The 142627-nt window shown below is 41.6% G+C and overlaps 5 protein-coding genes and 1 non-coding gene across 10 annotated transcripts; 3 read left to right on the plus strand and 3 right to left on the minus strand.

Moving 5' to 3' along the window:
- Positions 1-7925: 7925 nt before the first annotated feature.
- On the minus strand, positions 7926-26988 carry MOK (MOK protein kinase). The gene is made up of 9 exons (XM_030452499.1): positions 26806-26988; positions 26436-26671; positions 14438-14486; positions 13347-13525; positions 10424-10525; positions 9834-10007; positions 9467-9578; positions 8327-8527; positions 7926-8240 (listed from the first exon to the last, which is right to left on the minus strand). The coding sequence occupies exons 1-9, from the start codon at positions 26986-26988 to the stop codon at positions 8178-8180; spliced, it is 1299 nt and encodes a 432-aa protein (XP_030308359.1). The 3' UTR covers positions 7926-8177.
- A 783-nt stretch (positions 26989-27771) lies between these two features.
- On the plus strand, positions 27772-27845 carry TRNAI-AAU. Its single transcript has one exon. It is a non-coding gene; the product is annotated as a tRNA-Ile (tRNA).
- A 624-nt stretch (positions 27846-28469) lies between these two features.
- Positions 28470-40674, plus strand: ZNF839 (zinc finger protein 839). The gene is made up of 10 exons (XM_030452098.1): positions 28470-28583; positions 28623-28772; positions 28851-29183; positions 30115-31071; positions 33103-33351; positions 34101-34193; positions 34540-34692; positions 36417-36557; positions 37514-37640; positions 39334-40674. The coding sequence occupies exons 1-10, from the start codon at positions 28470-28472 to the stop codon at positions 40299-40301; spliced, it is 3285 nt and encodes a 1094-aa protein (XP_030307958.1). The 3' UTR covers positions 40302-40674.
- A 2994-nt stretch (positions 40675-43668) lies between these two features.
- CINP (cyclin dependent kinase 2 interacting protein) lies at positions 43669-49344 on the minus strand. Of its 4 annotated transcripts, none has more exons than XM_030451793.1 (5): positions 49240-49344; positions 48398-48566; positions 47145-47271; positions 45474-45603; positions 43669-43994 (listed from the first exon to the last, which is right to left on the minus strand). In XM_030451793.1, exons 1-5 carry the CDS (start codon positions 49244-49246, stop codon positions 43792-43794), a joined length of 636 nt encoding a protein of 211 aa, XP_030307653.1. In that variant the 5' UTR covers positions 49247-49344; the 3' UTR covers positions 43669-43791. The 4 variants fall into 4 exon arrangements, with proteins under 4 accessions (XP_030307653.1, XP_030307656.1, XP_030307655.1 ...); XM_030451796.1 differs by lacking the exon at positions 49240-49344 and adding an exon at positions 48992-49167; XM_030451795.1 differs by lacking the exon at positions 49240-49344 and adding an exon at positions 48826-49034.
- On the plus strand, positions 49297-89058 carry TECPR2 (tectonin beta-propeller repeat containing 2). Of its 2 annotated transcripts, XM_030451791.1 has the most exons (21): positions 49305-49419; positions 53546-53736; positions 53939-54223; positions 54330-54458; positions 54852-54983; positions 55922-56079; positions 57261-57573; positions 58366-58498; positions 59760-60191; positions 60826-61817; positions 62905-63088; positions 64512-64685; positions 66294-66474; positions 67911-68052; positions 69398-69638; positions 71059-71148; positions 72018-72251; positions 73961-74109; positions 85104-85245; positions 86443-86592; positions 86854-89056. In XM_030451791.1, the coding sequence occupies exons 3-21, from the start codon at positions 53990-53992 to the stop codon at positions 87009-87011; spliced, it is 4368 nt and encodes a 1455-aa protein (XP_030307651.1). In that variant the 5' UTR covers positions 49305-49419; positions 53546-53736; positions 53939-53989; the 3' UTR covers positions 87012-89056. The 2 variants fall into 2 exon arrangements, with proteins under 2 accessions (XP_030307652.1, XP_030307651.1); XM_030451792.1 differs by lacking the exon at positions 53546-53736 and having other exon boundaries at positions 49297-49419; positions 86854-89058.
- A 14897-nt stretch (positions 89059-103955) lies between these two features.
- Positions 103956-106009, minus strand: ANKRD9 (ankyrin repeat domain 9). Its single transcript, XM_030452368.1, has 2 exons — positions 105813-106009; positions 103956-105379 (listed from the first exon to the last, which is right to left on the minus strand). The coding sequence occupies exon 2, from the start codon at positions 105372-105374 to the stop codon at positions 104439-104441; it is 936 nt and encodes a 311-aa protein (XP_030308228.1). The 5' UTR covers positions 105375-105379; positions 105813-106009; the 3' UTR covers positions 103956-104438.
- Positions 106010-142627: the final 36618 nt, after the last annotated feature.

Below are 142627 nucleotides of genomic sequence, written 5' to 3' on the forward strand. Positions count from 1 at the left end.
AGTTACAAATATTCTAGTCCCACACCCTTTATTTTACAGATCAGACTCTTACAGGGTAACCTTTTCATCAAAACTAACTGTTTTGCAGCCTTCATTTGCTCTTCTAATGTGGCCTTCAAAAGTTTCCTTTGCTACACCTAACATAGCTTTGTATCTGGTCTTGTTCAAAAGGCTCTGATAAAATGGCAAAATGCAGTAGAATCTTTTGTTCCTCAGGACCCATCCAGAACACTCACCACTTCAGTAAAACTTATGTGCCTAAAAACCGAATTCTTATCCTTGCTTTTCTTCTATGAACATCTGAAGTCTTAAGATGTCTTCTGAAATAAAATACTTGGAAGAACTCACAAAATAATCTCTTCCTCAGAGGTGAAGTTGAGGAGTGGCCATCGTAGTCGTGTCAAGTTTTAGGGCAGGACTTGCAAGGTTTTTGAAATGTCGGTCTGTAGTTGCATGGGGATATTGAGCTTGAGATTCTTTCCACTTTGGCATTCCTCTCCTCTGGCTTGCCTGCTCAGAGGTGTAGAATTAATTCAGAGAAAGGATTGAAATACAAGGAGTTCCTAATATTCACTTACTCAGAACCACATGAGCTGCACTTCTGCCCTTTTAAGTAGGGGAGTATTCATGGCCTGGGAGATGAAACCAGGACTGAGTGAATCCTTAAGGGTTTGTAGTCTTGGAACTTGAATTCCAGAGTGTCTGGGGGTTCATGGGGAGCAAAGCACCACACTGAATTTCAGTATGTGCACCTGTTTCTAGAGGAGTTGTAGGAAAATGAATGACTCTTCATTTTCTTTCCCAACAATTGGTTGCATTACAGTGTGTATCTGATAATAGGACAGAGCTTATTTCTCTCCATCTGTAGAGCATCATTATGAGCCTGTTGAAAAAGTCTTCATATTATGCCATCCCTAGTACTTTCTGTGTGCTTATAAAACACACATTTGCATATGAACACTTTGGATCACTGATACATTATAGACTGCAAATACCTTTGGACATATTTTTCCAGGGTACTTGAAAGTTGCTTAGCGGATGTAATCTTCTGGTAAGAAAGGCCTTCCAATTGCTTCTGAAGAATGCTTCAGTAATCAGCTATAGAGTTCTGATTCATCTTCATTGCATTCAAACAAGAGTCCTTGGTATACGTTTTCAAAAGTGCTTCAGTAGCTTTTTTACTCTCAAATTCTGCCTTTTTTTCACCATCTATTCCTTAACTAATAACTAGGAAACTTTCTGTGCTCTTCTTGTGAAATATGCAGTATATTTGCACATCCTGAATGTCCAACAAGTGGAAAGACCAGCCCACTTCAGTCTACCTCAGCAGTGTTTAATCGGATATCCACTACATAAACAAGTAAAAATCAAGTTTTCTAGCTCCTGCAGGTCTGGTTTATGGAGGTCACAAATGACTGCACCTGTATATACACACACATGTATATGTATGCACATGAACACGTGCAGTCTGCTGCAGAACCTACAAATGTATCCAGGTTCATAATGTGCTTGAACTGATGTTTTTTAAAAAGAAGGGCTACTAAGGTTTTAGTAGAAGTTTGATGGCTTGAATTCATCCAGTCCAGCCCTCCTTCCACCTCTTCTGCCTACGGTCAGGATTTTCTTCATCAGCCACGACCTTTCAGTTCTTGGATCCAAGCCAGAAAGAGCTCCTGTAGATTCTAAAGATGTGACCTAATTATACATTGTGTGCTAATTGCTGCCTGAGCTTGTGTAGTTTGATGGATCTGAGTCATAGGATCTTAATTTTGAGGTAAGAACCTAAGCTGGTAGCTGTTAAGAAGAATCACTAAAAGTACATTTTCTCATGCCACGTAGTAAGAAGTTGCAGTGATGCTCACTGGTGTGCTTCCAGCTTAGCTGCCATTGTGCTCCTCAGCCTGCTGGCTCTTGTTATGTAACAGCCTTGCAAGAAAACCAAATGGTATTTTGATCTTAAACTTTTCCTAAATAAGTCTGATATGCAGATAATTTAATGTAAATTATTAAAAAGAGCCTACTGTACATAAATCTGAAACAGAATCTATCCATTGATGGTTATGGGTAAGGTGTAGTTTCCTTAATCCAGAGCAGCAGCCTCTGTCCAGCCAGAGGGGCCGTGCAGGCATGAGATTATGTTTGAAGTGAAGTAATTCTCACTTTATTTGAATGGGGATTTAGTAAAATGAGCTGGTAGAAAGTTTTCCTGAATGCAAGTTTAAAATTGTAATGGGAAATCTTTACAGAACTGCTCAGTGTTTCCTTCTCTTCGAAAACTACCAAAATAAATATTTGGTTAGATAATCTATTTTTCTATTCAAAGCTTGTAATATTCAATAATATATGAGATTGAGCGTTTCCCTGTATCAGGCTAGGTGTCAAACTTGTTGATATTGGAATAGGTTTGTTTCTTGCTACCCTAATAAAATGCTTATCACTTTTTTGGTGTACGATTTTTAAAGTTCACAATGACTCAAAATGCAAGGCAGATGAAATCAAATGCTGGGGTCAGATTCATCATGTGCTGTAAACACACACACTGGTGTGTGCTGCTTGACTGAGACCATAGAGGCTTTGATTCTTTTGTAGGAAGGAAGGTGCTGATGTCTAAAGTAAGCAAGTGATGGTAAATAGTATTCATTTTAGCTTCAGGCTAAGAACTTTATAAAATTCATGTCAGGTTCTCTTGCTGGATTAATGTAAACTGCTTTGTTTGCAGGGTTTATTGTCATCCCAAAACCAGGCCAATTCTCCAAGTGGAACTGTAGTATAGCCATCACACTACTGCTAGCAAATCTCTGAACGCAGGACAAGAAGTAATGACAGTGGAACCAGAAGCTGTTCTTCAGGCAAAGAGCATCACAAAATATAATGTGGCAGAGTGTACACATGGAATTATGTGAATCACATAGTAATTTGCAAAGGAATAATGTAATGAGTTCTTATTACAGCTAATACTGCTAGGCTGCTCACCCAAGGAAGAGTTTTCACTTTAAAAAAAAAAAAAAAGCTTCCTTTGGTGCTGCAGGAAAAAATAGTTTTTTGGTTTTCTTTATACTTTTCAAGTCCAGTGTAATTTAATCTCTCTATATAAATATATAAATAAAATATATATATATATAGTGTAAAATAAAGTATGTTTCTTAAATTCAAATAAGTTCCATGGTTAAACTAGTACTTCACCATTGTTTATTTTGCACTGATTTTTTTAACTAGAGATGGCTAGGAGACAGCCTGGAATGCACTCATGGAAATTGAAAGTCATTACTTTCTGGCTTCAAAAGGTTATTCAGGAAGATGGATGCTGCAATCATAGATTTTTAAAACAAAATTGTTTTGCACTTAAATAGTTTAATGCTAATAGAGAATTACTTTAAAATGGGTGTCCAGACACCAGAAAAACTATGTTGTGGAGAAAAGATCCTTTGTATCTATTAAACATTTATTTTAATATTGTTGTTTCCAACTGCAGTCGGCTCTGTATTATATGTATAAATAATGTAATTCAGTGGTGGGGAAGGGGAGTAATGAATCATTACACCAGAAATTCTCATTCATTTAAGAAAGTGGTATTTCTAATTCAGCAAATACATATTAAACTATCTTGAATATGCATTTTTGTTTACTTTCTGTTCGAATTCAATCACTTTTGATGTAATCAATCCTTTGTCGAATTAAATGTTTGGTACAGAAATATTATCTAAACTTTGTAGAACAAATTCCTTTCAAAAATACCCTATCTAGAACATTGCTTCATATTTCTTATAGTTGAATTTCAGTTAGGGAAGTGAGATAACATTGCTCTGTTCTTGTTCTTAGTGGTTTATCTTCAAATACATGATACAGAAAAATCTTGCTGACGTCTTTGTGGAGTGAGGATTCTGTAATCACACAGACCCGTATGTGCAGCTTGGGAGGGGTGCAGCAGGAGATCAGCAGTAGGGGATGTGCACACCTTCTGACTTGGCCATCTGACATTAATTCAGCAGATCAGAGTAGGTGTGTTTCCCAGACAACTTCTTTGTCTTAAATCAGGCATCTGATTTTTAATTCACTGCTCTTCAAGCTGTCAGGTTTTATGCAGATAGACGTCTCCATGTATTGGTACAGTTCTCATGCTGCTTGGCTGAGCACACGTGCTTTGCAGTCAGTCAGCAACCAAACACAAATTGTTACCAGTAGTTCTTGCAGCTATTCAATATCCTCCAAGAGGTGTTGCCCCATGTCAAGCCCCACAGTGACAGAAGTGTCCTCTGCACCCTTCCCTTTACCCTGTGCAGCAATATCCACAATTGGGCATCAGCAGAACCTTGCCTGGGAGTGGAGGACTTGGCCTGAGTGTGCACCCCTGTAGCTGGGGCACACATTAATGCCCTTCCTGCTCTCCAGCAGTAAAGCTGAGTAGAATTTTTTTAAACTGCAAGTAAACTTGAGCCATTTTCAGGCTTGGTAAGTTAATTTTTTTTTCAGAAAATGATTGAAAATTTGGGGAGAAACAACTGCAGTAGCTACTTCTTTCTAAGTCTTGTAATGCAGCTAGCATATAGAAAATTGCCAGATACATTTACAAGTTGGCAATTAGGTTGTTGAATTTATTAAAAGATGGAACTGTACTCCGTTATTCTTATCTATTTAAGTTCAAATAAAATATGAGGAATGGGGAAAATACTGAAACTGAGCAGGATACTTGTTCAGAAATTTTGTTTTATTACCAGAGTAGGGTTAACTGCTAAAATACAGATAAACCTCCTCACTGAAAACTGACCTGGTTATCTCCCTGTAGGCTTATTATATATGTAAAGTGCTTCATACAGTCTGAATGAAACTGGAACAGTTGAGAAAATATCCTAACTTTAAAATGCTTTTTTTCTTCTTCAGCTGGTAAAACAAAACCAGTACTGGGAGGACTGTAGTATCCAACATTAGCATACTGGAAGGAACTACTTGCATGGGCATTTGCAGATTGTAGTTGAATAGCACACAAGGATCAAATGGGCACTTTCTTTTTTCAGCCTTTCCATTATTATTGAGCAATCATCTAGAAACTTAAAGTGACCATCCCACCTTTTATTCCACATGGGAAAAAAATACTATAGGAAGAAAAGGAATACTAATAACTTACCTGGAAAGAGCACAGACTGCTACTATAGACAGAGCTCTTAATAAGTAACTTTTTCTTGCTAGGTTAAAAAATAAATTGAGTGGAACACAGATTATCTCAATATGAAACTTTAGCTGGAAGAATGAGGGTAGAAACAACTTGCCAGTTTGTCGTTTAAAGTTGAGTATATTTTAAATATAAAGCAGGTGGGAAAACTGAAATTTGCCTTCTAATGCAACAGCCAGAGAAGTGTAAATTGTCTCCAGAGATGTAACAGCAAAGAACTTGTTATGAAATAAATACCTGTGAAGCACCATGTGTGCCAAACTGTCCACCTGAAAGCATAAAATAAATGAAGAAAGCATTCCAATGTGGTCTTTACTTGAAATACCCAATTTTCATAGCAATAGCAATCTGCATGATAGCCCCAGATATGATAGAGAGAATTATTGGTAAAATACAAGATATTACTCTGATAGCCTTTTCTTTCCAATTTCACAATTGCCAAAAATGCTCACTGCCATTTAAAAAAAAAAAAAAAGAAACCACATTTCCTGGTGTATGGATAAAGTGATTACCTACCTGATAGTAATTAGTCTCAGCTGAACAGGGTGCTGAGACATCATATAAACAACAATAGAAGAGTTGTACCAGTTAATTGTGAGGTTGCATGGTTCTGATAGCTATATCAGCAAACAGTTGCAATAACACAGCTAAAAGCAGAAAGTATCTTCTGCACGCAAGATCTGAGGGACTTTTTTTTTTTTAATTGAAAATTTACGATATTTAAACTTCAGCATCTGTGGTTTGAGGTTTACAGGAAAAGATTACAGGAAGTTACCAATACAATTGAAATATCTCCCTCAGGAACATACTCCTGATAACATGAGCCTTTGCCTACTGTGTAACACTAGGTAAGAGAGCTCCAAGTCTGAAAGATCAGTCTTGATGTCAAATATGGGCAGTAATTCTTGATTTGGTTTTTTTTTTTTTTTCCAATCTTTTAAGAAATTAACACTGTGGAGAGCAAGATCCCTCAGACACCTATTTTACCTATTTTTTAGAACATCATTTTCAATGCTGCACACTGTGCTCAACTCCAAATACATAAACACCAAGTAACTCACCATCTTCCTCAATCTGGGAAAAAGCCTGGAAAAGCTCATGATGCCTCTTGCTCATAGTTCCAAAGGTTAAGTAGGGGGTTACTGTTACACTTTGTTGCCTGTAGATCTGCCATTCTTAACTCCATCTCCTAAGCTTAGCATCACATCTTTCTTTTATACACCCCCCCATGCCAGTTATTCAAACAAATACTGTAATGTGTTACTTCTGAAACTGTTTATCTGCTCATCCTCTGGAATTTGGGCCTGTTCAGAGTTACCTGGAAGCTGAATAGCAGTAGAATGAATAGGATCTAATGCAGTTCCAACAGAATCCTACCAGTGCTGAGAGTCTGATTCTTAAACCCCAACCAATCAACAGAAAACAACCAAAAAAGCCACCTTCTGCAAAACCTGTAATTTAGAACAATTGTTGTCAATTTTCACAAATTGCATATTCTGTTAAAAGCTCAGGAGAGCTGAGAGCATAGTAAGCATAACTTTTACTCTAGTCAAGTAGTATTTTTAGAAAAACTTAATGTTAACATGTATTTTACTGCACTGTTTGAGCTGTGTCTTAAATGATTAGAATAACTATATTGTCTCTACTTACACCATCAATCTCAAACAGAAGCTTAAGGGCTGGCTTAGTAACCTCACTGGGTTCTGTCACCCAGTCCATTTTTTCACAACCTCTCCCGTGCAGCACTGGCTGCTGATATAACATTCCCCTTGCCTCTTATCTCATCCATTGCTTGGCTTTTCTCTTTTTTTGTTGCACAGAAGATTCTGAGCAGCACCAGCAGGCCCAGAGATGTTTGGTTACTGGTTCAAGAGGATAGGTGAAGAAGCTGATCATTTCCCAATTATGAGCAGAGCAAATTTTAAAACTATTAAAAAACTCAAGTAAGTTATTTGCAAAACCTGTCTTGCATGCATATTTAGGAGGCAGAAGATTTTTAAACCCGCAACTAAGTACGACTTGGAGAAACTGGTTTTTTTTTTTAACAGGAGAACTGTTCTGTAGCACATCACCAAATTTAAGTACTGCAAATTTTTAAGAGATCTTGAGAGTTTTAAAATCAGTGTTGTCAAATTGCAATAACTACTCTTTACAAGTAAATGCCTTTTAACTCTTGACTTCTATAGCACTAGGAAACAGTAATTAAACATTAAATTTTTACTGATGACCTGTATGCAAAATTTCTGAAGCAGGGCAGGATATATTCTGTTACTGCTCCTTTAAGCAACTACCTGAAATGTCATTGTTAAAAGTTTTGATTAAGATCAATGGCTTGGAGAAAACGATGACTAAATTTTATTTGCTTTTGAATCAGATAAAAAGCCTCTTTAGCTTTTGGCTGGATTTCATTTATATTAAAATATTCAGCAGTTTCAGAAACTGCATCAATATCAAGTATCTCCTATGACTGCATAATCTCTAATACCTCAATAAAACGTGAGGTTTAAGTTATTAGTACAGGAGTTAAATACTTTCCACAGTTGACTGAATACTATGCTTTACATTTTAAAAATCTGCAAAAGGCAGCTGTCATTTATAGTGTAATATGAAAACATATATTCTGTAATTAGCATTCCATTTGTAATACTGAAACTCAGTCATTTCTTGTTATTTTTAACCAACCACCTCCTCCATCCAGTTCTAAAACAAAAGACTACTTAGAAAGTTCAATAAAGAATGCTCTCTAAGCTCTGTCAGAACAACGCTTTAATTAAATACTGATACATTAATTGAATACTGATAAAGTCTGTTCCCTTCAGGAACAGTGGTGGGCAAGCAGCCCTTCATCACCTTATGGGCTTTTCCTATAAGGTGTCAGAGAAACAAAAGAAGGTGCTGCTGTTCTTGTTAGAACTGTAACAACAGAAATGTGAGTGGGTCTCTTATGGCATAGTTGTGCATTTCCTCACACTCCAGGCACTTTACCAGGTGATCAGTAACCTCCTCCTCTTCATTTTATAGCAGGTAAGTGGAAGTGTTTTGGGGAAGACTTAAGTGCCTTCTGGTTGTTAGACTGTTGAGGAAAAAAGAGAAGATTGAAATACATCCTGTAAAACACATTTTGCCATTACACTTTAATGACCAAATTCAAGTCTCTACCTTGATATTTGATCCCAGAAATCTAACAGACTGTAACACAGAGGGTTCACCGTGTTCCTTAGGTGGCCGGAAAACCGAATGCAATGTAAGAGTAGGACGGGAAGTCAATGAGGCTACTCCAGAATGATTTAGTTTTGGTAATTCTGCACCAGGAGGTCCATGTTGTTGTTTTGCTTTTTCCTGGACTTCCCTAAGAGAACGCTTTTAAAATAAATAAACAAGATTCCATTTCTTTTTGAGAACATTTTGAGGAATAAAAGAGAAAATCCAATTCATCAGATAAAAACAACCCACAGACACATACTACTTCAGGTAATTTCTTTTTTTTTTTTTTTTTTTTTTTAATTTACTGCCCACTTGATGTTTCTTGCAATTTCTCCTAAGGAACTTCTTACAAAGCTTACAGTGATGAACTCCAGAAATAAATTGGTGGAAAAAGGGGATGCTTTAATGGGAGGAGAGTTGATGCTTTCAAGGTTAAAAGCAGAAAATATATATTTTTTAATAGTGTAATACTCTGTTATTCGCTGATTTTTCATGTAATACTAACTTCTACCTCACCCTGCTGATACAGTGAGCTCTTAAGAGTGTATACATTGAGGTTTTTTCACATAGTTTGAATATAAACAAGTGTTAATTTGCCAGAATTTTTAATCTAATTTTTTGATCTCCAGTGTGAAATACAAGTTTATGATTTTCCCATATACCATCTAAACACAAGATGATTAAATTAAAAAAAAAACACAATTTGTGTAAAATGTAGGCTGCAGGCCTGAAAAGGCAAAAGTACACTCTCTGTCTCTGCTACAACTTCAGCTGTAAAACTCTAACTCAAAGGCAAGAGACCAAGAAAAGAATGATGATTCTGAAACAACACACATGGAACTGACCCTTTAAGTAATAGCAACTATGACAAGAGTCTACTGAAGGGATTATGTGGTTATCACACCTCCTAAATTCTAACTCGTGTTTCAGGGGGAAGGGAGGGAACTGCATGAGACCCAATCAAGACCAGTGTTTGGGCAAACTGAATAAAACCAAGTAATCAGCTTAAGTAAAACAACTCTTTCTAGCTAACAAGCTCAGTGTCACAAATTACTGTCTCTAAATGGACTGACAGTTCTTCCACTTAAGTATTACCTGCCTTCGACTTTCCTCTGAAACTTGCACCAAATGCAGAGGTACCTGCCCTGATCTATTTCCTGGTAATCTTGGGTTTTTGTGCATGGCCAAAGGTTGTGTATTGGCTTGCCTAAAAAGTTTGGGGGAAAAAAAAATTAAAATAAAATAAAGACAGAAAGAAAAAGAGAAAACCGTCAGTTGTGCTTTCGGTGAAGCTTGGACTCAGTTCAAAGAATGACATTGGCTGAATTACTTTCATTGTATTGCGAGCCATGTACCAGCACTGTAAGCAAAATTAATTTCAGTCCACTTTAAATAATAAGCACACACATTCCCCCCCTTTTTAATTTTAGCTTCAAGATTGAAGTGATTTGAGGTCACTTGCCAGAGTTCTTGAAAATAAGGGTGCTGTAATGCTTGATGGGCAGCAATTCTCTCATCAGGATCATACGTTATCATTGCATACAGGAGAGATAAGCCTTTGGGAGACAAATTGTGCACAAGAGGAGGTATTCCTGTTCCTTTTTTAAAGGGGAAATCAAATCCTGCCATTCTTGACCTGTGGTAAGCATGTTGAAAACAAAACAGTTACTCATGCATAGTCAGAGAGTTAGAATTTAGTGAAAAAAATTACTCCCATCTGATGTAGATAATCATTTACCAAAGACAAGCACGTAATAGTTGGAAAAAATGTTTCCTTTTCTACTAAGTTCTGTCATTGTCCTTGAAGATACAATGGAAATAAATGGCCAAATAAAATGGATACAGGCTCAGATTTCCTCTGCTTTGCCTACAAGGATCAGGAATGTATAATTGTCTCTGGGCAGGGATAGAAGACACCACTCTTTGGTCAGCAGCAGCCACAACAGAATCAGATTTTTGTGGTTGTTCCTGAGCAGAAGTTGCACACAGTTGTACAGTTACACAGTGGATGTTCATACAGTGAGATGAACAACTATTGGGATGCATACTTACTGCTTGAACTTGCTGAGAGTTTTGTTAGCAGGAGTGCCTAAAACTTCATGGATTTTTGAAATTTGGTCTAGCTCATTAGATCCAGGGAAGAGAGGCTGAAAACTGCAAGGTAAGAGATGGTATTAGCACTGGAGAAGACAGTTAAACTAGTGTAAGTGGCACAACTACTACTTCAGGTAAATTTTTTTCATTTATGAGGAAGATACATTGTAGAATTACTCATCTGTGAACCAACCAACAACTGAAGAATAAAGTGAGCAGCAGATGAGTACAACTGCATGTTTGGATGGACAGAGCAGTTAGGGTTCTAAACAAAAATCTAAAGGTGCCCTCTCCTCGCAGCTTTGGGGTGAGATATCATAGAATCACGGAATGGTTTGGGTTGGAATGGACCTTAAAGATCATCTAGTTCCAATCCCCCTACCATGGGCAGGGACACCTCCCACAAGACCAGGTTGCTACAGGCTCTGTTCAGCCTGCACCTGAACATTTCCAGGGAAGGGGCATCCACAACTTCTCTGGGCAACCTGTTCAGTGTCTCACCACCCTGACACTGCAGGATTTCTTCCTAGTATCTAATCTAAATCTACCCTCTTCCAGTTTAAAACCATTTCCCCCTTGTCCTGTCACTCCATGCCCTTAGTAAAAAGTCTCTCCCCAGCTTTCCTGGAGGTCTCCTTGAGTACTAGGAGGCTGTTTTAAGTCTCTGGAGCCTTCTCTCCTCCAGGCTGAACAGCCACAGCTCTCTCAGCCTGCCTTCAGTGGAGAGGTGCTCCATCCCTCTGATCATCTTTGTGGTCCTGCAACAGCTTTATGTCCTTCTTATGTAGAAGAGGGGCCTTAGAACTGGACACAGTACTCCAGGTGGGGTCTCATGAGAGTGGAGTAGGGGAGGAGAATCACCTCCCTTGATCTGCTGGCCACTACCTAGCACACAGGTTCTTTACAAGCATCAAAACTTGAAAATTGGTCTTTTGAACTGCATTTCACAGCTTGATCCTCTGTTAATATAAAACTTGCAGAGAGTCCTTGAAAACATTGTTCTAAATAGAGCAATCTGGCTTCACAAGTTAAATAGAGCAATCTGACTTCACAAGTTAGGTCTACTAACATTTTTTTCTTGCATGTTGCCTTTTTCCATGTTAGCAGAGCATTTCCCTGGGCTTATAATTAAGAAACATTTCAGTAGTACCACAGTTCATGAAAGCAATACATTCAGCCCTCTTAGTAGAAGGAGGAAACTTCTTTTAACCGCTCGCATAATCAGGCAGCTGCCTGCACACTTCTCTGAATGTCTTTATAAAGCTTGGAGAAGAGGAAGGACAAAAAAGAATCTGATTCATCTTGTGTAGCTATATCAAGACAAGTTGGGAGTAGCTTTTGTGTGAACTACAAATATATGTGGGCTTCAAATGTAAATCCATAACTTAGAGAAGAACAACCGTGCAGTCCACAAAAAGTGTAATGCAGGAATCATAATTTATAAGAAAGAGGGAGATCAAGGTTTAAAAGGTAACCATGACTGAGTAGAAGACTAATAATTCTTACACAATGTGGTGTAAAGCAGAAAGGCTTACACAAATTTTCAACAGCAAAAACTGCAAGTTTCACTTGAAACAAACCTGTCGATAACTTCCTTTAGCTTCACAAGGCTGTATCTTTTTTAATTCAGTCATTTTAATAAACATTGTTATTTCTCTCTGAACACACCTACCAAGTCCTCTAAAATATGCAGTAGTTGCAAAAAATGAAATTTGTTACCTTAAGCTAAAATTATGAGGAAATATCTTTAAGGTTTTTTACCTTAAGAAAAATTCAGTTTGCAGCGTGTAATTTTCTTGCCTAACTTCAAAGCCCACTTGATTCAAATTGAAATGGAAAACTTCAGCATTTTAAAAGCAATTGGTCCCAATTTACTTTGCAAGAGAACTGCCACATTTGAGATTTTTCCTTTAACAGTTTTCTGACCAAAGCAGAACTGTTTCTCCAAGTTATCAGGCAAAGCATAAGGACTGTCATTTAATGTGATGGTAATGGCAGCAGCTGCACTTGCCATGTGGAGGAGGAGGAAAGAAGCAAAGCAAATGTTATCACTCGTGGTTGCATTTAAGAGGCAGCAGTGTGGGAGGAGAATAAAGAACTCCTGCTGTTGCTAGGGCACAAATATACTGCAGAGATACTTATGGTGGTTATTCTTCCTTTTTTTCTGGAAGACCAGTGACAATTTTTTTGAGTTATTGTTTCATCATTGAAAGCTTAAAGGACTTCAGTCTGGGTTTTCCTGAAGTCATCCTTCATCAGAACCCAACTTCAGAATATTCTAGGATCCTGACACAAGGGCTTTAAACACAGTATCTTAAAAATCAAAGTAGTAAATCAGAGGGAGTGCCTTTTCTAATTCCTCTGGTATTGCAGAAGATAGTCAAAACACGTGGGGAAAATTTTACCATTAAGTGTATTAACAAGATTGAGAACAGTTAGTGATGCTCACGACAGGAAATGAGCCATACTCTAATATTTAGAGGTGAAGCAGAGGAAATACATTCATACCAAATGCTAATATGAAGCCAATAAAAACAAAAAAACACAGAAACACCACCAAAAAAAATAACAACAAAACCCCCAACACACAAACTTCCCAACTGCTTAAAAAATGTTATTTTCCTTGTAAATAATATTTGTTGGTACTGTGTTCTCTTGAACATCCCACTGCTTTATTCCTAACTTGCCACAGGGTGAAGAGTGCTAGACAAGCAAGGCAGGATTACTGCCTCATGAACCCTGCAGACTAATCACAAAAGAAGCTTCCATAAAACCATGGAAACAAAGATCATATTAGCCACACCATGTCCTCCTTATTTCAGTTATTTACCTTTGATTTTCTTGATCAGTAACAAGGAAAACCCCTCACTAACCACTGTACCTTGCGATTTCATAGAAAACACAGCCAGCACTCCAGATATCAATTTTGTAACTATAGCATCCATTTGTCAGGATGCACTCAGGAGCTTGGTACCAGCGTGTGCAGATATATTCTGTATGTGGCTGCTTAGAAGAGATAGTTGTACAAGATCCAAAATCTCCTAACTTCAGGGTCTTTTTCTGCAAAAATAAAGTATTTTGACAAGTTAGAAACACCAAAATATTAAATCAAAGACTTTCCTTAAACATGTGGAGATTCATGAAAGAAATCACAGATTCCTTTAAGACTACACTTTGAGAAATCCCAGGGGTAGTATTATGGCAGTAAAACTGCATTAAATAGCAGGTATCTCCAGGCTTGAAGATATCTGTCCCATAATATTTGCAAATACCGTTCAGTACATCATTAAAAGAGAGAGCCAAGAGTTAATTGAAAAGCATATGGACTATTGCTGAAGGGAAGACTGCTAACTAGGACAGCTGGATTAAGTGATTTCCTTAGAGTTCTTGTGTTTAGCAGTGATATGGTAGGTGGGGCTTTGCCTTCTCTTTATAACAGCTTCTCCTCTACACTTCCAAGACTTAAAAAAACCCAACATATCTCCAGAAAATAATACTTAATAAACAAAATTTCAAAACGCTTTTCAGCCATTAGCAAAATAACATTCTGAAACTGTCAGGGTAAATTTTAATGAAGAAATCTTCTGAAAGCTATTACCTTCTGCTCTCTTTTGTATGAGTATCTTCCACTAAATGTAGGAATTAAATGTAGAAAGAAAGCTGCAGAACTGAAACCTATTGCTTGTTTCTAGGTTAACACAGAAAGGAAAATATATATTAATAGAGGATAAAGAAGAGGTTTTTAGACTGGAGTGATGCAGGCTCTAATGCATTTGCTTAATTTCAGATATTTGGTATTAACAAACTTGCTTGTTCATTCCTCTAGATCAGGAATAAGGTATTATAAGTAATTGTCTATATTTTTTTTTAAACAGTACTTTCATTCATGAAGAAGCATTACTTCTCACAGTAAAGAGAAAAATACTGATAAACTTCATTTTCAGTTAAATACTCTCACATAAAAATAATTACCTGTATTAATATGTTTTCTGGTTTCACATCTCTGTGAAATATCCCATTTCTGTACCAACATAAACACATCAGAGAGAAAAGTTCAGTAAAAAGACAAACGTTACCAGTGCTTCCAGTTATTTGTAAAATAACACTTCAAAGTTATCAACAGCATAGTAAAAAAAAAATTAACTTTGCAACCACGGTGAGACAACAGCTACAGGTAAGGGCACAGGGAAAGGGCAAGCCCAGGAAGGGGAGCCCAGGCTTTCTGCTGTTGCTTTCACCACCTCTACCAAAGCATTGCAAGAGCCACCCCTTCCCAGAAGGGCTTCCTGCAGCAAGGACCAGAGCTCCTTTCTGGTGCTGGCAGCAGCACGGGCTGCCTCTTGCTGCCTTCCAGGGCTCTGCCAAAGGCAATCACAGATCTGGGCAATGGCCTTTTCCTCCCTGCAGCAGCCTGCTGCACCAGACAACTGTCTGTCTCTGCTTAGGTGGCCCTGACATAAGTTTAAAATACTTTTACTGTAAAGCTGTTGCTGAACCAAGTCTCTTACCTATGTATGTAATCAAGAGATTTGCATAACTGGTACATGTAGTTCTTAATTTTTTTTTCAGGTAATGGCTTTTTCCTTCCTAGAATTAAATTTCAAGTTGTACAAATCCTTTTTAGCAAACAACAGAATACAAAAGAAAAAAATATTAAAAATCACTCTTCGTCCTGCAGTAGTGCATCAGACACTAACTTTTTCAGTTATACTACTGCTCTCATTTATAGCTACCTTTGTACTACATTTTTCACTCAGCTTCAGACAGGATAACTTAGATTTTTGTATGAACAGCTCAGCTAACAACTGTAAATTCAGTAGTCTGTAATCTGCCTTAGCTTTTACTACATGTTTCTCTTGCAGCACCTGTTTCTCCAAGTTGTAGCCGAATGGCAATATTTCACTTCTAAATTTCTAATTTCCCCTCTAAACAAAGTAATACTCCATAAGGTTCAAGATTCGTATCAATCACCTCAAATTACTGCAGTGCTTAAATGACTGCAATTCACATTTGACTTGCAAACTAAAGGTTAACCTGTGTAGTTTGGCTTGCTCCTGCCCCTGTGCAATAGTGACAGTTATAAAATTTATCTGTTTTTCACAGCCATTCAGTAACTACTCAGCTTTTTTTCTTTTATAGGCTCCAAAGGCCTTTTAAGCTTGCTGTAATGCCTTTATGTAATGCTGCAGTGTCACCAACGGAGGCAGAAATGATCACATTTTTGAAAAACAAAGCAGGTACTGATCTGCCTGATGAAAGTAGTATGAGTAATGGGCTGGGGAGGAGGAGGGAGATGCCCAGGACAGTAACTCATTGAGGCTGCAGCCAGCAGGCCCTGTGCTCCTGACTGACTGCAGCATCCTCCAGTCACCACATAATCCACTAAACAGGATTAGATATCAAAGCACTTAAGACCAACTACTATTTACACCAAGGAGATCAAGGGTGTTTTCAACATCAGGATCTTTGTCAGTTATAGTAGAAAAGATTTTATAAAATGCAGCTATTCAAACCCACCCAGGTTATAATTAATATTTTAAAAAAATCAGGCTGTCACAAAAATAAGTCCTGCTCAATTGTTTCTTCATTACAGGTCACTGGTAAAATCTGGAGCAAGTGCTCTTCTACTTCCAGATTTATCATTAGATAAACCCTGGTTGGAAATAATGATGAAGGGAATCATAAGGTGGCAGCATGCAAAGCTACAATTGTTTCACTTGATGAAAAAAGTACAGCTCAGAGAAATGATGCCTCAGCTTTTCACATTAGTATTACAGTGAACTGTTCGAATTACACAAGTGTCTCCATACACCTTGTTAAATTAAGAAGTAATTTTCAGCCAACTTCTGCTTTTTCTTCAGTACAAAATTTAATACAAATCATGTTTGCATCCCAATTTTTCTAACAAAGCTTTTTTAAAATTGTTTTTCAGCTATATTAAAATTAATTCTGCAAGATTGAGAGTAGTCAGGAAATTACAAACCTTCGCATTACTATATACTATTATTTTAAAAAAAAAATACAAATTATCTGAAATAGAACTACTTTTGTACACTCTGAAAACTGCTTTGTGACAGAGAATTGTTAATGAACACAAATGAATTGTTCTACAAATTAGTAATGCACTCCTTCAGATGACAATGCTGAACATTCAAAAGGAGCTATTTTTACTTGTCATTGTTATTTAGATATTCTCAGTCAAGAAGTGTTTGGCTCAGAACTAATATTGTTTTTACAATTTAATTCCATACTTGGAATTTCTACCATATTTATTGTTTGAAATTGCTTCCACGTTACGTTTCTTGACTTTGCAATAAGCCACAAGTAGAGCTGTTCATGGGAGAAAATAAATGAAAAATTATTTCTGCCCCATAGGAAACTGTGGTGTTGACAAGTCTACTTTGAAATCCAAAGTTAATTTCTGAAAAATGCAAAACACTTAAGACAAATTAAATACTTTAATACTTCAAAACGTATTTTTAAATTATTATAATTTTCATAGGAATCTGTTTTTCATTTTACCATTTTATTCCATGATTCTATGATTTGACGTGCACCACCCCATGTGTCACTAACTTGTATGTATAAGGTGAAAATAAGACTCTGTATCATGGGATACACATGGGAAACACAGAGCAGACACAAAATCCAGACCATAAAGAAGAAGCAGCAATGTACAGAATTTCAGGCAGACCCAGATTAATGTTTGGATAACCCCTAATGGCAGCACTTCAGATTACAGTTGAGCCCAGATTTAATTCTGAACTGATTCACAATGCCATAGAAATCTATATTTTTAAAAACTAAGTGGCAGGAAAACAATCTTCTCACAGAAAATTTGAACTTGATAAAAGCTGTCTTTTCAAGTAAAAAACCAGCATAGCTGAACATACTGAATCTATTTGACTAATTTCCAAGTCTAAAAAATGCGGAGTGCAGCCAGCTTTTTCACATGAGAAGAATGAGAGAAACACTGAGAAATGTAGCCAAATGAAAGCAAATATTCTGAGGTTAATAAAAAAAAAAGGCAGTTAAAAAACAAAACTAAACATTCTGATTTTTCTTAACTGACATACAGTGTATTTCCTGGAAGGAGAAGATGCAGAATCATTTTTAATGCACTGGACTAATGTACTATCCAATATGATCTCTTTCCTATATGCTGTTACTCTGACTTTACAACTTAACAAATTCATCTTGGAAAAATAAAATGTCTTGTTAAAAACAGCAAATATTCATGTCTGCTTCAGTGATCAGTAAACAACTGTATTTTAATCCTGAATTCTTATCTAGGTCAGGAACAGGGTTACTCCTTTTGTTAGAGATCTGAATACTGTGTCACTAATGTAATGTTTGGGAGCAGCTGCATGCTCAGTTATTTAAATGAATCTCCCAACTGTTAAGACATTACATATTTTTTATTATTCAGAAGAAAAACCCTCTTTTGATATTGAATTATATGTGTCCCCTCATTTGCTATATCCAGCTCCTTTGATATCTATATGAGATCTGGTTTTAAATCAGCTTTTATTCTAAACTTTTTTATAGGAACTCTTCTTTAAACTTTATGGTCTCCTGTCTACTTCAACAAACATCTGCAGAAATTTTAAATACAGGAAGTTTCAGGGAACAATGCTAATTTAGAGAAACCATGGTAAAAGTAGTATGTGAAACAAATGGGAATAATTTTCATGTTATATCATTACAGACCTGATGTAACACAGAACCTATTAAGTTGTACTTTTTGTTACATAAAGCAATTATTTTGTGTTTTGCAATAAGCATTCTCCCTGTTTTCATGTAGCTTGACTGTAAAAATAGATGGCCATTGACCTGGTTCATTAGAAATGTTCTGCACACATCCATGCCTTAAACAAGTGGGTATACTGCACTGGAAAGAAATAAGGAGTAAAGCACTACTACACAAAAATTCCCTCTAAGTTTAATAGTAGGCAATGGTGAACAACCAAGTGAAAAATAATTAATTCTACTTTGTGATCTACACAAGAAGAGTTCGTGTAATTCTTAAGCATAGGCTACATACCTTTTATCAACTCATAAATATTCATGTTCATAAGTTCAAATACCAGTGAAAGGGAGCCATTTCTTCTATCACTGATGAAACAAATAAGGAGATTTTAAGCCAGAAGTTTTGATTAGTACACAGCACAATAAGAATAGGAAAATTCATCAGAAAAGAAAAACTACATTTTGTTTTTTAATTGATACAGTATCAAGGAATTTCCAGCAAATTAACTGATACAATCCTACAATAAAAGACAGGAAATCCATTACACCATAAATGAAAACCTACTTAGTTAGGTCACCAGTAGTTCTATTACATGGGAATGAGTATCTGACTGAAATTTGTGTTTTGCTGACAACAGCTCTTTTAAGTATTACCATGATACAGTAATACATCTGACACTTCATTTTCCATTTCACTGCCCTGCAGGGCAAACATCTTCAGGTCTCCAGTTTTTCTTATAACTGCACTGAAGTACACCCCCTCCATTGCATTAACCCAAACAGCAAGAGGTTGAGGGTACAATCTGCAATTCAGTTTGCAGACAGACTGTGAAAGAGCTAGGCGAGCTGCCTGGCCATCTGGATTACACTTTGTTAGCAACACAGCAGCTGAAGCTGAGAATTCCAGAAATCTAAGCTGCTGACAGGATTACCAGCTTTTTATATGCTTGTAGAAAACAGGCCTGTCAGTAACAGTACCAGAACCCTGAGGAGAGGAATAAGACAGCCTGAAGACCAAGAAAAAAAATTATTTTAGAGCAGTCAGCAAGTTTTGTGTCAGACATTTGAATAATGACTTATATGTCTGTTGTTGCATAGTCATGAAGCTTAATGTAGAGCTATGGAATAAATGCTTTTAAAACATCTGATCTCTTCGTGAGACAGAACATGTCCCCAGAAGACTCTTAAGTGTCTAATGAGGCTAAAGAACCCAACTTCATCACTGACTGATCTCTTCAAAACACAGCTCAGCGGCTGCCTAATTTAGAGATCTAAACTTCTATTAATTGCAAAAGTGTTTCTGTAACTTTTCCTATTAAATGATACTGCAAATCACTTTACCTCAATCCCTAGTTCAAAATGACAAGTCATATCACAACCCTTGAAGTCCCAGAGTCTCTTTCAGCAGATGAGCTCTGACCAAAATACCATCTCCAGCAGATGTGATGTGCAGCTAAAGCACTCATTTCATATGGAATGTGGGTTGAAATCACCAGCAACTACTACATACTATGCCATGAAGTGTAGCTATGAGTAAAATATATCTAGTCTGTAGTTTTAATAATGATGTTGAAATATTTTGCAAAAGAGCAAATATTCTGCAGACAACCCAGAGCAAGTGATAGCTAAATCACATTTTCTTAACAAAAAAGGCATTAATACTTCAGAATTTGACAAATTTGTTGGTTTTTTTCTTTCTGTGGGAATAAAAAGCTGGTTAAGTGCCTACAGGCTGCATCTGGACCTAAAAGTTACTGAGTATCATTCAAATAAAGGAATAAGGAATAAAGAAATAAACACCATACTTACAAAACAACTTCATGCAACTGAACGATATTAGGATGGGGACTCAGTTTCCTTAGTGCTTGTACTTCTCTCAGGCTATTGACTTGTTCCATACTGAAGTTGAATTACAAAGAAAAGAGGAAGGCTGACTTGCAATCAGGAATTGGATTGTAATTGTCCTTCTTCACTGTTATGAGGCCACCAGGACCTACACCACTTCATTCTGTAACTGAACTTTTAAATGCAGGACCTGATAAATTGTTTGCTGCTTTGTTTCTTTATAGACCAAAGCAATGACCAGGAAAATGGCTTTATGCCTTCTTCCAGTCTGAAGTAGATGTACTAACCCAAACAAGGTAAGTAGTATTGCATTGCACTCCACACATCAGTCACCATACCAAGAAGCTATCTGGGAGGAATTCTGTATTGTGTAATAGTAGGTATGATACTTACTCTGTGCTGGTGTAGCATCCATCCAAATACTGCTCAGCACAATGCTGACACTTACAATCTAGTGTTGCCAAACTCAGCATTTAAAATTAAGTTTTGATGCTAGCCTCTCAATTATTATGTTGCCCTTGTAGATTTCAACAAACTGCATGATACAGAAACTCTAGCAGGAAACAAAAAGCTTTGTACACTATGTCATGGATCAGAACAGGACACACGTCTTTTCACAGTAATACTTTTACCTAAAGACAAGAACAGTATTTTCCAGTTTAAAACTAGGAGAAATACCTTGTATGGTTTAAAACACTGTAACCTATTGCTAAAAGAGTCCATTTAGCCAAGAGAATGTCGCTCAGTTCATCAGAGGCTTAAAGTATGAAGAGTTTTTAATAGTGCTATTTTACTTATTGTTATGCCCTACCACTGAACTGTGTACCATCTGCCTTTGATGTAGCTGTGAAGTTAGTTTAAATACTGTTTTGATCATAAATTGCACAATTTGGTTGGTTGTAGGTAATGTATAAATAGACTGACAGTTCTCTTAACAAAAGAGAGAGTCAGAAGCCACATGACTTGAAGATGTTTGAGCTCCTTTATTTTTTTTTTTCTTTTTTATTTTTTGTAATTTTAGTCTTTGAAGCTCCAAGTTACACTGTGAATTATCACGTAGGAGCAAAATGTCCCATTTTACTTCCTATGTACAATGTGTCACTCCCACTGGCTTCACTGGGAACTTAATATATTCAACTGAGAATACAAAGTCAGTGACCTAAAATGCACTGTTAGGCACTTACATATTTGGAGGAGAACGTCTGCTCATGTCTGCTTCCACATAACCTTCTCCTCTATTTTCCTAACTAATAAAAAGCACCTATTTTGTGACTACACAGCACCTTGCTGATGGATGTAATTAAATAAAACTCCAAATATGAAGCAGAATTGATGCTATACATGGACTAAGGATAAAGACAGTGGTTTTAACTTGCATTAAAACAGTATTTAAACTAAGACTGAAAAAAAAGTATTGACCAGAGGAAGAACTGGCACATTTTCTCCTCTGATTACTATTTACAGCAAAAAGAAAACCAGGAGAAATATACTTGGAAAGAGAGAAATCAACCATTTAGAAATCAACTATTTAGTCCTCATTCTTCTCCCTCCACCCTCAATCCAGTGGCCAGGCAGCACTTAGTACAGTGGATGACATCAGTTTGAGTATTCCAGGAAATAACCTCCATGCCTTCACCCTACATAATCAGCAGCAGAGTTCCCTTTCTGTACTACATGCAAACCTTTTTATTACCTGTGTACTCAAAAAACTTCAATTAATCTTACTTTCTGGATTTCAATATGCTTTTCAGTCGTAATCTGAGTACATACCTTTCAAACCGTTGCTTCATACGTTTACATGCATAGTACTTTCCATCCTTAAGATTCAGTGTCTTCAGTACATCAGAAAATGTTCCCTCTCCTATCTTACAAATTGTTTTATATTCTAAAAAGAAAAATATACTGTTTCAGTATGTTTTAAAATAGAAATTCTTAGGAAGAGTGCATAGCAAGCCATAATCGATTTGTTAATGTTAAATTCTGACTAATGGAATTTTTGTTAATAAAAGGTTTCTTTTTGTTAACATATATTTCTTTATATCTTAGATAATAAACTACCACCTCCTTCCTCAGAGACATGTCTCTGCACACAGCACTTCACACCTTTCTTCTGCTGCAGCACACTAGCAACTCATACCTGAACTTACTCTTTGATTCTTTAACCAAAGCCCCCTCTTTATTTACACTGTGCTGAAAACATGAAATTATCTTGAAAAGCAAGTGTGTCTTGTCATTATTCCAACAGGGGTTTTGTTGTTGGTTCGCTGGGTTGGTTGGAGTTTTTTTGTTTCAGATAGGGAGTTTTTTGTTTGGTTTTATTTTTGCTTTTCTTCTAAGCAAAGCAGTTGCTGACTTTCAGTTGCTATTCCCATATGAAATTCAGATATTAGTTTTGCATTAGGCCAAAAATAACACTTGGCACAAACAAAAGGATATGAGAATCAGACAATTCTAGTTCTGCAGAATTTTAAGAGATTAAGCAGATAATGAAAGAGTTATGAAAAAAGCATTATTTATATTAATTTCTGAGTCCTTTCCTGATTTCCTTCAAAATTGTCATTCTTCTATTTCCTCTCTTATTCCCCCTCAGCTTTTTGATTAACTGTTCCTTACCAATCCCACTGCCTGGTTCCTTTCACCCACTTTGTCCTCTGATTTCCTTTTTATTTTTAGCACCTCCAGATTCTATCCTTGACAATTCTTCCAGCAACTTCATTGGAGCAAACCCAAATTCTGGTTAGCTTTATGCTGCTGTTGCTTTTGACACAGACTTATTATTTAAAGGAAACCTGAACCCAGTCATTTTGAGGGAGGCAGAGCAGGAAGCCTTTTCTATCACACTAAACCCTTCAAAGGAGTCAGAATAACTGCAGAAGTCTTAAGCTTTGGCCATAGCAACAAATTCAGTGAAGTGTAGCTGCCTGTGTTAGTTCCTATGACAGGAGTCCCTAGCATGAAACCAGCATGTGACAACCACCACTCTCCTAGAAACCTTCCCAGACTGATGCGAGGACTCCTTCTTAGGTCATTCCTCAAGCAATTTCTGTGCTACTGCCTTGTTCTGGGAAATAAAGAGAATTTCCTAGCACAGATGTGGGCCATTTCATGCCAGTTGATGTTTGTGTTCAAGGAGACTTCAGATATGTTCAATTTACAAGTGTAAATACAGCCTCACAGTGGAGAAAGCCTGCCAAGAACTTTTGCAGAGGAAGTTACTTAGGCAGGATATTCTAATGCTGTCTTCAAACTAGCAATCAAACTGTGCTGTCTTCGTTGCTTTTTATCTTTCCAACTTTCACACTTAATTTCTGTTAAAAAAAAGGGTGTCTTTTGTTTCCTTGTGACCCAACTACTTGTATTTTAATTAGTAGAATCCTTCCCCTTGCAAATCCTTCTTTCTCCAATACAGTAACAGGACCTCTGTGAGAACTGTCAGCTGCTCTTAGCAATTTTATCACTTGCTGCTCTGGTTTTCTGATCATTATCCATCATGCTGGATCATAAGCTACCTAATTAGGCCATCTAAATTTGAAAAATAGGAAAAAACATAGTAATTAGAAATAAATTACACCATCTAATATACTCTACACAGGAAATAAACCTACAGAACTATTTTCAAAGAAGAAACAGAATTTCAGAATCTTTATAGGTAAACCAAGAAATCTCTATCAAGGATTCCAAAATAAGGAAGCAACCATAAGACTCTTTAATTCACGTGGCTGTTATTTGGTAACTGGTCAATTAATGTCTTAAGCAAGGTGATCCCCAACCATCAGTATTCACTAAACACCACCACTGAGCAAGTAACATGCTGTGTCAGCAGAAACCACACTGCACCGTGCCCTCTACTCCCACCTTAAGTTTTGATTTCCTGCCTAAATAACTAAGTATGACATGGAGATAGTAAATTCAGAACACTTAATTCCCACTTTTGCAAGATTCAAAAGAAAAAGTGTCAATGGATTTTTTATCTGTAGCAACTGATACTCTCCAGCCACTCAGATACAGACTGTGTTACATGCTCATATGTCAGAGCCAGACACCTTGGCAAAAAATACCCAAGGCAGACAAAAGATAATTGGCTAGTTATTGATCTACTCTTTGATAGATGCTAATCCCATATTTTTATTTTCTTAACTGAAAATAATTGGTTCTCTATGATTTAAAATAAATAAATTATATAAGTATATTATAATTGTCTGAAATATAATTATATATATAATACCTTGTATATATTCTATTAGTATTATATATAATATCTGAAATACAATTATCCTTAAAGATCTTATTCATGGTATACCAGCCATAGGTATTTATGAAGTAAAGTTCTTAGAGAAACACAGGGAGAGCATTATTGTAAAAATTTATTGAAAATATTTTTAAATATATAAAGAAGCAAGATAGTATGTGTTTAAATAATTTAATTCTGTTTATGTATTCTTCTAAACATGTATTTTGCTCCTACAAGAGAAGGCAATGGAGGGCTACAAATAATGTGAATTAAAAAAAATTTTCAGCCTAAGAGTTTTAATAGTATGAGTTAATTGTTTTCACACTTGAAAACTTCCTTACAGCACTAAATATTTTTCCATGTAAGCATGCAAGGTTCATTTATTTAACTTTTTATGATAGAATGCTATATGTACAAAATAACCCCCCCACGTGGCAAACAATTTGAGGCTTTAACCTGGTACTTCAGACAGAGTCATCCAGTGAAAAGAATGTTAGCAAAGATCTGAATAATTTCAATTGCTTGAATGAAGTGCAGAATCAGGAATGAAAACTGCATTATCTGAAATGTTGCTTTCAGGCATAAAATCAACATGTACACTCTCAACAAAACAGGTCACTGGAGATGAGAGAGCTTTTCTCCTAGGGAGAAAATGAGAATAATCATGTGACAAGTTAGTTATAATTTAATAAGAAGCTGCAAGGAAATCACACATTGTAATAATAATAATAGGAAAGTTTATATAGACAAAGAAGAGATACAATCTTGGCTTCAAATGTACTAAGAATTTAATACAAATTTTTAATTTGCATTTATAATCAAAGATTTCTGGAGATCTACTTCAGCACTGTATAACTGATCCTTCAAAAGAGACCAGGTGGCATAAAAACCCCACCAAAACAAGGGATTTCAGACACACACTGAAAGGGAATAGGTCAAAGCCTTCTAATGCTACAAATTAGAAGTAATTACCAGTTTGTATGGTAAAAAACAAAGAATGACAGAAATATTAAAAAACTTTATCAGCATTTTAAGACTGAAAGCCTTGAGGATGAGATTAAATAAAGTCTTCCTAATCACTGTTAAGCAATTCTTTCATCACTTATATATCCAGGTACTACATAACCTCTTCCTTCCCTCCCCTCTGTTTCAGCGCACACAGATGCTCAGGCTTACAGCAGCTACCAGAGAGGCAGACAATGGTTAAGAAAAATGATTTGTACCAATATGAACCACTCTAACAACAAAAAAGTAGCCATGAAAATGGCAAACAGGTAATCACTCAACAGAAGAGCAGTTTAGTGTGCAAGAGGGTACAGAACTCAAGAAATTAAGAATGATGTAATTAAAATTATGCCCAAGTGATGGAATTCAAAGGTGACACTTGTATTACTGTAACCAGAGAACACAGAAAGCCAATCATCATTTGGAATGAAAGAAACCAATACAAAAATATATAAAATACTGTACTGCCATAGTCAAAACAAGTTATTATAAAAACCTAAAGCAGATATTTTGTTGCAAAGATGCCAAGGAAGAAAAAGCCATGGCATTTAGATGCCACACTGATGCACATGGGATAAAAGAAACAACACCAAAAAATTAAGAAAGCAACAAGAACTTCAGATCCAGACACAAGACCACGGAACATCATAATTGCATTGAGCAAAAGACCAAACATGTAGGATGTGGCATGAGGTGATCTGAAAAAGGATGCTAAGTAATGGAAGCAAAGACTCGCAGAACACAGAATGAGAAAACTTAGCAATTTCAGTGAAAGTACTTAGAGCGACAAGACGACAGACAGGCTACTGCTAGGGGTGGGAGAGAGATTTATTAAGCACCCTGCTGAAGGGGAGGACCGGCATGCAGAGAGAGAGCAGCGTTTACACGTGCGGTCTCGGTACGGAGGTCTGGGAGATGCCAGCAGGCACAGCGGTTTGCAGGGACTACGAAAGCACCTACGAACATCAAAGCCCGGGTGATCCCCGCGCGGTCCGGGTCGCCGGTTCCCTCGGGCCAGAGTGGCCAGTGACAGCCGGCCTCCTCCGAGACGCCCGGGCCCGCGCCACCCCTGCGAAACAACCCTCAGCCCGCGGCCTCCACACCGAGCAGGGCCTGCCGCTTTCCCCTGCACCGCCTTACTGTACATCCTGCGCTCGCCTGCGGGTCTCAGGGTGAGGGAGAGAGCGGCCGGGGCCCCTCCCGATCTCCGAGCACCTCCCGGCTCGGCCCTCAGCACGCCATGTTGTGTTCCCGTCACCCTGGCAACGGCGCAGGCCCCGGCTCCGGCCCTGCCCCGTGCCTACGTCACGGCACGAGTCACTCCGCTCGACAGCCCCAGTGCGCGTGCGGGGCGCGGGGCACGGGTGGCGTCGCCTCTGCTCGGTGCGGTGCGTGCGATTGTCCCCTCAGCGAGGTGCGGGGCGGGCGGCGGTGACTGCTGGGGGCGGAGAAGTGGCCCGTCATCCGCGCACCGCCACGGCCCTTGGTACTTCTGTGTGTGTCTTTGTACTGTGTGGAGCGATGCTGCTCCGTGGGTCTGACTTTCCTTTAGTGAGGGGTTAATGCCTGCAGCCCGGTGGGGGAACCGGAACAGATAAGGGGCCACATAAATCCAGCGGCGGCAGCAGTGGCGCTGGCTGGTATCGGTGCAGAGGACGGGTATTGGCAGCCGCTCGGACGAGCTCAAGTTCATCCTCGGTGATGTCCTTCGTGGTTCTGAACCGCCGCAGGTCTGCGCTGGGCGGGCTGTGAGGCTCGCTTGGTTCGGCGAATGCAGCGCGGATCTTTAATTAAGATCTTTAATTAAGATCTTTAATAATTTAATCCGGCTTGAACGAGGAGTATTAAAAGGAGAGACGAGGATCTGGACCGTGGGCCCGCTACGAATTGACCACCTTCGCCTTACGGAGTTCTAGGGAGTCGATTTATTTGGGAGAGTCGTCCTCACCCCCCCTTCATGTCGTTTGCCTTTTGCTAAACAGACATAATGTATTTTCATATCTGCTTCAAAACTCAGAAGACAAGTTGTCTTAAATGCGGTATACGTAGTAAAAAAGCAAGAAACTCACTGATTTGTTTATGCAAACTAGGATGCTAACAGTGCATTAAAAAGCCAGAAGAGGAAATGCTTTAATATAAATGCCTCCAATAAATATTTTGTTTAATTATATGAAACTAAGATAATTTCTTCGAAAAACTGAGGAGAAGCGAAACTCTGTCCTCCGAAAAATTGACGGAGAGGCGAAGCTGCCCCATGAAACTGTCCTGTTGACTTTACTTCCCAGGCGCTGCATCTCTGTAGGGGGAGCCCGGTGCTTTCTAGCTGAGCTGATGACACTGTTGGCAGCTGTGCTGGCTCTGGGCTCTTGGGAGGGGGGGGGGGGGGCGGGTTGGAAGCATCTCTGGCTCATCACTTTGTTCACTCTGCTTTATATTGAGTAGGACATTAGAGCCTGGGGACACGTTCAATAGCGCGGGCCGGTTAGCTCAGTTGGTTAGAGCGTGGTGCTAATAACGCCAAGGTCGCGGGTTCGATCCCCGTACGGGCCATAAAGCAGTTTTTTTCCTTCCGCTCGGTGTTCCCAGGCCGCTGCCGGCCCGTCCCATTCTGCTGAGACGTGTTACCGGAGCACCGAGCACGGCGGCGGGGCTCACCCTGCACGGTCGCAGCCCTCATCGCTACCTCGTGCTCCGGCGGCTGATGGAGCCAGCCCCGGCAGAGCGTGAATCCCCATTTCTGCGCGGGCTGCTGCATGCCCGGTCACCCCTTCGAACGCTTTTCCGTCGCGGTTCCACTATAAGCGCGGGACACTCTGCTTGCCACCTGCTTGTTGGTCGCACTCCTCGCGGGTTTAACAAACCCCCCTGAGGGAGGCACGAGTGGCGGAGCGCCTAGTCTCAAAAAGGACACTTAAGAGAGGGGAACCGCACGGGCGCCCCTTCTCCGCGGCCACTTTTATGTCACCCGCAGGTCCCACCTGCGGCCACACCCCAGGAGCCTTTTGCCCTCTCGCGGCTGCCGTCGGTGAGTGGCGGCCCCGCCCCAGGGGCGCGGCGGGCGGCTGCCGGGGGCGCCATTGGCCCGCGTGCCGCCGGTGCCCCGCGCTTCGCCCCGCGGCGCCGAGACCTCCCCGGGGGGGCCGATGCGACTGCCGCCCGCTGACGCCTGCCAAGATGGCGGCTCCTGAGGAGGGGGGCACCGAGGCGCCGCCGCCCCCCCCTTCCGCTGAAGACGAGCCCCCGGGAGGGGCGGCCACCGACGGCGGGGCTGCCCTCAGCGTGGCGGCGGTCAGGGTCGCCCGGGCGCCGGAGGATGATGATGATGAGGAGGAGGAGGGTGGGGGTGTGGTGGGGTCCGCCGCCCCGCTGCCCCCCGCAGAGGGCCCGGAGCTGCTGGCGGTGACGGAGGAGTTGGCGCAGAGCTTGGCCGCCCTGGATGCCGGCGCGGCGGCGAGCGGCACCGTCCTCTACCTGCAGGCGGACGGGAGCCTGGTGGAGGGCGCGGGGATGAGCGCCGAGGAGCAGCGGCGGCTGCTGGAGCAGCTGCTGGCCAAGGCCGAGAGCCAGGGGCCGGGCACGGCCGAGCCTCCGCCCCCCCCGCCTCGGCACGCCGCCACGCCGCTGGCCCCCGCGGAGCTCCTGCGGGTCATCGAACAAGTGAGCAAGGCCCAGGAGCAGCAGAAGCCGCCGGCAGCCGCTTCTCCTCTGGAGCCGGGGCCGTCGCCCTGCCGCGGCGGGGGGTGCCCGCTGCCACCTCAGGCGTGCGGGGCCGCCCCGCCGCTGGCCAGCATCATGCAGAACGCCGCGCAGCAGCTGCAGAGCGTGGCCCAGCAGGTCGCCCTGCAGCAGGGCAAAGCCATGGCCGCCGCACGGCTCCTCCCGCAGAAGGTAGCCGGGGGTGCGGGGGTGTGGGTAGGGAGGGTGGACGGAACGAGCCTACTGCGCTCGTTTGCTGATGAAATCCACCGCCTAGGGCAGTTCTCGGGAGGGTGGTTACTGAGGTTTTGGTTGTTTTTTGCTTTCCTTCTCAGTCACAGCTGCCCTTGGGTGTAGACTCGAGTCTTGCAGCTGAAAGACACAACTTTCAGCGTGGTTTAGAAAAATCCACGTTTGTAGGTACGAGCTACTGCGGTCAGTATTTAGATCGGACTACACGTGCAACTGAAAGGGCTTCGAAAAGCTGTTTCATATTGGTTAAGCAGTGATGTACGTGCCCTTCTTCCAGAAGGTGACGGTACCTGGACTTTCAGCCTACGTTTTGGGATGCAGGAATTGTTAAATGATTGGTTCGAGCTGAGACAGAAATTTGGCTGAGGAGGAGAGACCATGAGGGAATTGAACAGTAACACAAACCTTACCTTCATCGTCATCACAAATTTAAATTTTTTTTTTACCTGAGCACTTAAGAGTGTGTCTTGAATGTGGTATTTAGCTTGTGTCATTTAGCAGACTGTAGTTTTCCTGCTTTTGGTTTGCTGAAGGTTATGAATCTGCTTATGTGGCGGCACTGACTGCTGTTTCCAAAGAGGGCTGCTGGCAGCAAGCACAGCTGTGACATGGCCCAGGAGCAAACTAGACATGCTTGAGTTAAACAGCAGTCGCAGTGTTGAATGTGCAGGAAAGCCATAGCCTGAAGGAAGGGAATCTGTGCTTTGATGTTAGATCCATCCTTTGATGCATGAAACTGGAAAAATAGTGGTGTGCATTGTTTTCTTCATGCTTTGCTTTAAGGGCATGTGTTTATCATGTTAATAAGTATTGTCTTTATTTATAAATACTGTATTTGTGTAATCTCTATTCTTCCTTTTTTCCACAAAAGCAACTGGAAGCCATTTGCGTCCAAGTTCAGCCAGGACAGATGAAGGAAACTGAAACTCCAGTGCCATCACTGGCACCAGTCCAGTCCAAAACTATAACGCTGAGTCAGTCGGTTGGTAGAAGTTCTAGCATACCAGGACTTGGTATTATTAATCCCCAGATAATTAGGATGCAGCCTGTCACAGGAACTGAGCAGCAGCAGCAGCAACAACAGCAACAACTATTCCTGCATAGTTCTTCTGAGTCTCCAGTTCAGTTGCTTATGCAGAGACCTTTACCATCCCATGGATCAGTGTCTGTCAGCAAGATTCCCACATCTAAGGTGCTAAATGGACAGAAAGCTACACGTGCCACTGTATCAGCTAGAAGGTCTCCAGATACTACCATGGCGGCAGCCAGTTCAGCAAATACTCTGATACCATGCCTTGAAAAAACCAAAAAAGATGGCAAGTTAAAAAAATCTTTGAAAGTGAAAACTCGTTCCGGACGGATTTCACGCCCCCCAAAATACAAAGCTAAAGATTATAAATTCATTAAAATGGAAGATTTGGCTGATGGTCATCAGTCCGACTCTGATGATTACTCTGAGTTGAGTATAGAAGATGATGAAGAAGGAAAGGTGAAGGGGAAGGATGCTTTATTCAGTTCTTCAAATTATAATCTGAAACCCAAAATGTTCAAATGTGAGACTTGTGAAAAATCCTACATAGGAAAGGGAGGATTAGCAAGACATTATAAACTTAACCCTGGCCATGGGCAGCTGGAGTCTTCACCTCAAAAAATAACTTTAAATAAGCCTAATGGAAGTATATTTGTGGACAGTGCTTGTGGAATAAGAGAGGAGACAGTGAGTTCAGGACATTTGGATTCAACTGCTGTCACTTTAAGTAATGAAAATGCACTATGTACCAGCCTGGAAGAAAATGTTGGTTTGAAGGCTGGAGAACAGGTAAAGTATGTTGCTTAGAAAAGCTGTCAATTCTGTGCAAAGTAGAATGGCAGTTGTGTAGCTCATACTATACTCATTCATTTGAGTTCCTGTTTAAAACAGCCTAATTATTTTTTATAACCCTGAAGGTAGAGATTTAAACACGTCGGTTCAGTAGAGCATTGCATTAGTAAAATGTAGAAGTCTTGTACTACTCAAGAAATATCCACTGATACACTAAATGAAAAAAAATTCCCATTGAAGTGCTTTAAAAATCAAATTGTCTCTTGCAGTGTTGTAGGAATAGTACTCTTGCACAGACACATAAAATACTGTTTTTCTGACATACAGTTTTCATCTTGAAAAAATCTGCACCAGTTGTGTTTTCTCTGCATTTGGTAAGAACACTAGGTTTGCTCAGTTACAGCCTTTCATATGATAGACTGCAAGACACAATTTGTCCTATTAATTTCTGTTACTGAAATAGGTATTTTTTTGGTGATGACACTTTTTTGGAATCTAGCAGTGGACTGCAGCTTTTTCAAGAGTAGGCTTTGAACGTGTGGCTTAGCCACCACTAGAAGCCAAACATTGCTGAAACCCGAGTCTCTGGGTTGGAAGCTATGTTAGCTGCAAATTTTTTTCCTGTTTTTTTTTTTAATTTAAGTTGGTCAGTTTAAAGTGAAGTTTCTCATTTAATATTAAAATTATGCTAACATCTTTCAGCAAGAGATACAGCAAAAAATACTTTTGGATGTAGCGGTGTCACATAAATTAATTTTATTTGTGAATGTGAAGTTCTCAGAAATGTGAAAATTTACAGTGTGAGGTGGAAGTGTGGCAAACAAACCTCCTCCACCCTCTACACTCCTCTGTCATCTTTGGAAGAAGAGAATTGCAGAATACCAAAGTCTGCTCTCTGTGTTACAGTTTTTGCTTCCCTGTGCAGCACTTACTTTTCTTGGGATGATGGGAATTTTGAAAAATTTCAGACAGTCTTATGTGAAATACTAGTCCTGACTGCTAGATTGCTGTTGGACTTGCTGCTTTTAACTAGCAAATACAGATTCTAATCTGCACTTCAACTTATTATTTATTACAGGTTTTGGTCAGGTACTTACTCTCCAGAAAGAAACAGGATTATTGAAACTGGTGTTTTGATACAGACAGGAAGGTGGTCAAGATCCCCATGCTCAGCCTAGTCTTATGTTGTATTTAGAACTAATTTAGTAATCGAATCCTTGGAGAGAACTGACATAAATTTGCCTTTTTTAGAGCTTTCCTCATCACTAGAATAGTAGGGAGCTACTGAACATTGGGATGAAAATATACCGATTATCAAAAGAAGCCTGATAAGCCTCATACTATTGTAAACTCCTCTCAGAAAGTACTTGGACATTCTTAGAAATTCAAGCTTGGCAGGGAAGACAAGACATGCTCAGCAGATATTACTGCTTTGATAAGTAAAAAAAAAAATTGCACTGAAATCACAAAAGTAACTTAAAAATAGAAAAATGTACTTGGAGTTTGCCATGTGATCCTCTAAGGGAAGCTACCTCTTAGCTGTGTTTGTAGGGAAAACTAAGGATTTTGAAATGTGGAATTGGGCAATATATCTTGACTGTGACTCAGGCTTGTCACAATTCATGGCTGTTTGGAGTTTTTCTCTTATATATAAAGAGCTTATGCTTTGACATAGATAAAATGAAAACAAATTTTTACTTTGGGTGTTTTTACTGGTAATTAAAATTTATTTCTATAACCTCTCTATTTGAAGAGGACATTTTACTTAAAAAAATACTAAATGTATTTAACTGGCATAAAACAACTCTTTACTTATCTTTACATATTTTATCAGAGATTACTTTATGTGCTGCAGAAGTAGCAGTCATACTAATGTGTTGATTTATTCCACAACTTTCTTTGCAGTTATGCTTGTATCCAGCTTTGCATTTACTCAGTATCCTATTTATTATTTACCCAGATTAAGAAAACATAAAATTGTCTTCCTCAAAACACTTTAAACGGTGAATAAGTACTTTTCTCTTTCTTTTAATTAAGACTTGTAAATCTGCAGGAAGCAGACACCTGGGAGAACAACAAAATGAAACCAGTTCAGGACACTGGGGATCCAAAACACCAAAAGGACCTGGAAAATCCAGACGACCAAAGAGATGTGGTCGACCAAGGATGGGTGGAAGATCCAGGTGTTCTGGGAGGCTTAGCAGACCTGGTCAGTCCCCTTCAAAGTCCACTAGTAGTGTGTCAGCTGAACACAATGTATTGAGAAGAAAAGCTAGGTTAAAAGAGGTATGGTTCTCTTCTGTAATTACTTCACAAGTACCTTCCCTCTGCCCTCTTTTTTTTGTTGTTGTTGTTTTTTTTTTTTTTTTTAAATCATCAGTTCTTTTCAAGAAATTGTTTTCAGAAGATTTTTTTTTTTTTAAACATCTTTGTGTAGTGACAAGATGAAAACCTAAGAAGAAAACACTAAGTTGTTTGTAAGGAAAAAATACTTTAAGCAGAACACTGGACAAATGGAAAATGGAGACTCATTCTGGAAAGGGACTTATGACATGTAGATATCCTCTCACTATCCTTTTTCTGGAGAAGGAAAATTACTAGCAGATATTATGTATTTCCTCCACCACTTAAAAAAAAAAGCCTAACTGAATCTGGGAACATAGAAAAAAAAACCAAACCCAACCCTCAGAGAAGTTCTTTGTGGAGGACAGAATGGGGGTTAAAATCCATATATTTAATATAGTTCTTAATTTTCATGTGTTGTGGAACATCCTTTACTGCTACAAAATCTACCGATGTTGCTCTTTTTATGAGCTGGCAACATTTGTGGGACTGAGTTTTGTCTGTATATGGATAGTAAGTGTTTTGAGGTTTTCTAATTTATCTCATCTTTTGGTGTTATGTTTGTTGTTCTCAAAGCTTCTTAAACATATAATGTATCTTTCAAAAATTAGTGATAATTTATGTTCTGCATGTGGGATGCATAGTGTCTGTAGGCTGCTCTGTTCTAATAAACTCATTTTGGCTTTTGACAGCTAATACAACAATGTGATAATGAAGACTTAATGGAGCTGGCTCTCCCACGTCTTACAAAGCTTGTTACAGTATATGAATTTCTGTTGATGAAGGTGAGAGTTTTATGTAAAAATGTTATTAAATTATTTTAGGGAGACTTCCATGAATATGCTTTAAAAGATTCCTTTAGAGATAGATCTGAATTTCCAAAGTTAAATTGTGCAGCATGTTCTACACATGACCTTGGTCTTAGACAGGCAAATCTCTGGTTGGTCTCTTGACTGAAAGTCTTGATTTTTCTGCCTGGTTCAGTGGCATTTTTTAATATTCCATAGGCTTTTGACTTGAATACTTCTGTTTTAAAAAGTTGAACAGAACGAACTGGCAGATTTTAATTTGATCTTTTTTTAAACTATAGGGATGGGGAAACAAACCCTATTTTTCACCTCTTATTTTTAGGTTGAAAAAGGGTATCCAGCCAAAGCTTACTTTCCAGATGTATATAGGGAATTTGAAGACTTGCATAATATGGTAAAGAAAATGGCTTATGATCACATCAGTAACTCTGATTTGCTGAGTTACCAGGAACCTGTTGAAATAAAAGATGCTAAGGTAATGAAGCACTCTGTTTGGAATTGGGATTTCTTTTTCGTTTGCTTTATTTATTTTAGATGCTGTGCATTTTTTATTTTTTCTCTGATAAGCTCTGTCATCCTGGTAAAGTTATTTGAAAAAAATCACGTAATATACATAAGAAAACATGCAAATATATACATTATTGTAAAAAGTCCCAATAACTAACTGAGTAGAAAAATAATTCCACAATAAAACCACAGTTCTAGTTCATGGCAGTAGAGAGAACAAGAAATTTAAAAATATTCTAGCAGCACTGATACATTTCTTGTGTATCTGGGGTAGTACAGAGTTGCATGTTACTGCAAGGTGTATTTAGCATTAACTCTCAATGAAAGTACACCTTGATGTGTGATTAGGAAGGGGGGGGCTATATTTAAAATCAATGGCCTTGATTTAAAGGGACAAGTGGTTTCAATGGAAAATGAGGACAAACTGAATGCATCTGTGCAGCTGACAGCAGTATCAGCAATTTGAAAGGTAGTGAATACATTAATAAAATTGCACACTAATATACTTCAGACTAATTGTTTATGTAGCTGTATCTAGAAAGACAAAGTAGATTTAGTTTTCCAAAATGTGGATCTGTTTATCCTTATGGATCCTTATCAATCTATGTTCCCCTTGCATAGAATAAAACAACTCTTTGTACGTAAAATTTTTCCTTTTCCCTTCCCTCTTTCCAGTAGCAAAGCTGCTATTTTGTATACTACCTGCAGCAGATTTTCTATAAATGATGTGCTCTTTAATGTACATTAGCACTGAATGTGCAGCTACTATGAGAGGGGAGCAGACTGGAAAACTCAGCTGGGGATGGTGGAGATAGATTTTGGTTCTTGTAAAAATCCTGGTTAAAAAAATGAAGTCTTGTACAAACTGTTAGCAGTGGCTCATTATTTTTCAGAATAAATAGTGTTATTTATTGTAAATGCTAAGGAACTTTTTAGAATTACTGTGTATTCATCTGGCTATTCTGTAATTAACACTGACATTTCCCCCTGAAGAAATGAAGTTCCATCAAGTAAAGGGATGCTATTGATACTGGTTATAAATATATATATATTCTATAACACAGAAGCACTTTCTTGCTTCCCTAGAGTGTTAATGTGATATTTTTAGTGTGGAATTATGTTTTTTTAAAATCCTCAAAGAAACAGAAAAAAAAACCTAGCCCAAAACCAACCAAACAAAAAACGCAAAACAAAGCACACCCCAAACCAAAACCCAACCCAACCAACCAACCAACCTGGCCTGGAGAAGTTATATAGTACCACACCTACATAAGGAATGAAGCACAGGAATGAAAAGGGGGCAAGGTGGGAAATCTTTATTAAGTCATACTCTTAGGAACACTTAAATGTTTTGTTTTTAAAAAAAAAATAAATTGAGAGCCACAACAGTGTTTTATTAAACTCAGTTCTTAGTAACTGTCTACGGATTCTATATATAACCATTGTACTCATAATTCTTGTGAGTTTGCATGTTAATATTCACCTTCAAATGAAGGTCATGTTCTGTTAATATGGAGGCTAGAAGAAAAGATGGGAGTCTGAATACTTCATCAAGCCATGATGATTGGACTGTCAGGCTCAACCCTGTGTAGTTCTAGTTCAGCTTCAAGAAAACAAGCCAGTATTTCAGCATTTATGTATTCAGACTGGAGAGGCTAACTTTTCCTTTTCTTCCTGTAACTGTTTTTAAAGGTTGCTGAATCACTAGGAATTACAGAAATACTCACTGGAGAACGAAAGACGCAAGGTGTAGACTCTTGTTCACAATGTGTAATTAAAATGGTTAGTGAGCAAGTGCCTGTGGAAATACTGGGACAGAAACGGTTAGTTGAGGTATGGAATAAATACCTGTGTGAAATTTACCCACAAAACTATGACAAATGAAGGCTTGTAAGGAATAAGTGTTTTAGCAAAATCATACTAGTATTACCTGACTCGTATTACAGTATGGCTTTCATGGTGTTCTGAAATACTGGGGTGTCAGAGCAGAGCATATGAACTAGTACTTTGGGAAGACACTTGGTAGCATTCAGGACAGGATTTCAAAGGCTAACAGGTAATGTCACGTTACAGGGAAGAAAGAGTTGGTTTTTATTTTTTGAGGTGGTAGTAGATGGGGTCCCCACAGTGAGAATGATCTGGAGTAAATGGGCTAACCTACAGCAGGCTCAGGTGCTGGAGAAGATTGCTCTGCTAACTGGTGGTAGGTGTAGGTGCATAAAAACAGTTGCTCTCTAACAAGTCAGTTGACCAGATTTTTTCAGTATACAGCTGTAGCAGGGAGCCACATTTCCTCTTCTTGAAAGCTTCCTATCTAATGGCCTGCCCCTTAACTGTTCTACTTTTTTATTTAAGCCAGAGTTGTTTCTGGTGGTGGATAAGTGAGACTTGTGTGTTTCAGTTTGCTGCCTGTGGTTAAATTTAAATAGCTGATGGGTCTTTCTTCATTAAACAAACAGTGTTGGGGGGGCTGTTCACAGCTCTTACTGAAGTCTGAGCAAGAGCTTATAGCATGCTTCATGCCATACAGTTAATCATAAAGGCTCAGAGAGAAGCTTTGTTGTTGAAGCAAAGAGCAGATTTTTTCAACCAAATAGCAGAAGTAATTAGTGACATTCTGTCAGAGTGTGAGGGTTGTGTTTAAATCACAGGAAACCTGTAGTGTAAAATCCTGTTTTTAAGGAGAGTATCAGTTCACTGCCATGAAGTGCCCACAGTTAGTTTGTGATCTTTTCCAATACTGTCAGCTGTTATGGTGGCAGCCAGTTAATTATCTCTTGTATTGACAGAGCACAGGGGAGGAACTGTTGCCATCAGCCAAAAGGACCAAGTTAGAAGATGTGAATAATGCTTATGCCAGTCAAGATGAAGTGAAAGAAAAGAGTGGGAATTTTTGTACACTGCTTGAAAAAGATGGTAACCTCTTCAGATTTTCTAATTCTGTTTTGTTTGCCAAGAGCTGAACAAATCTCTGTTCTTCAAGCTACTGTGTTTTTTGTCTTAAGGATTCATTTTTTCACTTACTTCACAGGTCCTCCAAAAGCAGATACTAAACTGGAAAAGCCTCATGGGGGGGAAAAGTTATGGATGTTACATACCACAGCAGTAGCTCAATTCTGAAAGCATGACAATCCAGATATTGGTGCTGCTGCAGTACTGTGAGCACAGTACTGTCCCCTCTGTGTGCTTCCAGAACACATTACTGTGTGCTCCATCCCTTATAATGCAGATTGTTCACCACCTTTGTATCAGCAGTAGGAGAGCAGAGGAAGAGGAAGCACTGTGCATGCCCTTCCTCTTTGCCCCAGCAAAAGGAGCCTGTGGGAGGGGAAAAGCTGGTGCAGGCTACCCTGTATCCCAGGGGAGATGCAGGACCTGGAGTCTGGATTTGAGGCACCATTTTGCACCACAGTCTTTGCATGGTTGCTGTTCTTTTTATGTTGTCTGTATCCCCCCTGCCCCTCAGATTAGCAGGGTAAGGGTGGATTAGATGGGAAAGCAAGATCTGTCCTCACCTGTAATCTGCCAAAATTCCACTGATGTCTATTGCAGTAATTCAGAGGCTTTATCATCACTGTTGTGAAAGGTTCCAGCCCCTACCCATCTCTAATAACATGTGCATATCAGTACCATTCTTTTGCATTGTATATATCTTTTTTTGGTGGTGCTGTAAGATGCTTTGCTTTTGGCCTTTGCTTGTCTTTCTGTTAATGGCTGTGGGTTTTTTGTTTTCTCCCTTAGTTTTTTCTTTCTCTGCATGCCCATGCTTACTTCTTACTGAATTTAGGGTTTTCTTCTGGGCTGTGAGTTTTCAAAATTTCATTTCACTTGCACTTTCTAGTCTACAGTACAAAAAGGTAGAAATGATCCCTTCTGCCATGTTAGGCCTCTGCTGTGCAGTTGTACCTCTCATAACAAACCCCCCCCAGAGCAACCCACTCACTTGTTCCTTTTGATCTTTAAGAATAAAAACTGACAGCTCATGCTACTGCAGCTTAGTTGCTGTTCAACTGCCTACTGGGTTTGTGACCTGGCTCTTGGGTTTAAGTTAAATAACTGGTAAAAGACTAAATTTCTAGTGTTTTTTTACCTTCTCTCTCACAGAATGAAAGTGCTCCTGGGGTTTTTACCACAGCTCATTGTATATGTTGTAACTTGACTTGTCTGAGACCAGGACAAGTTTGGTTATCAACAGAAACTTCATCAAATTTAAATGCTTCCATCAATGGTAATGGGAATACGCATCTGACAACTTTGGGCCTGGGATATTACCAGCAATATGCCAGGTGCAAAAACCCCTGAGTTTGACTTTCAGCCCATCCTGTAGTTTTCAGGATTAAGAGGAAAATGCAGCTTCTAATATAAGGTCCGTTGGCATGGAAATATTCAGTAATACCTCACTATCAAAAAACTTCCTAAGTATTTCTATACTGGCTTCCTAATTGGAAAGTGCTGTGAAACTCTTATTGCAGTGTGCTTCAGATTTGCTTATTTGGAGGAAGAAAGCAGGGAACTAGTCTAGCTTGTCCTCCAAAATTATGGCTGAATAAATTTTTGGATGTGTGATATTAGGTTGCCCAACAGAATGATACTTCTTTCATCTTTTCAGATTTTACTCCATTAAATGGAGAAATCCTGCTTTCAGAGGATAGGCAGACCACTGGCTGCACAACTGGAAGTACATTACAGACAGCAGAACACAATCCACTTGCTGATTCAGGAGTTAGAATTGATGCTGAAAATTCAGGTAACTTTTCTCAGACCGTGAAAATGAGGATAGAGTATTCCCAACCTGTGACTGTACAGGAACAAGATATGTCAGGTGATGCATCTCTGCTTCATACTGAAGTTGTATTGCCTGTTGAAGCAGCCAGCTCACCTCAGTTAGTTCAAGCACACTTTGTGAGTGAGAATACTGGAGGTGGACTGTCAAATCCTGACCTTTGCAGCTCAGTGAATGCAATGGGCAGTCAGAGTACTAACTTAGCAATGAGTGAAGATAATGGTCACGAACAAAAATATCACAAACTGCAAGAAGAAAAGCATAATTTTGCAATTAGAGAACATTCTGAACAACTTCCTAGTACTGATGTGACTGATGAGATGGAGGAACTTGAAAAAGTTTTTCCAACAAACGTTGTGCCAATGAACTACCCACACACTACTCAGGCTGAGTCGCACCAGAACGCTGTCCAGGAAGCCTCTCTGTCTGCTCATGTGAACTGTGAAAACGTGAGTGAATTTTCTTGTGGCACAGAGGAACAAGTGCTGGAGAATACAGTTACTGTAGATGAAACTGTAGCCTTTGAGATTACAGATGAGAGCCATGATTTTTTGTCTCAGGGACACGAACAGATTTTTATTCAGACTTCAGATGGGCTTATCCTGTCTCATCCTGAAACTGCTGTATTGTCTCAGGCAGAAGGCATTGTTATTGTAACTGATTCCAATGGTACCACCATGCACATTCGCACACCTGAGGGGATACCTTTGGAAACTGTGGAAGCACTACTGGCAATGGAAGCAGATGGCCAAAGTGAAGACATTTTGCTCTCACAAAGTGAATTTGAGCCATAAATTAGAAAACTATATGCTTTCTTCTGGAAAAGACTGACTATAAAAATGTATATTTTTCTAATGTGAATACTGGAATTATTGGAATTTAACTTATTTGTAAACTGTTTCTATGCCCTGTACTTTTTATAACTTATGTTTATATAAATTTAGCAGCATTGCAACCAAAAATTCTAGAATTAATGTCATTCTGTGTGCTTTATATGTTGGGGGTGGGTGGAAAGTGGAACTCTGTCAACCCTAAAACTGTTGCACTATTCCCTTTTGTTACATAATTCCTTTTCTCTCTAGCCATCTAAAAATGCAGTAAGTTGTACTGCAGTTCAGAAGTGATGTCCTGTGTACTGGCAAGCTGTATATGGGTAAAATAAAAACTTTTAAAAATATGCATTTTCTGTGCCATTGAGATTGCAAACCACTGTTGCACTTTCTTAAAGATAGCTTGAATATTCATTAGCATCTAGTCTTGATGTGCACAACTCTGCCTGGAAAAATGGGCCTTTTAAATATAATCCATACACATGCATTCTGGGAACAATGTGACAGCCTAGCTGATCCTGACTGAAATAAGCATCCACGGAGTTAGAGACAAAAATAGCCACAAAGAAGATCTGATTTGTGCTGAACTGTTGGAAATATATAAGTATGTTCACCTAATGTTCAGCCACACCATTAATAATGCTACTTAGAAAGAGGAAGGTAAGTAGTGATCTGATTTTTTCCTTAAGGAGATACCAAATTCTTTTTTTACTTTAGTTTGTGATGTTTTTACTTTTGTTAGACTTCAACTGCATGTTTTTCTTTTAGATGACACATCCTTTACCAGTTCTAAGCTTTGACCTTCCAAGTAACTCCATACTGTCCTGTACTATTTAATCATTAAAAAAAGGTATCCTTGAGTATAATCCCCGTTTCTCTATGCAGACAGAAAATTTCCTAAATTACTCACCTACTGCTGTCTTGTATTTTGGTTTGGTTTGTTGTTTTTTTTTCCCCTGATAAATTTTCCTTGGAAAAGATAAATTTGATTATCTAAACCACTACATTTTATGTACGGATGTGAAAGATGTCATGTGTCAGTGAGCTCCTGTCTGGTGATTGGGTTTATGGTAGTTTTTGGCTTGGGTCTTTTGTCTTCTGTTTTAGAAGGTGAAAATTGTCAGAGGATACAGGCCCACTTTATAAATACACATCCTGTACAAGGGAAGGTTCTGCTGGTCTTTCAAAGTCTTCAATTGCAGTGAGCAATTCTTTGTTACACACTCTGTACTCACTGCCTCAATACTACATCTGAGGGCTTCAAATATAACAATCAACTGCTTAGAGCTTCAATGGCAAAACATCTCTGCAATGATTTTGCTGTAATGTTCCAGGGTCTGATAGCAGTCAATGATCAAGGGGGTCTGTGAATATGAAGACTTCTTCCTGAAGAGCTTATTTCCTCTAAGAAACAGCAACAAACCACAATTTCCACCTGTGCAGAAAATGAAAATCTGCTTCAATTCTGCCTTAGCTATTGATTGGCACATACTGGGAAATACAGTGCACCTATTCTTATCTTAAGAGAACAATTCTATAAGTGAACCAACCTTTGCTCCTTGGAAAAGATTTTTCAAGTATGAAGGTGTTTCCATAGTGACAAGGGTCTGGCCCTACCCAGATAAATTAAAGTGGCTGTTAAACTAGGTGGATTGCTTGCACAGAAAAATAATAAAACCCAACAAAGGTATTCATAACTGATTGTATTCTTGAGCTTCAGCAGAATTTTTTTTTAGATGCTAGAAATGTGGGGTAAGAATAGAATGCTATTAAGCTGTCAAAGCCAACCTTGTTGTTGAACAGAGCAACGTGACAAGAAAGCTTTTCCAATTCATGTCTGCCTGTCTGTTCCATGTGTATTTCTCTTTCCATGCTTACAGGGTTTCAGCTTTGAACTCTTTCAGTAAGTGACACTACTTTTCCTATCAAAAACCTCTTCCAGAATCTCTTACTGTTTTAATTAGATTTTTCTAGAGTCAAACCACAGCTGTTACTGTCATTTCATTGCAGTTTGCATTTTGTGTGACTGTCTTTTAGTCAAAATAGTTGTTTCGTGGAGTATCAAGGGCAAACATCTGTCAGGGCACAACCATGACTCAACAGCCCTTAGAAACACTGAGTAATTGTGTGAAATGAGCTAAATCACAGGAGCAAGTCATACAGGCATTGAGTAAATGGGAAGAATCTGGATTATTAATCATAATTGAGAAAGCAGAAGGCCTAAATTCACTACACATTAAGGATTTAACTAAGAATTTGATGACACAGCTGCATAGTTTCCACCATGTAGTACTTTTCCCTGAAAACCACCAATTTGCAATAGCAGCTAGCAGTTATCAAAGGCTGGGTAAGTGTAGCAGCTTCTCAGCACTACCCAGGTCTGACAACAGATGCTACAGTGATTATTACATCTTTAGGAGTGAAAGAATATCAGGGTATTGAATTCCATTTCAGCACTTAACTTTCGCATTAACTGTTTCTCCAGAACACTCTCTACTCTTTTTTCCAAGAAAGCAGGATGAAAAAAAAAAAAAAAATGAAGAATTTGTGACACTGATTCCCATCATGTAAATTGCTAATGCAAAATCCAGAGGGGGCACACACAGAGGGGGGTTTGGTTAGACCAAACTCACTTGGCATCAGAAACAGTAATACAAGGAAAAAAAAAAATCACTGAGTCCTATGTTAGAAAGGAAACACTAAGAGATAAGGACAGGTCTTGTTTTTATTCAACAAATGCCTCTTAAAGAAAAAAAGTTACAATGAATTAAAGAGATGAGATCTTTTCATATAATGGCTGTGGAATGGTGAGTTGTAGTAAACCTTCCCACTGTGCTAGTTCAGGCTCAGATCACCCTAACCACACTGTAATAAAACCAAACCAGAATTTACACTACTGTCTTCAACAGCATTTCAAAACTACACACCAAACTACGTGGATACTTTTGGATCCATATTTGTATCCTGCCTTTTGTGCTTTCCTTTCCCTGTTTATAAAGCAAGTACAAATACACCAGTGCTGTTATCATGAAAAAAAAGAAAAAGAGAGAGAGGAAACATCAAGAAGTGTGGTATTTCTCTGGTGAATGGGACAATGTAGGTATTTTAGATTGTCAAGACTTGGAAAGTAGTTCCACATTCTTTGGTGCAGGTGTCTGTGCACTGAATGCCCCCCAGGCCACCCAGGAGTGCTTACTCCTTCTGATCATAGGGAACTTAGCTTCTACTACCTGTGGCCTCCTTTTTGCACTTGACATTGATAAAGAAACCAAAACCTGATCATCCCATGCAGAAAAAGGAGTATCAGATGAGACAAAATAATAAATACAAATAGAGTAAAATATTTTTAATAAGCTTTACAAATTCAGCTTACTTGGTAAGCATTGCAATTTGCCATTTCAGTTTCATCATTCAGTAAGCATCATTAGAAGTAAGCCATGTAACATTTGAAATTCTAGCACTGTCTATGTCCTGTTTCAAGCAGCATGGCTTCAAGTAGCAGTTTGCTGCTGTTTTCAATGTATGGCTGGTATAACCATGATGATAAATAGACCATCATCAAATCCTGGTCAGCAGAATGAGCAATTTCTTGTACAATTGTTTGCTTGAGCTGTAGTTCCTTCTTGTACATTTCAGAGAGCTTAAGAGAAACCTCATCTGAAATGGATTGAAAAGCCAAGCACATTGACCTGAGGATTTCAGCAATTTTCTAAAAGTTAAATTATACTTGTAATACGTTGATCATTAAAAAACTCTACCTCATGTAAGCTATTTCCCATATTTATACATCTTGTTTTTTGCAGCATTAATAATATTTGCACACTCAAACATAAAATGCTGAAGAATTTCCTCAGCTTTTGGCTATATTTTACACACGTGTGAAAAAGGAATCCCTTTTTAATTCTAGAATAAGCAGGAGTGATTCTCAGGTCCCTCTGAAAATTATCAATTTCTTTCAAATAACTGAAATGTGATTTTAAAATATTTGTAATGCTATCCCAAAATACAAGCTTCCCAATTTAGAGTCACAGTTGAGTTTAGCTAAAGGTTGTCCTCACATGCAAGGCAATTTAGTAATGCATGATCACTAATGAGTGATACTCATAACGAAAAAATAACAGTAAACCAAAACAACAGACCAAAACTGAAGTGTGTCATGTAAAATAGTGATATTGCTAGTAGTTACATTAATAATACCATCAAGGGGCCTAAAATCTATGCAATAATTTTTAATTGCTTGACTTTCTTAAAAAAAACCCAACAAAACAACAAGCCACACACAAATTACTTGTAAAGAGGGACTGATACTGTGTTTCTAACAGCCTGAATTATTACTACCTTCAAGATGATTTAAACTTTCATGAAGTAGACAGCATCACTAAATGATTCAGTCACAATGAGCATTTTGACCCAAGTTGTCTTTGTCATTTCTTTGTTTAATTCCTTTCTCTGCCCCTTTTAAGTTGTCAGAAATTAACCCCTAAGATTCTTACTAACTTGTGGTAGTGTAGTAAGAAGCAGGGCTTCACAAAGTGAGGTTCTCACTTCACAAAGAAGGCAGTTGGCTTGTGTGTGATCAGGCTTCTCTTAAATTCAGTTTTAAAACTGGTAATACCAGTGGAGAGTCACCACCTTTTGCCATCAAGTGAGTTCTAAAAAGATTGGTACATCAAACATTTTGTTGCTTGTCTTGACTGACACTGAGATCAGAGACATTTTTCTTTGGCTGAGAATTAAGAGGCATAGTTTGCTTGCATTCAAGGATTTCATTTCAGTGTCAAGTAACAAGTCAGCTAAGTCTACAGCTTAACAGTACGGGGTGGCAAATACGTCTCTCCCCGCAAAGGATGCAGCTGCTGCAGCTTGGACACCATAAACTGCTGACAGGCTCAGTTTTATGCTGTAATTGCTGCATGTCAGACAATGCTTAGCAATTCATACCAGCAGTCATCAGCAGTAACCCTAAGCCAAGAGGTGGATTCATGTGTTTATTGATTAGTCAATTATAAAGGAGACAGATACACTCTCTTTCTCTCCAAGGTAAGACATCCAGATAAAAGGGTTTACTTTCAGTCCCAAATTAGATGACATCAACAACACAATGCAATTAGCTAAGATAATCAATATTTTACTTACAGAAGTATGTTGTGGGCCATGTATGAAAGAAGGGTGCTGTGCAATTTCCAGCTCCGTGGTGGAATGTTTCCAAGTCACAGATTGCTTTAGAAGTTGAAGTAAGCTTTTCCATTTTCAGTTGTATTTTTGTCTGGAAATGATGAACATGTTAAAGAACATCTCAGGAACATTAGGCTACTATAATCTTAAACAATTTTGAAGAACATTCTATTTCTTAAGACTATTTAGTGTTAACCTCTCTAACTCTTTTATTTAACTCCAGACAGGAATCAAACCAGGAATTTCTGTAAAGATTTCATATGAGATATCCTAAGAATCTGAACACTGCAGCTATGAATTACTGACTGCTCTTGCCTAATTCCTTTGTTTCCCCTATGTACAAATATATTAAAGCCCTCTTCCATTTTTTAGCCTCTCTCTGGGTTTTTCCCATAGCAATTTAGTACTGGTGAAAAACATCAGACTCTCAATTATCAGTGTAGCACAAGCCCTATAAACACAGGCTTTCTTACATTATCGTTTCAAGGTGACTTAAATTTGACTTTAAAAGATCAGCAGCAGGTGAGAAAATCAGCTCAAGATACTACTGACAATATATATAGGTTAATTTAACATCTTGCTTTGAAAAAGAGGTCATTCCATCCACTTACTTCACATTCGCCTGACTTTGTGCATGACAAAGTGAGACTAATTTTTACAACAAAATGGAGCTTGCAGGCTGTATCTTTAAGTCAATAAGCTAAAATACAGGTATTTCTATAAATTCATAAGCTGGTACTGACTCATAAGAATTAAAAATAAATGTCTGTAGTAGCTATGTTTAGTATCCAATCTAATAGTGGCTGCTTAGTCTCCCTTTACTCAGAAGTAACAAAAAATGCCATCAGCACAGTTGGTAGTCTGAATACAAAACTATCTCAATGGGAAAAACAAAAAAAAACCCCAACACATTACAGTTACTTTTAGCCACAGAAGAAAATTTGAGGAAAATCTACCCGATTTCCTGCTTCTTCTAAATACTGGATCTAAATTCCCAGATCTATCATCTTTTTAACATGACTCCACTTTTGCAGAAGACTGTAAGAATTATTTTTAATAAGAATTTTAAATTACAGTATCAGGCAAAAAAACCCAGTCTTTCTGCTTCCTATCAAACTGACAGGTGACATTAATTCCTAGCAAGGTATCCAGAAAAAAGGTGGGTTACATAATAATTATTTTACTCTATTCTTCAGAGGATTTCTGCACAGAAAATTCAGGTAGGCAGACCAAAACCACAAGTGCATTATATCTAATCAAAGATAGCTGCAAGGATATAATGGCAGGTAAAGCACTGCTTTATGCTTTGTTGTTTGTTCTGCTCTATTCAAAGAGAATATTCAGGATGAGAAAACAGGTGCAGTTTTAGAATGCATTTTTTATACAAACTGCTTTCAGAAGATCACTTCATAAAGGAAGTGGAATTACAAGCAGAAGACAGATGGAAAACCAACTTTCAAATTTACCAACCAAGCAAATAAATGGTGCACACTACATGTATAATAATTTGTTTGAAGCCCAAGAAATATGAATAAAAATTCCAATTTTCTGTTTACAACAAATATTTGATGTCATACTTGGAGACACTTGGAATTGATTCATATTGATGAAGACTGAAAAAATGAACATTACCATATGCTTTAAGGTCTCAAGTAATTCTGCACAACAGCTGTCCAGTTCTTCATTGTATTTTGGAGCTGTCTTTTCAGATTCTGTGGCACTGCTATCACATTCTATCTTCAGTTTGTTGTCTTGAAATCTAAAATAGAAACATAAGGCAGAGTGAACAATTGAGTATAGGTTTGACTGAGCTGTGCATATTTAAAATCCAGGTGGTACAGCATTTTTCACTTGCTATTAATGAGAATTTATACATAAAATACTGAGAGACACAGCCAGCCATGTGAGCAACTGGGGTTGATTCCTCCTTCAGAGGAACATAGAATTACACTACCTTAAAGAATGCACTTGATAGAGCTGCAGGTGTTAATACTTCTTCCCACTTCACCACCCTGTGGTGGAGGTTACTGTCTTGTAACAGGCAAAGTATTGCCCAGGCTTCAGCTGCTCCAGATGACAACCTGCTGACTCATCACAAACTCACCTTCATGCACAATTTAAGCTAAAACACTCCACTGTGAACCCAGAGCAGCTCATGTGCAGATACCTATCCTGTCTTGCTGACTCCCACAGAAGCTGTAAGCTTAGACAGGGAGTTGCTAGAAAGTGGAAGCAACATCTGACACCATTAGAGAAAAAAAATAATTAGCAATTTCTGAGCTACTACATGTCAGAACCCTGTCAGACAAACCCTGTTCAGCTCTCAGGACTCTGGAGAAGTTTTCTACTCAAATCCCTGTTAGCTAAAGGTTTGTTTTACAGCACAAACATAACAGCTCTAGTGAAAAGGTTTTTATTATTTTTTTGTAATTATCACTGTTCTATTTTTTATCTATATCAATCACTGATTCTAAAAATCTGATGGAATCTTACTTTAGTGAAATTCGGTAATACTGGCCTCAGTGCATATGTGCATGAGAGTAAAGAATTCACATGGGCTGAGATTTATAGTATTACATTCCAAATTTATCTATTATATATTTGAAATATCTGCTGTGCCTAACTATGCATAATAAAAATTTTCCATTTCTTAAAAATATCACGACTTTACGTATTATTTTAATATTTGTAAGACATTATTCTTGAATACAAATGGTTTTTATAACCAAAAAGTGTCACTGCTGAGTTTGATCTAAGAGCTGGCTTATTCACTCTGACATGTTCTTTCTCCATCTTTAGTAAGAACTTTCTAGTGAAGAAAAGATTAGTTTCTCAATAAAAGCAACCTTTATGCTGTCTTTCCTTGTATGTATTAGCATACTTACTGCTCACTGATCTTCATGTTGACTATTTTGTTTGCTGTTGTAAATCCATTATCATTCAGTCTCTCCCATTTCATCATTAAATTATGCCAGTCTGCTGCATTATCTTTAAGTTTTCTTGCACTGACTGATAAAACAGGTCTTCTTGGAGTACTGTCAGCAGGACTTTTTGCTACATGAGAAAATAAATTCAAGCCATTTAAAGCATGCAGTAAAAAAATCAGTGTGATGTCTGGCAGCTGCTTGTGCAGATGATTTCCTTGCTTCACCTGCTGAATATCGATTAAAGTGGAATTTATATTAATTTCCCTCAGTCATGAAATCTTAATTCCTCAGCGTTGTTACAATTCACAAGCAAATCGCGTTATTAAAAACCATACAAGCATGTTGCGTATCATACAAGCATGATACTGTAGCTTTGCAACACTGACCGGTCCTGGGCGTGGTTCTGCCCGGCACCAGCACTCGCAGCCCCTTCACTCCTCAGGCACCCAGGGGGCCGCCAGCCCGGCCCGAAGCTCAGCATTCACAGGGCCGCCTGAAAAGCGGTCACGAACGTGGAGCCCCCACACACAGCAAGGCACGCGGGTCACTCACTTCTATCACGACCGGGGTGCTGGGGGGCAACTTCCTCACCCGTGCCTGAACTCAGGAGGCTGTCCGGGCTCCACAGGCACTCTGCTATTTCACTTAGCAAAGCCCGGTTCCCCACTTTGGCTGCTTCCCACTGACCTCCTCCCGCCCTCCGCTCCCTCCCCGGGGTGAGCAGCCGGCGCCTGGCCCCGGCCGATGCCTCCGCCTGATGGGGCCATGGGAAGGGAGCGAACCCCGCTACCCTCACTCACCCGCCATGGCGGCGCCCCGCCGGGCCGCGGAAGTGCGCTCACGTCCGGCCCCGCCCAGGCCCGGCCCCGCCGACCGGCGCAGGCAGCCGGGGCCGCCGCCACCGCCTCGGGCCTGGGAGGCAGCGCTCTCCCTACCTCCACCCTTGCCGGGAGCTGTAGCCGCTCTCCGCTCATGAAGAGGTGAGTGCAGCCGCGTCTCCGCGGAGACGGGCGGAAGCCGCCTGAGGGGCTGCGCTGTCTCTCGCTCCTCTCCCCGCCCGCCTCAAGCGGGGCCTGCCTGTTGCGGCCAGGGTGAGCGGGTGAAGGTGGCGCGGGGAGCGGGCCGGCTCTCCGGGGGTCTCGCCTTGGGGCAGGCTGAGGGGGTGTTCGGGGGGGCGACGGGCGAGGCGGCCGTTGCTTGCCCGCGGAGCACCCCTTCCACATTCCCCTTTCCCTCCCCCCGTCCTCCCCGCCGTCTCCTGCCCGGCTGGGACTCTGGAGAGTAAATCCGGCATAATCTGAGGAAAATCCATCGGGAAGGTGAGGCTGCTGGGAGCCCGTTCCGGTGTTCTTCCTCCTCTGTCAGGAGCTGCAACCCCTCCAGTGCTGGAAAGCATCGTGTTAGGGGGGAATGGTTGGAAACATCTGCCAGAATATGGAGACACGTAGAAGGAAGAAAGGTTTCCTAGAGTGGTTGGGTGTCTCAAGACCATCGGGGAGGGGAGAGCCTTCTCTCCGCTGCCCCCCTTGGTGTAGGTGCCCGCGCCGTGACCCAGGTGCTTCTTTTCCCGTCCGTTCCCTCCCCTAGGTTTAGACTTTTTATGTGTTTTTCCTTTCAAAACAAACTCTTCTGAGCCATATATGCAGCGTTTCACGTGCCGTGTGAGGCGATGCGCGTGTTAATTATCGTGACCGGTGTGCTGGCCGGTGCCCTGCCTGCCGGCGGGATGCGGGAATCGGAGCCCGTGGTTCCAGCGGCTCTCAGCTGCCTGGGCTTGGCAGCTGTGCCCTGTGAAAAGCTCTCAGATGTGGCAGCCTCCTTGGCCTGCTCTTTAGGCAAAAAAAAAAAAAAAAAAAATGGTGAGAAGTCTTAGAAAATAAAACTGTTTTCCTGTTGTTATTGGGCAGGATCTAGCTGAGATCAGAGACTTTTGCGTTTATTTGTGGTCATATAGGTGAGTTTGTCCATACTCTGAAGGAGCTTAAATTTGATTTTTTATGCCAAAGAATAAAACCCAAAACAAAACAGAACTGTTGTTCCTCTTGATCAGGAATGATACTTTGACAGGTTTAAACTCTTGCAGTCAATCTGTGGCATACCCTGGCACTAAACCTTTAACCACTCTCTGCCTGTTTAACCGTGGGATTATCTCTTACATTAGTTACCTCTGCTGGGCAGTGTTGGGCCTTATTCCTGTTTCTGAGACCAGAAAAAATTATAAAAAGACTGTTTTCAAAACAGCATGGCCTTGAATGCAGAATTTATTAAGCTTGTGAACTTTCTTGGGAAGGAAGGACTGTTTTTGTCACGCTTTTTCAGTGTGCACCAGAAGGTATTTGTCTTTATTTTATCTCTGCTGCAGGACAGCTGCTTAGCAGAGGCTGATCTGCCCTGCATGGCTGTTGCGTACTTCAGAGTAACTGTGGCTGACACAGGCTGAGCATGTGCATCTGATTCCAAAATCTGTCTGAGAAAACAGATTATATCCACTGTTTGTCTTTGATTAACAAAGGAGGAAGACCAGCTAATAAATAATCCTAAAGCCGTTGGGAAAGAAAATGCTTGTGAATCCCAACTTTATTTTGGGGTATGTTGAAGACTTTAGGCTCAATAGCAGGTAACTGTGGTGTTCAGAGATTTTTAATATGTAGGCCACATTGCAGTTCTCTAATACTTTATACATTTGTTCTGTGAAGCTAAAATTAATTAGCAGTATTTTAAGTAAAGTGATGATTTGAGTTTTGTTTTCAGACAAGCAGAGAGAGTGTTTTCTTAGTCTGTGAACCAATCAAGATGAATCTAATTTGTGAAAATAAAGAAATCATAGTGTATTAATGCATTTTTTTATTTTATCAGGGTAGAGAACAAAACTTAATTTAATTTTATTACAACTTTGCTATCAGAGAACATTAAAGTAAGATTTTCTATAAATTTTATGAAGAGTGAGAATCCTAACCTGACTGGGTTTTTAAAATTTAACTTAGTATATGATAAAAAATAATTCCTCCCAGTGTGTTCTGTGGGGAAATAAAGACCCTTTGAAAAACTGCCTTTTTCTCTCTTTTGAAAATAAGTGTAAAGTTACAAAGCATTCACCAGGTTGCATAGCGTTGTTGTAGAGGAAAGAGTAGTAGCCTTTTTCTGGATAACACAAATTTCCATAATGCCAAACTAATTACTGTGTTTTTTTAAGAGTTTAGTAGAGCTTGAAGGAGAAGTGATGGAAAGTAAGAAATAATGAATTTTGAGAACTTAAAAGGTCTGTTGGCAACTTGGGAGTGTGAGAATGTTCCAGCTATGAGAGCTTTGGATGGTGTCAGACATGAACTGTAAGATTGACAAAGGGGACTTAAAATCAAGATATGTAAAATGAGGCAGTATCTAGAGAATGGTACAAATTGAGATTAGATGGAGGAAGATTTTTATCTGTGAGACTCAGGACAAAGGCTAGATTTTATTTTCTTAGAAAAAAAGAGTGAAATGGGGGGGAAAAGACCAGCAACTCATACAGTTACTAACCTGGCAAAGCAGCTTGTTTGGAGCAGTGAACAACAGATTTCAGCAGTGGGTTCTCTTTTAATTTAGTCGACTGCAGATAGAAGATAATAAATGATAAAGAAAAGGGTGTGAGACCCAAAATATAGGATAAGAAACAGTGTGTGAAAATACTGTAAAAGAATGGTGGTGCACTGAGGTTATCTGTTAAATTAATAAACAGCTCTGAAAGGAACTCTTCATTCAGAAATAGTTTGGACACATTAATAAGCTAATCCTTGCAATATTTTATGAAATAGGTGTCATGTCAGGTAATAAACAGGAGGAAAGTGGAATTAATTTGTCACAGTTAAAAACACCTAATTGCTGCTATCTTATTTCCTGTAGTTTTTGTAACATAAGTATAATATGGGTCTACTTACCAATCTTTATTCCTCTGGTCTTGTCTAATGTGGGCTTGAATGGGAAATGTCACACAAGTAATCCCTTTGGTTCAGTGGGATTGTGTATTGACAGCAAGGGTTGCAGGGCCAAAAGCCAGCATGCTGAATCCTCTTTCACAATAACCAAAATATTCTGCAAATTGAAACATCAGAGCTTTTCACAGTAATAGAGGTATTAAAATAGAGCAGCAATAGTTTTTCTAATTTAGTTTATATATACCATAAGCAATGTGTGAAGCTGCCATACAAATACCATTTTCCATCCTTAGAGAAATAAAAACTAGGCACAAGAGGACATATTGCATAAATTGCCATAGGAATACTTTACAGAATATTTTCCATTATTTGGAACTGTTTCTATTTTCAGTTGGCATTATTCTGTTTTGCTCTAAGGAAGTTATAACTCTGCTGAAGCTTAAGAAAATCTTCAGTTTTACAGGTTTAACAGTTGTGGAAAGCATTCTTCTTTACAGAAATCCAAAGTCCTTGTCTTGGGAAACTGAATGTATTTTTGGCAGATTTTAAACCATTCAGTTAACCAGACTTAGTCATAGCAAAATAAAATTTTAAAAGTGAAGTTTTCTTTCTTTTTCTGTGTTCCAGAGTCATCATGAGGAGAATAGGTATTGGTGCAAAATGTGAAGTGACAGCCTTGCCAAGAGCAATGAGAAAAATTACTGGGTTTAATTAAACTTTAAAAATATTTTTACATATGTCATGGTCATATGATTTTTTTTCTGAAGATTCAGGTATTTTATTACCATAATGAGATCTGAGTAGATTCTTTTTCTTGAAGGCAAACAGAATCTTTGTTTCCATTATTCTTAGAAAGATACCAGAATTATCCCCTCAGTATATTTACAGCTTGTCAACATGAAATTATTTGCTAAACTGTAGAGGGAAGCATGGGCATATGGTACTTTTTTTCTGTTTTCTCCTTATCTCTAATTTCAGTCACTGTGTGGATATTTTCCTGCATTTGACAAACTGGAACTTCTTTCACTTTTTGTATTGCCCCTTTCTTCCCACACTTGTCTTATTTTTTTGTTTTTATTTTATTATATAGCAGTGTAGTTCTAATGGAATTGTTTCTCAACCATGTTTTTCTTGGGGTGCGGGGCATGAAGGAGTTGAACTTACATACTGATTTGCCACTTTGATCTTACAGCACTGTCTGACAGAGTGACTATCCTATCCTCAGCACTGGGAGTACTGGGGGCAGAGTTTGCTGGTAGATGAAGAAATAGACTGCATGAATTATTCAGTGTCAGAAGAAACACTGTGAAGAAGAAACTCATCAACTTTGAGCTTGCACAAGAAGTGGTCATCCCATATTTAGTGGCTACCATACATGCTTAGGTAATGGCTGAACCTAAGAAACAAGCTTACTCTTAAGGAAAAGTTACTAGAATGTTATATTCACTACAAGAGCTTAACTTTTTCTATATAGAAAACAGAACCCGAGAATTTCTGCATCCCCACTTGCCAAGTGGTGGCTTTCTCTTAACCATTTACCCTTTCCAAAGAAGTTAATGGCATGTATTTTGCTTTTGTCTTTCAGATTTCCTTATGTGGTCAAGTAGATGTGCTTATTTCAGCCTTAAACTTGTTGATGCCGATGCTTGCTATGGCATCTGTGGCTTCACCAGTTATATTTAAGGAGTTTTGTCCCTTATATTATCTTCTCAATGCCATTCCTACAAAGATCCAGAAAGGCTTTCGCTCTATTGTGGTATACCTGACAGCACTTGATACCAATGGAGACTACATTGCTGTGGGGAGCAGCATTGGGATGCTTTATCTCTACTGCAGGCACTTAAACCAGATGAAAAAATATAATTTTGAGGTAAATGGTAACTTCCAGTCTTCTCTAATGAAGCTGCGCTACTCAGAATTGAGCTGCTGTCTGTCTCATTAACTTTGTGGGTTTTCTGTATGGTTTGTTTCAACAGGGGAAGTGTGAATCTATTACTTTTGTAAAGCTATTGAGTTGTTTCGATGATCTGGTTGCTGTTGGTACAGCCTCCGGTCGGGTTGCAGTTTTTCAGCTTGTGTCTTCATTACCTGGAAGAAACAAACAGGTAAATCTTTGCATTTGACTGAACTTCTGAGAGGTTTAGTATGGCAAATGCTATCGGTGTTAATCCTGATGCTTTATGACAGTGAAAACTAGAGAATTTTGCTTGCTGAAATATCTGTGAATATGTTTTAGGCTTTATATTTTAAGCTTACAAAAGCAGTAATATTGAATATATGTCCAATAAAAAATGCTTTTGAGAAATTCCTCATTTGTAATAACTGTCTGAGGTATTTGGTGGTAGGTTTTCTATTGTTTAGGGTTTTGTGCTAAATAAAAACTAGAATGGCAAGCACTTTTGTACTTGATCTCCAGCTTACCAGTCAGAGTCACTGAATAGGCTTTGTGTCTCCATTTTCTCTCCCCGTCCTTGTAATGCTTTGATACTGTTTCACAGCTTCGGAGATTTGATGTCGCTGGTATCCACAAAAGTAGCATTACAGCTTTAGCTTGGAGTCCCAATGGAATGAAATTATTCTCTGGAGATGACAGAGGGAAGATTGTCTACTCTGCCCTCGACCTAGACCAGGTGAGTGTTTATTATAGAGACCTCAATTCCTGGTTACAGTTTTCTGAAAGAATGCCTGTGTCTTGGTATTTAGCAATTCGTTATTTCCTTGCTATAATTTATTTAGTTACACTAAATATGCATTGATAAGAGTACACTTAGACAAGTATGCAGACACTCAGCAAGACAACCATTGGATACTCTTCACAACTGCCTTATCTTTTTTCAAATAATATACATATAAATTCTTCAAATAATTTTATCACGTTTCTGTCTGAAATAATTATCATATCTTCCTTCAGCTTTCAGTCAGTACTTCTCTTTGTTTGGAAGGGGTACTTCTGAGTGGTGTGACACTGCTGATCCACTGTATCTGAGGAAGTACATTTTTCAGAATTTTCCAGCATCTCAGTGTAAAGTGTAGAATGAAAGTAACATTTAGGTTGTGTTGGGTGATAACTTTAATGGAATTTTTCCAGTCTCTTGCTAATTAATACAGACCTGGCTGGTCTACAAAATAAGTACTAACTTGGATTCCTAGATGGGAGAAAAGTTTCAGTGACAGCCATTCTGATTTACCTATGATTGTCCCCCATTTCATTTACTGAAAAGGTTTATTTAACATCTCCAGATGTGTCACTTGTCCTGGCAATGTGTAACCTGGCAGTGGAGAAGAAGGAATAAAATGTGTCCTGTTGCTATTGATTCCACGTGAAATGTGTTAGCTAATATTCCAAGAGAAATTGAATTTTATAGTGTGCCACTGTGGTACTCACAGTCTAAGTCCCCACTTGTCTGCATAAGGGAGCTCCTCATTCATTAAGTGAACTTTTCCCATAAGCGTTTGGGTTTTTTTATTGTTTTCTCTTTTCTTGGCTTCTAATTGCCTTGAAATATTAGTTATTACCTCGTATTTTTAGAAAAGTTAATGCTTGTTTAATTGTGCATATTTTTAAAAGGGTACTTGCAACTCCAGCCTTGTGTTGGAAGAGCCATCTTCAATTGTCCAGTTGGATTACAACCAGAAAGTGCTGCTTGTCTCTACTTTACAGCGGACTCTACTTTTTTACACAGAAGAGAAGTCTGTCAAGCAAGTTGGAACACAGCCCAGAAAAAAGTAACCCTCATAAAATCTTGATGCAGGCACATCTATTAATTCTAGCTTTTCAGAGTGGATTACAGAAAGAGTGATCTAAGCAGTGACCTTAATACAACACAGAAGTCCACTCCTAAAAATTTAGTTACAATGTGTGCTCAAATAGGGAAGGACAATTCTACCTACTGAGAAAGCACATGGTTACAAATAAGTTAGAATTCTATTTTTAGGATATTATGCTGCAAAAATATTTAAGATTTTTTCTTGTTGTTTAAACTGACACTGGCAAACTCCCTCTGCAGTCTCTCTTGGTTTAGTGTGTTTTGGCACCAGCAAGCATTCTATTCAGGCCCATCTAGTGGGGTGATGTTGCAAAAAGCAACTCAGCATCCCATTTTTTCTTATACACTGAAATTAATTAAACAGGAAAATGTATAGCAAGCACTTAAAATTGACTTGGAGTCTAGGAATTTATTCTAGTATGATCCTCTGGCACTTTTACTGTGTAATCTCTCAGATATGAAGGATTAGGGAACACAGTCCTAGAACAGCATGACTGACTATATCTGGAAGTAGAGGCAGTTGACCCTTGAAAGAGGGCTTATAATGTATCTTTAAGGGGTATGAATGTACCAAGGATCAATTTATGTACTGGGGAGTTTCTCGGGTCATATTAATGGCGTTTTCATGCATGAGATGAAAATTGAAGTCTGTTCCTTGCTTCTTGCAAGTAGAGGTTGTTGGGGTTTTAACGTTAGTTTGTAGCATATTGCTTGTTTTTTAGTTCTGGAAGAAGGATGACTGCATAGTAGGATCTTTCTGACATGGAACTGGATTGGGTTTGCTTGGCAAGGTTTTGGTAGCAGAGGAGCTATAGGGGTGGCTTCTGTGAGAAGCTGCAAGAAGCTTCCCCTGTGTCTGACTGACAGAGCCCATGCCAGCCGACTCCAAGACAGACCCACCCCTGGCCAATGCCAAGTCCATCAATGACAGTGGTAGCTGAGAGAGAACTTCTCTTGTTTAAAAGCACTTTTTTTGTCTTACTGTAAACAAATTTGTACTTCAGACACTTGACTGAATACTTTAATCAAAGACCAAAGCTTTTATTTTTTATAACTTGGGGTTGTAGATTTGTTCTGTTAGTTTTTTTAATTGTGCCTGAGTGTATAGCTTTTTTAAGAAATTCCTCTTTTGTATTTTAGCAGTGGCAAATTTGGAGCATGCTTTATACCTGGACTGTGTAAACAGAGTGACCTGACCCTGTTTGCTGCCAGACCTGGGCTTCGTCTCTGGAAGTCTGATATTCATGGAACTGTTCAGGCCACATTTATATTGAAAGATGCATTTGCTGGAGGAATAAAAACCTTTGAACTGTATCCTCGTTTGGAACCACCTGACAGTGGAAGTTACAGCTTCCCAGAGAAACACCTTGGGCTTGTTTCGTGCTTTTTCCGAGAAGGATGGGTGCTGACCTGGAATGAGTACAGCATCTACTTGCTAGATACAGTGAACCAGGTAGATAAGTCTTGTGGGTGGAAAATTTGTTTCTGACTTGTTTTCACTTATGCTGTGCTGTGACACTCTTTGGGTCATCCATTGCACTTCTATGATTTAAATATACACTTAAACCTAACAAAAAAGACTATTCCCTATTTATCATTGCAATGAGATACTCACAAACTAGCTTCATGTATAGAAGAATGAAATATATTTAAAGCTCTTGGTCCAGATATTAACATCATAATCAATTCTGATACTTATAAAAAAAACCCCTAAAAATCTAAAATCTAGTAATTAATACCAAAAAAAAAGTGTTAGGCTTATAAAATGCACCTGGAACTATTTATTCTTTCCCTCTTACTACTGCTTGTGTCTGCAAAAATACAGATGTTACATTTTCTTTGGATAGAGTGAGCTGTTAGCTATTTTGTCTTCTTGAACATGCATATGAAAGTAAATACAAGCTTGTGTCTTTTTGTCTAAATGGTATTAAGCATTTGGATTGTGGCTGTTTTCTGCTGCCAACTTGTACATTGTTTAAGTTGTTATCGTGGCTAGTAGTTTGAAGAGAGAAAATGAAAAAATTTATGAAATTAAAATTAGTATAAAAGTGAGCTACAGCATGATTAATGGATACTTTCCAGATTATTCTTTGTCTTTTCCTCCTTTTTGATAAGATAAAATCTATATTCTGTAACTATATATATTGATGAAATTCCAGTGAACACTTTTGTTAGGAGCACCATCTTGTCCAAACAGTATGTTAATCTGCTTCAAATAATTTCTTTCTCTGTTGAATCTTTATAGGCTTTGATTGGTGGCTTGGAAGGATGTGGTGATATTGTATCTGTGTCCTGTACCAACAATGAGATTTTTCTCTTAAAGGGAGACAGAGACATAATAAGAATTTCAAGTAGACCTGAAGGACTGTCATCAATAGGTTTGTATAGATCAGCAGACTGTAGTGTGTACTTCATCAAACATGGTGCCTGTAATACTTTTTTAGTATTAAAAAAGCCAAACCCACAACTCAGAACAAACCAAACTCCACATAAAAGCCTTCAGGTTATTGCAAAAACCTACCAGGTTCTGTACTTACTTGTTTGTACAGATTATATTTTTAGGTCTGATCTATCTGGTGATCTGAGCTTTGTTTTGGCTGCAGGGAGAATGGATGCTTTAAAAAGTTATTATGGTTCCCTTTCTTTGAGAGCAGGTCAGCATTGTTCCAGCCATGCATCTCTAATCTGTGCATTTGAGATGTTATTCTAAACCATGATGCTGAAGCAGTCTGGATTCCTGATCCTGGTTGTCCCTTTACTGATCCATCTACACTGCAATGAAAATGAAAGAACTGGCAAAACACTCAAAAGAACACACAGTGAAACTCCAAAAAGAATTTGAGAGTTTATTTGCTGCAATCTCAATTCAGCATCTGTGTTATTGGAACTCTCTGGAAGGGATTAACAATACTTCCTTAATGGTGCTGGCTGATTTCTCAATCATAAAGATTGTGAACACCATTATATTACATCCTCAGAAGGACTACTTGCATATTTACAATAATTCATCTTAGCTTTGTATTAGTAAACTGCTAGTAAATATCCAAATGTGCTATGAAGTCTTACTGGATGCTAGAGAATTATCATTGCATATTAGTCATGTAACCAGTTCTTCACTCACAAACTTTGAGGGGTTATGTATTATTTTCGTCTTTACTTCCAAGTATAGTTTGAAAAAAGCCTCATTGAAATATATTTTCTACTAATTATCCCAGTGATTTATCTGATAAATTTTCATTGTTTTTTCAACATAGTGAATGTTTGAATGAAGAAGTTGATGATGCAGGATGGTACTTCAGTGTGTGATACAGTTGGGACTTCCAAGCTAAAGACCTGAACCATTCTTGATACTTAAACATAAATTTAGGATTTTGCTAATAGAGGCTTTGGGGGATTGTTTTTACTAAACTGATTTCATCAAGATTTACTTACATGAAGTTTACATTGTCTGTGTGCATATATATGTATTAGAAATGTTTCAAACTTGTCCTGGTTTGGGCCAGGATGGTGTTAAACCTTGACAAAACTTAAGGTATTTTTCCATTGCATTAAGCTTTTTTTCTGTCAGTAGTCTCCAAGAACTATGCTCCTACTCAACTGACACAGTAGTATTTATACTTTTCTCTTTCTTTTGGTCAGTTTCAGATGTGAATTCCAAAGTGCCAAATCCTTTATCAGATACAAGTCCTAAATTGCTGACCCCCGTATCAGTAGCTGCACCAGTTACTTCCCCTTCTGTTATTGGTGATAAAAGTGACTCTTACTCTTCAGTGAAAGATGATCTGGAAACTCCAGTGCTATCAGAGAAAAATTTGGATAAAGTGGGTGACTGGAGTGAGGAAACAAGAAGAAGGGGCTGCTCTGTAGTAAGTGAATCAAGAAGCAGGAGCAGTTCAGTAAATTCTGTAGGCAGTGGCTCTAGCTTTATGATGTGTGCAGACCAACTTTCAGAAGCTCAGAGAGAAGGTCAACTTTCTTCACAACGGTTCAGCACAATCAGCTCTGAAGATTTTGATCAAGAACTCATTGTAAAGCCAATTAAGGTGAAAAAGAAAAAAAAGAAAAAACAAGGTAAGATCAGCAGAACTTTTGCTTTCACTGCTCTTTATTAGAACATGTCAGGTTTGATGTCTCACAGAAGGGAGTGTGTGTTTGACATGCTTTCTTTATTGTCATGCTTTTGGGATATTTGAGTAGTTGTGGTAGACCATTTTTGTCTAAGATGAAAGCCTGTTTTTAAAGTGATAATCTGATTAAGTCTTTTTAGACCTATTTGGTTTATTCTTTTAAATTTGTTTTGCTTTATCTAAACATGCTAAATGTTCTGATGTATGGTTTCATGGTAACATGTTGAGCACTCTGCTTCCAGTTTTACACTGGAATTCTGTAATATCTTTTCATCTTATTTAGAATATTTGACAGTATCTTTCTTAGCCATACTTCTCAGTTTGTTACAATAGGGTGAGTGCTGCTCATTATACTGGTGTTAAAAATATTTTACTGGGCTGTTAGGTTACTAGCTTTATATGTGTTTAAATGTGTCCTTTAGTGTTGAAGTTGAAAAAAAAAATTAGTATGTCAAAAATTTAACCCTGTTCTTATCACATTGATAAAAAAAACTTATTTCTTACTTTGCATCACCATTTAATAGATTTTATTAATGCTATTTCCTCTTCCCACCTTTTTTTTTGTTTTGTGAGAACAGAAAGTGGGACCAGGAAAAACCACAGCTCTCTGGAAGGAACACCAATTTATGAGCGCCAGCTTTCTGGTGATAGTCCCCACTCATTGAATGCAGACTCCTTTTCTATGACTTCCAGCCTAATGAGTGGCAGCATTGATCATTTGAGTACTGGATCTCCAGATCAGGAAAGCATGTTCAGTGTGGAGTCCCATACAATCTTGCAAGAAGATAATGGTTCAGAAACTTTCAGTATCCTACAGTCTCCTGAGTCTGCAACAGTACTAATTAATGAAGACAATGGAGATATGGTTGATTTACAGAAATTTCCTAACAGTGACAGTGGCAGGGATACTTCAGCTGTTGCAGATACTTTGACATCTGTCCCTCCTCAAATTCTTGCAGAAGGCTTGACAAGCAGTGTTGATGATGAATATAATGGTAGTGTGGTTTCCACAAGTAGTGAATGTTGTCTTGGAAAGCTGAGCCAAGAGGAGGAGCAGGATTTTCATACATTGTGTAAAATAGATGAAAATGTAGATAAAATGGATCTGGAAGATACTGAAAAATATTTTGAAGAGCCACACCTTACAGACCAAGTGGTTTTTGACTGTGACAGTGTACTTGGTGTTCAGACATCACTGACACCACAGGAAAGCAATGAAGCTTGTAGGGAAGACCAAAAGCAGCTTTCTCTTATACACAGTGCTCTGTCAGATCCTTCTGTGCTTCACTTTGACATCTCCAATGACTGTTCAGATAACACTTCCATTTCTGGATGGAATTTTGAAAGTGCAATCAAAGCTAAATCTAGTACTAGCACTGCTGAATGGGTAACAGACACTCATGAAAGTAAGACTGAGAAATCTGCCTCAAGTGATGATGAGGATATTTATGGACATGGATTACCATATTCATCCTCAGAGACCAGCGTGCCTGAAGTTGGTGCTGGGCCTGGTTCCCAGGATGTGGGCAAGATAAACCTAGATGAAATGGTGCTGTTAAAATCTGATCAGGTATCTGTTTCCAGTTTAGTTAAAACATGTAATTGCACGTTTCAAAAGAAACATTGCTGTGGTTACTATCCTTCACTTCTTTAGGAAGCAGGTTTTTTCTTATTTAATTTGAATAAACAAGTAAATCTAGAGCCAAGAAGCAGTATGTGTTGTAACTCCTATGAAGTGTGACGTATCCAACTTCTAAACGGTCGACATGTGCTTACAATGTGAAGAAGCTGCACTGCCTGTATTGTTCCAAGCTCAACAAAAATGCTGTCATAAACCCATCCATTAAAGAAACCAAGTCACACTCAAAGGCTGCTCCTTGTTTAGGTCTCCAGTAGCCCAAATTCTGCATGATGCTGTGTAGGTGAATTTTAGTTTCAGGTTATGATTTTCTTACACTCTGGAATGTCTAGAAAAGCTCCAAAGCTGCTTGTGTAGTGAAATGAGGCAACCAGGTGCCACTAATTGCCAGGTAGTGGGCGTGAGCTTGTGTTAAGCCCACCTGTGCCTGATTAGGGTGGGCCCCAACTGCGCATGAGCAGGATTAGGGGGTCAATAAAGGCACAGGTGGGCTTAACACAAGCTCATGCCCACTACCTGGCAATTAGTGGCACCTGGTTGCCTCATTTCATGACATGCTTGCACTATGGGTCATGTATGCAGTGGGAGCATTGGAGTTGGATATTTAGCTGTCTCTGCAGGCCAGCTGTCTTGTTCCCTTTGCTCATCACTTACAGAAATAAATATTTTCCTAGATAATAGACAGTTTGTACATTTTTTTAGTTATTTTTTGCATCTGCTATTTCCTTTAAATATGTGCTCTTTAAATAATTTGAGGAGATTTTTCACTTTTTCGAGGTAGATAACAGTGTGAAGGGTTTGGACTTTTTTGCTAAAACTTTGGTTCTAGCAGTCCTAGTTCACAGTATGTACTATCCTAGAGAACAAATTTAGCTCTATTTTACCCAAGGCAAATTTACTCCTCGATTAACCTTAAGTTCAGTTTTTTGATCAAGATACAGGAGCTGCTGTGCTTCCATAACCATTTTCTTGTGCAGTTTGAAGACACCTGAGACTGTTCTGACTCTACAGTTTTTAGTTTGCAGAGAGCTGGATGGGATACTCTGGCCCTGGCTATGGCATCCTGAGCTTGGTGGTCTCAGAGAAGTACATTTGGTGCCTGGACTACAGAGGCAGCCTGTACTGCAGTGCTCTGCCTGCAGCGGGTCTGCGCTGGCAGAAGTTTGAAGATGGTGTCCAGCAAGTGGCAGTTTCCCCCTCAGGTTGGTTGGCTTCTACTTTACCTCAAAAATAAAAAACTTACATAGATTTGTGCCTTTCGCTCTCCGCTCTCCCCTCTCCTTCTAGAAGTATTGTGCATTCTTGGTGCATTCAAATGAGTTTGTTCTGGACGACTGTGAATGGGGGCTATATTGGATTAAAATTAAACAGGTTTTGGCTATAATCTTGTGTCATTTTTGGCCTTCTAGATTGTTACAGGACTGGTGTGAAAATACAAGTTTCTTGTAGACTTTTTTTTTACTTACTTTACTTTTTTTACTTTTTTTTCACTGCATTGCTACTACTTCCCCTGTCATCCGTTCTCTCTGTAGAGGAAGATCTGCTGTTTTTTATAAGAAAGATATTTTACTTGATCTGTAGCTGGCTTTTGTTACAGACAAAAACGTGTAAGAGTGGTGGTACTTGGTGAGACCATAAGTTCATCCAGCTAGGTGCTTGTCCTTAGCAGTTGTCAGAAGTACATGTCTGCAGAAAAATCGAACAAGCTAGAATAAATGATGTTTGCCCTTGGTAGTTTCAGACTGCATTTGTTGGTGGCTTAGAGATTTACCAGGCTAGAGATTGTTTCTCTTCATTTATTATCCCTCAATTTCAGGAGCTTGCCCGTTTTTTCATATAATCCATACAAATTTCTAGCATCTACAGTCTCCTGTATTAACACAAGAGCACATTAATCACAAACATCAAAATGGAATTCCAATCTCTGGAATTATTCAAATTTAATATGACAATGTACTGTTCTGGTGTGAACTGGCAAGGATGCCAATCAGCAGTTAATTTTGTATTTCCATTTGGTTTTCTTTTTCTGATCTATCCTTGCTAATTTGGGTGAGGGAAAGTTCTCAAGATGGATTTGTGCAGATGCATTTCTGAGCTTTGTCTGCTCGTGACATACTACAGGTAAAAGCAGGTAATAGCACTGCCCACCTTTTTAAGGTGATTGTCATGCATGACTGGTCCACAAATGTTACAATTTGCCTTATTAATAATACTGGTATTTGTAAAAAGTGAAAGCACTGTAATTAACCCCTTTTATTTACTGAAGGTGTACCAAACTAGTACAGAAGCAAGCTGTGAACTTCAGTCTCTTAATTGTAGGCTTATTTGCCCTTGACTCAAAGTAGTTCTGTTAGTTTTCAGTGTATAAATAAGAAGTGACTTGCATTTGAACACTTAAAAATCACATGTACTTGAATGGTAAATGCATTTCAGCAATTCCTAAAGAAGTTGGCCTGTGTTCTGGTCTTGCTTTAAAAACAATATTAGAAGCATTTTTAAATCTTGTGTTTTTATGTAACGCTCTTGGTTTGCCTTTTACCTCGCAACAGTGTAGGAAGGACAAATCATCTGTCTTTGCTACAGTAATTGCTAAGTCATGTTATTCTCTTTGAACTCCTCATACAGGGTCTCTTCTGTGGAAGATTGAACAGAAAACTAACAAAGCATTTGCTTGTGGAAAAGTAACTATAAAAGGAAAACGCCACTGGTATGAGGCTTTACCCCAGGCTGTATTTGTAGCTTTAAGTGATGACACTGCCTGGATTATCAGAACAAATGGAGATCTGTATCTGCAAACAGGTATGTGAATGCATTGCAGGCTCTTTAAATTTTTTTGCAGGATACGATGATTAGAGTTCAAGTCTGTGGAATTACCACAATTTGTTTTAAACTTTTATCCACAGCCAGGATGTAGGGAATTCTTTTTATCATGAGAAATGGTTGGAAACACATGACATTCTGTATAATTAGTAGGCTAGAAAAGCCAGTTCGTAGCCACTTATTTTTCATGCCTCATGGAGTATGTACAGTAAAGAGATTTTATGATATGGGAAGAATAAGGGGTGTTTGCAGATAAATGGTAAAGGATTGCAGAAAATACTGAAACCATATCCTTGCCTTGAAACCAGTATGGCACACTGAAATTGAGCCTTAAGTGGGTTTTAGTTTCTTGCTTTAATGATTTTAACAAGGTTTTAAGGACTTTGAAAGGTGGTAAGATAGTGTGTGACAGTTCAGAAGAAGTTCAGGTAGAGTGACAGAGGAGACGAAATTGGAAGCTGTTTTTTTTAAAAGCACAGATCTGTTGCAGGTAGGAGTTACCACCTGATAATGAAAGGAAAAGGTATTATCTTATAATTAGGTTTGGTAGTTATAGAGAAGTCAAGTGGCCTGCCCAAGATCATGTGCATATTGCCAGCAAATATGGATCATGGTGATAAAGGATGAACTTTTGATGTCAATTACACAGGGCTCTGTGGAGGTTTGAATCAATGTTTTTCTTCCCTGTGAAGAGATTGGTTTGATGACATCAGCTTACATTCTGCTCCTTGTAGGTCTCTGAAATTTGTCTTTGATCCTGAAAATAAATTCTCAGTATATGTCTTGTTAATGTGAGGCAAACAGTGAGAGCTGTTTCTCCACAATTTTTTCATTCCCTCCACTGTCCTAACTCCTATAACAAGAGGTTTGGAAATGAGCATTCTTCTTGTTCAGAATATCATACAGATGAGTCTGTTCATGCTTACTTAGGCAGCATGAGAAGATTTTAAAATAAAAATAGAGATATTTTTAAGCAAAAGCTTAATCTCTCTTGAGATGTTTTACATACGGCCATGCAAAACAAGCTTCAGTGTAATTGTGAAGAAGGCATTTTCCTCTAGATTAATATGTATAAATGTATGCAAACTACCTGTAAATCTACCTGAACCTCTCTCCTCCTTTCAGTATTACACACTGTGGCATGCTCTTTTGTAATAGCTCTGGTACCACAGTTCAGATCAGGTTGCCTCTCTCCCTGGCATGTTTTCTACAGAAGTTCTTCCATTACTGCCTTTTGTCTTTGATGCTTCTGTCAAGTCTAATACCATGAGCTCCATAAATGCAGATCCCTGATACTGACGCTAGAGGGAGAAAACGAAAAGAAATGCTAAGACAGGACTCAAGTGCTTTGAACGATGTTGAAAGGGATGCAGTGTTTCATCTCTTAAAATACAGATTCAGCTAGATTCAAGGAAATAATTAATACTTTACAGAAAGAACACTCAGTCAAGGAAATTATGACCAAATGAAAAGTGTCAGCACGTCCAGGGGTGTTTCCTCATTTTCTTCTCCTGGGTCGGTTGGTCTTTTCTTTGAGTTACAAAAAGCCAAAGTTTGTAAAGCAATCTTCCCTTTTCTAATTTCTAGGCCTGAGTGTAGATCGTCCATGTGCCCGAGCAGTAAAGGTTGACTGCCCCTGCCCCCTGTCCCAGGTCACATCCAGAAATAATGTGGTGTGGGCACTGAGCGAGCAGCGGGCGCTGCTGTACCGGGAGGGCGTGCGCAGCTTTTGTCCTGAGGGAGAGCAGTGGAAGAGTGATATTGTCAGGTAATGACACTGTGCTGGGACAGTGTACTCAACAAAATGACATAAATAATGGTTTTCAGAGCTAGAATTACTTGATGTTTGAAAAAGTGTTACCAAACTTGTGTATGCATGTGTGTGTGTGTGTTTCCTTTAGTCTTTGTCCAGCCATATTCAGACTAACTGGTGTTTTTCTGTCTGATGAATGGCTGCAATGTAAGGAAAGAAATTGACTTAAACACAAGTGGCAGCACAGTTAAAGAGAATTTAAGAAAGTGGGAACCTTTTTTAAATGGTCTTTATAGTATCTGTTAATATGACTTTTTAAATTAAATACAGTTTCTTTAATTTTTGCCATAATGGCTTTCATGAACTGTCCAGATATCTAACTAATTTTTTTCTGATATTAAATCTCAGCATTTTCTTGGTCATAATACTTTTCCACTTCTCAGTCACAGATTTTTGTAAACATCCTGGGTAATTGGAATCTAGCTTTCTAGTTGATCCTATGCTCACAGTAATTAATTTGTGATAAAGATAAACCACTGATCATTTACTACTGGCTTTGAGAGTCTAAAATATGATCTCTCCTGAGACATCAGCCTGAAGCAAGTTTAGGAAGAAATTCCAGTTCTTGCTGTCATATGATTTTATCTTCTACTGAAACTCCTATGGTGAAGCTTTAATTTTTGTTACCTTCCAACCTTGTATTTGGCTCTTGGAAAGTCTAAGAAAATATTCAGTGTCTTGTTCAAATTTGAAATTTGCATGTACTTTGTTTATTTAATGAAAATATCTTCTTGACCTTAGGTACATTTAATGTTCTTGGGCTTTGTATTTGTTTGGGCAGTCTGTATTTGTTCTTGAACTGTTGAGAAAGCTGACGAAGCTGTTTCTTTTAGAGAACCTAGCTTTTAAATGTCTGATATGATCACCTGATCCTGTTGACTTTCTGAGCTTGAAACTTACTTATTTACTAATACAGGAAGCTTACTGTCTGAAACTCAACATTTAGCTTTGTCACGTAGTTATGTTGGGTTTTCTGTTTATGGGTGCTGAATTGCTAGTGTTGTTCTTAGAATAGGTCAAAGAAATTGGAGCAGATACATCTATAGTGCTGCTTTATCAAAAACTTAAAGAACAAATCTCTTTATTTCTTATTTACTGAACAAAACAGGTTTTGGTTGGTTTTGTTGTTATGTATCCAGGCTTCAACTCTAGTGATTTTTGAAGAACTCATTTTTTTGTTGTTGAATAGTTTTGACTTATGCAAACAAATACATATAAAATTTGAATTACTGAATAACTGTGCACATTTAAATCAAATGTATTTTGAAGCTTGGACACACTGAGTTCAATCATTTTGAATGGCTGTTAGTATTATAACAGCTTCCTTCAAATACCAAAAGCATAAATTTGAAGTAAGGTTTTTAATTTTTTTTACTTGTTTGCATTTCCAGTGAAATGCAAGCTTTGGAACCAGTGTGCATAACCCTTGGAGATCAGCAGACATTATGGGCTTTGGATATCCATGGAAATCTGTGGTTCAGAACTGGTATAGTTTCAAAGAAACCACAAGGAGATGATAACCATTGGTGGCAAGTAGGCATTTTTTTATTTTGCTTTCAGTTTAGTCTTTTACCTTGGGCTTATTATTTGCATTGTTTTCCCATGAGATCCTAAGAATTCAAGTAACTGTTTGATATATTACAGTATTATTTATTCAGTGTATCAAAACAGCAGCGTGGCTCTGACTGAAATCCCTTTTCATGTCTGTAAAAAAAAACCACAACAACAACCCTTCCGCCCCAAAAAACCCAAACCAAACAAAAAAACCCCACAGCCAAAAAACCCACAAACAAACAAACAACCCCCTATCCTGTGATCATCCAGAGCAGCATCAGAGCAGTTTTCAAGAACACAAGAAATGCTCTACCAAGTCATGGCAATGGTGCACGTAGCTCAGTATCTTAACCATGGCAAGAGGATGTACTGCTTAGGCAGAGCATTCAAGTCTGGGTGCTGAATACAATTTCCTTTTCCCTAACTAGATGAAATAAGTAACAAGTAACCTTGTAAAAATGCTTTTATAAGGTATTTTTCCATTCAAATGAGGTTTCTTTGAACAGTGTGGGCTGCTTGCTTCAGTCATAGATATGTGGGTAAAAACAAAGTTAGTGGACTGTTAATATTCCTCAGCTTTTCTTATTTTCCCCAGAGGTAGGTGGGGAGGAGGAGGGGTTACAAAAGTGATACAGAAAATTTTGTTTGTCTGCATGTCTAGTCTACCTAACATAAATGAATTTGAACTTATGTGCATAAATAATCTCTTCCACACACAGGCATTATGAATAACTTGTCTTTAGGGTTATTGGCAATCTGCTTTATTTTTGTGTTTTTAAGCATTTATTTCCTTTGTAGGAATATCCCAGAGTGTTGCCAACCTCAGTAGTTCATGACAGAACTTGGGCAATTGCTTATTTAGACCTTTTCTCACCTTCTGAATTAAAATGACCATAAGGCTGTTGTAAAGGAGTATCAGATACAAGTTTCTGTGATGTGATTTAAATTACTACACTATGCAGGTTTCTCTCTTCCTTTGGGAATCTGAAAATTCACCTCCTAGTTTGCAGAGTTAAACATGTTTTTAGCGGGAGAGTCATCCCCAAACAAAGGGCTATCTTAAAATGCAGAATTCAGAGTGGATTTTTGGGTAGGAAGGAGTTTTAAGCTGATGATTAATATTGGTTCTGGTTTATTATAAGGATTCTTACTTATTCAAAATGTACTGTTTTTATTTTTCCCTTCCTATACTTTGAAGATTTCTAAACTCTTGGTAGATTTCCTGTGCATAAAGCGCAGACACACAAAGCTTCTAATCAAAGATTCTGCAGTTCACCCAAAACCTTAACCAATTATTAAGAACTTTTTTGTTTTCTTTCCCCAGGTAAGCATCACTGATTATGTAGTATTTGACCAGTGCAGCCTTTTCCAGACAATAATCCAGGCAACTCACACAGTGGCAACAGCAGCTCAGGCACCTGTGGAGAAGGTGGCCGATAAACTTCGGATGGCATTTTGGTCACAGCAGCTTCAGTGCCAACCCAGCCTCCTTGGAGTCAATGGCAGTGGAGTCTGGATCTCTTCAGGCAAAAATGAATTCCATGTGGCAAAAGGAAACTTAATAGGTTGGTGTGATTTTACATCTCGTATTTTTGAATTATTAGGGAAAAGTAACAGAGTTCTGTAACTGTAAAAATTATCCATGATGAGTTAGGACAGCCTTAGCAAACAGTTCCGTGTTTAAAAACTGAATTAAATTGTTCCTTAACATTTGTTCTTAAATACTTTTCCGTTTAAAGAGAATTTTTTTTAATGGAAAATTCAGTGTCCACAAGTGAACTGTGCTCATTACTCCTTTGAGTACCTAAACTCATCTCTTCTCTGGGTTGAGAAAGCAATCTTAAACTGTTGTTCCTGTTAAATCTAGCACAATGGAGTCTGGTTCATAGTGTGACTATGCCAAACAGTAACATTATGGTTTAGCAATCCCAAACACAGTTACAGGTTGGGGGAAGAACAGATTGAGAACAGCCCTGAAGAAAAGGTCTTGGGGATGCTGGTTGATGAGAAGCTCAACACGAGCTGGCAGTGGTCACTCTCAGCTCAGAAAGCCAACTGTGTCCTGGGCTGCATCAAAAAGAAGTGTGGCCAGCAGGTCAAGGGAGGTAATTCTTCCCCTCTGCTCTGCTCTCATGAGACCCCACCTGGAGTACTGTGTACAGTTCTGAGGGCTGGAGCACCTTTCCTGTGAGGACAGGCTGAGAGAACTGGGGTTGTTCATTCTGGAAAAGAGAAGGCTCTGGGGAGACCTTAAAGCATTTTCTAGCACCTGAAGGGGGCCTACAAGAAATCTGGGGAGGGACTTTTCACAAGGCCATGTGTAAAGAGAGGATGAAGGGGTTTAAATGGTTTTAAACTGGAAGATGGTATATTTACATGAGGAACAGAGTCTTTAGTGTGAGGGTGGTGAGATGCAGAAACACAGGGAAGTTGTGGATGCCCCATCCTGGGAGTGTTCAGGGCCAGGCTGGATGGGGCTTTGACTAATCTGGTGTAGTGGGAGGTGTCTCTGCCCATGGTAGGGGTGTTTGAACTAGATGATCTTTAAGGTTCTCTCCAACCCAAACAATTTGAAGATTTTATAGTGATAATAGAATTATTACTTTATCTTTCTTGCTATATTTTTCAAAATAGAATTCTGATTTAGTACAGTTTTTCGTCAGGTAAGCCCTAAGAATAGACATAGAGTATTGTCTGCTTAACTTTGTCACCAGGTTGGTCTCCTGTTGAAGACAATTATCTTCTCTCTTCTCTTTTGCATTCCCAGTTTTCTACATATGTGTAAAAATGTGTATGTATGTGCTAGGGGGGATGTTTTCTGCCTCCTCCCCAGTAGTATCTTGACAGTTTTAAATCGAAGTTCTTGTCTAGATGATACTTAATTGGTTGCAATAGAATTTCTTTAAAATAGTAGCATTTTAAATAGTAACATACTTCAATAGAAAATTAACTTTGTACTAATATCACTCTGTTCTTTCTTTCAAGGCACTTATTGGAATAATGTTGTGCCTCGTGGTACTGCTTCTGCCACAAAATGGGTTTTTGTGTTGGCTTCCACAGCTTCTTCTAAAGAAGGTTAGTGAAACAACAGTGCAAGCATATAATATCTGGATTTTTTTTTAATGGAGTTGAATTGGTGTTACAATTAATTAAAAATCCTCAGTTACTTCAGATTTTGGGTGCCTTTTCTGTATACAGGGATCTAAAATATTTGAAGTAGGGTGGAAATACATCTGTAAGACTGATGGATATTTAATTAAAAAAAAAGGCATTTAATTCACTCTGCCACTTTTAGTGGGGTGTGTCATCCTACAGAGAAACAGATAGTACTTCAGGAGCAGTAACTTTCTAAACTGCTGCTGCATAAGTTGCCAGAATTTGTGATATAAAGTCTTGGAGCATGCTTTGCTGGAATGTGTATACTGACCATGTACATGTTCCCTCAGCAGCAAAATTGCACATTTTATTAGTAAAAGTGCAACCATGCTAAGGAATTCAACTGGTAGTTAAAACATTTAGCAGTTGCTTTAGCTAAATACACTAGCTCTTTTGGCAAAAATGTGTGATTTTGTGTTGAAAAGGAATGCTATTTTTCAAAGGCCATTATCAGGGATAAAGAAGAGCAAAATTAAAAAACAAAGTGCACTATTATGTATGTCTTCTCTCTATTAGTTTCTCTATGAGATGTTTCTTCAAATGAGATCACTTACTGCTTACTTAATTTGAGAAAGGGAGTATATTGTTGCCTTGATTAGAGCTTGGGATGTGTAGTTGTACTTCAAAATCTTACTCTGAATGAACCTGGCCAGAAATACTTAGTTTTGTCTTCAAATGTACTGGTTTGGGTTTGTGTTTTTTTTTTTAATTTTCAGAAGAAGCAGCTCTGTAAGCTTTCTTAGACTGGAGTAGGAATGGTTTTAATAACAGAAATTTCCTTTCTATAGGAAGCTTTCTGTGGCTGTGTCAAAGCAATAAGGATCTGTTTTGTGTCAGTGATCAGAATCCTCAGTTTCATCCATCTACAGTGCAGCTGCCACCAGACACTGAAATGGTGCACTACTCTGCCTGCCAGGATGCCATTTGGGGTTTGGATAGTCTTGGGCAGATATTTATCAGAACACTTTCATCCAGCTGTCCAACAGGGATGCATTGGACAAAACTGGATCTCTCCCAGCTAGGTATGGCATTTCAGTAGAATATCTCTAAACACAGTAGAATGACCTTTAGGTCAACAATAAACAATGCCTCTGAATCGTGCTACTTTCTCTAAAGTGTAGATAAATGTGGTTAGCATGACGTTCTCCTATGATAAAAAAAGTGGAAGAAGGAAGAAACCCCAAAACATTTGCATGAGGGCTGCATTTTTTAATATCAAGTTGTACTGTAGATGTAAATAATACCAGCTATGCAGAGTAGGTGATATGTAATTCCATGTTTGAATGCTCTGATGTTTGTTTGGATCAGAACATTTCAACAGCTGAAACATCATGTGACAAAGCTACTACTTTGAGTCATACTTTGTTAGAAGGAATAATGAGGTTTTAAGTAAGATTGTGGCTTCACAGCTGAATGTTAAGCCTCTGCCTGCAAAAGAAAGTTATTCTAAATGTCTTTATCCAAGCTGTAGAAACGGTTATGCATAATTTTGTCATTTGTTTTTAATATGAAGCTGCATGATGAAAGGAAGTTTTAGGGTGAGATGAATTAATTCCTATGATTCAGAAGTTAAATAATTTTGGTTAATTAGATCTGTTTGCTGTTACAGATAACTAAAAGATAAAGGGTGTAGTTCTGTTGTGCCCTATTCTTTTTCCTAGCAAGCCTTAATGACAGAGTATTGCCTGCTGCAAAAATGCTTTAATCGTGTACTCTGTGACATAAAATTGCACCCCCTCTCTAAGGAATGCTGTATGTGGTGCACTTAACAAGGATTTGTTGCTGTATTTCACATCACTGAAGAGAGAACTGTTACCAAGAATGGGATATCCCAAGCTGTGCTGACACGTTCAGTCGAGGAGTGAGGACTATTTTTAGACCTTTTAGTCTGGAGTCTGGCCAGGGCATTCCTTCTGTAGTATATCTGTACTGATTGGGTCCCTGTTTCTGTAGAACATGTTTTCCATTACTTAGCATTGTGTTGTTGTGCTTCTCTACTATCTTTGCAAAATTTTAGTGTGCAAATTGATGTGTGCAAAAAAAAACCCCACAACAACACAGCAAAAGCATTCCAACATTTCAAAACACATTTATTTGGCAGCATTATTTTCATTGTGCTGACTTAAGAAGGGTAAAATACTGTTTCACTTTTGGGATAGGTGTAGTAAGTATGTGCACTGCAGAATATAAATCCATTTGACAATCAGCTCGTTTATTTAAAGATGAGACACTGATATGTTAACACTGAAATGCCTAATCCATATGCTCTCATATTTTTAAAGTTCTGGTAGCATTAAGAACATTCACTGCTGACTGTATTAGTAGATCAACACCTTTAAAAGCCTAAAGTATGGCCAGCTACAGAGGATAGTTCACACTAGGTCATGTGAAAGTTTGCCTAGCACTGATAACATTTGTCACAGAATGTTTCCCTGCTTGAACTCAGCTATTTTAATAGTATATTTTTAGTGTGCTTTAGAAATTGCAGTATCCTACAACTAAAACACTGATTTTTAGATTAAAAGGAGAAATACCTCACATACATTACCTGTTTGTTTTTATGAACTGTGTCCAGTGATTTTTTTCTCTCACAAGTTATATTAATGTTTAATCGTTTTTATGTGACTGTATTTAAGGCTATTTTAATACAATGAAGGCTAAATAAAAGTTCTCATTATTACCTAAATTTGAAAGGAAAATGCCAGGTTGCTAAGAATCTGTTTGTGATTAGGTGGTGTAAAGCTGATCAACTTGACCTGTGGAAATCAGCATGTTTGGGCCTGTGACAGCAGTGGTGGCATTTACTTCCGTGTAGGAACTCAACCTTTTAACCCAAGTTTGATGCTTCCTGCGTGGATAATGATTGAGCCACCTATACAGGTAAAATGTGTATTATGTTTTTTTACTCATAGATTTAAATCTATGCATTTGAGAAAGAATAATACTTGTGGAAAACAGTAGAGGAAAACAAACTGAAATGTGTCGCTTAAAACCATGTCCTGTATGTTTGATTTTTACAGGATTTTCCACCCCCTAAAAAAACCACAACCAAACAAAAAACCCAACCCAAACAAAAAACAAAGAAAAAAACCCACCCAAAAATGTGTATAATGTGCTCTGAATATTCTGCCTTATCACCAGATGTCACCCCAAATTCATCTAATTGTCTTTTTTTCAAAAGTGGAAGATTTCATTAAGGGTAGAAAGGAAAATGAAAGTTTCCACTGCTCCTCATAACACAGCAACTTTGTAGATGTGCAGTGGGATGCAGCTTTGAACCATTTACTGAATACCTGCTGTACACTGGCCAAGAAGCTGGACTGGCAAACAGCACAAAGCAGAGGGTGGGGAAAAGCTCTGCTCAAGTGGCACAATGCTGAAGTGCTTGCCTTCCCTCATCCTTTATCCTCTCCCTTGTGAGTCTGGAATGCTTGCCAGGGTGCAGTGCATCGATTTAGGGACTTTCCTTACTATCCAGTGGGTAGTAAGCCTGCAGTACAATTACAGCTCTTCTTGCTTATTCCCTGAATGGGAAAACTATGTCCTGTCCTTTCTACCTGGCAGCTGTCAGGATCAGAGCATAAAGGAGTCTCCTAAAGTACCCTGGGAACAGCTTTTCTGAATATAAAGAAGGGACAAAATATGTTTCTCCAATGTCTGGTTTCTTTTTTAATCTCTCCTTAAACCTCTGTGCTTGCTTTCATTGCTTCTCTAATACTTTGCAAGTTAATCTACAAGATGGGTGTAATTTCTGTGCTGTGGATTGGGACTGCTGTAATCGAGCTGACCTCTGACTACTGCTTTCTTTCCTTGCTCCTTGACACGAAATGACTTGAACTGTCTGCAGTACCTAGCATAGTGGCACTGGATGTGTCTGCATACATGATTTACATTATATTTGTTGCAGAATTTCTCTTTAAGAATTTGATATGTGTGTTATTTTTTGAAGGACTTAGCAAGAAATAAAAATCCATCTCTGGTGATGAGGTAGCACTAGTTTATTTGGTTTTTACATAATTTACTTTTAGTTCTGTATTTCTCTCATCAGCCAGCTATTAACTTCTCTAAATATGGGGGGGTAACAGCAAAAAAGGGCAGGGACCAAGGAAATGAAACTGCAGATTTGCATCTCATTAGTCAGCATGGCTTTGGTTAGACTTGTTCTTCTGTGCTGGGAATGTGGTGAGTCAGACCCGCAGAAATGGCACCTTATTTTGCAGGATAGCAAAACAGGCTGATAAGTACCAAAATTACTTGTAACAAGGGCTAAATTACACTTCTCATTCTTTGTGTGCTGCAAGTGGGTCTTTCTCATGTAATCTATAAGTGACAGACTTTTCCTGCTAATGGGTTTTAGGGCAGCAGCAAGAGGAGACTGGGGGCACTGGTGATGTTATCTTCCATGAGGGTGGTATTCTTAAAAAGGGAGAAAAACACATTCTAGCATTCCACTTAAACTGAGTTTGCTGTGCAAGATAATTAAACTTCTGTAGTGTGTTCTTACCAAAGATTTGTCTGTCCAGGAAGAAAGCCCAAAAAGCTGTTTCTCTGTACTGATACTGTTTTGTCTATATTAAGTGTATTCTCTACTCCTCCTCTGAAGTAGTTTGTTACAAGAAATTGGGATTTGGTGTGGTTCATTCTTTAGCAGTGACTTCCTTATGGAGAATGTCTAATTGGGCAAGGCTGAAAATCAATTTATTTCCTATTAGCTTATCAAACAAGCTAGATAATGTTATGTTAAATTATAACCTGCTCATACCCAGACCAGTATCATTTTCTGTCTTGTTATCATGCCAACACCTGGCATTGCAAATTTAATGAGTCAATATGAAAGGGTAAAAATTCAAACACTACTTGAAGAGAAGATAAAACTCAAGGGTTGCATGCTCATTTTGAGACAATTCCAACATGTTAAAGCAAGTCATTAAGGTACTAAGGAGCAGCCATTCATGCTTTTATAAAAGCTTAATGTAAAATAAGAAAATATGTAAACTTCACTCTCCATCATCTTCAGTAAGTCATGGGTAACAGGAGAGGTGCCTGAGGACTGGAGGATAGCAAATGTCACTCCAGTCTACAAAAAGGGCAAGAAGGAGGACCCGGGTAACTATAGACCGGTCAGCCTCACCTCCATCCCTGGAAAGGTGATGGAACAACTTGTTCTTGTCACTATCTCCAGGCATATCAAGGACATGGGAGTCATCGAGAGCAGTCAGCATGGTTTTATCAAGGGTAAATCATGTTTGACTAACCTCATAGCCTTCTATGAGGAAATTACTAGGTGGATAGATGATGGAAGAGCAGTAGATGTGGTTTATCTTGATTTCAGTAAAGCATTTGACACCGTCTCTCACAGCATCCTTGTAGATAAGTTGATCAATTATGGGTTTGGTGATCAGGTAGTGAGGTGGATCAGGAACTGGTTGAAAGGAAGGAGTCAGAGAGTTGTAGTCAATGGGGCAGAATCTGGTTGGAGGTGTGTGACTAGTGGAGTCCCTCGGGGGTCGGTGCTGGGACCGGTGTTGTTCAATATCTTCATCAATGACTTGGATGAGGGTATAGAATGTACCCTCAGCAAGTTTGCTGATGACACTAAGCTGGGAGGAGTGGCTGACACACCAGAAGGCTGTGCTGCCATTCAGAGAGACTTAGACAGGCTGGAGAGTTGGGCAGAGAGAAACATGATGAAATTCAACAAGGGGAAGTGTAGAGTCTTGCATTTGGGGAAGAACAACAAGATGTCCCAGTATAGGTTGGGGGCTGACCTGCTGGGGAGCAGTGTAGGTGAAAGAGACCTGGGGGTCCTGGTTGACAAGAAGATGACCATGAGCCAGCAATGTGCCCTTGTGGCCAAGAAGGCCAGTGGCATCCTGGGGTGCATTAGAAAGGGTGTGGTTTGTAGGTCAAGAGAGGTTCTCCTCCCCCTCTATTCTGCATTGGTGAGGCCGCACCTGGAGTATTGTGTCCAGTTCTGGGCCCCTCAGTTCAAGAAGGACAGTGAAGTGCTCGAAAGAGTCCAGCGCAGAGCTACTAAGATGATTAAGGGAGTGGAACATCTCCCTTATGAGGAAAGGCTGAGGGAGCTGGGTCTCTTTAGTTTGGAGAAGAGGAGACTGAGGGGTGACCTCATCAATGTTTTCAAATATGTAAGGGGTGAGTGTCAGGGAGATGGGCTCTTCTCAGTAGTGACCAGTGATAGGACAAGGGGTAATGGGTGTAAATTGGAGCACAGGAGGTTCAAGTTGAATATTCGAAAAAATTTTTTTACTGTAAGGGTGACAGAGCCCTGGAACAGGCTGCCCAGGGGGGTCGTGGAGTCTCCTTCACTGGAGACATTCAAAACCCGTCTGGACACGTTCCTATGTGATGTACTCTAGGTGGCCCTGCTCTGGCAGGGGGGGTTGGACTAGATGATCTTTCGAGGTCCCTTTCAACCCCTAGGATTCTGTGATTCTGTGATTCAAAATGATTTTCAAATGCTAGCTTACTGTTTGGATAACACATATAACATGATGGCTGAAAAGTGGACTATTCTGTGGACAATATTTGCTTATTAGTAGCACCTTACTGTTATCTATCCCTTAGTTGACTTTGACACAGTTTATGCTACATCACTGTCTTCAGAACAACAGAAATACTGTAAGAAGTATTTGTGAACGATTCGGTCATTTTCTATTTGAAGAAAGAAATCAAAATTACCTTTCACTTGCTTTTAAGTACAGGACCATTCTCAAATAACGTAATTTAAAACCAACTATGGATATTTCATTCCCTCGTAAATGTCAGAGCCAATATGACTTGCCATGTCCCAGATCTCATGACTCACAAGCAGCTTGTGAGCAACTACAGACTCTGCTTTTATGGTGTCAATTCTTGTTACAAGAGTGTTGCAGTTGCACAGCATCCATCTTTGCACAACTTCATAAAGGTATTCAGAGACATTCACTGATTTTAGCATGACCAAAATGTCATCAAAACTATTGTCTCTGTTTAATTTCAGTTGAGTCTTTACTCTGTGATACTGCATTTTTTTTAATCTAGACTAAAACCATTTTCATTTGTTACTCTTCCCTTTGTAACCTCCTATTGCATTATCTCTTGAGACGAAAAATAACATTTTATGTTCTCTGTCCTCCCTCTTCTTTATTTTATCCAATACTTCAGAAGTCGTTGATAACATTCATTATATCATCTTGAGCATAGTAGTTTATGTAAAGATATTTTCTGTGCTTCACTTCATCCATTCTGTTCTGCAGTCTTGGAAGTCAAAATAATAAAGTAGTTAATCAGTTTTTTGGAAGATGCTTTAAGGACACTGACAAAGCTGACCCAAATTCTCTCAAATTACTATTGTCCATGAAATAGAAGATTTTTCATTCTGTTCCTAAAATATAGGACAAAACCATTTTCTGCTGTAGTATGCCTCGATATACATTAAATATATATATTTTTTAAATCAATAGAAATACTCTCTATGTAGATACTCTAGAGTAGGTTTCTGTATGTGTGCATGTATATCTATGAAGATTTAATACTTTTCTAATTTCTGATCTGGAGAAATAATAATTGAAAATAAAATATGAAATTAATATAGCCAATAAGACTATTTGGATGATCACAGACTAGAAGGTGAAAAGTTAAAAATCATCAAATTGCTTTAAAAGGTTTCCAGAAGTTATGCACTTGTCTGAAAAAAATTCTTTCAACATTTCAGCTTTGATTTTTGGTTCCTTCTGGAAAAGATGGAAAGACAAAACCTGATCTTAAGAAATGCTTACTTCCTGCTTAAGATAAAAACTGGCTTTAAGAACCACCACCTCAGATTTACATTAAAGGTTCTGTCAGATAACAGATAGCAGAACTTTGCTTTGCTTTAATCCTTTTACAGGATTAAAAGAAATCAAGATCAGGACAAGTATGTGTAATGAGTGACCAATGATCTGTTGCTTTTAAACAATCATTCTTGCTCTAAAAACAGATTAAACTTTCTATTAATTGCCATTTGCTTATTAGAATCATAGATTTATAAAGTCCTTTAGACTGGAAAAAATCTTTAAAATCATTTAATCCAACCATAAATGCTGCCAAGTCCATCACTAAAGCGTGTCCCTAAGCACCACACCTGCACATCTTATGAATACTTTCAGGGATGGTCACTGAAGCTTCCCTGGGCAGCCTGTTCCAAGTTGAAAAACTAATTTTATTAAATCAAGAGTTTTATTTAACTATCTGATTAGATTGTCCAAACTGTGGAGTAAGGGGTTGTTTTTTAGGGTTTTTTTTTTGTTTTGGTTTTTTTTGTTGGTTGCTTGGGTTGGGCTGGGTTTTTTTTTTTTTTGATTGTTTGTTTGTTTTTGTTTTTTTAAGGAGATGTTTGGTGTTTGGCTAGAGTGTAAAGCTTTCATGCATCCTTTTTAGTTCCTGGGGTCTCAGCAGAAAAGGACAGCTTAACTTGGTTTGCCATAAAATCCTCTCTTGCATCTCAAGTTAGAGAAACCATTTATTTACTACTGTTCCCATAAACAACATACTAATTGTCTCATATTTTAAAACTGTTAAGAGAGGTAAGAGAAAATAGAATTCATATTGATATAGGAGGAGCTGTTTTTTCTCACACACACAAAAATTAAGGCTCTTCCCACTTTTACTGCAATTCAGAATTATTAAAATATGAAGCAAACAGTAGTTAAAAATATAATTTCAAATTTAGGAAATTTCTCTGCAATTCTGCAAAACCAGTGCACACTGGATTTCATTTCTTTTCAGTACCTTCATTTTTCTTGATCTATGTTCAGTGTAAGGAAGTTGGTTTTGCCTTGCTTTGTTAGAAATGGTTATAATGGTCTTTGTTTCCTTTCTTGTCTTTAAATAAATTCTGCTTGCTTTACAGAACACAATGTAAATCAGGAGGCTTTCTTCCTCTGCCATCTGCCTTGCCTCTGCATTTTTCAGTGAGGTTTCTATTATTATTAAGGCCAGTTTTGTGTTCATTACAGGAGGAAGCGATGAGCACTCCTCAGACTCAGATTTTGCCATTACATCTTTTTTGGTAGGTGCCAAAACCAAAGGAATGTAGGAAGGATTGGTTTTAAATGATCTTCAAGGATATTTGGAGGGATTTTATCCTTTTTAACTTCAGAATCATCTGTGCTACTTTTGAAAGTGCTTGCCATGGAAAACTGTTCTAATATACAATCCACATGACTGTTCAAGTCTTCCTTTTCTTGTTCTTTTTTCTTTTTTCTTTTTTTTTTTTTCTTTCTTCTTTTTTTTTCCCCACACTGGAACAGAGTACTTGCATTACCTAGCTGTTGTCCAGACACCTTGTAAGTTGTTGTACTTTGTACTTTTAGTACTTTGGAGATGAGATGCAGAGGAAGCATCTTTGAAAAGAACAATTCTGCTTAAGTTGGAGAGGTGAAACACTTATTAAACCTTCTGGATATCTACAGACCAAACTAGCTAGTCTGTTATTCCATATATCTTTACTTATGTGAGGCCTCCTGAAGACATTAATAGTGAGAGGATTTTCTTGGAGGACTGCACTTTTGAAGTTGGTGTAGGGAAAAACTGTTTGGCAGTAGTGTGGATCTGTGTCCAGGTGGGTTGCAAGGAAGTATAGATCAAAGCTGCTGCTGCAGTGTATTTTGCTTAGCTGATTCAGAATGCAATAATATTCAAGTTCAAATGTGGGCTATTCTTCACAAGCATGCCTTTCATAAGAACTCCTAAGTTACATTAAAGGTTCCTTAGGTACTGAAAAAATGCAATTCTAGCAATTTTATTAAACTTGGCCTCATGCCGATTCCATTCAGTGCTTATTATCTTCCTTTTTGTTGCTAGTTAAGAAAACTGCTGTCACTATATTTCACTATATTTTTCTACTTGGCAGTTATATAGCCTTCTGGTATTTGTTTTAAAGCATTGCTATCACCATATTCAGAAAGCCTGCATGTAGCCTGTCAAGTTAGATAGCAATTGTTATCAGCACCAGAAGCTTCAGATCACAGAAAGTGCATGAAATGAAATACACCCAGAGAACTGAGTAGATGATCCTTCTGCATTGTTTTGAAATATACCTCAAAGTGATACATTTGCTTTTTGACAAGACCAGCTTATACTGAAAACAAAAACTGTGGGAAGGGGACCTTCTGTTCTCATTTTTTTATTTGTTCCATAATATAAACATCCTCACATCTGCACTCTTCCAGTGTCTCCATATTTTGGTCAGCTAACACAGAATTACATTTAGTTGTTTTTCAAGGAGATTAAGGAGATGTTTTACTGACATTTGTTAAAGGTGTGGTTTTACAAAACAAAACACCTCCTTGGTTACTCAGAGTTTTGCTTATGCAAGGTTTTTATCAACCTGTGCTAGATTATGTTCTGTTTCATGGGAAGCTGTTGCATGTGATACTTACTTAATGTACATTTCTGTAAAAACTTAGTTGCTCCTGTCCTAATAGTTCAATTTTTCAGTATATTTAGAAATACCTGTAGTGGTAATTACAGATTATCATCTCATAGGCTACAGTAGTTTATAATCTTAGGAATAAGGCAGTGTGACCAGCAAGCAGTTTGGCAAACCTGAATAGGCCTGTTGTCTGTATGGTCTTGAATGTGGTTGCATTACATTTAAATTTTTTGTTTGGTTTTAATTGCTTGTGAGAACAGTTGTACTAAATATTTTGCAAGTACCTTATAGTTCTGTTGAATTTTATTATGGTGAGTAGTTGCACAGGTTTGGTATGACCTTTTCTAGGATTTGATGCCGCATTTTATAGTCTCTCCCATGTTTCTGAGATAAAAACCCTTGGAATAAAAACTTCAGAGTCAAAAAATGAGAAGTCAAGGAATTGACTCTTTGGCTTTGCCTTTTCTCCCTTATTGTGCTAGCTGCAGACTGGAGATAGGCAACTAGGGCCTTTGTCTGTTTATTTACTGAAGGCAGAAAGTGGGAGAAAGGATCTTGGTCTAAGGCTTCTGAGGAAAATAGTGCTTCAGTTTTTTTAGTCAATAAATAATAATCTCTTTCTGACAAATCAATGGCAGCATTACTGAAGAACATGTGGCTTCCAGAAGACTAAACATAGATTCATAATCTTTCCTGCTCTTGTATATTGCCTTGAACTTCTCTGCAGAGGAAAAAAAGGGCATTTAATTTCACAAGCTCTTCTCCTCAAAAGTCTGGATGCAAAATGTTCTGGTCAATACTGCTCTTATATTGCTCATGCTTTCTTGATGAATCTAATGCTGAAAAGTGCTTTACAACCTTCATTCAACTGAAGGTCAGAAAATAATATGCAAATAGTTAGGCCTATATTAGGAGAGATTAGTAGGGTCTGAATGTCCATTGGCTATGAAATTAGTCAAATTAGTCATATATATTAGTGTAGCATATATATATATATATATATACACACACACACATATATATATATAAATGTATGCTTACCAGTCTGAGAAGTCTCTCTGATCTGACCTTCTTGCAGCCTAGCCTGCAAGCTGACAGTGTTTCTGTTTTATCTTTTGAAGGTGACAACGTAGGTGCTGCTTGTAGCCACCAACTTTTTATAAAAAGTTTTGAGTTTACACAGGCTGGCAGTCTTCCTCATCCTAAATGATTGCAGCAGAATAGAGATTGTGGAGGTCTGTCAATGTCTTGTCACTGTTTTATGCCAAAAGCTCCTGTATATAATCTTATCATTAGCTGTTCTATCAGTTGTGTCCTTCACTGTCTGTTTTACAACAGAAAGTTTTAGTGGGAAGAGGGAGTTTTAAGAGCATTGGGTGCTGCCATCATATATATCCATATATTATATATAATGAGAGTAGTTTTAACACTAAGTGTATTGCAGAGGTGAAGCATGGACACACTGGCAGTTCATGGTGTGGAGGAGATACGGGGTGAAAGTGTCTGAAAGTCCTAAATCTGAGGAAGTGGTGACTGATAGAACATCACAGGGCAAAGGACACAAGTGGATTTAAAAAGAAAAAGAAAGAAAAATGGCAAAGATCTCTTGTTATGTGCAGTATTTCTGTCTGCACAAGCTATTAATTTCATGGCTCTCTTACTTCAGAAAATATGAGACTACAAGAGCAGAATTATGAAGAGAGATGAGGTGAAACTGGAAGTGGCGCAGTAGTGAGGCACAACCATGACAGTGGTGTGGATAGGTGGGAAGGGTGAAGTGGGAAGGTGTCAGAGCCAAAGTAGCCATGGAAAGAAGCAAATAATAATGGAGAAGAGAAACAGGAACAGAGCCAAGAGTGAGGGTAACTTCTAGGGAAGAGGCAGCAAGACCAGAGGGGAGAGAGTGGGGTTTTGGGGTGTGTTGTTTTTGTTGTGGTTTGGAGATTTTTTTGGTTAGTTGGTTTTTTTGGAGGAGAGGTTGGTTGGTTGGTTGGCTAGTTTAGTTTGTGATACAGTAGTTGAGTTTATTTGTAATATGGCAGAATACCAATGTGACAGTCACTAGGCAGTTGTATATTCCATGTAGTCAGCATTCAGTACAATTTGTGTCTTACTGCAAGTGTTGAGGCTGCAGCCATCCTGAATTCAGTGTGACCAGAGGTAAACACTTCATCAATCCTCTACCAGCCCCAGGCTTTCAATGGAGAGCATGTACCGATATGAGAACACAAACAAGAGAAAACAGTTTGTCAAAGGCCTTGCAACCTGAATAGACAAGATTGATTTGGTGATGCAAGTCAGACTTTGTTATAGCTGGGTCAGACACTTGTTAGCACCGGATTTTTAAAAGGAAACCACAGCAGGTAACTGTTATGTACACAGAAGGCCCATCTGGGACTGGGTTGTGTGCTTGCATGCACATGCAGATTATGCTTCTGTATTCCTAGTCTTATCCATGCAAAGACGTGTTTACTCTTTTATTTATCAGACTGGAAATTTCACTTATATCTGAGGCTAAAGGAAGAAATGCAGTGCTGCTTTGTGAGGTGATGACACGTTTCAGGGCATCTTAGTGTCTTCTTCAGTGACCTCATTAGGCTGATGTGGAGAAAAACTTTTTTTCTGGTTCTTATCTGCATTGTATTTAAAGTACATGTTTTGCAGGATACTTGTGTTCAATAAACCTGTTGGCTGGCAAGTTTTGCTACATAATCATCATCTTTATGATGTCTGTAAAATGTTGTGGTCAGTAACACTGCTTTTAAACAGCAGGCAAGGCAAATGCCACAGAAGATGAAATAGTAAGGACTTGCCTGGGAGCAGAATGGGAAGTGTGTTTCCCTTGGGATGACCCAACAGATAGTGCTGTGGATACTCTCCTGCCAGTGTGGCTGCCCAGTAGTGCAGTGCTCTAAGTCAGTTCCACAAGCATAATCCTGTAGAACAGAGTACTATAGGGAAGGAGGCAGATCACCATTTCATTGAAAAGATGAGACATTCAGACTGTAAAAACTCACTGCTTTTATGTGTTTAGAAATGAAGTGGTTTTGATTATGTTACAAAAATTTCAGGAAGGCGAGAGGAGAACACTGAAATTCGTGCATTTCAGTGAAAGAATTTGTTCTTCAGCTTGCAGTTGAAACTGTACCTGACTGGAGTAACAGAAGCTAAGCAGATACTAATACTGTTAGACTTGGATACTGAACATTAAATATGAGTATCTTCATCAGTAACTTTGGGTGACATGCATTCATGTTCCTTTTCTGTTCAGAAAGGGTATAAACTTTCAGAAAATTGGTAATTTTGTACAATAACTAATAAAATGTCAGGTAAATTTCTTCCTGTCTTTAGTATCTGGTAAATATTTTACATCTGTGTACTTCTGTGAAGAACAAGCAATGCAATAGTACAAAGATACCGTAGTACAAAGTGTAAATACTGTGCTTAATTTTTATAGCCAGTAGGAATCAACTTGGTCAGCATTCATTCAAGTCCAAATGATCAGATGTTGTGGGCAATTGATAGCAAATGGAATGTCCACGTACGAGTTGGAATTACAGATGAAATGCCTGTAGGCACTGACTGGGAACATGTACCAGGTAAAAACTGTAATGTATTATTAGTTCCTTGTTCTTTCTGCCATTTTGTCAGTGATGTTTTTTGTTGGTGGTTTTGTTTTTATTTCCCCTTTTGTTTTTTAAATTTGATAGCAAAGCTAAAATAAGATATTCTTCTCAGCAATCAAGTGTGCTTAATAACACACTTTAAATATTATCTTGGTTTTACTTAAAAACACGAAGTAGCTAACTGGAGAAAAATCTGATGTTTGAGGTTTTTTTAAAAAATGAATTTCTGTTATGTGTTATTTCAGGCTGCTTCCACTGAGTTAAATGGTACAGTTCCCTTTCAGTTAGAACTAAAGCTGTATTCCTAAGCAACAGGTGACTTCTGTGCAGTGGGAAGTTTCATATGTGATACAAAATAGGGTTCCTATATAGGTGTATCTAACAAAAACATAATGCTATTTTGCACATCTTTTTATTAATCCTGTGTGCTGGATACATTCTAGACTAGGTAATTATATTTTTGCCTTGCCTGTAAAAAAAACTAAATTTGAGTTGCTTCTTTCTTGATAACTGTGCATTAATGGTGTCTGCTTTTTAAAGATTTTTTCCCTGCATAAATGCATGGCACTTAGTTGCAGAGTACTTGCTTTTCTTTGTGAAGAAAACAAAAGGTCTACAGTGTTAGCCACTTTAAGACAAATTACAGTTATAACTGAATTATTCCCCTTGTGATAGTAAAATACAGCAGAGACTCCAAAACAGACCTTATATGTTTACAAAGGTCCTCTAATTGGTTTGTGCTTTTGTCTGTGGCCACATAGCAAAATGTATCCACAGTGTGATAATCCTTGTGGTCAATAGATACAGTAAATACAAAGTCTGCAAAATAAAAAAGCTCTTCTGTTCACCAGTGATTCATGTGCTCTAAGTGGCCTACATCCTTATGTCCTGGTTATACACAGCCAGGAGCTCAGATCCAAACAGCATCTACTCCCTAAACTTGGTGTAAGGGAATAAGTAGTCTTAAATTGTCTTCTTGCCAATCCCTTCTTAGGAAGCGAGGTGTTTCTTTGTGCCTCTTATAATGGAGAGCTCTTCTCTAGTATCAATTCAAGAATATATAAAAACTGTTCTAGTCTTGCTATCTTCTCTTAACGAAGTTTTATGCAAGTGTATTTAGTATGTAAGACAGTTTGTGATTATTCCCTCTCCATGTCTGATTATCTTTAGGTTTGCAGGCTTGCCAGCTGGCTATAAGTACCAGGACCGTTTGGGCACGCTGTCCAAATGGAGATGTAGCTCGTCGATATGGCATTACTGACAAGAATCCAGCAGGAGACTACTGGAAGAAGATTCCTGGAAACGTGTCACGTTTAACAGGCAAGTTGGATCTGCTTGACAGTCTATTTTGACTTCTGCCTGATGGTGCTCAAGCTGACCATATGCAGGGAGAGCTGAACACTCTAAAGGTTTTGTCAGCTGTGAGGGTTTCACCAAGGGTGCTTTTATCACATTAGTAAAGACTTTCTCTGGGTATAATTAGGAATCTATTAGGAAAATAGATAAAAATATTATTTATTTAATGCTTATCACTGGAACTTGCTACCTTAATTAAAAGATGGTATAATCTATGCTTTGCAGTGACCCCTCTAGATGAACTGTGGGCCATCAGTACTTCAGGATCCCTTCTCCAGCGCCTCACTAAGACCTTTAGCCATTCACATAGTTTGCAGAAAAATAATGACACTTCTGTTCTGCTTCACACTGATGATTTTGAAGATGAATGGGAAGTGATATGAAGTCCGAAGCCTGTGAAGCAGTGAAAATAACAGGACAGAATTTTTGTAATGTATGTACAGAATGTTGGATCTAAAAGCCACTATTATTGAACTGTGATATTAGCACTTTTGTATTGAAAACCTGACCTGTTAAATAGCCCCCAAGCTGTGAGTCCTGATGTTTGTTCAGTTACCTCTTGGGAGATTCTTTAGGTGTGGCATACTGCAATTGTTATACCGTACTACTGTAGGAGCTCCTTTGGAAATATAACTCTTTAATCTTACTAGCAATGAAAGTGACTATTTTACAACAGCATGCACACTAGTACATGTGTACTTACTTTGAGAAGGAATTCTGTTGCATTAAATAATTCTCTACGGGAGAAACATTAAGCATTTCTCAATTTCTTGTACTTGGAACTCCAAACCTATGGGAACACTCTCTGGTTATTGTACATATATTTAGAATTATTTTCCCTTGTAGCATGGAAGAAAGTATGGCAAAGTATTTCTTAGTAAAATCTCAGATTGTCATAATTATGCAGCTTTGGTGTTGAAATGAACTGAGTTTGATCCATTTCAATAGAAACGCCTGCCTGTCTTGCATTTCTAGAAATTTTGTTCATCATTTGGCTTAATTCACAAGGGAGAAGTTTGGGTTACACCTAGTATCAGGGGGACTTTGCTTATTTCACACAGCCATCAGGAAGCTGTCAGATTTTTGGGGGTAAGTCCCACTTGGGAATAGTATGAAGTTGCATGTTGGGTTTGTAGTACCAAGGAATGTACAAGGCAGCTTTCATAATTCCTGTTGTGCTGTATTTGTGCCTCCAGCCAGTGCTTTAACATTTGGACTCAAATTGTTTTGAGTACCAAACTTAGATGTATTAAAAAAAAATGGTAATTGATAGAATTACCTATCTATCCCATTAAAATTTGTGATATTGTGAGAAAATACCTAACAATTTTCTGACTTTTAGCTATGTTAGCTACATTTTGAAGTGTCTTATACTTAACAGACGTTGCAGCAGAGGTATGTGATGAACTGGGAAGTAACAAGTTAATCATTGCAGTTTATTTTTCTTTAAACTTTAAATCTGCTTTGAAAGATACCTCATCTTTTTTAAGCAATAGAACTATATATGAGAGAACTTGTGTTCTTTATGTAGGCGGAGGAGACTTTGTTTGTTCTTAGCTTATAAATCATCATAGTGTTTTAAGCAGCTGCTAACCAATACTGTAAAAGAGCCAGCTTCAGAAAAGGCCTAGAGTTGAAAAGTGGGGATGATTCTGTTTTGAGAACATAATACATATGGAAAAGTATGTTTTCTTTTTAACCTCTGTTCTCTTTCAGAATAATTCATGGGTACACTGCACTAAACTTGGAACAAACATAGTGGCGGGTGAGAATGTGAATCTGTGGTGAGAGAACCAAGTTATGTCACTTTTTTTAGTAGCATTTGTGATATTGGCTATCAGTTTTCTCTGATCTTTCAGTCTTACAAGGAAGACAGATTTGTTTCCCTGTTACAGATGGTATGTTTGCTTCATTGCTGTCTCACCTGTATTCGGAGATTACCCCAGAGGATTTTTTAGCCTCTCTGGCAGTGGATTGTAATGGAATCAGCTTTTGAAGTAAGGCAGTCTGTTTTATGCAAGCATAGCTTGGTATCTTAAGGACCCCAAAGAAGCTGAAATTCAGCTTGCAAATACCTTGTGGCAACTCCTGAGTCAGTCACTTTGGAGAAGGGACATGAGTACTTTCCTGTGCTCTGCCAAGCACCAGATGCTCAAGTACAATAGCATTATTTAATAGCAACATTTTGTATTACATTTTTCAAAGTCATCTTAGTAATGGCTTGAGCTTGCAAGTTGTTTGATTACTACTGTATAATAACATACCTTGCTATGGACATTAATATTAAATTGGTGTCAAGAGCTCTTACCAGACTCCTTTTTTTAGGATAGTTTCAATGAAATTAGGACTTTTTTTTAACTTTTATTTCTGTATTTAGGTTTTTGGTTTTGTTTGTGCTTTGAGACAAGTGCAATAAACTAGATTTTTAAGAAATAAATTACTGTGGTAAGACTCATCTGTTACATGATTCACAACAGACTTCTCTGTATCTGGCAGAGAACAGACATGCTTATGAAACTCTCCCCTGCTGTTACCCAAGACAGTATGTTAAGGTCCTGGATATTGTAAAGTTTCTCTCATGTATTTATATTGTGTAAAGGTGAGTCAAACCAAAACATGCTCACCTTCCAAGAAAAGACAATTAAACATGTCTCATATTTTAATATTAAGCTTGCCGCATCCATATTGAGATGGTCTCCCTGTAGAAGATGTAAACAAATTTCTTGCCTTACACACTAAACAAAAACTGCCCATGCATGTTAAGTGTTTCAGCTTTCAGAGAAGAATTTGTGTGTGTGGTTGCAGAGAGAAAATATTCAAGCAGAAAATAGGTGATTGTACCACGTGCTGTAACTGCACCCTTCCTTGCATTTTAAAAGATCTGAGCTCATATGAACATTTTTGTGTTTCTGGCCTTCAGCTGTAACTGCAGCTGGGGCTGGGAGAGAGCAATTGGTTTCATTTCCCAGAGTGGAGAGCTGTTTCCTGACAGAGCTGAGGGCTGGGTAACTTCACTCAAGACAACAGAGGAATGATTAATACAGCTTCTGACTCTTAAATCCACTTCCAGCCACAGGAATCCTGTTCAGATTCAGATGGTGATGTCCTTGCTAATTATCCCAGCTTTTATCTTGACAGACCGGTTCAACTGCTCCTGCAGGGAAGTGTCAGTCTCCTTACAGCACCAGCCTGTTGATGCTGGAGTAATCCTTCAGGTGACTGTGATCAGTTAGTGTGAAACTGCCATCTTAGATGTCTAAGTAACTCTAGTTCTTGTGTGTCTTGCAGCAATAAAAAGGAATGAAATTATGTTAAGTAGTACAAAGAAAATCTTCTCACTAACATGTATTAGAGATAATACATTAAATGCTTAAATAAGGTAGTAGAACTTTGATGTTCTAGTAAATAATAGAACTAGATGTTAGGAAACATGGTAAACACTAAGAAAATTATAATGAGGAACACTTAATTATGGATGTGTGTCATTGTCTAAACATTGTTTTACTTGTACAGGTACAAATAGTCACATTTATTCCTGACTCTTCATACCTGTACAAAGAGTGTCTTTGATGTGATGGACAAGGGCCTCCCCTTCTTCTCCCCACACACATGGACCTCAGAAGGTCTGAACCCCATAGGTCATCTGCATTACTTCTTAACAGATGAGTCCTGTCAAGTAACTTGAAGGTACTTGTGGGTTATTTCAGATGAGCATTGCATGGTGGCTTATTGCTTCTCTCTTAAAACTCCCTTAAGGCCTGAGCTGCTGCTAGTTGTTTCTGCTGGAGTTCTGGATAGATTTCATTGAACAACCTTGAAACAACTTTTCAGTAAAATGCTGTTCTGAGTGTAAAGGTTTGGAATTCAAGTACCTGTGTGCCTATAGCTCTGCCTTGTTAATTAGCAATTAGAAAAGCATAAATCATCTATGAAGATGGGAAGATCTCGTTACCTTGTTGAAAAAATCTCTCCCAGTTTTCACATTAACCAGCCCAGTCCACATCCCATCACTACTGCCAGGAGCAGAAAGAAAGATGAGGATTTCTAGCTGAGATACAGGCTGTATTCCTCTCACAGCCTTCCTGAAAGTGAAAGTTGCATGTTGGAAATAGTATTATGGTGGCAAGTAGCCAGCAAAGAAAGCTGATGTATCCCTTGCCAAACAAAGCAGATCACCCTGATTGTTTGATAATGAGTTATTGTAGTTAAAAATAACCACTCACATCAGCGGAACAGAGAACTTGTAATATAGAGGACTAGGTTTTAATTACTGGAAAAAGAAAGTTGAGTTGCAGTCTTTATCTTTTGTGAATTATTACAGCCAGAGTTTCACTGATAAAGATTAAAATGTCAGAATAATTGGAATTATCTCCTTAGACTGCTGAATGGCAATATCTAGGTTTATCACACAAATAGCTGGATTTCTCATCGCTTCAAATTAAGATAGGAAGTGAGGGTTTGGGTTCAGTGCAGGAAATGTAGATAATACTGTGGGTGGTACCTGGAAGCTAGGTGAAATTACCATCATGATTCCTTTAATTTTCAAGTTTATCTGACTCAAAACCTATTTGAATAGCTTTTTCAAAGCTGTATTAGCCATAAGGTTAAAATCCTGCTTGATACTAGTGGGGGACAAAAGCACTGTAGGAAAAGTAAAGATCTGAGAAACTTTGAGAACTTCTGTCCTTATGGAACATGGACTTTTTGCTATGTGTGTGTATATGTGTGTATATCTATATACTCACACACACACAGAAGCTTTGATTCCTGTTCTATAAAAACTAATACAGTGATGATAAAACAAAAAATTAGTAAATCATCTGAACTCTCTATCTTGGCCCTCAGAAATGACTAAATTATACTGATTTTTAAAGCCTGTGATTTTTTTCTGATACAGGCACTGAATACTGAACACTGTAGTTACTAAATAATCTTTCAAGTATTATTTGCAATTTCTGTCCAATACAGAGAACCAGTTACTTATTTTTTCCTTTTTAAATACACCTTTCTCATAATCTCAGCTCAGATTCACTTATGGCAGATAAAGGGAGAAGACTTAAATTTACAACACTTGTGTTCTGAATCTCATATCCAGAGAAAATACACCTAAAGCTGGGTACAGAATTGTGTTAATGTCCTGTACTTACCACCTCGAATCCACACACATTGACTGCATGCAGTGTCTGGAGTCATTGGACCTGTAGCCTCATCAGAACAGGGAGGCTGTGCCAGGAACTCTGTTGTTAGGAGTTAGCACAAGTATCTTGTATATAGGATGGAAGAGTGGCACAAATGTTTTGTCTGTGGAAGCATGGAATGAGAGTGCTCAGTAGATGACTCCTTGCTGCAGCTGGTACATTGCTGTGTTTTGTCTAATTGTGGGCTGGATGAATTTAGCAAAGCTCCCCTGGTTCAGGTGAAAGCTCAATTAGAGCTCTCCCAGAAAAAAAAAAAAAGAATGGAAGGAAAGTTCCAGGGAAGCCCACAGCTGACTGCCTGGCTCATGAATGTGCCTGGCTACACAGCAGGGGGGTGTACCAAAAAGAATGGATTTGCATGAGCTGCAGGGGAAAAAAATGCAACTGCCAGCAAGAAACTCCAGGCTCCCTGGTTGATCCAGGGGACAGCCCAGCCAGCTGATGATGGGAAGGGCAAAGCAAGTAGGGTAATTGCTAGGATGACTGAGATTTTACTTGCCCAGCTCCTGTGCTTGTCATGCTAAGACTATTCTCAGCCTCAACAGATGGGCTGAGGTCTGTTCCCTCCACGAGCCACAGCCAGTGCTCCACAGTAGGAATAACAAGTGGGTGAACCAGTGGATCTGTACCTCAGTCCATGGTGCTGTGGTGAAAGTCAGTCCTTTTCAGTAAAGGATGACATGGTAAACAGTCTGTAACACTTTGAAATAACAGGTTCAGTGGTGTTAATTCATTTAATTATTACTGTAATGGTAATGCTGACCTTGTTAAATATAACATTGATGCCATAGGTTCTTGTTTAGAAGATCTATCAGGCTTCAGGTCTAATTAGGTAATTACTTAGAATACTACTGGCATGGGGTGTATGTTTAAAATAACAACAAAAAAATCTGAAATACCTCTTTTTACTAAGAACAGATACTTTGGAGAGCTGAATCTGCTTTTAAGCCTGCTGCCTTGTTTTTGTACTGTTCTTTGTTTAATGGGGAGAACTTTCTCCTGTCCTTCCCTGCACACCTACGATCACATGGAGCCTGTATAGAGCATTCCTGGGAGGAAAACCCAGGACTGTGTGAAGGCAACTCAGTGAGGTTTTTTATGACAGTTTCTTTCATTCCTCCCATCTTGTGACTTCTAATTGCTCTAGGACAGGAGGTGAGGTTCAGGGAGACAGACAGACAAGCAGCTCTTTCTACTTGAGCTTTGGTCTTTTATTAAAAAAAAAGTTAAAGGCAGCAGGTTTTTGCGTCCTTTTTAACCTTGTCCACAGTCCTTTGCAGCATGTTTCACACATTTCTGTGTGCTTGCAAGCAAGTGCTTACTTCTTAGATGTGATTTGAATAGAAAACTCTCAAGATGGAAGGTGACAGATGACTAGTTGGTTTGGGTTTGTTTTTTTGTTTTGTTCTGTTTTTTAATGGGCAAGAGACGCCCTATATTGCCAGGTTAGTTTTCAAAGCATACTGAGCAAGGTGAGCTCAGCTTCATTCAATCCCTAAGTTTCGTAATCAAACATCCACTGATTTCTCAAAGCCAGTTTTAGGAGCTGACTGGCACGTACCTTGCTCTCAGGTTCACAGACCTAAAGAAGAATATTGTCTCTGCAGAACTGTACAGCTAAGAGCTGGACTTCAGTGTCTCCCACAGCACGGTTGTTCTGGGCAACCCGAGCAGGCTCGTAGCCTGCATATGATTCCCTCCTTTGTAAGTTTTGCCAGCTTCCATGGTGAGGAGGGGAGAGTTTAGCAGATCTTGGCAAACGTGTGGATTCTTTGGCCTGTCTCTAAGGATTCTTACTTTAGATCTAGGGTTCCCTGCTAGCAGATCCTGAAAACAACTAGGGGAGTAGATGTTATCATAACACAGACATAAATCACATCCTTGAACAGTTGTGAGCAAGGAAACTTCCTTTATTCTCTCTTCACACTGGGTTTTACCATGTTTCATACAGGTTTTCATTTAAAAATCTAGCACTGTGGGGAGTAGCACACCTCTTCCTGTGTGTCATCTACAATTTTTAAGGACCTCAATGGGTCACAGTGACTTTCAGCTTGAGCTGCATATTTTTGAAATGCTTTTTGAAATTGACCTAACAATCAGAGCTGGCTCTGTGTACTTGGTTGATTTGCATCTCATTATCCTATTTGCTTTCTGCATTCAAGAATCTCATATTTCATCACTGATCTGTTAGTCTTACAAGTACAAGGGGAGTAGATTTAAAATAATGATTCCCCAGATTCTCGAGTAGATTGACCTGGGTCACTACTAAAACTTCCTTGTAGATTTTCCTGTACTTTTCTATCAAGCTTTTAACAAATAGCACTGCAGAAGTTGCACACTTCTATAAACCAAAATGGTTCACTTGTCACTGCCTTTGTTTCAGACCAGCATTGTTTGAGAATCACTGCTCCAGAAACAGTTGAAATCTGTACATATTGTTGCTTTTCCAAAGACAGTAATCTGACAACTATTGAAAATTAGTTACTTTTGTTTGTTAATAATGGTATTACTGATTTCTTGGCTTATATTTAGCTGTTTTCCCAATGGCAGATTTGCAGTATCTGAATTCAGTTGTCACATAAAGCTCCAGAAAATACTGGTAACAGTTACAACCTTATTGTGGTGACCAAGGAAAAAAACTTTTTATTATTTTGAAAAATTATTTTGTGAAAACACAGCCAGGCAAGTAGGGAATATTGGAATAATCATCTTTCATATTTAGTCCTATGTAAATCCATGTCAAAGACTTCACTACAATGGAGCTGGAGCTGGCCTGAAGTTTATTATTAGAAGTCTAAGGCTTTGCCATATGACATCTCTAGAAGCAACTCTGCTTCTGTACAGCCAAGTAAGGGAGGTTTTTGGAAGCTATCCCAGGCAAGTGATTTTGCAAAATAAATGCATCTACTTTGTATGAAGTTATAGCCAGGTACCGAGCATCTTTTTTCCATGGCAGTGACTCATAAAGTTTTAATATGGATCATACTTGAGGAAGGAACCATATTTTTTTTCTTCTCTTTATTCCAGTGTATCTGCTGTAGTCCAAATAAGTAAGGAGTATCTCTAGAAGCCATTCTGGTTGGGAAATAGGACCATACCTTTTCAAAAGATAAAATACTCAGGGGGACCGGTGCAGTAGATTTTGTATAGTATTTGCAGTTTTGGTCCTGGTTCAGAGTAAAGCTTTTTTGCATTGCATACTGCTACCATAGGTTTGTTCCTTTCTGATGTGTTCACATCTGGGTTACTATGAACAGCTGGGAGGACCTGAATTTCAGAAAAGAAGTTCAGAAAAAAGTATTAATAATGAACTGAACAGAGATAGTGACTTGGGGAGATGGGCAGGAATATAAGTCAAAGGGCATTCAAAGAATACCTGGCTCAATCTACGTCTGCTGGGATCAGTAGAGGTAAGATGATGGTTCCAGGGAATGCTGAATAATTCTGACCTATGCAGAAGAATGAGGAAAGGAGAACCAGTTTTCATCACAGGAAACATTTCCTCACAATAAGGCTTATTAGGTTGTACTGTTGTCTGGAAATGATGGCAGTCCCCATTCTGGGAAGCATTTAAGAATAGAGAAAGGGAACAGTCCCTGTAGTGGTATAAAGGAATGAGAACATCTATCAGAGCCTGTTAATGTTTTGTAACTTTGCTTGATCCCTTCTATGCAGGTGGGACCACCTTGTTTTCACTTCCCAAGCACTCATGTCATTTAGTGTTCTGGTTAGTAGATCTGAAGGACACTAGCAGGAAGCCAGGGCTTCTGAAGGTGCAGAGCATGTGCATATTCCATTGATGTCATCTGGTGCTGTGCACACTCAGCATTTCAACAATTCATTTCTCTGCCTATTGTGGTTTATACACAAGAACATTCAGGGCTTATTGATGGCCTGCATGAAAGCAGAGCTCTTCATTGTAGAGGAAGCATAAAAGCAACCAGCTGGCTAGTAATACATGTAACATCACCTGTAATAGCTGTAACATAACTGGGGTTCTGTTTGTTTTTATTTTCAGAATCAGTATGTCAGGAGCATAAGATGAGAGGGATTAATTTGACCACTGATAACTTGATGTCACAACAATACAGCAGATTTGCACAAGGAAAATGTCGAGGTGTTGGTGCTGGTTTCAGTAATGTTGCTCCCTAGAGGTGATGCCTCCACAAGTGGAGGCCCACATTTAGTACCAGCCTTTGTCTTCAACAGGCCTGGGTTATGTGGTATGCATTTAAAATACCACATTTTTTAAATTGTTAAATGTTTTTTTAACCTTGTAATTTTTCACTAAAACAAACTGTTTCATGTATTTCTCCATGCTTTCTTGTGGTAGCAGCACTTTCCCAAGGGTGATCAGCAGCAAACTTGTCTTTACCTATATTGATCTATAGGCAATGAAAGCAGTGAACAATAAACAGGAGCTGCAGGCTTGCTGCTGACAGGCTTACAGTGGTCGGGAGCAGTTTATAAACTTTGCTTGGAAAGGAGTAAACCAGAGCAGAGGGGTATGAGCCTTACTAACCAGGAGCTCAGCAGGGTGTCAAGATTGCAATGAAGAGTGTGGGCCTGAGAGAAGAATGATGCTCAGGGCAAGCACCTCCTACAGTAATAGAAAAGTGAGGAACAAACTGATTCATTCTTGCATTGCAGAGGTTGAGGAACTAGGAGGGCAGGCAAAAATGCTGTGGTTATTGTGCCAGCATTTCATGTTTTGATACCATGAAGAGTACAGGTTCTCCATAGGCTCTGAGATCAAGTTCATTCAGCCCTTTTGCCAGATGAGCTAAAAAGCATCAGCTCAGATAGCCAAAAGGGCTTTTTCCTTCACACACACCAGATAACAGAGAGAGGTGTAGGACATGTATCTGTCTGCCACGATATATTAAATGCCAAGGTCATCAAGGCCACTTGTGGTCAACATTGGAATAACACAGCATGTTCAGTATGTGTCCCATCAGGAGGGGTGTCTCCTGCATAGTCAGCTGCATCAGTGTTGGGTTTGAATCTCAGTTGAGCTTCAGTGTAGCTGAATTAACAAACAGGGTTTGGTAAGGTCACAGTCCAAAGCAGGGATTTGGTTGCATAAATTTCTGTGCTTTGTTTTAACAGGGAGTCTACACAAGATTTGTTTGGTATCTGAGCAACCAGTTTCTAAAGCATCAAATCCCAGGCAGGAGGCAGGAAAGGCTTCTTTTGATTCTGGAACAAAAGACTTCCGAACACCCTCCCAGCTTTGTATCCTTGGTGTGGTACAGTACAGTGCCACTCCTCCACGCATGAACTGCAAATGCTGAAAAGGAGAATAGATGCAGATTCACACTACCAGCTGGGACCTGACACCTCCCCAAGTGAGTGCTCAGTGCTGCTGAGCACCCTCTGAAAGACACAGCATTTGCTAAGCAGGGCTTTTCCTTTTGAGTTGGAGGTGGGCAGAGCCAAGCCCTGTGCCACTCCTCCCAGCCTCTGCCTGCCTCCAGCTGGGAAGTTACTCCCTCCCTCTCAGGGCAGCAAGGCAATTTTTTTTCCCCATCGTTCCGCAAAAGTGGAAAGAGCTTGGGAACACAGCAGAGTCCTGCTGTTAGTGGAGCAAAGAGGATTGTGGTTCTCCTTTTGGCCCGAGCAGGCTCAGCTGTGCTATAGAGAGAATATAGTTACCATTTGCCTGGTAACTCCTTGGTCTGTGCAAGCAAAGATGCTGTTTGCAGGCAGTGTGAGAAATTGCAGGACAAGGTCTGCTGCTAGCTGGCCTGTGTTGAGTGCCTGTGAGACCTGAAGAGGTAGAGACCACTGCTGTGGCCACTGCAGGGCAATAATGAGCCAGAGACTTCTGGTGATAAGGCTATTCACTCTGATACTACTTGGGGAAAAGATCCAGCTCAGAAGTTCTGGTTATAACTGCTCTGTCTCTCTAAACAGATAAGTGAAGATATGATGTGACTTGACTGTTTATCTTGTGCATCAGTACCACTGGCATATTGTTGCTAGGCGTATCTCAGCATGTATGATGTAAGCGTAGCTGTTACCATGTGGTACCAAAAAATTAGGACCTCAAGTTCTCATAGTATTCATGATACAAGTGATGTGGTGCTGGGCCCCACTGTCTGCCGGGCCATGCTGTCCTCCCGAGCCCCCAGGTGCCTCCTACTCTGTGCATTCCCAGAAGTCTGATCTCACTAGGGAGCACAGGACTTAGGAGGCCTCTTCAATAGTGAAGGATAGCTTGGGTGCTGGCCATGCTCTTCACCCATCACCATGTTTGTAGTGCTTTCCCTGTACTCTAAAAGCAGGAGTGTAAGCAGTGCTGGAAGGGGACAGTGGTAGACAAGTCTCAGGGCAGCCTGTGCTGGGGGAGAGGGTTTTATTCCTGAGAGAAAGAATGGAGTGCTCCCACTTCACACCCAGTCTGGGGTAATGACCCTCAGGAGAACCCATCCTCTCCTGAGAGATCAGACTGTTTGGAGCAAAGGGTCATGAGGAGGGAAATACCTGTAGAGTGTTTCACCTAGAGCTTTGCACCATGGCCCTGGCTGACCTATCACAAAGGGATGATGTTGGATGTGAAGTGACCATCTCTGCTCAGCACTCTGTACAAACTCCATCACCACAGCCAGTGCTCTCCACAAGGAAGGCAACCTGTGTTGTGTGCACTACCTTAGACAGGCAGCTGACACTTCACTTCGAAGGAAACAACCTTGTTTTATCCTTCAAAATATTCTACCCGAGGAGTGACTCAGCAAGTGACTCATCTGGTCTGTCCTCCCAGCAGCTCTCACTTCAGGGCTGTCTCAGGTTTATTTTTCTGCCAGAGTGTTCTCAGTCTGACCACAGCCCTGGTGCTGCTGCTGGCAGAGAAGATGAGGTGGCAGCAAAGCTGAGTCAAACCTTAGGCGTCTGAAGGAGGAGGCAAACCCCAGGGAGTGCCGTGCTTTTCCTGCTGACAGGCAAGTGTCTTCCCTTGCTAGTGCTGAGAACTCAGCAGGGGCTTTGTCTGACAGCTGTGGCCCTCCAGATGCTCTCAGTAGTTCTCCTAAGCCCTGTGGTCCCTGAAGTCCCAGCATTCTTCCTGATGGGCACACCTGCAAAAGTGAAAGAAGCAATGTGCCCTTCTCACAGAAGCAGTGGACAGTCAGTTGCCCATGTCACCTCCATTACTATTTCAGGACTTTTTCCCAGCCTGCCTTTGGCCATAGTTCTGTCTGTGCATGTCATTAACAAAGGACTGAAACCAATTTGAAAGTCTGCATCCTTCTGCCTTGCTGCTCTGAGTCACGAACCATCAAGAGCTTTCTGTATTGCAGGAGTGGGAGAGAGCAGGAGAGCACTAACAGATGGTTTTGGAGGAAAGGATGTTCAAAACCTCATCTCCTCAAGGGACTTCATTCTGTCTTTTACTGTAAGTTAGAAATTGCTTATGAAGGAGTGCAGGGACAGTTTTGTGCTGCCTGATCACTGGTGTGTGAGCAAGAGGTGAGCAAGGGAGGATAGGCAGTTTGAGAGCCCTCAGAGCCACCAGGCTGTGGGAGAGGAGCTGGGGGGCAGGTGGTGGAAGGAGCAGGAACTGGGGAGCTGAGCAGCGGGGAGGATGCTGTCCTCCTTGGGGCTGGAAGCTGCTCCCTGTCCTGCTTGAGGCAAACAGCCAAGTGCTTGCTGCTTGGGAGCCTCTCTTTCTTTCCTTGGCCTTCTTCCATTCCTTTCCACAGAGAAGTCTAGGGGAAGGGCTTGGCTGGCCCCTCCATGCCTTGCTCACCTCCTTGTTGAGATCCCTGGAGCTTCCTATCCTTGTGTTTGCCCTAGGTGGGGAGTGCAGGGAAGGGGAGGCTGGCCCATGATCTCCTCTTATATTCCAGGCATGGAGGCTTAGAATGGGTTTCATCAGGCCTGAATTTGAGATCTGAACTATTTAGGCCTAGTACTCTCCTGAAAAAGAGGTGTTCATTTCCACTGTATTTCCCATTAGACTTTCAGTGCAGGGAATGCAGCCTTACAGTGGCTGATGTGTCTGGAACTCAGCCAGGGCCATCCATGACTCACTGGCTCAGGCCCTTGCTGAAACTTTTCTTACAAAGCTGAAGCCCAAGCATGGGACAGATCAAAGCCCCCTTCTGCCTTCCCTGCTTCTCTGAAGTGCTTCTCTGTCCCCCTCCTTGCTGACTGGGGTCTCTTTCTTTCAGCAGGAGTGAGAGATCTCTGATGTTTGTGCAACTGCATTTCTGCTTTCTGCTATGGCTGATGAGTTGGGTTTTGCAAGAGAGCTCTGCTCCTCCTGTTGGTGTGCTACACACGTGTGTGACTGCTTGGTGAAAGAGGAGTAAATCAGTGCAAGCAGCAGGCTTGCAACACCATAGATGTGATGCTTGTGCATGACAATAGAGGACAGTTTGATGTGGTCTGAGCAGGAAATAGGCAGAAAAAAAATAATAGGTGGAGGAGAGACCACTGAAACCAGACTGGGAATTAATGGTGATCTAACCTCAGGCAGCTGACACCAGTCGGTGATGGAAGTACTGTGGTTAACATGGGTGTTATGAAAGTGTCTTTGCAAGGATTTACAGTACTGTTTAAATATTAAACACATGAGGCATGGGTGCCTTGTTTGCCTGGCTGGAGCACTGATCTGAAGATGGGGTGATGCAATACACACTGATCATTGTATGGCAAGTCAAAACCCCATATGACTTGATTTCAACTTAATTTTCCAAACAGTCTGTAATTGCAGCCCTAACTATAACCAAGGCTTGTTTGGTTATAGGTGGGGGCATGTCTTGCTCTACGTGGTTTCCTGCTTCTTTTTCTTCTTTAATTAATGCCTGCCTTAGTTTGGTTGAGACTGGTCAAGACTGGTCCACATGGAAGAGTCTGTTCCTAAACAGCTCTCTTCCTCTCCCTCTGAGGCTGTATGAAACCTTTACCTCTTTGCAGTAGATATTATTTGTGTGATGTTGAATGTTAGGATGATGTAACGTGTGATGTTCCATACCTATGCATCTTCCTGAAGGAAGGGATTTTCAGGTGCACTTAATGCCCAGATCTTCTGCTAAATTTACAGGTCCTCCTCTGGCAATGCTCATACCAGGTTGTGACCATGGCAAGAACAAGGGTGTAGCTTTTATGGCAGGACAGGACATCAGAGAATGAGGCTGAGACAAATGTTATAGTATGGGATTTTTTTAGACTGTTTAAAACATGTGGTTTTACTTTCACCTCAATTCAGATTCTTTATTCAATTCTCAGTTCTTTAACTACTCAAAAATTTTGAGTTAAAAAAGACTCCTAAAGTTCCCAAATCCACCTTTTAAAGGATTTACTCAAAATTACAATAGACTTTAGCTCCTTCAGCAGATTCTAGTCAGGCTAAACTTTGTAACTCCTGAAATAGTTAAGGGAGCTGCAGAGAGGAGTGAATTGCAGAGTCAAAATTAAAAGTAACCCAGTACTTCCTTTCTCCCCTTGCTGTTATATTAATTTTTTTCAGTTTTTTTTTAAACTTTTTTTAACTTTCAGAGTAAATAAAGCCCCTTTTTACCAAAAGGGGTAGTATATATATGAATACTGTTTTGAAAGTGCGTCATCGACACATGGGAAATACATACTGTATTTCATCCTTGTTTCATGATAGAAGGAGACTTTTAGAGATGCTGGCTGTAATTAAGCTTTTAAGGAATGCTGGCAGTATATACTGCTTTATATGCTTTTGAAAGTCTTTTCTACAGATGACTGATTTGCCTTGTGTGACTAGATTAACCTGTGCAGGTAAGACAAAAGCTTTTAAGTGTATATTCTTATCCCTCTGCTCTCATGGTGTTTGGACTTGTTAAATCTTTCCCACACCTTTGTGTCCAGCTCCCTGACTCCAGCACTGACAGTCCCCTTCTGCAGAGACATCATGACTGTCCATGTTTGTGTTGTTAAGCTTGGCACTGGTGTTGCAACTGGCACTAATTGGTGTTTTTCTGGCAGCCTTTGCCAAGAGACAGAGAACTGAATGGGCTGTGGAGCCTGCACTCCACTGTGCTCCAAAGGAGGCAGAGGACAAGGCATGCTGGCAAGTCAGAGGGAAGCTGATGCCTCTATTGCTTGGTCTATAAACAAAGGACTTCTGTTTCCAAAGCCCAGAAGCTCCAGCCTTTTTCCAAGCTGTGAGTCTGTTTGAAAAACAAGCCTGGACCCAGGTGGGTGAGTGATCTGTGTAGTCATGGGTGTAGTTTGCTCACAGTTTCTCTCAGCTTCTCCAGGTTAAGCATCCCAGAGACATCAACAAGCCACACATGACAAGGTCTGCGAGTGATTTTCAGCAGAGTGATCCCAGCATGGGCTTGGCAATAGTCTTGACTTCTGTCCGAAAACAGGAGGGGCACAGCAGTTCACTGACTTTGTACCCATCACAGCATATTGTGGCGACCCTTCCTGTCTGCTGAAGTGAATTACCTGAGAGCTGGTGGGGGGGCTGTGGGGAATCACAGGGGCAGCTGTGGCCATGAATTCTTGTCTTGTGAAAGAGATTATTTTAAAGTGTAAGATGTCCTGCCCAGCCTGTCATGATGTTCCAACTTGGGAGCTAAGGCATTATCTAGTGCTCAGTTCAACTGACCAATCCCCACTGCTGAATCTCATGATGTCTTTGTCAGCAAGGCTAATAAAACTTTCCTCCCAACCCTGGCTGTATTTCTCCTCAACTCAAGACACTTTTGTGTGTGCACTTTTCTTCTCATCTGCTTTGGAAGATGGTTCCACACCATTATTATAGAAGCAATGGGGGAAATTAACTAAAAAAAAAATTGGTAACATAGAGTTTAATATTTTTTTATAAAGTGGCTAAGAAATGAATCAGTTCTTTGGACCTCTGTATTTTTATTATCAGCAAGGTAGCTGAAAATAACAGTGTTGTTCCATGCTTTCTAGCAAGGGACCTAAATTTCCCATGGTAATTGGTTTCAGGACGTATCAGGTTGGTTTCTTGGGAAAGGAACATTCACTCTTCCAGGAAACATTTTCAGTGCCATCAGTCTAAGAATAGCAATCTTCCTTCTGTTGCATCTCAAATTTCAGAGGTATGGCTTATCTTTATCATGCATGCAGTATGGAGATTATTTTAGATGAAATACCATTCTGTTCTGCTGAAGCATGAACAGCTTACAGTGCCTCATTCTGTGTGGGTTTTTTTTCCCCTAACCAAAATTAATTCACAAATAAAGGAATTTGTGCCTCAAACATCGCCTCTTGTCTCTGAGCATATCAGTTCCCTGACGACCCCAAAGGGAACAACAGAGCTGAAACAGTTCATGTGGCAAACAACTCCCTGGCTACAAATTTAAGCAATGAAACAAAACCCTTCAATTTCACTGACAAGTTCCAACAACAGAGGCAAAGCTGCAGCACTGTGGCCTAGGAAATTTCCCTCATTGCAATGCTGGTGGAGCTGGCACAGCTCGCTCCCTGTAGAGCAAGCAGGGGCAGTGCCAGTTTTATGGGGACATAAGCAGTGTGAATGCTCAGAATGCTGCAGAGTAAAGGTTGCAAAGCAAAGAACTGAAGCTGTACCTTTGCTCAGGACTTCAGTGTTCTAAGCTGAAGTGTTGGAGGCAGGATGTTCCCCCTAAGGGCAGCTGTAAAGATGTCCTGTGCCCCATGGAGCATCTCATAAGGGGTAGTTGGATAAAGGCAGGTTATCCAAGCTGCTCCTCTGGTATCCAGTGGACACCAAGACTGGCAAAGCTCTCAGCTGAACTTAAGCCATTACATCCTGTTGGGGAAACTGGCAGAGGAGGGGCTGAAAAAAAACCTGTGCCCCAGTCCTGGGCCATTGCCATGCCTACAGCAATCCCACTGTGCACAGCTGTGGGCAGGCAGGAGGAGGCTGACCCTCCTGCTACCCTCCTCACATCTCACCCTGCAGCAACCACACCTACCAGGGCACTGTGCATACTCCTGCTCTGCTCTCCCTGACAACAAGCACCCTGGCTCTCCAAGAGGAACAGAGAGAATTGTGCAAGGAAACCACCTCTTATTTATGCATAATTTAAAATATATTTTGTTCAACTGCACATCCCTACCAGCCTTGTTTAGGGAACTTTTAATAGTGTATGGCTTCTCTTTAATCTTGTGTACAAGATGAGGAAGTTTTCCTCTGTGCCTTTAAAAAAAAAAAAAAACAAAACAACCCACATCTCTGCCAAGATGCATTAGGAGAGCTGTAAAAAAGGAGTCATCTTGTTCCAGGAGCATGAGGCTTATGTAACAGGGAAATCCTAACGAAGAGATACTCCCCCACCCCATGCACACTTGTCCAAGGCACATGTCACTTCAGGGTTTTCAGTTCAGTTTGTATTTTGATCACATCTGCTACTGGTTTATTTAGATGTATTTACAAATATATTCTCCCACATACCCTCATTTTTACATGCCATAGAATGTTTTTATAAAATGCAGTGCGGACCTCACCTCACCACAAAGATCTTTAAATAAAATATATTGTAAAGTGCCAGATACAATTCTTTTAAAAAATACAGTTCTAATTAAAACAGATACTTGGCCACCGCATTTGCAGCTTCGTATACACGTTTAGCACAACAGTCTATTTCTGTTAGGTGAGCTAGAGGCTCTCAAACCACCCCTCTAGCTCTCCAGTTTCAAGTCCAAAGGCTTTAGAAAATGAGGCAGAGGCAGATCGTCCAGAGCCTCTGGGAAATGCTCAGGTGAAATGGTCCTGATCAAGACCCGCATGGCTCTGACAAACAGGGATGGGGGAGCTAAGCCCACCAGGCACTGGAACCTGTTCTCCCCCAGGAGGTCCTGCCACTGCTGCCGGTTGTCCAGCAGCTGCTGTTTCATTGTGAACTGGAGGTCCTGAGGCACAAAGAAGAAGAGGCAGTCGAGGCAGAGGAGCTTGGCACGCATGTTGGTTGCGGGCACCTGGGAAATCTGCTGCAGCAAGGTGTCGAGGGGGGTGTTCCCGGCACTGTCCCGCAGGCAGGGCGAGGCACCGTGCCCGAGGAGCAGGAGCAAGCACTCGGGTCGCACCAGTTCACAGGCTACGTGCAGGGCTGTCTTGCCGCCCTCCACCCGGCTGCAGCCCCGGCGGTCCAGGTGGCTGGTTCTGTCGCTCGGCGGGAAGGCCTGGACGGCCTTGAGGATTCGGAAGAGGATGCGGACGCGATTGTAGCGGACGGCCATGGCGAGGTGCGGGGCCGAGGACTGGCAGCAGCTGAAGCTTTGGCTGGGGGCAGCCAGAGCGCTCTGGGGAAATTTAGTCAGCAGGTGCCGGGCATAGGGCTGGTGATCGTGCACCAGGGCGTAGAGCAAGGCCTCTGAAGGTGAGTACGCGCTCACCTTGCCCCCATCCTCCCAGTGGAAGACCTCCATGGTCCTCATGTCCTCCAGGAACCAGACAGGCAGCAGGTCCCTCACCGCCTGGTAGAAGGCGAAGGAGGATTTCTTGCATTGCTTCTGGTACTCGGCCCCGTGGCCGCTGACCCATCGGACGCTCCAGGGCATAGTGGCGGTCGGGATCCACCGGGGGCTGTCTCCCACCCCGGCGAGCAGAGGCCGCATCGGACCTGCGGGAGCACAAGGGCTGTCAGGCAGTGCGGCCGGGACTCCCTCCCCGGGCTGCGCCCGCCTCCCCGCCGGCCGGCCTGCCCGCCCCTCCCCGCCGTCCGGAGCCGGGAGGCCCCTATGCACCGGACAACCCCCGTCCCCGGTGCAGGGGACACTGATACTCCGGTGCATGGGACGCCCATATCGCCGGTGCACGAAAACTCGGTGCACGGGAGCCGCCTGCCTCCAGTGCGTAAGACGCCTACGTCCCCGGTGCACGGGAACGGCCTCCACTCAGTGCACAGGACTCCCGGGAACACACACCACACACACCCCCGCTGCACCGCACCTCAACTCGCCGCTCCCGGTGCACAGGACCTCCCTCCCTCCCCCTGCGTTGCCGAGCTCCCGCGTTGCCGAGCTCCCGCCCGGCCTCCCTCGCCGTCCGCTCACCTCTCGTCCCTCCCCGCGGTGCCGCCGCCCGTTGCCGCCGGATCCGCAGCGAGGGGCTGGGGGCGCCGGGCGCGATTCAGGAGCGCTGCGCGGAGCCGCGGGGCCCTTTTATCCCCACCCCCCGCCCCGGGCGGTGAAGGTCGGTCAGGACCCGGGAACTGTCCAGCCGCCGCTGATTGGCCGCCGCCCCGGGCCCCTCGGGCTCCCATTGGCTGGGCCGAGAGGACGGGGCCCTGCGCCACCGCTTGCGTCACCGGAGGCAAAGTTCCAAGAAACTTGGCTGCCGGCTCGGAGTCCCGGCGGGGCGGGGACTGCCGGGGTGGGGGGGTAAGTGGGGGTCCTGGGCGCGTGGGGTCAAGGGTACGTGGGGTGTCGGGGGTAAGGGGATCCTAGGGGTATGAGGTCCTAGGGACAGGGGGTCCTGAGAAGTTTGGGGTCCCCAGGGACATGGAATCAAGGGATCATGGGGTCCTGGGGAGAGAGTCCCGAGGGGATGGGGCCCAGGAGGTCCAGGGCGCACGGGGTCTTGAGGGGCATGGCGTCCTGGAGTATGGGAACCAGGGGATTTAGAGACTTGGGGGTACGGAGAGAGAGCACGTGGAGTGAGGGGCACATGGGACCCTAGGGGCTGGGGACCCAGGAGATAGGTGTCCTGGGGGTATAGAGTGCAGGACACACAGGGTCAGGAGCACACAGGGGCCCGGGCACATGGAGTCCTGGGACAGGGGATCCTGAGGGTGTGGGATCCAGAGGTATGGAGTCCTGGGCTTATGGAGTCCTGGGGGTATGGAGCCAAGAGCATATGGGGTAGGGGACACACGGGATTAGGAGCATGTGGGATCCTGAGGTTACGGGGTGCAGAGAGCGTAGGGTCCCTGGGGGCTTTGGGTCCTGAGTCTGTGAGGTCTGGGGCACACAGAGACCTGGACACATCAGGTCCTGGGGACATGGTGGCTGGCTACTGGGAGACCTTGCACAGGGACTTTGGGACACTTTGGGACATGATGCTGCAGACACATGGGGTCCCAGACACACGGGGTCCCAGGCAGGTGGTGTCACATCCCCTCCTTGCCCTGCTAGGGCCCAGCATGGCCCACAGCAGTGCTCGGCTCAGGGTGGCCCTGGCTGGAGGCTGGCACTGCCCTTCAGTTGTGCTGACTGCGGCTCCCGCGTGTGTGCACACGTGCCTGCTGCAAAACTCGTGGCTCTCGTCTGTCACCTGGATGGTGACATTTGCCCATAGCCCTTCTCACTGACAGTCACCCATCAGGTGTTGGCTACAGAAGACCATGGAGCTATTCATGGCATGGGGTGAGCTTGGCACTGCTGTCAGCCTTGCACCAGGGACTCTCTCCCTCAGGAACTTGCAGTCCTTTGGCTCTAAAATGTATGTGTGTGGGTAACAGCCATGTGCTGGTAAAGCATCCCTGTCCTTACTGGGATCTGCTCTCTCAAAAGGCCTCCTTTCTGAGCAGATCCTGGGATCTGCTCCATCCTTATGCTCTCCTCCCTTGCGTTTCCCTTTTTGCACCACATGTTTGTCCCCCAGGGTCTCCCTCTCTTGCACTCATTGCCCTCTCAATCAGGAGGGTTTGATCAGACTCTCCACAGGCAGGCAATGCCAGTCGTTTTCAGGTTCATGGCTGACAGCTCTGTTTTTTCTCTTCCTGGAGTTCCTCAGCCTTCCCCTTGCTAGCATGGGAGCACAGCTTCTGCTGACTGCTGCTGGAACAGGCAATGCCTTCCCCGCATCCCAGCGCCACGTGTATGGATGCACATAGGGGGATTGCCAGACACCTGCTGGAGATGCCTCACTGCCCTGCAGACCCCTCTGTGAGACTGCTCAGGGTAGCAGGGAGGGAGCCCAGGGCACTCTGTCAACCCTCCCCTTGGCCCCAGTGAGAATGAAGTTGGCAAGGAACAACCAATCCCTTTGTTGTGCCTCCTCTGAATTGCCATTCATCCAGGGAAACAATGCTTAAACTGTGCTAGTTTTGCTCTGTGCGGCACTTCTTCCCTGCCACCCAGTACTCACACCAAAACCTGGGGGTCCATGTGAGGGGATGCAGGCAGGTGGGCGAGCTGGGCAGGATTCTGCACTCCACTGCCAGGCTGAGAAACCCCTGGTGACTGAATCTGAGGGAAGAGAAATCAGGACAATGTGCGCTGAGCTGCTTTGCCAGAGAGAATTAAATCCAGCGTTTGTCAGTGCAATTCATCGCCCAAGGATCCCTGTGGATCCAGTGCAGCTCCTGGCATCTTGGATGTCAGCTGTGGCAGGGAAAATCCTCTTTCATTGCTCGTGTCCAATTCCAGATTAAAACTCATTAAAGGCAGCCGCTTCTGCCACTCCCTACTGTTGCTGGGGTACTTGCCTATCAGTGGCATCCTATTACTGCAAGCATAGGATTGTAGAGAGACAAGATAAACCAGGTGCCTCGAATTGCCGGTGAGTGGGTGTGAGTCCACCTGTGCCTGATTAGGACAGGCCCCTATTGGGCATGAGCAAGACCAGGGGGCCAATAAAGGTGGGACACACACCCACAGAAAAAACCTCAGGCTCACTCTGGTGCGAGGCATGGAGAGGCCAGCAGCTTGTCGAGCCTCTGGAGCAAGAAAGGCTCTTCCCGCTACACTTCTACCCTGGAAGCGCTGTGTGGTGGCTGGAGTCCTGGAAGAGACCAGCAGCTCGTCGAGCCTCAGGAGCAAGAATGGCTCCTCCCGCTACATAGGATAATTTGTACTGAAGGGCAGGATCAAAAGAAATGGTTTAAAAATAACTAATAACTAATTTAATAACCTTTCCTTTGTGTCTGGCACAGCCTCACCCCCCTGTGCCTCACCACCCATCCCTGGTGGCAGCCGTACCCACTGCTGCTTCGTGCCACCCGCTCCTGGGGACAGCTCTGCCCCACTGCGAGTTCCCAATCTTTTCTCTGCTCTCAACAGGACATGGCCATCGAGTTGAATGTCCAGCATGGTGGTGAGCCAGGCTTCCCTGTGCTTTCTGCTCACCCTCCACACATGCCTGAGTAAGCCAAGGGGTGCTGGAACCCCAGGGTAGGGGATTAGAATAGCTGCAAAGCCAAAGGAGCTTCTGCATAGGAAATTAATGTCTTTGGCATGGAAGAGAGACTGTTTTTCTCAATCCAAGCCCTCTCCAGAGTGCTTTTGACTGGCACTTTTGACAAGGGAGAACATGCTGTGTCCTCATGGCTTTGCTGCTGGTGGGTACCCTGGAGGCTGGCTCTAATTTGCAAATTGTGTTTGTCACATATATTTGAAGCAGGAACCACCTGTAGGAAAGGCAGCCTATTTGGGGGGAAAAGTATTACATTTGCCCCCCAAATTGTTTACAGCATGTCCAGCACTACTGATGCAACATGGTAGCCCAGAAAGGTTTGAATTTTGCAATATATATTTTATGTGTAGACCCACAGGCATGCTTTGTTTGCTTGCAGTCCCGACTGGTTTTAATCACTTTGAATTAAGTAACTGATCTGATTACTGATCTGACTATGAGAGGGCTTATCACAGGTTCCTTGGCACATGATGATGATTACTCTGTTAGTGCAAGCACATTCAAGTAATGTGCCATGTCTTCTCAGAGCTTTCTCCAGCCAATGACCAATGAAAACCCAATTTATGCTGCTGGAACCCAGCCACATAATGGGATGAAGGGGAAAGCTCTGCCATTTCTTGTAGGAGACATGATCTGTTTGCTGAGGTTTTTATTAAATTGAAGGCAGGATGACTTAATGGCCACGATTGTGGGTGTAATTAACGGCAGTATGAAAATGGGCAGCAAAAGTGAGCACACTGAACACAGTTAATGTTAATGCTGGTTTTGAGCATGATATGAAAGTGGGCAAGGAGTACATTCCTCAGTTTTTAAATGGGCTGAAAGATATGGGGTTTACTTCAGTCCTTGAAAGGTTTTTTGTGCATGGGTATGACCCTGAACATCTGCCAGTGTCCTCTTTCAAAAGCAGGCTCAGGACCAAAGGTCAGTGGAGTTTGGACAACAGCCCCAGACCCATGGTGGCCTGGACCAGCAGAGCTTTGCTTTAAGCCTTTGGCTCTGGGGTCTTTGCCAACAAGTCAGATAGAAACACCTATGTTCCAGTTAGCTAAAAATAAACATCTTCAGGGAGAAGCAACAAGTGAGGAGAGTCAGGGGTTGCAGTAGAGATGTGGGGCTGGGATACACATGCTATGCCCCCCTTCCCACTGCTGGTAACATCATTCATCTCCAGTTTAATCTTGCTCTGCCCCCAGGATCCCATCTGCAGAAGGGGTGCAGTAACATCGCATCAACTCTCCTCTTCTAGCTGGTGAGCTCTTTTGTTCAGGGATATCGTATATTGGTTTGGTCCTTGGGGTCCTGAGAACAGTCACCATACAGCACTTGTTCTCCTTCGGTGAGAGGCTGGCGGCTGCCCCAGGCACCTCTGTTTAGCTGTGATGAATAGGAACTGATGCTGACACCTCGTGGAAGCCTTAGATAAACATTTTCGCCAGAAAACTTTCTGTTTCGTTTCCTCTGCTGCTGCTGGTTCCCCACTTGAGGATCTTCCCCTTCCTTTTTGTCATCTCCGAAGCTCCCGGCAGGGCCCCGGGCTGCCTGCAGGACCAGGGATGGAAGGGCAGCCGAGGAAAGCTGCTGGGGGACTGTCCTTTGCCTCCCGAAGAGGGGAGAGCACCTCTCCTGCCTGCATGGTGGTGAGGGCACCAGGCCATGGGTGTCTGTTGCACATCAGATGTTGAGAGGGAAGCACCTCCCCTCCTGCACCCATCTCTGTCTGTAACACCTTCCTGTATACCTGACTCTCGTGTGCCTGTTTTGCCCATCTCCATTTTTCAGGGGGGAATATTGGCAAGTGGCTGTCACAAATCACCCCATCCTTTCATTTCAGAATCTCCAGTCACTTTTTAGAAAAGAGACAGAAGTTTTCCTGGGAAGCTAGAAAATATTTTCATTTGAGAAACGAAACTGCTGAGGATGCCACCAAGTGTCAGTGGTGATGTGGGTTGAGGCGTTGCTCCTGGCTTCCTTGCTGAAACCATCAGACAACTTCACTCTGTCCAAGGGAGGAGCCAAAGCCTTGAACCATGCTCTTACCATGCTCCCCCACACTGTCATGCTCACCACCCACCTTGTCTTACTCCTCAGCCTTCTTTTGTATTCCACTCACTCTCTACTTGCCTAAATTGGTATGAATCATCATTTCACATCAATCCTGAGGTGCCCATAACCCTCACTGGTTTGTTTTCTCTGCTGAGCTACAGGGTCAGCTCCATCCTGACATATAGCATGAAAGAAAATCTGCTTTGGAAACAGCGAAGCAAACAAGCCTTCTCTTGTTACCCTTGTTTCCTGGCTGCTGCTGAGTGAATATGACACCCTTCCAAAACTCTGCATCCCAAATGAAGCTTCGAAACACTTCATTTTGGAAAGGAAATCTCTCCACTGGCTCTGGACTTAGCATGGGGGTTGACCACTGTCAAATGTCAGTCTTGGCTGATGGGAGGCTGAAAAAATGGCTCAACTGGTGTCACAGATCTATTGAGGCTGTCAGTGTCCACTGGTGGGATAATCCAATTTTTAAAGGCTTGAAACTTTTTTTTTCCTGGTTCCTTGACAGAGAAAAGTGTACTGGTAGAAGTGAGGTGGGCAGCAAGGTGATACAGCCCTTCAGCTGTCTCACAAGCCCTCAGGGATGGCCACAGGCTATTGTCAGTGTCCTCCTTATTTTACCTAATTTCACAGGTCACTCCTCATTAAGCCTTGATTTTGGCACCTGTAATAAATGAGCCGGGTTCATTGTTTCAGAAGCCCAGGAAAACTCTCAGAGCTGCAGCAGAGATTAAATTAGATCCAATATGTTACGGGGGAGGCTGGAAAGAGCACTTGTCCCTTAAAAAGATGAAAAGGGAATAGGTATCTTTTGGGGAGCCTTTTTATTTTCTGAACAAGCTGATGAGAGGACTCAGTGACCTTCTGGCCTCTGTGGATGGTTTTAGCCTTCAGCTTGATGCTGGTTGTTAAAAATATTATCCCAGATGTATTAATACGACCAGACTGGATTGCATCTGAGCTGAACATTGTGAGCCTAAGGCAGGACATAAATATAGAAGCAAAACAGCCTGACATAAGAGTCATCTGTCCTCTTCTACACAAGAAGTGAAGGGGAAAGAGACGGAACTTATTCTGTTGCAATTTTTAGATGCATTTCCTGAGCCTCAGGAAATGCCTGCTCTGGGGTCCTGAGCCACAGAAGACCCCATGTATCTCTCTTCCTAAGCCCTGAGAGTGCTGTGCCACAGGACTGCTCTCTCAGCACATTTTTAACCTGAGGTTAGATTTGCCTAGACAAGGTCTGCAATCAGGAATGCCTATCTGTTTGATGTGTTTGCCTAACAGGATTACCCTTATCATAATGATATGGCAACATAGCAACCTGGCCTTGGCAGAGCAAACCCAAAGGGCTTAAGGGGTCAAACCTTTGCCTCCCTTGTCCCAAACGTGCATAGCATATCTTGTCTCTGTTATCATGAAATATCCAGCTGGTGCTTCAGTTGGCATTCAGTGCTCTGCTTTTGGAAAGCCCTGTGCCAAGTCCTGCTGCCTGCTGACATCACACTTGGCATTTCTGTCTGCACAGCTGAAAAAAAAATCAATAATATTCAAAGGTTAGGAAAATTATGTGGTGTTTTAAATTAGGGAAAGAGATGCTTTCCCCATTGGAAATTGCTCTGAGCAGGTGTCTCATTCAATTTTGTGTGTATTTGTTTCCATCTAATTCCCTGAGAGTAGATAATAAACCATTAAGGTACTTGCTTTTTGCATTGTCTGTCATGAACATGCCTAAAATCATTACAAAACCATCTATGAAAATGTATCTGTGATTATTAAAGTTTCCTGGATTAAAAGACTCAAGGAAGGTGTAGGATGAAAACTCCTTCTTCCTGCAGAGAAGTAGGAGAAAATCTTTTCTGCATCAGAGCCTGACTCCACTGATGCTCTGTGCCCAGGCTTGTACATCCCAGTTTTTGGTAAGAATGCAGGGCACCTCCTTGCTCCCTGGTGTCATTTTAACCCCAGCACTCCCCAAGCCAGATGATGTGAGCCTGGCCTTACCAGCTCCCTGGGAGCTATCTGAAGAACCAGGACCTGCCACTCACTATTTGCTAGTTCCAAAACAAATAGGATCCTGCATTTATAATGTGCTATGATTGGCTTGGATGAAACTTGTGGTTCTTCAGCTTGTAAGGCCTCAGGACAGCTGTTGCAGCTGCACCCTAAAGCCAGAGGACACTGCTGGGGATGCTGAGGTGGCTCTGCATGAAGCCAAAGGATGTAGCTATGAAGTGTGAACCACAACTTCCCAGGCTCCTGGTTTCTGGGGCAGGCTGTTTCGTGTCAGAGCTGTGTAGATGCCTGCCTGTAGATGAGGTCTGGGGGATGGAGCCTCTTCAGAGCAAGGCAGAGACATCTTTCCACTGCAGTGACATCTCTGGTGAGGTACTGGAGTTGCTGTAGGGATTATTACTATAACCATCCTTTTTTTCCCCAAGGTGTTTATAGCTGGGATGTGAGCAGGGCTCTGTGACTCAGAAATGATCTACTCAACCATCAGGTCTGAGCAATTCGAGTTCACCTATGATTAGCAGAATATTTAATTTAGGTGGCACATGCTGTTCAGAGTGAAGCTGTTCTGACCTCATAGCTCATCGCTGGGCAAATTCTTCCTATCTAAGAAAAAGCAAAGCAGCCACCTCTCTTTTATTCAGAAGCAGGTACAAACAGTACAATGCTTACCCAAGAGTGGTATTTGCTCTGGTTTTGCTGTATAGTTCCCTCTGCTATTTAAATTGTAAAACATGATAGATACATGGCCAAGCAGAAATATTAAAAAAAAATAAAAAAATTGGCTAAAGCTTAACATGTCTTTGAGGACCTATTTTTATTCCCATTTGATCGTTCTCCCTGCTCTTGGCTGCCACTAGGTCTGTTGAAAAAAACAAACAGGGATGAGGAAAGAGGGCAGCTCTGTCATGAGCTTTCTTCAGTGGGGAGAGGCTGCATTACAGCAGTTAACTCCAACTCAGCTGCAGCCTCACTAGGCAGATGTTCATCTGTCACATATATCCCAATGGGAAACCTTGTTTTTTCCCCCCCAAATAAAGATTGGGTTATCAGTCAAGCCCCTTTTTTTGCAGCAAAGTCATGTTTAGGGTCTGTCTTTCCCTTTTGTTTTGTAAAAAAATAGTCAGAAGTCTCCTAGCACTGCTGGAAGCTGCTCTGCTGCCAAGAAAACCTCCTGGGTCTGGCGAGGAGGCCCCCATAATATTTCCGGTTCCTCTGTAATTATTTCCTAATGAAATTTTCAAATCCAAGTGTAATCAGAAGGTTAGACCTTAGCAAGTTCACAGTAGGGTTTTTCAGTCTGCTTTTTTCTTTTCCTGTATCAGTAGCTACCCCCTATATAGAAGCAGTAAGATAAGTTTGTGCATATAAAAATACCTAAAATCAGGGTGGCAACGCCTTTTACCTGCAGGATTCAGCACTAGAAAATTGCTTTATGCAATTCTCCATTTGGAAGCACTGGAATCATTTGGAAATGATTGTAACTGCCTGATCAGGTTAGTCCATTAGCATGTCCTTTTCACAGCTTAGTAAGCAGCCAGGGGATTGATGCAGCTCCCCTTGCCAGGATTTCCCTCTTTTCCTGCAAATGCAATTTAGTGAAGTGGGAGGGCTGATGTTTCCAAGGTGTTGCCCATACTCTGTGGTATCTCCAGCCCAGAAAAAGAAAATAAGTGCTAAAAAGATGATCTAAGGTAATAGGGAGATGAGATGCCTGACAAAAACAAGAGAGGTATAGTGAAACTGGTATAAATAGTGAGGCTGAGAAACAGCCAAGCCCAGCTGCTAAGCATGTCAGAGAGGTGGGCTTGCTCCCTGACCCTGCCTGAGCTTTGTGGGGTGAGTATGTGAATCCTGGTGGGCTCCTCCCCCTCATCTTTGCTCCCTGGACCTCTCCTGTAGTCCTGCTCAGATGTTGAGACCAGGGTGGGCTCACCAGTCTCATCATCACCTTCCATCTCAGCAGTGTATCTGCCCATGGGGGGGCTGAAGCAGCAGCCACCACCACCACCATGAACAACGTGTTTGGTGCACGTGTGGGTTTCTTATTGCAGAAGGGTGAAAAGTGAGCCTGAGCAGAGTCTTGTGCTACTTCAGATGTTGTCCCAGAGCCCAGTGCTGCCGGGGCCAAGGAGCTTATGCTCCCTGGTGGTCCATTGCAGATGGGGGTTTGGTGGGCTCTCGGGGAGTGCTGCAATTTGGCAGCTCACCAGGAGCTGGGTGTGGCAGCATCTCATGAAAAGACCAATAATGCAGGTGGGAATTTCATTTCAATAAAATAGGAATTTTTACTAAACTCAGTTGGAAGACTAATAACACAAGCAGGAAGGAAGTCTGTGCATGGTGAGTTACATGCAGCTCCAGGGGCTGGAACTGTATAAAAAATGAATTTTTCCAGTGCTATAAAGCACGGTAAAACTATAAAAGCTGATGCTAAGAAGTGTTTTGGGAGACAGACAATACTAAGGCTTCCCTCTATATCTCTGCTTTATCCCTCCCTTCTGTCCCCAAACCATGGAGGACAAGGCAAGAGGTGCCTGTGCCCCAGTTTGCAGGCAGGTGTTTCATCCTGAGCTGCTGAGCCAAGTGTGTCTGGGCTAATGTATCATTGGGTGTGATGAAAGGGGTGTAGGTCTTGGAGTAATGCCTGTGTTCAGGAGAGGTAATGCCCTTGGTCTGGCTTGGACTGGGATGTTTTTTTATAAAAAACTGTGTCAGGATTTGAGATCCTGATCTTATGCTTGTGACAGGGTTCAGACTACAGGAAAAAGATTTCCTATCAATGTACCCTAGAAATCTTACTGCTGTCTCTGAGGGACAAGTCCTCCTGGAGAAAGGCTGCTCTTGCAATTCGTGTGTTCTGTGAAGCAGAAAGAAAAACATTTTGTCCAGGGTTCAAGCACCTTTCTCCGTTGTCCTGGTGATCAGTGCCTGATAAGAATTCAAGGTCTTTGCTTGCTTGTATGGAATAAAACCAGCTTTTCTTAAGTTGCTGCTGGCATGCCTGCTGGTCTGTTGTTCCCAGTGTCTGGGCTGTTCTTGCTGAGTCCAGCAAGGTTATGCTCTGTGAGGTCCATTTTGCTCCAACATCAGAGGTGAGCTTCCTGGTTTCTGTGCTTATCCTGTGGGTTAAGCTGCATGCTCTCTCTGAGGACCTGGGCCTTCGTGGAAGGACTGTGGGATGGTGGCACAAGCCCACTGCAGCTGGTAGCCCACTGCAGTGGTCCCAGAAAGCAAGGCAAGGATGACTGCTTTTTCAGCAGCATTATTTGGTTTCAGAGTTGACAGCCTGGGGAGATGGGAAGGCAAGGCAAGCCCCTTGGTGCTGCTGCTCCAGGTTTGTCATCTGGGCAAGAAGGAACTGGGTTTGTGCTCTCAAAGACTAGGTGTCTGAGGGCTGGATTTTTTTTTGGCAGGAATGTAGGGATGTTGGTGTGGGGAGTGGTGAGGCCAGTTCAGACAAGCAGGATGTGATGTTTGGACCTGCTCTTGAGGCTGCAATAAGTTGAACCTGATGCCAGGAGCTGAACTCTTTGGGTCACCTGCAGTGATGATTATGGAGCTACATCCACACAGTTCTGCTCCCTTCCAAGCCCTGGTCTCATGGGGCTTCCCTGGATCTGTCTGCCTGATCCTGTGGGTAACTTCCCAGAGATGGAGCCTCAGTTGCCTTCATTTTTGCAAAGGCCGGTTAGTCATTTCCCACTTATAAACAAATATTTTAGAGACACTGGAGAAGCTGAGCCACCAAGAGGCCAAAGCTCTTTTGCTTTTATGGTAGCTCATTCATCAGTGAGTTACATTGTGCAACAGCTCAGCCACTGATCAAAAACCACCCTCTGCTTCTTGTATGGGGGACAGGAAAGTGTGCTTCTTGCACAGGCAGGTCTTTCAATCTTCAGTGTGAATTCCATTTTAGAAGTATTGTAGATGAGGTGGCTTTGTTCTGAGATATATATATATATTTAATAGACTTTTTATTCCTTTTAAAATTTATTTTTCCTCTGTAGTTTTCAGTGAGTCTTGGGTCTCTCTCACTGCTTTTCCACTGATGAGCCCACGTGGTCTTGAGACCCTTCCTTCTTCCATACATCCAGAAGTCTCCTGGGGTTTCTTGGAGACTTGCATTGGTTTTGCTGCAGACTAATGGCAAGACTTTAGATCAGTCCTTGCAAAAGGAGGAATCTACTCACCTGTGTTAAACTGCTGTCTGGCTTTAGCACTTTCTAACCTTTGTTTCCACTTGTGTGACCTGCCCATTGGTGTGGGCTCTCACATTCCTCCTGCCAACCCAGGCAGGGCATCGGGTGCCTGGCATGTGGTTCCACACTGACATTTTCCTTGAAAATCTGATGTGACTGAGGACGTGCACAGCTGGAGGGTGAATTATCACCAGGGTTCCTGGAGAAATACCAAGCAGCACTGGAAACAGCCCTGGGAAGCAGCAGTCTTGTAAATGATCCTCCAGCCAGCCCCTTCCTCAATAGGCTCCTTGGAAGAAAATGCTTGTGGAGCTTAAAGGGCAAATTGTTTCATAAAAAAAAAAAAAAAAAAAAAAAAAATCCTCAGAGAGTGCCAAGTATTATGAGAACAGTAGGAAGTGTTTAAGCCAAATTTTTGAACACCATATTAGATATTTTAGTTGAGATTTTTTTTTCTGGACTCATTAAAAAAAAAGAGCCTAACTTAATTATTTACCTAAATGCTGTGTCACAAGGGGCAGAGGCTGCCAGCAAGAGGCAGGCAGAATGGAAAGCCATGGGGCTGTGCCAAAGCTCCTGGTCTCACCTCTTGGCAGGTCTGGTGGCCATTGGCCCTGCTCTGCCCGGCTGGCCCAGCGCTGGCACGGGCAGCAGGATGGGCCACAGCCAGCTGGGCTGACACAGCTGGGATGGGGAATGGAGGCCAAAACCAAGTGCATTTGGCTGCTGGGGATGGAGCAGCCATCAATATTTTATTTTCCCAGCTCAGCAGAATTTCACCCTGGGATGTCCATCAGTGTCCCACTGTCCTAACTTAGCTCCCTGTCCCTGAGGTGCATGCACTGTCCTGGGGCTGTCCCTGAGGGCTGCCTGGCCTCGACAGACACCCAGAACAGCAGTCTGGGACCTGGACCAGCATTGAGTTTAACTCCTACTGAAACTGCTGAGGTTCTCTTCAAAGTTCAGTCTGAGGCAAGTGCCCTTTGAACCGGGACATGTCCTTCACTGCTGGTGTGAAGAGTGCATTGCTCTCTTACATGAGCCTTCTATGTTCTCTTCAGTTTACTGTACTTTGTTAGGAGCTAGAAAATTACATTTTCTGCTGGACTTCCCCCTCTGCAGTGACAGCCTGGCTATGTGTGCATGAGCCAGGTTCAGGTGTTCAGTTTAGGTATTGCCAGTGACCTCGATCAGGTGCAAAAATCATGCAGTTCCAGAGAAGCAAAACAGTGATTTACCTTACCCCAATTTACCTTACCCCAGTGATTTACCTTACCTTACCTTTACCTACCCCCAAATAGAATCTTTCCTTTTTCTATTTTTAAAAAAACTTATTTATTTTTAGGGCTTTTTTTCCTAAGCTATTTAAAGTTAGGAAAACCAGCAGCTTGCTGTAATTAAACTGGGAGCAGGGCACAAATCACCCGGGCTTCCACTGCCAGGGTTTCCTCTCGGCCCAAGCAGACTGGTTCGGTGCTGCTTGCTGCAACTCGCGGTGCTGCTGCCGAGGTTGTCAGCAGCCAAAGGTTACCCCCTGCAGTACAGATAAAGCTACTGCAGGTATAACGTGAGGAGAGCTTCACACATCGGTGTGGACCTTCACGGTTAAAATTAAATAAATAATAATTTTCAAAAAAGGCAAAAAAGTGCAGCTTGTTCTGCTAAAATCCGGAGTCAATTCTACTGACTTTAGCGAACGCAGATGAGGTTGTTAATGGCATGAAGGAGCTGGCAATTATTGGCACTTTTCTTCTTTGTGGCACCCATATGGGGTGGGGGAAGCATTTTCACTGATTCTCTGGTCTTGTGCCCCTGGGCACACCTGAGAGCCACGGACCTTCTTGTGATCCAGCCCTGCTGCTCTTCTTCTCTCGTGGGCGTCTGTGCCAGCACTTTCTGAAGCAGCTGGGGCTTGCTATTGCTACAGTGTCTGGCCAAATCTAGGGAAATGCAGCAGAATTTACCACACAGGGCTCACAGCTGAGGTCTTTCCAGCTTTATCTGCTTAGATCCCTTTTCAAAGGCAAACTGAGCTCCTGAAGAATGTGCTGGCCCAGTGCATCACCTAAGTCGTCTGCCCATGCTTCCAGGGCATCTACCCCAGGACATTGACCTGCCCCATTTTAGAGATGCAGTGGGGGTTGACCAGCAGTTGGCAGGGGCTTATAAAGTGGTTGGGGCACTTTGTCTCCCTCTAACATGCATATAGAGACCCTCCTGAGCTTTTAGCTGGCTGCTGGCACAGCCCTCAGCATGGCACAGCCTGTGTTTTCTCATGTGAAATTCAATAAACTCACTCTTTTCAGGACCTTGGCATAATCAGGGTTTTCAATCTTCTCCTTCATTGCCTTCTAATATACCCTCCTAACAATTAACTCTGTGTTGGGAGGATGCCAAATGCAGGGTAAAAGACTTTGGGTTTGTTTCCCATAATTAAATGTCGCGTTCACTGCTGTCTCTCCCACTCGATTAAGTGTCCATGTATGGTCTGAGATGCTCTTTAGTGAATTTGCATAAGGTCTGTCAGCATTCAACCAATATTCTCCCCCCCTCCCCAAATGCTGCATCTGTGCAGCTCACAAAGAGCAGCATTGGGTGGTGGGGGCCTAGAAATGGGCTGCTCACCCAAGTCTTTCACAGGGGGATGGGCTCAGGCTGGGGGGAATGCTGTGAGGCTGTGTGCCCACCTCCCCTTACCCATGCCTGGAGATGAAGCCCATGATGCTCCTCATGGCATTGTGGCTGCACCTGGCTTGCTCCCACAGGAAATTTCTTGGATGTCAGAGAAAACAGCTTTTCACTGCGATTCTCACCCTGTCTCCATCCGTGCTGCAGGCTGATGGGGGCAGCCAGCTGATAAGAGATTCTCTTTTTATTTACATCTAAAGACATGTCGGAATCATTGCAAGTGATGGCAAAGAAATATAGTAGGGTGTCACTGACTAATAGATGTGTGCTCCTCCCCACTTGGAATATTTCCCCAAAGAGCATTCCCTGGAATTAGTACCCCTCCTGCCACATCTCCCAGGGCTGCTGTGTGCCACCAAACCCCAGACACGGAGTCCAGTCCTGGTATTCACCTGGGTAGTATGACATTTCAAAGTGGCAGCACATTTCTGCTCAATTTTTCATCACAGCCTCAGCTCCTGCAGTGAGTCTGTCCCTGTCTCCACTACATCCTGCAGTACCCAGCCCTTTCCTTTGCCCCCAAAATGTTCCTGGAACATTCTTTCCTCTCTGCTCCATGGTCACTAATTTGCATGATTCTTTAATTTTCATAATTCTTCAATTTCCACAGCTTCAGTTTCACTAAAATGTTGAGAAGTAATCTTTCTGACACAGGAGGATGGGTCACTGTAAGTTGGGAGAATACTTAGTGGTGAGGGGAAGGGAGCTGGCGGATAAACCTGGGATGAGGCTGTGAGTCCCAAGCTCTCCTTGCCTGAGGCACATCCACTCCCTGAGGAGACCTTTCTAGGTTGGATCTCTGACCACTGCTACTTCCTCACCTCTTCCCACATCCCTCTCTGTGGGCTTTGGATAAACATCCACAAAAAGGGAGCCTTTGTTTCCAGCAGCATTGGGGGAATGGCTCATGGTGGTACAGATAGCCCTGCCTGCAAACAAGCAGAGAGGCTGCAGTACAACCAGGAGGGAACACAATGAATTATTCACCAGCTGTTTCCTCTCCTTTCAAGACATTTGCTGTAAAACCAGGGGCCAGAAGTGGTGCATGTGAGATGTGTGAGCAACCACACAGAAAGAGTTTGAGTGTTTGGGTACTCAGCTCATCCTGGTCATGGGACCTCCGCAGTGTTTGTCCCAGGGATGTGGGTCTCTGGATGCATGCTCTGTGGGTCTCTGTCACTCTCTGAATGCTTGCTGAAGATCTGAAAATCTGATTTTCTGAAAAATTGAAAAATTTTTTCCAAAAATCTGCCAGGTGCCTGCAGCTTTGACAGACATTAATAGGAAAAATACTTTAAACATACAGAGAGAGCCGTGGTGCCATGCACCTGATGACTTGGGTCTTGGAGCTTTCAGCTTGGGCCACTGCAATTAATGGCAGGTCATAGCCTCTTCTTTGCACACCACAGTCCCTAGAGTGAGGGTAGTGACAGCCCTCTGCTCCTCAGCCTGCACTTACAGTGGATGCTCTCACATCAGTTGAGCCCTGGTCTGCCCTGGTAAGGCTCTCTGGAGAAAAGTTTCTGAGAAAAAAGTACATGCCTGAGTCCAGCACTGAGAAAAATTATGCTGAGAGCAGACTGAGCAAGTACTGCTCAGCCTGGTGGCTCCCTGTGTGCTTTTATTTCTGCCTTTGGCTGAAACCTTTTGGCAAAGTTGTGAATAAAAAATGTAATAGGGTGTTGTTTTGTTTTGGGTTTTGGGTTTTTTGTCTTTAACCTGTCTATTCAAACTGCTATGAAAAACATTTTGGTTCTGTTATTTTATAGCCTCTTATAAGATCTCAATTTTAGCCTCCACTCCCCAGAGTCCATAAAATAAATGGATAGAAACACTGTGAAAATGAACAAAATCCCAAACCATTCAGTTCATACTCCGAGTGTCTTATTAAATGTGTATTAAAAAAAAAAGTTCCTCCCCCTACATAAATACGTGATCACTTATAAATCTGTAACTAATTTTAAGCTATTTGAAATAACCTCCTAGAAACAAATGGGCTTTATAGTGGGGTGCCAGATGACAACACTAAAGGATAACAAAGCATATGTGAAGTATCTGTATATTAATGTATTCATAAAAGTTTTGCCTATAAAGTGTCTAAGTTTCTAAGAAAAAAAAAGGTGAAGTTGTTAATTTGTTTCATGTATTTGGCTTTAAATAATATTTATTATTTTATTAAAATATAATATCTACCCATTACATTATTTAAATACAATATATAGGAACTGAGCACTCTAACCAGCAATCAGCTGGCTACAGCACCTTCTTCTCCAGCCCTTCATCTCCCAGCAGTGGGTACCCCAGACTGCTCTCTGCCATCACCTCCACCTCTGCCAAGAAACAGCAGAGACCTGGAAGAGGCTGTAAGCAAAGGGCAGTACCTTCTCACACTGCCTCTTCTACTTGCACAGCAGCTATCTCCAAGCTGGAAAACAAAGTCTTTTGTGCCTGCAGTTTCAAGGCAAACTCATGTTGGGGGGCAAGAGAGGAGTGGACACAGAAACCAAAAGAAAAGCACATTGTGTTTCTGTTCCTTGTGCTCAGCAGTGATGTGTGAACTCAACAAAGTGTGTTGAACACCTGGCTTGTGTGGCCAAGTCCTGCCTGAACCTCTGGCCCTGCTGGATGCAGGTGGTAAGAATTGCTTCCCAGGCTTCCAGATCACATGCTGGCAAGGTCTGTGCATGAAGCTGAGAGTGGTCCAGTCATTCCCCAGCACTGGCCAGGTCCTGCTTTGAGGTAAGAAGAACAAGGTTAAGTTCTGGATCGTCCTCCATCATTGCCTTCGGGACAGGACCACCCTTCCAAGTGGACCTCTGTCATTAAACCAGAGCGTGGGTCCAGGCTTTCCCTCAGACTGTCTGGAAAGAGAAGACAAAGCAGCCTGTCTTTCCTAGGAAAGTGGGAACAGCTGAACTGGTAAGCAGAAAATCCACCAAATGGGTGCTCTGGCACCCATTCCCTCTGCAAGTGCCCTTGGAGTGGGGTTAAAATGTTGCTGCCCCTTTGGTGGAGACTGAACTGGTCCCAAAGAGGAGCTGAGCTCGTGCTATTGATGATGACAGCAGGTTCACAATGACAACTTTCCTTATTACATTCCTGGCAGTGGGTACAGCAAAGTGTTGCCAATTGATGAGACTTCACACAGTCTCAAGGATGCTTTTAGATTTGTCTATTAATAACTCCCTATGTTTTGATTTCTGAGAACGTAAATATGTATCCCCTAATGTGTGACAGGCCTTAGCAGCTGGGACTTGATATGTCAGTGATTGACTTCAGTCCTCTCCAAGGTAAAGCTTTGTGATTGATCAGTGTAGCCAGAGCCATCCTCACCTCACTTCCATGTGAAAACCCTGGGTTAGTGCACTCCTTACACTGACAGGGAGGGACAAAGGCTCAGAGGAAAAGCTGCAGGAGTTGGGCCAGTCCTGGAGCAGGCTGGCATAACTTCAACTGCTCTGAATGTGAATTACACTCATTTAGGCCAGGCCTGGAATGTGCCCCTGGCATGGGCTGGCTCTCTTCAGCTTCACTAAACGGGGTGATTTGTACCCCAGTAAGCTTCTTGTGGGAACAGATCTGAGTAAAAGCAGATGGTGATGCCAGCCTGAGCTGTGATTTTGCCTATGAACAATGTAAATAAAAAATACAAGCAATTCTGTTTTCTTGTGGTCTAACTCAGATTTTAACTTCTGTTAAAGTAGTGCACACGTATATGTCTGAATGGGATGCAAACACATGAACTCCAACCCATGAATACACACCAAATACTGGATTATTCCAGTATTAGTGTTTTATTTCTGGATTTAAACTTCCTCCAAATTTAGTACATTTTGGGTTGAGATTTTGTAGCTATGTACTTGGATCAACTGAGATGGTCAGTGCAAATGTTGGATTTGATCTGTTTGTTGACAATTTCTTGGGTGTTTGGGATGTAGTTCTGTCTCTGGCCTCCAAGGTATTTTGGGCCATTGTGTCTGGGGGATGTGGCTGTGTTGGAGAGGACCCCCAGACTGGAAATGGGCATTTCCACTGCCCCTAAGTGTCCCTTTGTAGTGTGTTCAAGCTGTTGGGTGACTAAATTAGTGTTCAACCTAGTGGCAGCATAGGAGGGACATCAGTGACCCCACTGATAGGAGCATGTGCACATTTGTGTGTAAAACCAAATACAGTGCAATCACAGAATTGTCATGGTTTGAAAAGACCTCTAAGATCATCGCATCCATCTGTTAATTCCTTTCCCAAAAACCCACCATGCCCACTGGGGCACATCCTGAGGTTCCTCATCTACAGAGTGATTAAATACCTCCACGGATGGCGACTCTACCACCTCTCTGGAGAGCCCATTCCCCCACCTGACTGATGTCTGTCAAGAAGATATTTGCAGGTGACAAGTTGGACCAGCTGACACAAGACCTGCCCCCATTCCTCTACAGCTGGTGATACCATATTCCTGTGCCCAGTGCTGCCCCTCCATCCTCTGCAGACATGGAAATCACCCATGACAAGCTCCTGCCTCCTTGCCAGCTCAGCGTGGATCTGCCAGATTGAAATATCACCCTCTGCTGTCATCTGTTACAAATGCAGCTCTTCCTGGGATCAAAGAGAGAAGCAGCATGGGGAGAGACTTTATCAGAGCTTTGACTCCATCCTCTCCTGCTCTGGGCAGGTCAGGCACATCCTGGAGCAAGGATCACACTTGGCTCCAGAAATAAATGGCACTCCTGGGCACTGTACTGCCACTTTTAAAAGTCTTAATAATTTTAAGTCCCACATATGGTCTACAGTAAAACAAATCTCAATTTAGGGAGTCTGCATTCTGGTCACTCACATGAGAATTACTTTAGGAAAAAGAGCAGCAGCATTTGCAGTCAGCTGTGACACACTGCAAGTATGAACTTGGTCTTGTTGCTGGGGGGACTTCCTGGAGAAAGAGAAACAACAAAAAGAAAGCAGAGAAGGAAACTGAAAAGCAAAGGTCTTGTCTCCCTTAGCCTGTTAGAACATGCATCCTGCCTGGTGATGGTCTTCACCATGGATGGTGAAATGCCCTTGTCTTGTCCCTTGTGCCTGAGCACAGAAGGGGAGAGAAGAACAGCTTTGTCCCCAAACATGTAGAAATAGGAGAGTGAAATTACTCTTTCCTGCTGCAAAGCCTGGTAGCCATCTGGCCTCATATTAAGTCACCCAAAAGCCTACTGCAGTGAAGAGCAAAATGTGTCCATGGAGTCCTGGCCTCTCACTGAGCCCCTAAAGTCAACCAATTTGGTAACAGGCTATTTGTTTAGTGCAATCCCATGTTAGTCTTTAAAATGCTAAATCAAGAGTGAAATCAAGATTTTTCTCATTTGTCCAAATGGAATAACACAGCAGAGTGCCATATTCATGTGAGTTATTATATTTCATCCCATTTGTTTTCCTAGCTTGTCTTTAATAGCAGAGGACTTTCCATTAGAATAGTTTTTTGCTCTGCAGGCTGCTCAGAGCTGGTCATCTTAACAAACCATGGATAATGTTTCAGAGAGCATCTCAGAAATGAGAGAGTGTACCTCAAACCTGAGCTGCAAGCCCCTGATAATGTCAGGCTTCCTACCCTAGCACCAGTTTTCCCCAGCAGGACAGAGGCTGTAGGAAAAAAAGCTATCAGTGAGATTACTGCATGGCTGGGCTCTGCTTTTAGGGGCAAAGAAACTCCACTGTAGAATCAGTGCAAGCTGCAGGGCAGAGTGTACTCCCTGCTGAACTGAGGTACTGGTTTGGAGGCTGCTGGTCCACCAGGAGCGAGTGGGAGATGGTGTTCCCAAATGTTCAGTCCCCCTGTACAAAGGCTGTCACAGGATGCATGACTCATACTTAATGGGCCTTCAACTGTTTTTGTTAATTTTGCTGTCTCAACTCATCTGGAAAAGGCTTGTCATGCCCATGTTGGGCATCCTCCTCTGCCACTGCAGCAGGTCTGGAGGGAGGCCACTCCTGAAGGAGGGCAGCAGGCTTGGGGCCACTTCCAGCCTTGCCTGCCTCTACTTGGCTTTGTCTAGGAGGCATCCTTTCCCTAAGGTACACATCCTCTGGGGAAACTTTTTTGGGAATCCTTTGCCCTTGGTTTCTTCCAGTGGGGGCAGGATAACCTTGGTAACAAACAAGGGCTTCCCAGCCTGCTCCCTAGGACAGGCTGGGTGGAGGCATCCTGTGTGAAGTGCTGTGAAACTAGATCTTGGGTTTTTTCTGTGACATAAATATCATTTTACCTGTCTGTTGCCTACTCACCAGCAGCTCAAGGAGCCAGCTATATCTTACTTTGAGCCCTTGCTGGAAGCTGCAGCTTTCAGTCACAGATCTGAGTGTGCTGATGACTAAAAGCTTCCAAGGGCACCTCCATGCACTCTGTCTTCTTTGTCCCTTCAGAAATAGAAAAGCATGAACATAGAAGGAAATCAAGTGACAACAGCAACATGGTTCATCACAAACTGAATGAATCAGCAGACACAGTTTTCAATTATTTATGTTCAGTAAGCCAGATCTTCAGGGATTAATTTTTTTTATTCAGTTCCAGTTGGGTCTCAAATCACATGTAATACATTGCAAATGTAGGTTTTCACCCTGTGTGAAAAAACAGTGACATTAACAGTTCTACTACAACTAGTTCTTGGAATAGCGCTTTGCTCTCAAATATTAAAAAATCCTTTGGATATCTGAAGGATATCCAAAGACCCCCAGGTCCTCCTTGCCAGTATTAGAGTCAAATGTTTTATTTTAAATGCTATTCCAGCTCTAAACTTCTGTTTTATAATTTTGCCCTGGAAAGGCTTAGGAAAGTGAAGAAATTAAAAAAGATACTCTCAAATGCATTGTTTTTAAGATCATTTAGGATTTTCATATCAGATAATTTGAGGGTGGTGTTATCTTTAAGTGCTGTAAGGAGCTGACCAATTAAAAAAACCCTTGAAAAAACATGTGCAAGAATTTCTATGAGTGCAACCAGTATGGTTTCTGTCTGGTTCCACAGGGTGCTAGGTGGAAGCAGACTCAGAGCCAGTGAAACTCATTTGCCTCTGACCCCTTATACACCACCAGTGCCCAGATACCCACAGAAATCTCCTGAAAACCACTCTCACCAGGTGAGTGGGTTGAACCTTTCAATTAGACAGGAAAAAAAAAATCCCTCAAAGCCTTACAGCTCCTACAGATTGGCCTTCAGGTGAATGCTGTTAGCTATTCACACCAGCTATAGAAGGCACCTAGAAGCTGGGAACTCTGTTTTGGGAATCCTATAGAGGAAGTGCTGCCTTGGGGCTGGTATGTTCAGTAGCAGTGCAGCAGTCCTGGGACTTGGGCTGGAGGGAAGTTTGTTTTGTTTAGCTTTGTTTGGCTTTCTACTGGGAGCTGAGCAGTACCCACAGGATCCTTCCTTTGCCTCAGAAGATGAAGGCTGGTTCTGGCTTCCCTGGAGGGTCTAAGAGCTGGGCTGGTGGAAGAATGAGGCTTGTGTGTGTTTTGGAGGATGGAGAAGTGTTCAAGGGCTGGAGAGCTCTGCATGCCTTAACAATGGTGAGTTCAGTGTAGGCTGCTTCCTGGTATAGGAAAACCTGCTCATCTGTGTGTGTTGGGACCCCAGGAGTAGTTGGGTCTCGTGGGAGCAGGGTGAGGTTGGAAGCAGGCACATCTGCAGGCAGCTGGCCATAGAAGACATCTCCCAAAGGTCCCCCACAATGGGCAGTCAATGCCTGCAGGGAGCTGTGGTCGCTGCACTATCTCTGAGTCTCCCTGGTCAAAGTAATTATTTCTTTTGGAAGTATTGTCTTGCCAGTTTGGATGTGTCACTATTAGGCTGATTTGTAGCTGGGTCCCCCTCTTCCAGCAGCAGCTGAACATTAACAGCTGAAGGCTTAACAGTAATATGCTTAGTGTAATGCGGTTTATTATTTTAAATGTCCAATTAAGAGCCCTGGGGACCGGAATCCTCACTCTTGCAGGGGCACCATTGGGTTTCCCTTCCTCCAGCAGATAATGGTGTTGTATTCCTCAGCCCCACATCCAGCTTTCAGGTGTGAAAAGGCATTTTGCTCTCTTCCTACCACCCTCTGCTCCTGGTGCTGGTTGCATCAGGGACTCCCCTGATGTGGGTCTCTGCCCTTTGAGCTGGATGGGCACTGCTGAGTTGCTTCATCCTGGCTGGGAAACAGGGGGTGGGTGAGGGCACCTGTAATGTGGGGCTGTGGGGCACAGACCTTGGCAGGTGAGCAGCTGTGCTCACGTGAGCATTGCAAAATGAGCCTTATGTGTAATGGTGCAGCATGGGGTACAAAACAAAGAACAGACTCAGAGCAAGGTGGGAAGGAAAATGTCTCTCCTACCAAAAAGCTCAGCCTTCAAGTTCTCAGACAAAATATAAATTTCAGTTTATTGTTAAAGTATATTCTATTAAATATCTTTAAACTATATATTCAGTCTGTACCAGAGAGTCAGACCAAAGATTTAGAATAGAATTGAATCTGAATATTAAACCAGTGGTTCCCCAGAGAGAAATTTTCTCAACTTGTTTGGTTCTCCAAGGAGATGGTATTCTCAAAGAACTAATTTGGGAACTAATCATCCCATGAAATAAGTCTCTATCGATGGTTCAGCAGACCTGACATGGCACTGGTCAAACACATGGAATTTGTCATTAGTAATAATGAAAAAATTGTTTGAAACTTTTTCTTTGAATGTGCATTTATTTTCATTGAAAATGCACTTCTAACTAAAGCCACTTTTCCTCCCAATCTGTGATGCTGGTAGCCTGTAGAAGGGGAGACTCCACCTTTCTAGAGCATTTTCTTATTTGAAGGCCCTTTACACAGAAGCCAATGGAAGGTGCCATGATGAGAGCAAGAGACAGAAAAGTTGCCAGATATCTTGGAAACACAGACAGCTACTTCTGGGAAAGTGGATGGCTAGGGCTAACAGGAAGGCAACTGCTTAATTCCAAATTTAGATTGGATGTCCCATATAGCGCAAATCTGCTGAATTCCTTCTCTGCCTATACAGGCCTCCTGAAAATCTAGCCCTCAGGGTGCCTTGTCTCGGGGCATTTGAAGATAAATGCCATCCACTTTTGGCACTAGCAGAACTGTTTATCAGGGATTATTTATTATTTATTATTTATTATTTGCATGTGTTTGAAAATGCACTGATTTTTCAGTAGGCTTTGTCCTGGGCAGTGGAGGAGCATGCAGAGCTGAGCAGCCTTGGGTAAAGGAGTCAGGGATAGAGGAGTGTGGGAGAAAGCAGAGGATGCTGCTGAGGAAAGGATGGTGCTGTTCTTCCCATGGATGGACTTACCTGGGCAGAAGGGACTCTGCCTCCCTGCTCACTCAGCAGGAGCAGATGTGCTGATCCAGCAGTATGGCCCATCAGGTGCCTGTGATGGACCTGCCATGCAATTCCCTGTCCCCAGAGGAGTGCTTTGTCCCTCGATGGCAATAGTAAAGTAAGAACCAGAAAGGCAAATGCTGCTGCTTTCCTTCACTCCTTGGCAATAGGGTATGATGCCATTCCCCAGAAAGAGTGGCCTGGGCCAGCCAAAAACTGACATGCAGTTCCCAGCACAGCCAGGGAGTTGTCAGAAGTGGTGAAGATGTTTGAAATGAGCCTTGCCAGGAGGGTGTTGCCTAAGGACTGGGTGGATGTGTGAGAAAGAGTTAGCAGTAAAACTTGAAAAACAGTAAGAAAGAGAAGGATGGGCTCCGTGTCTGAGAGGCCTTTTAAATGTGCTGTAGAGTCCAACAGTGCATTCTCACCAAAGGTGGGTGATCATCTGTATTCTGCTGCCTAGCAGCTGCCTAGGGAGTGTTGCACTTCAGTCCAGTGTCCTGCACAACATCTGCTTCCCTTTGAAATAAAAAGATGAGTTAGGTCAATGTGACATACAATAATTGGCTTATTTGTAGTCTATTCCTGCACCTATATGTTGGCTGGTAGTTCAGCCTTGTGAACCAGGCATATATGCGTGGGTACTCAGGAGAAATTACAGAAATGTTGATTGTTGGCAGAGCAACATGAGCAGAAATATTGGGCAAAAAAGAGTGGTGTTTGCCTCTGCAGCTTCTGCTGGTCTGCTGTCCACTGACCCAGCCTTGGAGGAAGGAGCACCTCCTGTTTCCTTCCTTTCCTGCCCGGACTTGTGTGGTTTTGGTGCAGCTCTGAGCCCTGTCCTGCAAGATCTGGGTGCACCCTCTAGTGACAGGACCTCACCTGAACGGCCTCCACACCTGAGTTATGGTTGTAAGGACCACAGAAAGAGAAACCAGAACCCAAGTGCAGCTAGGGACACCACATGCCCAGCCCTCATTATGCTGACACTGTCACAGTGCAGTCATGCAGTGGCAGCCATCCAGCTCCCCCAGACCACAGAGCAACAGAGACTTTTTAAACAGAAGTTGCTGAACCAGCAGCATGGGGGATGCCTGCAGAAAGACCTCTGCTTGGGACCATCTCTTCAAGACTCAGTGGGACCCAATATGATCTCAAGCTCTTCATGTGGCTGGTTGCATCTTGCAGTGGGTAAAACCTGCTAGGGAGCACAGGACAAGGCTCATCTGTGCTGACTTAAAAATACCCACGTTTCTTTTCACTTTAAGTATTTTTAGGTGGAGGAGTGATGTGAAAGCCCAATTCTCCTCTCATATGTACTGGTTTTCTGCCAAGTCCTGGCAAGATTCTGGCTTGTGCTGGTGCAGTAGAAGAACTGTCTCAATGTTGGCCTGACCTGCTTGTGCCAAAGCCTTCAGAGTTATTGCAATGAGCATACCAGGTCTTGCCACTGAATCTCCCCCTTACTGGGATTCAGGTTGCCAAAGAAAACCAACCTCTTGGTAGGGTGGGCAGCTTTCATAGTGGCTGATAATGCCTCTTGGGTTTTTGTTGACTCCCCTTGAAGCTTCTCCCATGACTCTGCCCTGCAGTAGCTGGTAGAGATTCACCCTGAAACCACTGCTGAGAAAAGGGGCTGCTCCAGCCTCCCCAGAGCTTTGGAGGGTGCCTGTGTCTCAGGACTGAACCATGTTTTCAAGTCTTGGCCCCAGCCCTGGGGTGTATGCTGACCTCTTGTCACTGGCACCTCTCAGCTGTGCTGCCCCTCCTTCAGAGCGGCTGTCCCTCAGGACAGTTCATGGGTCCTGCAAGATGCTTTGGAATCTTGTTATAAGTCAGGATATTTCATCTCACTTTTCTCATCAGATTCCAGTGTGGGAGAGATGCAATTTGCCCACTGGCAGGGCTGAGTGTCTCGTGGCGATTGCTTCATTCCTAACCCACTGCCTTGGTTGAATAGTTGAGAATATTTTCCTCCCCAAAGCCTCTGCATTTTGGAGGCTGGTAACTGTTTGCTTCGATTCCTCCCTCCCAAGAGGAAAGCCTTCTCTTGAAGGCAGCTCCTGATGCTTGTTCAGACAGCACGCAGCATCCCGTGGGTAACGTGGGATTCAGCGCTGTGTGCAAAGGGGAACCAGATGGTGTGTCCAAGGCAGGGGCTGGCTCTGGTGTTTGTCACCCCCACAGCTCCCTGGGCTGGGGGGCTTTGTCACCCCCACAGCTCCCTGGGCTGGGGGGCTTTGTCACACCCAGGTTCTGGTGCTGGGTGCCCTCGGACTGCTGGGCTCTTGCTGTCTACAGGGAGCGGCTCCTCCCGCACGGGAGGAGCTTGGCTGGGAGCTGTTCTGCTGGACTTGGATTCGCTATATTTATTTTTTTTTCTTTGTTTCTTAAGTTTCCCCATTCGCCGTCACTGCTGACTGGTGGCTCTTCATAAACTCAGCTCCACTAGAGGGCAATGTGATCTGACGTGGGGAAGGCAGTGAGCCGGCGTGGAAATGGCAGAAGGTGGCTGTGTGGCTGTGATTGATGGTGGTGTGGGCGACCTGGGGCACTGGCCAAGCAAAGGACTCTGCTAGCCCCTGAGTGGCACCCCCGTGCTGGGCTGGGAGCACCTCCTGTATTGCTGCTAACCCAGGGGGTGCAAGGCTTCCTGGGTGGTGCAGAGAGATGGGAAAAAGCTTGACAGTTGATGAATGTCACCAAAAAGGTGGGGGAAAACCCAAAGTAACACCGAGCTCTTATGAAATGGCAACGAAAATGTGTGGGGGAGGGGATGGATGCCACGCACCAGTTTGTGTTTCTGCTGTCAGTAGAGAAGCCTCCTCTGGACACATCTTCCCTGGAGATGTCAAGGACGATTGCTCTGTGTTTTGAACACCACCCAGTGTGGCAGGAGGTGACAGCATCTGCCATGAGTTGTCTGTTCACTTGTCCTCCCCCTGGGGTGGGGGAGTAGGGGGTGGGGTTACTTTGTTTTCAGTGGGTCTAGGAGATTTTATTTTACTCAATGTACTGAATATAAAAGGATTGGCCTCCTTCCCTGGTCTGGGTGGGTAAGGTTTGTTATAACATCATATCACCTGGTTTTGAGAATGTATGATAATGTGGCTTCTGCTGAGGGCCTGGAAATCTGTAAAAACTGAGTCTGTGATATTTTTCTTTTTGTTTTTGAAAGGCATAGAGGTTAGGTGAGAAAAAAGGAAGATGACCCAAGTGAGTCTTTATCTGCTCCAAATGGGGTTTTGGGATATAAAGCCACCTCTCCATCCAAATTTCAGGGAGTTGTGCTGCATCAGTAAACTCTCAGGCTCTGACAGGGATGCTTGGCTTTGGGAGTTTTGTTGTTCTGTCAAATCCCCTGCTGTGACCTGTCCATGCAATCCCTGGAAAGGCTGTGGCACTGTGAGTGGTGCCACGGGAACTATGGGATCCTGCCTTGCTCCATGGCTCTGGGTGGCCAAATAGTTCTTGAGCCCAGGGTGGCCCTTGCTCTGCCCCAGGCTGGCTCCTGGGGTAGCCAGAGCTGGGGACAAGGGCTCCCCATGGGGGAGGTGACAGACCACAAGAGCTGCTCACCCTGATGGAAAATGCCCCCATTAAATTTAATGTGGAACCTGCTGCAAGGTGGCACATCAATAAAAAATTGTGAATTGCTGACTTTGATATTCTCTCACAGGAAAACTGACCTTGGGAAATTATAAAATACAGCTGTAGTGAGGAGTTACATAATGAAGCTGGACTTCAGATATTCGAGCTTTTCTTCAACTTTTGGTAGATGGTCTTCATTGCATTAACACTGTAGCAGATCCCCTCTTCTCCTACCCAACACCTTGGGCACAGGTGTGTGGGACTCTGACTCCCTCCAGAAAGTTATCAAGAGAGGAAAATTCATTCTACTTCAGTACATGATGTAATTTTGTTTTTCTTCCGTGGTTTGTTTTTCTTTAATTTCATCTGCTCCAAATTTGGCTACACAGAAATTTCCACTTCAACCTAACCTATGAGCTTTTGACAGACAGGATTATTTATGACCTACAGCTGGAAGAAGTAATTAAGGCTCTGCTGAAAATGCAACTTCTTGAACTAAGGCGGAAGATCTAAATTTCAATGTAGTCTTACTGTATAATCTCAAATTCAGCTTCATTAGGTATCTAATATTTTATTGCAGGTTGTGGAGATAGGGCACTTGGATTCTTCTTTTCTTGTTGTGGTGGAAACTCACAAAGACATAAAAGGCCCCTGAAAACACAATTCCCTCCTATCACAAACCAAACCCTATGACAACAATCTGCCAGTGGCAGGAGGCATTATTTTTACTTAGCTGCTAACATGAAATATCAAAGGTGGGCAGAGTAGGACACAGTCATCAGCCCAAAATCATAGGGAAAGGGCAAGTGGAGGAACACAGGCAGCAGAAGGTGTGCTGAGTGCCCTGTGTGCATGGGCCTGTGGTTTCCTGGTGCTCAAAAAGCAGAGGGAACCAGCCTGGAGGGTAATGTTTCGGTGGGGGGTTGGTGTGTAGCATATTGGTTGGCAAATAGTGGCTATGCAGGCACTGAAGGGGATGGGAGAGGAGCAAACTCTGGCTTTCTTTCTAGGAGCCTGGTCCAGGCTGGGTTTGCACCAGAGAGAGGGGTGGATGGGATCCAATGAATCAGACCCACCAGGGAAAGCCTGATCCTTCCCCCAAGCATGTTTCTACCTATAGCTTTTACTCCGTCTTTTTCCATTCCCACTTCCATGGGTCTGCTTCTATAACTTGAGGAGCATTTGGATATCTGTTCTGCTTGGTTGCTCCCTGAGGCAGACCTGTCCCCAGGGGCCATAGGGCCATGCCAGCAGCCTGGATGGGCTCTGGTGATCAGAAGGTGAGAGGAGCTGGCAGCATGTGGAGCCATGGGGACCCTCTGGTTACACATACACACAGCTCCTTTGTGGAGAAGCACCGAGCTGAGGAGACAAAATCTCAGTCTGGTGGCTTTCTCTAAGGAGCTGTGGGGTGTTCAACCCCTGTCCAGGGTCAAAGAGGGGAAGCTCACTTTCTCCATGGTCCTCTTGTGAACCAGGATGCAGTCTGTCAGGGTTTAGGAGCTGGATTTAAAAGGCCTGGTTTTATGGTGTTCATCACTTCCCACTGCCTGCTGTTGGAATGGGAAGCTGATGTTGGTTGTGAGCTGATGGAGATTACTCCACCCTTGTATGTCTGTCCTGATCCTCTACTCCAAACTGTGCCAGGGCTCAGGCTGCACTTGGAAGAGCACAGGAGGGATCAAGCATTTTAAAAACTTCAGGAAATACACATTAAATGCCTTTTTTTTTTTTCTTTTCTTTTCTTTAAAGGTGCAGCAGAGAAAACAATCACTTCTAAGTGCAGGGTGAGAGGCAGGGTCTGTTTGTTCTTGTTTCACCAAGACCAGGAAAAGTCACTTCTTGATGCCTCGTAATTGCACTGCTGACCTGAGCTTTGGAACTTCTAGATCAGAGATGCTGCACAAGGGCTGCTCTTGGCTGGTGCCTGCTCCAGGTCTGATATAGCCCTCAGAGCTCTAAATTGGCTGCCAGCAACCTGCCCAACATTGGCTGTGAGGATGGGAGGGGAACTAATACTACAGCTGCTTGAAAATTCACCCATATCTTAAAAGTCATTAAAGCAAAACAGTATTGTAGTACCCTTAAAAAAAATCAGGTGATCAATTTTTTGTCACAGAATCTCACTTAACACTGATTCTTCCTTATTAACTTGCAAGCATCGTTCAAAATCTTTCTCTTGTCGCCCTCCTTCCTCCCCCTCAACATTTCTACAGGTTTTCCTGGGAAAAGTGGCCAAGGAAACGGCTGATGCTCAATGGAAAATTTAGAAACAACCCTCTTTTTTTTAAATGAAAGTTTATTTTTATAATTTCAGAGACAAACTCCTGTTTTCTGGAAAAAAGCTTTACTGAGTTAACTTCTGTGAATGAGTCACTGCTGTTAAGAGGAGAGCACTGATGGTCTTGTCCCTATCACTTCACCTTACACCAGTGCCTCATCTCCAGAATAAGTGCTGTTAACCGTGTTTTAAGCCAGTTGCCACCTTAAAATTCTCCCTTTTTGGCTGGCTGGGGCTATTTCTATTGTGTGTTTCTATCAGCAATGTGCTGTTGCCTTTTGCTTCATGACACAATGCAGATTTGTCTGGTTTCTACATCAGGGGCTGGATAAGAGGAGTCCCATGAGCTTGGTTTGATGGTGCAGTGAATACCTGTTCCTGGAGGCTGGATTGCTGCTGCTAGAACCCCCTTACTGCTGGGCCTTGGTGCTGCACAAGCTCTTGCTGCATGTCCAAATGGGCTTAAAACATTCTGACAAGTAAACTGGCTTGATGCAAGATCAGGTAATGTTTGTCAAGGCTGCTCCAGCTGCATGGTTCATTGGATATTACCCACCTTGCACAGCCCTGACACGGAGTGTCCAGCTCACTGCACCACTCAGTCGTTCACCTTCCCTCTGCTTGTACCTGACCTGCACCCAGTTTGAGCTGAACTGCTGGTGTTCACCTCTGGCAAGGATGAGGGTGCAGCCACAGCTAGAGATGAGGATACTCATTCCACCCTGCAGCTGGTGAATATGGATGAAGGAACATTTTAGGTGGGCAGGGGAACATACCCCAGGGACTGCCAATGTGCTTGGATGACAGCCCAGGCAATGCTCTGCTGTGGAATGGGGAGGAGCTGGGATGATCTTCAGCCTCAGAAGCAGCTGAGAGGGTGCAGCCTGAAGCTGGAGAGGTTATCCTTGTCTCATACAGAATGTGATATTTGTGGAAGAGGAGATGGACTGTGTTTTCTTGGCAGATCCAGGAGAAGCTGTGTCTTAGGGAGCAGAGAGTGGGAGACAGAGGGGGAAATGTAGAGCAGCAGGTGAAGGGAAAAGCAGAGAGCAATTTAAAGAACTCTGGTATTCATTCCTCTGCCTGGGCTTTGAGGTTAATGAGGAGGCTCTCTGGGAGCTTACAGCACTGCTGCTGCATTATGGCATTTGCTAACACAGCTTTTAAATCAAAAGAGGGAATGAGAGAGAGAGACAGAGACAAAGAAATCAATTAAAAGTTTTTAAAAATTTAAACTAGAATCTTTTAGATTTGGTGATGCAGAAAAATGCAAATAGCCTCATTCCTGTGAAAATATTTTTTGAGACAGTTTGTGCAAACTGCCTCATTTTCATCAATTTTGCAACAAAAAGCACCCAACTTGTCACTAGGGTTGGCTGTAGCAACTTCCCTTAGTGACGCATGTGCAATTGGCAGGGAGAGGAGGGAGAAGGTTCATGTGGGGTCAGACATCCCAAGCTGGTGTTCCTCCAAGCAGGGATTGCTGCAGAGCAAAGATGCAGCTGTGGTGCCTCATTGTCCTCAGAAATGCCCCACAGGGCTGGGCAGGGACAGTAGTGTCCCTATCTCAGCTACCTTGTATGTTCAGCAGAGCTCTTCTCCGGTCCTTGCTCCCACTGTCTCCATATGGGCTGCTCATGGTTTGAGGAGGGGCTATGAGGATCTGGGGCAAATCCTCCAAAGTGCCTACACAGCCTGGTGCAGGTGTGAGTCTGCTGGGGTTATTCCTAGCAAAACCATGCTTTGGGCATCACTTTGATATAGTTGACCATACGTTTATGTCTCAGTCACTGGTTCTTCAGCTATCTCCTGTAAGAGATGTGACTTCTATTCCCTACAGCCTTTATGGGCAGTCTGCAAAGAGGTGAAGTCTGAGTGTTACAGGCTATGCTGGCCAAAAGCCACCTGTGCTTGAAGCATCTCTGTTCACCTCCCATGTCCTTTGGTGGATCACATAGAATAGTGATGTGACTGGAGAACTTCTACTGACAGATAAGTGATGCCTCAATGTAGTTGGAGTTTAAAAACCTCTACTTTTCTTGTTCCAAATGTTTTAAAAAGTAAGGTGATTGTCTAGATGATTGCCTTTGCACCAGGAGGTTCATCTTTCCATGTTTGGTACAGTCATGGTCCAGCCCTGTAGTGGGGCTTTGGTTACTTTGATGGTACAGACAAACAGTGATGATCAGGAGTAAAAATAACATTGAAACAAAATATACTGAGTTGGACTGGTTTTCATTGCAAGCATTCTGGTTTCTAACAGTTAGAAATTTTGGACAAATACCCCTGGGACAAGCAGCTAAAAGGCAATTTCAGGAGGGGAAACTTATTTTCAGCCCAGCTTTGTCAAAAGCCTACATAACAAAACCCCTCTGACTTCTTCCATCTCCTCTTCCAGCAATGGGCTGGGTTTTTTAGGAACTGCAAGCCCTCTTCTCCTCCCTCCTTGACTAGAGCTCTCCCAGAGTAACTGGGGTTTGGCATCTGAGTCATACAATTTGTCAGTCACCTGAGCTCTTTGGAGACTTGGGAACTTGCCACCAGGATGCAGAGCAAGACCTTGTTTGTAAGGGTCTTGTTTGATGCTGCTTCTGTAATGCATGTCCTTGATGCAAGTGGCATGAATAGCAGCTCTGACATGAAACTGGAGGTATTTAAAAGATGTGTAGCTAAAGTGCTTGGGCTCATGTTTTAGTGGCAGACTTGGCAGTGCTAGGCTAAGGGTTGGACTTGATTATCTTGAAAGGTCTTTTCCAATCCGAAAGATTCTGTGACCCTATTATCCTATGGAATTTTCTGTTCCTTTCCACAGCCCTTCCCAGTGGCTGGCATTTGTGTGCAGTCCATCCCCTGGATGGTGGTGATTTAGAACCATAGCACAGGACTTATCATGCAGAGGTGGGGATGCTGTGGGAGGAAGATGGCTGGCACAGCTGTGCTGGCAGAGCCAGTGGTGGCAAATCAGCCTGCTGGAAATGATTTGACCTCTTTCTCTTAATTAATGGGTCCCAATTGGGGCAATTGTACTTATGGTGGCTCCCCACTGATGCTGGGCTGTGCAGGGTGGCAGACATGGACAGAGCACGGGGCTGGGGATGGCTGAGCTGTCTGAGCAAGAGCATTTCCACATGGGTTACCAGAACCTACACAGACCTCTGAAAGTACTGGCTGGGCTCTTTATCTCACAGGGTATCAAAGGCAACCCCACTGGAGAATATGCCAGGAAAGACATGGAAAGAGAGTGAGGGGGAAGAGAGGCAGAGAAAAGATGTTTGCCCAGAGTCTAATTAACATGAGTGAAAACATAATAATAGGGTGAACAGGGAAAAGAAGCTGAAAACAGAGAGCTCTGTGTATAGAGAGAGCAGCTGGTGGAAAGAAACCAGATGAAAGGCAAGAAATTCAAAGCAGGACAAGAGCAGGGATAGGGAAAAACAGCAGAATGGAAGGAGAGGAGGATGGCAGGAGAATTAGTTGCTTTGAGGGATTTTTTTCAGCAGAAGAAAATTGGGGTTAGGGAAAATAGAAATATGTGGAAAGCTGAGAAGCAGGATGAACTGAGGAAGAAAAGCTGTGCTTTTATATTTCTCTCCTCCTGGGAATGGATAAATTGGCTTCAGGATAGCTGTGCACTTGGTTACACCAAGAGGAAAACCTTGAGTCAAAGCAAGAGAGAGTATGAAGGTTCACAAGGAGTGGACAAAGAGTAAAGGAATGGAAGCAAACTGCAGAGTCATTTATTGCAGATTAGTTTTTCTTTTCTGTGCTAAGCAGAGTAAAAGCAGGTTCTGCTCCTCTTCTCTCTTTGGAGCAACCCTGGGGCAACAATTTTGCTGTTTCTCTGGTTATGCTGTTGTTGGGTTATATCTATGCTGTGCACACATGAGCAGGGCTTGTCCATGGAGCTGCTTTTCATTTCCAGACCTGCCCACTGTGTACCAGCAGTGCTGGCCATGGGCACTGGCTCTGCCTGGGTCTGCAGCCCTGATGCCAAGCACAGGACTCAGAACCCAGTGTGGTGGTGGGATTCTCTCCCTCATGACCTGCTCCCTAAGGAAGATAAACCTCTGAAGCAGCCTCCCCTGCTCCACTCCTAGCTGTGTGCCAGGTCAGAGCTCAGTTTTCATTACTGTGCAATCAGATTTTTCAAATCCACCACGGTTGAGCTGTGCTGATGTTCAGTTCTCAGGACACTGAGCCCCTGGGTACATCTGAAACACACAGAGCAGACAGCTGGGAAAGAAAATCAGAGCAGGGAAATGCTTAAACCATGGTGACAACAGTAACCCTCTGAATGTGGCTATCATGGGACCATCCCTCCTGTTGGGCATATGTAAGACCAGGGCGCACACAGGTCTTTCCATTTTCTTGGTTCCTCTGTACAGTATTTGCTTTCTATAGTTCTGGTTACATGGGTGTGTTATGTATAGAGGTCTCAGTTGCTATTCTTGTCCAGTTTGTCCAGCAATGGTGTTGGGCTGGCATAGGTAGAGGAACTCAAATTTGATTCAAGAAAATGTATTGGCTGAACAGTACAGGCTATGCCTGTATCTGACTGCTGGATGTGTGTAAAACATCATTGAGAGACCTGGGAATAGGTTGCAGGGTTTTTTTAAGCCTGTGTGTTTCTTTTTTTCTTTTTCTTGCAACTCCATTATATGTATGTGAATTTTTGACAGACCTGGGGAAGCATCTGTAAAAGCTTTCACTTCACTTAAAACACATCCCCCTTTTCTCTTACTATAGCTGGTTTTTGGTTTTGTTTTTTTGATAAAATAGAATGAGAATTATGCATGTAGCCTTTCAAAGGTGTTCATGAAAAGGTTCCTGCTGTGAATTATAGATAGCTTTGCATTTCAATGCACTTCTAGATAGCTTTTGTTTCAGTGTGAGGCTTGCACTCAGCAGAGAGTAAAAAAAAGTCTCTTAATCAGAAGTCATTACTAGAAAAATGAGGCCATAATACAAAATACAAATCCTGCTCCTTTTCAACACTCAAACAGTCCTACTGGGCCAGATGCAAGCAGGAGTAAAGTGCCATTCTCACAAAAATCTCTAAATCAGCCCCTGTGGTGGCGTAAATCAGGAGTCACTCCAGAATGGATGCCAGCATCACCTGTCCTGCTGTGGGTGTTTCAGAGAAGGGTGAAGGCCTACTCTGAGCTGTGAAGTTGGGGATATGAATATGGTGTGGTCCTCTGTGTGCCAATACCCTGTTTAGGACCCCAGCAGCCAAGGGAACTGCTCCTGGACAGTGTTAGTCCCCAGCAGTATGGGAGGGATAAGGGGTCCTTGAGCCTTTGCAGATAGCTCTTGGTGAAAGGACTCTGTTTTTCTGCTCTTGTTGCTTCCCCTTGATGTAAAACCCATGCCACTGGGCATAAGCAGGGTTTTACCTTAGATAGAGGGGAAAAACAAATCCAGGCAAAACAGGGAGTAAGGTGATCCCTGCCTGGCAAAGTGAACCTGGTCTGAGGACAGATGGGATGGCAACAGCCATGGGTGGTATGAGAAAATCCTTCTTACATGGGCGTCTCTGCTGTAATATACCTCTGCTTCAGACAAAAGGCACAGTGTGATTTGGAAACAGATAAAGGCTAAGTGAAACTTTTCTTGTTTATTTTTCTTAGCTTTACAGCTCATAACTGGAGTGGTTGGGTTTCTTCCACAGAAAACACAAAAATTTTATGACATTGAAATGACTGAAAGCTAAAGAAAATCAAAACAGTCTCCTGCTTTTCCAAATGTTTCAAACAACATTTTGTTTCAAACTTTTATTCTATTTTTATTAAATTTTAATTAGTTTTTATTAAAAACCTTAATGCCATAGTTCATTCAGTGCCAAACTGGTATTTAATTTCACATCAGACTTAAGTGCCAGTAGCAATAATAGTCATGTTAATAGCCATTTTCACAATACAAAGAAAGGGACAAGCTGAGGCTGGAGCTGTTTTCAAAGGGAAGCTTGGTGGGTGAAGGCTGTAGAGAGGCCCTCTTGTACCAAGACAGGTCATATACACAGCCCTGTGCCCTGGTGACTGCGGCAAGAGCAGGAGTGCATGCAGGGGTCTGTCACTTTCACAGAGTAAGATCATACAGCCACTGGTCTTATAGACATTCTGACATGGAATAAGGAAACTACAGTCCCTCCTGCTCTGCCTTTAACAGGAGCTCAATACTCTAGACCACAATGATCCACTCTCTTTTCTCTCTTTTCTATTAAAGGAGGCCAAAGTGACTTTGCTTGGTTAAAAAAAAAAAAAAGGAAAAAACCTTTAAGTTTCCTCCCCAAATATCCATTCCCCTCCCCTAGATGAATTATTATTTTTTTTTTTATAAGGTGGTGTTTTGAGGAAAGCAAATATCAGAGAGAATGAACACCAAGAGGATTGTACGTGATATGTTGATAAATTGAGACCATAATGGGTTGGGTGGTTTGACCGTTTTAGCAGCCAGGAGGCAGATACAGAGAGGTGGAAAGCTGTGGGGATGTACAAGTAGCCCTGCTGCCCATGAGGACCAAACCTGTGATCAGCATGACAAGCCAGTTGTCCCCAACCTCCTGTGCCCTTAGGCACAAGTGGGGAGCAGTGACCAGCAGCAACATCCCCCTTGGCTTTGCCTGTTGGCTTCACTTTTAATGTTTTTTGTTTCCTGTGTTGTGGTGAATGGGTTCACAGGCAGTTTCTCCTGTCAGACATTAGTCAGGGATCATAAAGCAAGCTGGATCAATAGTCTCACTGCTGTGATGTCCTTTTGATTAGTGTGGTGTCTCAGTGGATGGATCCCAGTGTCATATCAGCCGCCCCTGGCTGAAGGTATTAGACTGAGTCTGGCTTGGCCCAGCTTGGAGGTGACAAGGTTTTCTATAACATCCCATTATTGGCAACTTCCACTTTGTGTCAGACCCAGACAATAGATTTGTTGGTTTCCATCTGCCAGAGAAGCAGCAGCTATAGATATCCCCCCCATGCAAATCTGTGCAGCCAAGCGAAGGGCAGAACCATATATGGGGTGTTGGGGTCCCCTTCCAGGAGCCCAAAGGCTTCTCTGGTTTTCTGGTCAAGAATTACTGTAACAAAATCACATTTGATTTGCTCTTTCCCTCCACATCTTTAGAAGGGAAAGAATTTGTAAAGGCCAAAACAAACTTCTAAGTACTTTTCTGCATACGATGGGTTTGAATTGCAAGGTTCTGCTCAGGTCGTTCTCTAGCTTTTCCTGGGAGCATTGCATTTATGAAAAGCTTGGCTATCACATCTACATTTAGAAGGTGAAACCTGAAGAAAAAAGAATTCAATACCCAGCACTGCAAAACATATGAAGTTCCAGGAACCACCAGTCTGAGCCCAGTTGCTGTGCCCGCCTGGGAGCTGGGGCAGAGCCCAGTGCCTCCATGTAGCTCTGTTAGCACTGCCCTCAGCCCAGCCTGTCTTGGTGTTGGGAGAGTGGTTCTCCATCTACTTTACAACTCAAGATTGAAGGATTATGTTCTTGACAATCCAGCTCCCTTTCTCCACCTCTTCAGACAACATCACTCTGAGCTGAAGCT

Source organism: Calypte anna, chromosome 5A (assembly GCF_003957555.1).
Source record: "Calypte anna isolate BGI_N300 chromosome 5A, bCalAnn1_v1.p, whole genome shotgun sequence".
Lineage (NCBI taxonomy): Eukaryota > Metazoa > Chordata > Aves > Apodiformes > Trochilidae > Calypte > Calypte anna.

Excerpts from the sequence above, each read along its gene's own strand:
- MOK (XM_030452499.1), bottom strand. The coding sequence starts at position 26,988 with ATGAACTTGAGCTCGTCCGAGCGGCTGCCAATACCCGTCCTCTGCACC. Across the intron at positions 14,487-26,435 it reads AGGCGAGCGCAGGATGTACA|AAATGGGATATTTCACAGAG; the intron begins GTAAGGCGGTGC and ends ATGTTGGTACAG. Across the intron at positions 8,241-8,326 it reads TTCTGGGATCAAATATCAAG|TCTAACAACCAGAAGGCACT; the intron begins GTAGAGACTTGA and ends TTTCCTCAACAG.
- ZNF839 (XM_030452098.1), top strand. The coding sequence starts at position 28,470 with ATGGCGGCTCCTGAGGAGGGGGGCACCGAGGCGCCGCCGCCCCCCCCT. Across the intron at positions 28,584-28,622 it reads CTGCCCTCAGCGTGGCGGCG|GAGGAGGAGGGTGGGGGTGT; the intron begins GTCAGGGTCGCC and ends GATGATGATGAG. Across the intron at positions 34,194-34,539 it reads ATGAATTTCTGTTGATGAAG|GTTGAAAAAGGGTATCCAGC; the intron begins GTGAGAGTTTTA and ends TCTTATTTTTAG.
- CINP (XM_030451793.1), bottom strand. Across the intron at positions 47,272-48,397 it reads AACATGAAGATCAGTGAGCA|ATTTCAAGACAACAAACTGA; the intron begins GTAAGTATGCTA and ends TTTCTATTTTAG. Across the intron at positions 43,995-45,473 it reads ATGGCCCACAACATACTTCT|ATGAGGTTTCTCTTAAGCTC; the intron begins GTAAGTAAAATA and ends AATCCATTTCAG.
- ANKRD9 (XM_030452368.1), bottom strand. The coding sequence starts at position 105,374 with ATGCGGCCTCTGCTCGCCGGGGTGGGAGACAGCCCCCGGTGGATCCCG.
- TECPR2 (XM_030451792.1), top strand. The coding sequence starts at position 53,990 with ATGCCGATGCTTGCTATGGCATCTGTGGCTTCACCAGTTATATTTAAG. Across the intron at positions 64,686-66,293 it reads AGATCTGTATCTGCAAACAG|GCCTGAGTGTAGATCGTCCA; the intron begins GTATGTGAATGC and ends TCTAATTTCTAG. Across the intron at positions 68,053-69,397 it reads ATGATAACCATTGGTGGCAA|GTAAGCATCACTGATTATGT; the intron begins GTAGGCATTTTT and ends TTCTTTCCCCAG.